The following is a 144,179-nucleotide window of genomic DNA, read 5'->3' as shown; positions in this document are numbered from 1 at the left end:
CAAGTGGGGGATGCCCAGGAGGGGATTACCCTCTCAGAGGCAAGAGAGAGGAAAGGGACAAGAACCTGGGAGGGGAGTCCAGGGGGCAGCATTTGATGTAAACAAATGATTAATTTTAAAATCAGTTTTTAAAATCAAAATGCTCTCAAAACACAAATATCTCTAGTTAATATTCAAAATCTATCTCCACCTCTTTTGCCTCTATCTCTCCTATCTCTCAAGGTTAAAATCACTCAACTGTAATTGTACAGGGTTGGGCTCCTATAAAATCAAAAACAAAATTAAGTAATCAACTTCAAGAAGAAGAACAACAATAGCCACAATCTGAACAAAGCAAAACCAAACTCCAAAGTGTAAATAACTCCAATATCAATGTCTTGGACTCAATTCACCATTCACTTTATCCTCCAATGGCCTTAGGTCACTTCTCCAGCTTGCCCTCTGCAGCATACAATAGCTTGTCTTCCTGACTTAGGCCAGTTCTACTCCACTGCCTGATGATCTTGGCCATCCCACAGTACTAGCATCTCAAAGAAACTGGAGTCCCTTGGTTGCAACTGGCCTGCACTCCCACCACTACTCTCCTACTAAACTCGTCATGGTACCAAGACTCAACACCTCTGCATGAACCTGGGCCATTGACTGCTACTGAGTCTCCACCATCAACAATGGCCTCTCATAGTGCCAAATCGCCATGACCCTTCATGCCTTCAAAAACCAGGCACCATCTGGGCACCCCTTGGCCATCTCTGGAACATGTATGTGTTAATACTGTGAAACAGTCTCAGAAGACTTTGTCTCGATGATATAAACGTAGCTGGTTCTTCAGCCCCAGCTAACCAGACATCACAGATTCTTCAAAAATGTCCCAGTGGGAGTTTTTAGTTTTTAGTTCCCCAAACTGTCACAAAGCCAGTCCTCCGTCGTCCCACCTGCTGTCAATATTCTTATCTCCAACTCCTACAGAAGCAACACAATCACGTCAGAACACTCAGACTTTTCTATTGAAAGTTCTAAAGTTCTTCCACAATCCTCCCAAAAGCATGATTTTGACTGTCCAAATACCACACAATTCTGATACCAACCTTCTATCTAGTTGGGGATTCTGTTGCATTACAAAATGAAATAGCATGAATAAAAGGAAGTTAGAGAGGAAAAGATGGTTTGGGCTTATACCTTCATATCATAATCCATCGCTAAAGGGAATCCTAAGAGACACTCAAAGCAAAGGCTGGAGCAAGAGCTGATGTAAGGCCATGGAAGGATGCATTATTGTCTTGTTCTTCATGGGTTGCTCAGCTGTTTCCTTCACAGAACCTACGACAAGCCCAGCAATGACAGTACCCACAGTGGACTGGAATCTCTCCCATCAATCATTAATTTTAAAAACGCCCTATAGACTTCTCTATAGCCCTTTTATTTTTCTTTTTTTCTTTATTAACTTGAGTATTTCCTATTTACATTTCGATTGTTATTTCCTTTTTCAGTTTCAGGCCAACCCCCTAACCCCTCCCCCTCCCCTCTATATGGGGGTGGGCCTCCCACATCCTCCCCCCGTCATCGCCCTCCCCCAACAATCATTTCACTGGGGTTCCAGTCTTCAGGACCCAGGGTTTCCCCTCCACTGGAAAGCTCTTACAGATATTCATTGCCTATGAGGTTGGTTTGCCCAGGGTCAGTCCATGTATAGGTCTTTGGGTAGTATATATAGCCCATTTTTTAAGAATTATTTTATGTCTATGAGAGTACATCTGTTACTGTCTTCCTCAGGCACACCAGAAAAGTATCAGATCCCATTCCTAGATGGTTGTGAAGTCACCATGTGGTTTACACTGAGAATTAGACTCAGGACCTTTCAGGACCTCTGAAGAGTAATCAGTGCTCTAGATGCGAGCCATCTCTCCAGCCCCCCTATAGCCCAATTTTATGGAAAGCATTTTTAAAATTGAGTTTCCCTCATCTCATATGACTTTAGCTTTTCAAGTTGACATAAAAACAAAGGCAGGACAGAAATCTAAAATGCATCCTTCATTGATGACATGATTATTTAGTTGTCAAAACTCAAACAAGAAACTACTTGAGTTATGAGCAATGAGCTAAAAATTCATATTAGGCCAGTAACTATCTATTGTATTTACATACACAAGTAAAATAGAAAATAAAATAAAGTAATAATTTCTCTTACAATTATCAGAAATAGAAAATCTTTTAAAGTATGCACAATATTGCAAAAACATAGCAATGAGAACTTTAAGATACTGCAAGGAAATAGGAAAGGCATAGTATATACCTGGTAGGTATACTTTCTGGACCTAGGAGAGCAATTTTAATATGCAAAATGAGGGCAGAGACAACAGAAATGAGGGACAGCGGATGTCGGAGTCCTTACACACATGAATGTTCCAGTTGGAGAAATAGCATAGGATCTGGTGTTGTCAGAGTCTAAGTAAGAAAGAAACAAAATGGTGGCAAAGAAGTCAGACCTAGTAATTCTAGTTCCATAAGATTGAAATTTTTACTGAAAAGCAGGATGTCGAAAATTTAAAGAGATCAGGGGTTTGTTTGTTTGCTCAGTAGCTTGCTCTGTTGTAAACATCTATCATTATGTGACCCTTGGATGGCCTTGAACTCACAGAACTCTGCCTGCCTCTGACTCCTGGGGGCTGGATCAAGGCATGTGCCACCACAAGCAGCCCCATTATAGGGCTTTAAAAGGATTCCTCTCCTGCTTGGGGGTAAATAGAGCTTAGGGGTGGTAGGAGGTAGAAAAGGAGGAAGCCAGGAGCTTGTGACAGGGAAGGAGGCATTGGATCTGAGGAAGGTATGTTTTGTGCTCTGAAGCACAGAGGAAATGCAGCCCCTAGGGTCATCATAGACTCACCAGCTTCAGAGAAAGCGTCAAGAACGTGGACTAGAAAGACAGAATAAAATATTGTTTTGTGAGATGGGGCATTAGAAGTGAGCAGCAGTGACGTGATTGTTGGGGAGGCAACACCAATAAAGGAGTGAACTAGACTGTCGGGGAGGGTTGGGGATATTGGCCCGGAAAACTGGAAGAATAACAGTGAACGGATCAAATATAGAAAGGAGGAGGGGGTTAATGTTGGTCTGGAACCGAAAGGAATAACAATCTCAAGTTAATAAAGATTAAAAAAAATTTTTTTAAAAATGTGGGCTTAGGTTTATGCGTCTTTAGATCCCAGTAGAGATTCACAGTGGTCAGAAGATGGTGGTTTCAGAGAGCCTGTGAACCAGGTGATCATGTCATTTAGTGTTCAAACTTGGGCTTTATCTGAGACCAAAAGGCATCATTAATTATGGTGAACCATGGCCCAAAACCATAACTGTCCTAGGCAAACGAAGTATTGCATGGAAGTAGGGCATGGAAGTATTTTCATGTAAGAGCTCATTCAATCAAGAAAGAGTTAGTGGCTATGTTCCCCATATTTTATGGGTGACAATACCCAGCTAAAGAAAGGAAAGTGACTTACCAAGACCCCATGGCTAGTCAGTGGTGCAGCTGGAGTTGAAAGCCAAGGAGGTGGACTCAGTCTTGTATTCTCGGTGCTTCTGAGACAGAATGAGATTCTCCATAGTTGACTCCACAGACACCCCTAACCTTAACCTAATCCTCATTACTCAAAATAGTATCTTGCGTTTTCTTGCAACACTTGCATCCTAATACCTTTCCTTTCACTATCATAAAACACTGACCAAAAGCAATTTAGGAAAGGGTTTATTTTGCTAAGTTGGGGCAAGACACTGAAGGCAGGAACTGAAGAAAAAGCCATAGAAGAACAAGACTTACTGGCCTGCTTTCTTGTACAACCAGACTCATAGGTGCCATTGCTCACAGTGGGTTGGGCCACTGTGAATCAATAATCAAGAAAATTCTCCCACAGACTTCTCTACAGGCCAATGCAATGGAAAAACTGAGGTATTTTCTCAGTTGAGGTCCCCCTTGCCAAGTTATTCTAGTTTGGGTCAAGTTAACAAACACTAACCAGCATAACTTGGTTTCCAAATTGACCAGACTAGAAAACATGAGATAAGCACTCAGTACTTGCTCCCATGGTAGGTGGACAAAGCCACACCATGAGGTCAGGCCTGCATCTTCTACATTGAAGTTCTCACATTGTAGATCCTGCTTACCCTGAGTAGCGTAGAATTCTCTCTGAAAACACACTGTAGGACAACAGTTCTCAACTTGTGGGTTGTGACCCCTTTGGGGGCCCCAAATCAAATATTTGGAGGTCCTGCATATCAGATATTTACATTATGATTCACGACAATAGCAAATTTGCAATTATGAAGCAGCAACAAAATAATTTTATAGTTGGGGTCATCATGACGTGAGGAACTGTATTAAAGGGTGGCAGCCTTCAACAGAGGAATGGATACAGAAAATGTGGTACATCTACACAATGGAATATTACTCAGCTATCAAAAACAACGAGTTTATGAAATTTGTAGGCAAATGGTTGGAACTGGAAAATATCATCCTGAGTGAGCTAACCCAATCACAGAAAGACATACATGGTATGCACTCATTGATAAGTGGCTATTAGCCCAAATGCCTGAATTACCCTAGATGCCTAGAACAAAATGAAACTCAAGATGGATGATCAAAATGTGAATGCTTCACTCTTCTTTAAAAGGGGAATAAGAATACCCTCCTTGGCAGGGAAGAGAGAGGCAAAGATTAAACAGAGACTGAAGGACACCCATTCAGAGCCTGCCCCACATGTGGCCCATATATATACAGCCACCCAATTAGACAAGATGGATGAAGCAAAGAAGTGCAGAAGTGTAGATCGCTCCTGAGAGACACAGCCAGAATACAGCAAATACAGAGGCGAATGTCAGCAGCAAAACCACTGAACTGAGAATAGGACCCCGTTGAAGGAATCAGAGAAAGAACTGGAAGAGCTTGAAGGGGCTCGACCCCATATGTACAACAATGCCAAGCAACCAGAGCTTCCAGGGACTAAGCCACCTACCTAAAGACTATACATGGACTGACCCTGGACTCTGACCTCATAGGTAGCAATGAATATCCTAGTAAGAGCACCAGTGGAAGGAGAAGCCCTGGGTCCTGCTAAAACTGAACCCCCAGTGAACTAGACTGTTGGGGGAAGGGCGGCAATGGGGGGAGGGTGGGGAGGGGAACACCCATAAGGAAGGGGAGGGGGGAGGGGGACGTTTGCCAAATGTACATAAGAAATACTCAAGTTAATAAAAAAAATCAAAAAAAAAAAAGAAATATTCAAGTTAATATAAAAAAAAAGAGATTTATGTATGGGAGTTAAAGCAGATGAATATGATATTGTGGGGGGAGAGATAAAAGGTTTATGCAAGTCATAATGAAGTTTGAAATAATGGGCTGTTTCCAGATGAAAAGGCAAGTGAAAGGTTTTTGCAAGTCATGAAGGTCTGAGGACATGATTTAAGTCCATGAAAAAATGAGACTTAAAGATGAGGCCAGGGGCGGTGGCATTCACCTTAGCCTCAGCACTCAGGGGCAGAGGCAGGTGGATCTCTGTGAGTTCAAGGCCAGCCTGGTCTATAGGAGTTCCAGGACAGGCAGAGGGAGAAGGGAGGGAGAGAAAGAGGGGAGGGAAAGGAAGATGATAATTTGGCATTAAAGTTTCAACATTCAAAATTTTAAAAAAAAAAAAAAAGGGTGGCAGCATTAGGAAGGGTGAGAACCACTGCTTTGAATGCTGCCTACACACAGAGAAGCTTCTGAGGGCAAGCTGCACCTAGAAAAGAGCAATTACAAGGTCTCCGTGGGTTTGTTTCAAGCTTTCAAAAGAACATCCTCATATAGGTCTCTTCTTTCCAGTAGATTAGAAGGTAATTTATCATCCTTAATGATTTCCTAATTTTCCTTTATAGTAGGATCCATAAATTAGACAATATGTTAATAAGGACCATTAAGGGAGTTTCTTCAGGTTTTCATTAAGCAGAAATTAGAATTGGCAGGCCAAAGCCTGTGGCATTTTATTTTCGGGTCAGAATTCCCACAAACAGCTTTCACTGATTTATTAACAAAGAAGTTCCCTCAAGACCTTACTAATAACAGTATTTCCCTTCAACCCAATCTGTTTGCCTGGTAAACTAGGATTCCTCACTTTTCAATTAGTAAATTTCTTAATTAATGAATTAATCTCTTATATCTCTTCCTGTGCTTATAGCCACATTGGGTTTCTCTTGCTTTCTTTCTAAAAATTAACTGTTCGATTTGTCCAACAGTCTGTGTAGGATTGGTTTTCTCTCTTTCTAAAATGATTTATTGTTTTCATTTGATGTGTGTGACTGTTTTGTCTGCATATGTGTATGTGCAGGCAATATCCACTGAGGCCAGAAGATGTAAAATTCTCCAGAACTGGGGTTACAGATAGTGATGAGACACCACGCCTATGCTGGGAATTGAACCTGCATCCTCTGCAAGAGCAGCAAGTGCTCTTTATCATTGATGCATCTTCCAGGTTCTCTCCCCTCCTCTCTCTCTCTCTCTCTCTCTCTCTCTCTCTCTCTCTCTCCTTGTGTCTTACAAAGGCCTAATGTATTCTGGCATCTTAATTCTGTCACAAATGTTACAAAGATCATTCCAAGTTCGTCACCTGGCTTCAAATTTTAATAGTATCTTTATAAAACAGAGGGTTTATTAAATAAAATTTTCATATCAGTAATCTATAGAGGGTTTCTTGCAATTGGATATTATTAAGTCAGACCTGTGTACTCCTACATAACCTGTGTGCAATGCAGCCTTCCTCCATGAGCACTGAGCTAAACTCTGAGGACAATCAGACATTGACTAGATGTCTTCCACGACCCTGTACCTTCAATAGCTATACTTTTCCCCTTCTCAGCCTCTTCCATTTGGCCCAAAAGCTCTCACTGAGCCATGATCGAAGCCACTTGCACAGTAACTCCCTTCCTAAAGCCTCTGCCTTTGAAAGGTAATCTATATCCAGATGCGTCCACAGGCTTAGTTTTAGCACTGAGATTTGGCCCTCCGCCATCTTCCATTTGTTTGAATAAACCTTATGGCCGCCAAGCACCTGGAATAGGTTGGGCCTCTGTTCAATGGCAAAAACCATTGACCTGTCTCCCTGGTTGATGGCAGGGTTTCTCTGTACTACTCTAAAAAGGCAAAAATGACAGAAAGGCAGAAGTAGTCAGGACAGCAAGGGGAAAGCCCAGAACAGGGCACTGCCAGCTCAAGGTCTTGTCCTAGCCTTATCATGACTTTAGCAAATGGAGGTTGTCATCTGTGAGTAGGCCCAGCCCTCTAAAGACCAAGCCCAATGACTGCCAAACCTCAACGGCCTCCAAGTGCACCGTGGCCAGAGCCCACTCGAAGAGATGACTTCACCAGCAGCGGGTAGAGCCAAGAACCAAAATACTTTGTCTTCTGCTGTTTATTTTTAAATCATGATTATGTGTTCCCTCTTTTTTTCAGGGACATCAAACATGTAGTAACATTGTGCAGAGATTTCTGGGGGCCTGGCTATTGGCTCAAGCACAGAAGAGATGTCAGGCAGGTGCTGGGAACAGCATATCCATGGCAAATGTTCAAAGGGCTGACCACACTTGGCGAGACTTGCTATCCAAGAAGTGTGTCTAGTCCCGGGGCCATGATCATCTGGGAACAGTCACAGAGAACATGGTTCCCTAGGCCTGAGAACAGTGCTCCACCTGCTGCCTTCTGAACACAAAGCTGAGAACAGAAAATGTTATTGGCATCATCCTTGGCCTTGTCTCCTTTTCAGATCCATTTTTTTTTACCTCATTTGTATTCATCCTGGCTCTTTGAGACACATACCTTCAAGAAATACTACCCATTTTTCACTCCCATTCACTATTACACCTACCAACCTTCTGGATATTCTTCTCATTCCTCAAAGATTTCAACAACTGTCTAGCAATGATCTCTACCAATCTGAGTTGTTGGGAGACTTCAGTGTCTCCAAGTGCAACCTAGCCAGATCTACTTCCTTGACCAAGTTTGATAACGATCCTCACCTCCTCTCCACTCTATTGAATTTCTATATCGGTCTTAGTGTTATATGTTGCTGCGATAAAATACTCTGACAGAAGAAGATTAGGGGAGAAAAATATTTACTCTGCCTTACAGTTCAGCATGGCAAAAAACCAAGATAGCAAGAGCTTGAAGCAGCTGATCATACCATACCATATTCACAAGCAGAAAGTGAGTTTTCCTGCCTTGCGAAGGTCCCAGACCAACCTAGAGAATAGTTCTACCCACAGTGGGCATATCTTTCCCCCTCAATTAACTTGATTAAGATAATCCCACAAGGTAATCCCAAAGCCAACTAGACCTATGTGATCCCTCATTGCTGTTCCCAGAGAATTGTCTCCTAAGTAATTCCTGACCCTGTCATGTTGGTAATTGGTATTAATCATCATAACACTCCAGGGTTTGTCTTTAATCTTTTACTAAAGACCACAATTTTCTTAACAGGTTTTTAATAGGGCCCAGCACAAACTGATTCTTGTCATTTTTCTTTACCAACAACTCATTCCAAGCCAAGTAGAGTAATGCTGATCACTTGTGTGGTGGCATTATTTTCTCCATGAAGTCTTCCAGAAGCCCCTGAGTGTAGCAGAGAAGAGAAAGTAAACAAGAAGGACAAGGAGAAGAAGGAAGACAAGGAGGAGGTGGTACAAGAAGCAGAGAAACCACTAGTCCACACAAACATCATTGTAACAAACTAAGAGTCCTAGGCCTGTATTCAGGCAAAGCCTGGATTAAAACACTCAAATGTTGTTGTCAGAACTATATTCCCACTGAACCTTGGTTCTATTAGATTCTGTGCTGCCCCCACTCTCAAGCACTGTTTGAACCAGCAATGTAGTTACCAGTGGCTCTTAGTTATCAGCCTACCAGCCTACCACCCTGATATTTCCAGTAGAAATCTCAAGATTGCTCTGATTCCCTCACTTGACCCATTCATCCATCTTGAACCAACCCCAGGGGCCAGCAAAACTGAGTAAGCAAGCCAAGCCTTCCTTCACCACATGTTCACTCTGGGAGCCTAAAGGTTGTTGGTCTGAAAGTCAGCTACCAGCTCCAGCTGAAGCACAGAACTAAATTCATGGAACTAAGGCTGGGGAAGGAGGAATCCCCCAGATGAAGGCTGAACTGTGAGATGAATGGTAGGGATGGAACAATAGCAGTCCAGTATACTCCTGTGTGATAACCAGGTTGCTTCGGCAGGGAGGGTAGACCCTCAGCTTCCACAAAAGATGCATTTTTAAGTGTTTTATGAACCTGACAAAGTCAAAGTTATGCTCATTTGTAACTGGAGGCTGGCTTTCTTGTAACCATTGGGTTTATTTCTATCTTCCTATTAGCTCTCTTCCACTGAGCCCTTTTGAACCAGTTAGAGAAGTTATGGAAATCGTCCTAGGAAATGCCTCATCTTGTCTCCACACAGACCGCAGGATGAGTGCATTTATACTCTTCACACAGCTTCTGCTGACTTAAACATCCCATCTCAGGAGTTGGCCAAAATCTCTGCGAATACTCATTTTCTTAACCCACTTGAGTTTCCCTACGTGTCTATCACTGGCAATGGCTTTGGCATTCTTTGGCGGTCATTATTTTTCATATATGAGCCAGGTTTTAATCACTTCATCACAGTTACAGTGTCCATAATGATGGCTAGCAAACACAAGGACAGTCCTGAGTTGCAGACACTGGACTGGATACCAAAGGTCAGCAGTGGAGACACCGGTGACTCCTGCCACCTGGCATTGACTGAGCCTTCTGATATTGGGTCCTCCCCTATCTTTCTTTGATCCCGAGTGCTGGTGGGGCTTCACTCCGTACTGACAACTGGAGCCTATAATTTGAGTCTAAACCAATTACATCATCATAGTCTTGGTCTCCTGACTGTGATGAAAACTATCATTTGGAGACAGAGATGAGACCGAGTCCAAGTCAATGATGCAGTAAGACATGGACTAAGGTATCTAGGAAAGAGACTGCTGCTACATCCTGCCAGACTCAAATCTGAGTGAATGTTAGCCCTTTAGATCCCTAGTAGAGGCTCCCACCTAAGATAGGTTTGGGGGATTTAAAGCTGTGTATGTTTCTAGTTCTTGCATTTGAAGACGTGCATCTGCAGCATGCTACTCCGGCTGTGATGCTCCATACCATAGTGGACTCTCTATCCGTAAGCCAAAATAAACCTCTCTTCTTCGAGTTGCCCTCGGTCATAGTGTTTTATCACACCAACAGCAGAGTAACTAGTACAGAGACAAGGAGACGCTGGGTCTCTGTAATAGTGACTAAGCAGAGTCCTCTGCAAAGCCAAGCCTGCAACTGTCTCAATCTCTGCCCTCTCAGGGAAGAAACATGATCAGTTCCCTCTCTGCTTAAGCTAAATTGGTCTGAGATCCTGCCATTGGGGAACGAAGTGTTCAGAGTGAATACAACTCTAGCTTAGCTCAGTGCCCCCTCTGGCCTCACCTGGCAAGGTCAGAGATCCGATCACATTGACCAAGGACTCACAGGACTTTAGCATCCCTCAAAGTTTCTCCCGATCATTTCTTAGAATTCCCTTACACCACTGGAGAGAGCCTTGGCTGCTGTTCTAGTTTCCTTTCTGTTGCTAGTGGTAAAATGCTGTGACCAAAAGCAACTTAGGGAGGAAAAGGTGTATTTGGCTTGCACTTCTAGGTCACAGTCCAGGGCCTAGAAGACAGGGCAAGAACTCATGGCAGGAACCCAAAGCCAGGATTGAGTCCATGCAGCATTACCTCTGGGTAGGGAACTCAGGAACAAGGAAATGCAGCAGGAACAATGGAGGATCACTTGTGGATGCTTTGCTCACTAGCTCACTCTCTGGTTCATACATAGCTAGCTTTGACAATCTCCTCCAGGACCACTAGATTTACACAGAGAAGCCATGTCCTTAAAATGTACAGCTCAGGAAAACAGGGGAAGGCAGACTGGAGAGACAAACCGGAGGATCTTGACCTAGGTGTGCAAGTAGGGTGAGGGATGCTATTGTTACCAACTAACAGGGAAGATGCACCCTGGGGAGGGAAAGAAATTCTTTAGTGATCAATGGAAAAGAACTTGCAGGGTTCGAACTCAAACCCAGGAGTCTACAATGCTGCCCCTGTTTGTCCACTTCCTTTGTTAGTGAACTGGGTACAATGTAGAAAAGGTCAAGCATGTTTGTACTTTCATGATGCTATCCCTTCACTGTCAAGTTTGACTGTACTCCCAGATAATTAGCCAAAGGCAAGATCTGTGTGCTATCAATCATGGCCCCACATATGCACCAGATTCCAAGAGTCACAGTGATGTGAGCTGGCATAGAACAGGGCCCTTACACCACTGCAGCCGTCCTCCCCAGTGAAGAAAATCAACATGCTAGGTGGTTAAAATGTGGTTTTGATCCTCCAGGTTTGAATCCTATGCTTTCAGACTCATACATACTCCAACCTCTAGAACCAAAATTCTACAGTTTTTTCATGTTTTAGTATGTCTATTCCTCTCACAGTGCATTGTACTTTCATCAATTAATAATTAAGATTACGGGTGTATGGCACATGCCTTTAATATCAGCACAAAGAGGGAGAGGCAGGAGGATCTCTGTGAGTTCAAGACCAGCCTGGACATACTGAGTTCCAGGATAGCTGGGGCCAAATTTAGAGACCTGATCTAAAAACAAACAAGCAAGCATAAAAGGCCTATTTGTCTTACTTTCATCATCGCAGAAATCTCTTGCTTGATTCTATAGTCTGGTTTTCCTCTTATTCCTTAGGATTGATGCTTTTTGAACTAAACTTGACCCAACACTGGATCACATTTCAGACTGTTCAATAAAAGGAATCCCAGGTTGGAAGTAGATGGCTCTGGCTCAGAATCCTATGCTGATGGGCTGAGCTGGTGGGCAGCTGGTAGGCAGCTGGTGGGCAGCTAGTGGGCTGAGATGGTGGGCTGAGCTGGTAGGCAGCTGTTGGGCAGCTGGTAGGCAGCTGTTGGGCAGCTGGTAGGCAGCTGCTGGGTAGCTGGTAGGCAGCTGCTGGGTAGCTGGTAGGCAGCTGCTGGGTAAATGGTAGGCAGCTGGTGGGCAGCTGGTAGGTAGGCAAAAGCTGAGTTTGTCTTCCTGCTTCTCTGAGCTTCGGGAACTCTTTCCAAGGCCCACATCATCAGAGCCACTGCAAGCATAAAATGCCCTCCTGGGGGCTAGAAAGATATCTCAGTGATTAACAATACTTGCTACCAAGCCTGAATCCCCAAGTTCGATCCCCAGAACCCACAGAGCAGAAGAAAAGAACCAGCTCCTATAAGTTGTGCCCTGGCTTCCCCACACACCATGACATACCCACACCCACACATGTATGTTTAAAAAAGGTAAAATGTTTAAAACACAATCCTTTTTTCCCTGACCTGTGGCCCAATCCTCATGAGACTAACTCTTTCAGCTCTCACTCCAGGGATAACTCCACTTCCAGGTAATGGAAAGAGATGTTCTTGCGCTGGGAGTCGGGAAACCACAGTTGAAATTGAACTGTCTGCCTTCCTCAGATGTGAGAAATGAAGAACAAGGAGAAAAGAGAAGTCAGAGATGCTTCGGGACGATTGCCAACAGTGTTTCCCACCCTGCAATTGCTTAAAGTGGGAGCATCTCAGGGTGGGGAGGGGGCTGGCCACATGGTCTTGATTTACTAAACATTCATCAAACTGGTGCCCTTTTAGACATATTGAATAGCCAATGGGTGAGGGCCTTTCCCTTCAATTCTGGGCTGGCTAGAAGCCAGGAGAGACATCCTGGAACAGCATCATATGCACCACCCCCTCCACAGAGCGCTTTGTGCTTGGTTCTATCTCCCACAGAGGATCGCACATGATGGATGTGGTGACATGTAACATTTTCAGTCAAAATCCAAATGGAATCCTCACACTCAGCTCAGGAGTGATGGACACACGTGTGTGACCAAAGGTACAGATGACAATGTAGACAGCCTGTTTATGTGTGTCACTTATACACACACACTTTCTCTTAGGATTTATCATCATAAAAAAAGCATTTATGCGAAGAATTAATGTCTTTTCTATTCCCTCGTATGGATACAGAGAGAGAACAATGGTGCATGCTCACCGTGGCCCATCTGTATGCAGAGGACAGTCTGAGCTCACAGACACCCTGCACTGTGAAAGAGTTTGAAGCTGACACGTATGCACCTGTGTGTGTGTGTGTGTGTGTGAGAGAGAGAGAGAGAGAGAGAGAGAGAGAGAGAGACAGACAGACAGACAGACAGACAGAGACAGAGACAGACAGAGACAGAGACAGAGAGATCAGACATGTGCCATGAAGTCAAAGCCTTTGGACACACAGAGATGGTGCAAAGCCCTTTGAAGGCCCCAGAAATTTCCACCTGTGAGTAACTTTTATATGATTAACTCTGTGAAACAAAAGTAGGGTCAGGGCCAAATGATTGACAGTCTCCTTCCTAATAGGAATTCTTCAGACACTCTTAGAAAGTCAGCAAAGACAGAAACCAGCAGAGCCTAGCACCAAGACACATTTTCCAACCAAAGTATCCTCAGAATAATGTCTTTTTTCTGTCAATTCATCAGATCCCATTATCTACCTTTTGAATAGAGCAATGAGTCTTCTGTTCTGGCTAGGAACACTCACCACAGATGACCAGCCTAGCACACTCCCAGTCAACTCAGTGACTATCTTGGGGATGTAATGTGGATGATGCAAGGGATACTCCAGGGCTCTCGAGAATTTTGTCTGTGCCCCACACAGTAAACCCAGAAGACCCAATATGAACACTAAAGGGTTCGACATCCCTGAAAGAAACCTCTCTTAGGGAGGGGGCATCATGTCAACATGGAAGATGGGTGCATTTTCTAATTGGAAAACATGCCAATAATTAAAGCACACAAAGCCACCCCCAGTCACTGTTCCCCAACACACAAACCAGTGAATTCTAGAGTATGTCACTGTCCAGAAAAGGGGGAGGAGGGCTTGCTGCTTCCCTGATCACCATCACCCAGCTATAGTCACTTGAAGGAGCATCCTGGGGGTGGCGGGTAAACTGAAAAAAAAAATGCTCTAGGAGGCGTGGAATCCAATACCTCATTTTTCAAGTGGGAAATGAAGGTCCAGAGAAAAGAAGACCTCTCCAATTCATGCTCGGCAGTCCAGCAACAAAGAATATACCTCAGGCAACTAGCAGCCTTCACTCTAGCCCAAAGTCCACTGCACTAAAAATCTTGAAAGACTAGGACTAGAAATCTTACTGGTAAAATAAAAATTCTGTGGTGAAATGAGAATCAAATGAGACACTACATAAAAGAATCCACCATGAATGGGAGCTTATTCCGCCTTTACTCCTACCTTCTTCTTCCTCGGTGCACAGACTTGGCTGCTTCTAGACCCATTGCCTTGCTGCTTCATTGGAATTCTGGCCTCGATTGAATGGTCATTCCAGAGGCTGGCCATGTCTTGCTGAGTGCTGTGGTTCCTGTGGTACCCAACATTCCAGGGATTACACAGAGACTCCTAATTGCCAGAAATCCAAACCTACTTGACCTTCCCTGTCCCTGTCAAGACAACAACATCAATGGGAGACTCCTCTTTATTTACTATCCATGGTGGGCCTCCCTGAGAAGGGGTCAAGAGTATCTGTTTCACAGCATCGTGCACACCAGGTATGGCTAAGGGTGCGGCGACTAGGAAGGATCTCTGCTGTTTGTAGGTCCTTTTTTTTTTTTTTTAAGTTAAAAATTCCTTAATTTTTTATTCCTGGTACCACTACCACAATTTACAGGGCAATATACATGATGTAATGAAAAGAAAAAGAAAAAGGCAAAGCTACAACAGATAAAAGACCTCAGGATGTACATCTACTTGACACTACTTGCATTAGTCAATGGCTGCACTTTTTGCAAACTGTGGCTGTGACAACCTTGAACAAGAAGGGCTTCCTGTTTAAGCTGCAGTGACTTTTCCGACTGTGGATCACCATTCCTTCTGTGGCAGATTTTTACAGTTCCTCTAATGCCTTTAGGATGATTGTCTCAAAGTAACCTGCAGCTTTCCTGACAACTCCTCGCTCTCTCTACTGCTAAGAACTGTAGCTGTTTGTTTCTGTTTTATTTTAAAACCTTCTGTTACCATATCCACCACTTCTACCTCCAGATCCATAGCCACCACCATAGGGACTGCCTGAGCCTCTTCCTCCGAAACTGCCCCCTTCATGGGTCCATAATTAGATTGCTGCTGTCCACTATAATTTCCAAAGTCATTATAGTTCCTACCACCACCATAGTTACCTCCACCAAAATTTTCTCCTTCATTTGTAACCATCATGTCTTCCTCCACCACCACCAGATCCACCACCTTGGTTTCCATATCTTGGTCCACCACCTCCATAACCTCCTCTACTACTGTAACCCCGACTACCACCATAGCTGCCAGCATCACCTCCAAATCCATTATATCTACCATCGCCCCCTCCATAACTGCCTCTGCTGCCACCACCTCCACTACCATAGCCTCCTCCTCCACCAAAGTTTCCTCCACGTCCCTTAAAGTGCCAGATCCACCTCCACGACCTCTCTGTGACCCAGCAGACGGCATCTCTTGTTTAGAATGTTACTCTTTCACTTCACAATTATGCCCATTAACAGTGTGGTATTTCTGAACAACAGTTTCATCAACTGTGTCATGATCATCAAAAGTTACAAAAGCAAAGCCTCTCTTTTTCCCACTTTGCCTGTCTTCCATAACTTCTATGGTTTCAATCTTGCCATACTTTTCAAAGTAGTCTCTCAGATTGTATTCTTCTGTATCTTCTTTAATGCCACCAACAAAAATTTTCTCCACCGTTAAATGGGCACCAGGCATTATAGAATCCTCTCTAGAAACAGCTCTCTTTGGTTCCACCACACGTCCAACAACCTTGTGTGGTCCGAGCAACATTGCAGCACCCACCTCCTCGACACAAGAGTAGGTCACAAAACCAAAGCCTCTGGAACGTTCTGTTTGAGGATCTCTCATTACCACACAGTCTGTAAGTGTACCCCATTTCTCAAAATGTTCTCTTAAGCTACCATCTGTGGTTTCAAAGCTCAGACCACCAATAAACAGCTTCCTCAGCTGCTCTGGTTCCTTTGGATCGTGGCCCTCCATTTTGAGACTGGACTCGCCTCTTCCAACTCAAGTTCAATATGGGCTGTTGGTAGGTCTTGAAGTAGTCCCCTGGGCAGTGGGGACTTGGGACTGTACAAGCTCTCAGAGGGTCTTAGGGGTAACATAATACCGAACGTACACCACATTTCAAGTTATAAGATGTTTCTGAGCTTGGAGCTAGCTAGTTCAAAGGGTTATGACTCCAAGTCAGACGCTAACAATGGATGGATTTCTAACAGAGATCAGACTAGCAATGCCTCTGGTGGAGAGGGATGAAAGGGACTGATTTCAAAGTCCTTCCAAGACCCAAGTGTTTGCAAGTCCACGAGAGTACCTACCGAGGGTGAAAGATGTTAAGCAGACTCACACCCTCCGCATCACACACTAAGTGTCTTGGTGTTTTTATGGCGTCCTTTCTATAGACCAAGTGTGACTTTCATCCATTCCCCATCCAAAAAAAAAAAAACCTTAGCTGCAACTCTCCATCCAGGATAAGTCAAGCTAAAAATACCTGGTCTCCCTCCCCAACCCAGAAATGGAAACTCACTCTCACTGTGAACCCCACAAGGCAAGCTCCACAGCACTGACCCACTGAGGAAACTAGGCTACCCGCAGGGGGCCACCTGAAATTGGTGCCTGCAAGTGAAGCATTCCAGGCTGGGCCTCCCAGGATGCACACATCTCTGTCCAATCGGTCTCCACACCATTAACAGCGGAGATTTCCCCAGACTGATCCCCCCGCAAGCCCCCCCAACCAACACCGCAGGCTCACTGGGAAGGAGGAAGGTAACTTTCCTGAAACAAAGAAAGTTGTTTTGCCCTCGGAAACCATCAGAACAAAAGTGGGGCGCCTTTCCTCTCGATGGTCTGAGACCCCTGTGCCAGGGTTGGAGAGGGGTATGTGATAAGGTTAAAGAATGAAGTGGGCACAGAAGGACATTCTAGTGTCATCAGTCCTTGGGTAGCAGAAACCAGGGGCGCCAAGCCAATGTTGTCACTAAGCAGGATTTGTAAATTGCTACCATTCGGCAATGGTCTTCCATTGTATAGGCATCTGCTTTCCTGTTTTCCCCCCACTAACCCTTCAATTATCTCTACAAATGCCTATTAATCAGTTTCTATGAACCAACTGGACAATGGTCACTGTTTGATAAGCCTAGAATTTGAAGATAACTACCATGCCTTGCTGTATACCTCATGCCGGTATCTTCTTCTTGGGCATCGTCCATCTCTCATTAGCCATTCCTGGATGGAAGCTTAAGATCTCTGCAAAGAGGTGGAAGGCCTTGCTAATTCACCGTCAATGTGGTTTTGTCATGAGGTCATTGAGAACCAAGACCCTTCTAGTTCCCATGGTTACCTCTGGTGAGTGGAAAGGTGACCCAAAGAAGGTGTGCCCTGTGAAGGCCTGAATAAACTGCATGGCTATCGGGTGCCAGGGAACATAAGAAGCCAAGTACTAGTCAACAAACAGTGCTTTGAATTGCACAGGAGAAAGAAGCTATTCCATGAAGATGCTACCCATCCCGCTGCCTTCCTTCTTACGTCATATGGGCAAACATTCTGTCATCTTCTTGGTTTTATGCTGGGTTTTTTGAGATCTGGACAGGATCATCAAAATCCCAACAATGGTCATTTTCTTAGAGGTAAGCTTCCTTGGTGCTTCTTCAGACTATGCTTGATGCAGACAACAGAGCCCTTTAAGAAGTACTGGGCAGAGTGGACTGTGGAGTCAAGTAGGCAACGCATTAGCAATGTTCTCCCTGACACACCTGTGATGGTTAGGTACTTTATATTTTCAATTTCACACACTGTGGAGAGAGTCTCAATGAGAAATTGTCTAGATCAGGGTGGCCTCTATGTTTGTCACGGAATGGGAAGTACCTTGATGAGGTTAATTGATGTTGGACAATCCAACCACTGTAGGCGGCACCATTCCCTACTAAAATATCCTAGACTATATATGGAACTGAGAAACCAGGCTGAGCATTAGTAAGAATGCATGCATTGATTCTCTGCCCTCTGCATGTGACTGTGGCTACGGTATGTAGCTACCTCAAGTTCTTGCCATTTTCTTTCCCACAGTGATAGACCTTGAATCATGAACCAAACAAACCCGCTCTCCTTCAAGGTGCTTTTGTCAAGGTATTTTATGACAGGAACAGGAAATGAAACTAAGGTCCCATCCTCTCCAACTCCGATATGATGGTTTCCGTTCTATCTTGTTATATTTTATTTTGTCATGTTTGGTTGTCATTTCTTAGAAACTTGTTCTCTTCTAACGAGAGACAGAAAGAAGGTGGCTCGAGAAGGGATGGGTAGTAGGGAAAAACTGGGAGAAATAAGGAGAGGAAACTAAAATCAGTATATATTGTATGAGAAGAGAGTTTATTTTCAATATATTAAATAAGTAATCAATAATCAATAATAATAGGAAAATAAAATAAAAGGGAAAACTTTAAGAGTAGTTTTAAATTTATCTATTTGTAGATAGATTCAGGGTTATGTGAGAAGTAAGATCACTCTCATTTGCAAAGATAAAAACCAAGTGCTAAGGAGATTTGGGGACTGAGGGAAGGAACTCAGCAGGGACCCTGGGATGGGTTGACAGCTGACCTCTAACTGCATGACCGGAGCTCTTTCTGCCAATTTATTCAACCTTCAAGAACACAGGAAGAAAAAACACTGCTCGGGAAGACTGAGAGTGAAAGATAAGGAGTAGGGCCAAAATATAGGACTCTGAACCTATGAAATGCAGTGACATGGGATTCTTCCATGGGTGAAACCACGTTCAGTCCTGACTTGCCCATGGTGAGAGCTGAGACCTGGCCAGGTGGCACCGATGCTAGATTGCTCCGAGGAAGGATCGATCCAAGCAAGCTAGGCAGTGTCCCACTTTCAGAGCCAGTCATGGAAGTGAGCACAGAGGTAGGTCATGCTTGGGACAGTTGCTGGCTCAGGTGTGGAATCCTTCAGAGGCTCCAGGCAAAGCCCCAGGTGGGGTGAGTCACTACCAGGAGACGTGGTGTCAGCGTCTAGCTAGCGCGCAAATAGGTGGTGAATAATTTGTTGGAAGCGGCTGAGGGCTGTACATATTCTGCAGCTATCAAATGTGGACTGTACATTGTTTTTAAACTCACTTCGTTTTCTCTTTTGCCAGAAAAAAAGAAGAAAGACCCACAAATTTTGGACCATGAGAACAATCCTGATCCCTTTGCTCTGCAGCCTTACTTCCCAAGCCCAGGTTTTTGTTGGTGTTTTGTCTGCAATGGGCTTTGGCCATATAAATATGGACAAGATGAGGTAACTCACAGATTCGCTGGCTGCTCTGAGGCTAATGGGTGGTGACTGCTTGTCAGCAAAGAGACAAGCAGGCAAGCACTCCAAGCAAGTACTCCACAATCCCAGAGGCTTGAGGGCAGAGGGCAGGGCTTCAGAAACTGGGGAAAGCAGGACACTATCTCCCCTTGCTATAGGAGGGAGGAGCTTGTAAGTGACAGTGGCTTTATCTGAATCGACCACATGATCTAGACAAGGAGAAATGGAATACGGTGAAGATCCCCTGATTTTTCTCTAGTTCTTTCCTGGCCATCTCTACAGAAGAGAGAGACAACACAGTAGAATTAGAGAGGGCAGAGTGAGGGAACACTCTGGATGCCTAAGGACTGAGGTAGATTCACAACAAAGCGGCGTGCACCAAAACCACACTAATCACACTTACTTTGACCTTTACCAGCGATCATTGTACACCGTCACTGACTAAGCTCCGCCCTTGTCTGTACCAACCTATGGCTGCACTCCACTCCAGCAGATCCACAACCCACCCTGGGAAGGTCTGGTTCATTGGCTCTAGGCAAGTACAGGAGATTAAGAAGAGCCTGCCCTGTCTGGAGGTCCATTTGGGACCTGGCTAAGGCTCTCTGCCTTCAGCGGCTCGTCAGGAAACCCTCCAATACTCAGAAGTCAGAACTACACAACTCTCCCTAGCTGAGAGCATGTGAGCCCCATCTCCTCTCCGCGTATTTGCCTTTGAATAGCTGGGGTCCACACGGTACACGCTCCATGCTCACCAATGTCTGCTGCTTCTCTTCTTCCAGGGGATAGGAGATCCGACTGAGACCCTTCTAGTTAAATGGGTCCATAGAACCAGTCCCAACTGTAGGCGACTAGTAGAAGTGACGTGTGTCATTTGCAACGAAGAGCATTAAAGGGCACTTGGAGTTCTTCCTTCGTTCTCTTCTCTTACTGTAGCACCAAAACAGTGTGGTTGGGACACCATGCTCTGAGATCACAGAGCCTCCATCACTGAGAACCCTGTGTGACCTGACAGAGAAGAACACTTGCTCTTTCTTCCCCTATCCCTTGGATGGAGAGGAGATGTGAGCAAGGAAATAAATGTTTTATCAAACTGCTGGAATTTCTGTGCTGCCTGTGAGCTGACTGAGCCTGTTCTGACCACTCTAATGATCAACACCGAGTGAAGAGCCTGTATGGAGGAAGAGAGAAACAGAAAGCAGGTCCTGGGGCTGTCTGGTGAAGTTTTGCCCGGATCTGGATGCTAAAGCAGTCTTGCCGCCTCTCAGCCAGCAGCTACTTTGCCATCATGAGATTCACCCTGCTGGCCCCTCCTCACCTGTCCTCACTCAGACCAGCTATAAAACTGCAGGGACCCCATGACATGTGAAAAGTGTGCATCTTCCATTTTCAAAGCTCACTGAGAATGCCAAGGTAGTATTGACACGGTTCAAAAGGGCACAGTCAGCAAACCGACAGCACAGGAGGGGCCAGCACACCGCAAGGGTTCTCCAGCTCACTCCGTTACCTTAGTGATCCAGGGAAACAGGTTCCTAGGACCTTTCTCAAGGTGGTACAGCTAGTAAGTAACACGGGCTTCTCCCGAACCAGGTGCCTCATGCCATGCTGTGGGACACTAGACTTTCTGACACCGTAAGTTCAGCCCTCTGGTTGCACAGGAAGTCCAGACGTGAGTCTCAGACCCAGCATCCCACTTACAACAGCTACTGCCATCAGTAAAATGTGTGAGAAAATGGGCTATCCCTACATACTGTTGTTTGCCTGAATCCGCCAACATTTGTCCCCACTTTGTCAGGGTTGAGAAGTGTGATCTTCATGGTTAATTCAGGAGAGCAGAGAGCACTCGTGGATTGATTAGCGGTACAGTCTCAGGAAAGGGTTTGTAATCTCTAGGTTGGATTTCAATGAAAGGAAGGTTTGGGTTCTCTCTCTCTCTCTCTCTCTCTCACACACACACACACACACACACACACACACACACACACACACACACGAGGTCTGCTACCATGTAATGATTCAGGAAAATGGCCATCCCAAACATGGCTCTTGATCCTGAACCTCCAGTCTCCAGAGCAGAAGCTAATGAATCCCTGTTGTTCATTACCCAGTCTGTAGCGTTCTGCTGTAGCAGGCAAGAATATGCACCACACTGAGGAAAGAGGCCATGAGTGCTGAGAGCAATGCCAGCCACCACAGAGGAAGTACCAGGGCATCATTAATACCAGGGTGGGTCAGTGCTATAAAGGAGGCTGCAGGTAATTCATACACTGTGGAGATTGCTAATGGCCCTGATACAGTGTGTGTGTCCCTGTAGCCACACAGATGATTCTCCAACACCAATTCTCAATTCTCACTCATCCTGGCCTTGGAGAAACAGCAACTGGCAGTAAGGAAAAGGGTATAGTCTCATCCCCAGCTCTGACCAACTACGAGACCCTCAGAGGCAATGCTGTCTCAGAGGCTTGTTCTTCCCTCATAAAGTCCAAAGCAGGCCCCAAAATCATGACCTTGCTTCAAAGACAGGGCATGTTAGCCTCGGCGTACTGAATTCTAAGTGCCCATGGGAACACAGGGAGACAGGATACTAGAATTTCCTTTCTTCGTAAGGCTTCTGGAGCAGAGTTCCCTGTGGTGTCTGGGGGCTCCCTGCCCAGGCCCCAGGTCACAGCGAGCACCCCCCACTGCTGGGTGTAATATCACAAAGTCTGGATTGCTCCAGACCAGATTCTGGCCTTGGGAGCAGCTAGCAGCCTGCTGTCCAGCTGGCAATAGGTGGGGTCTTGAACAAAAGCTATGTGTAAACTGTCAATAAAAATCACTCTCTTGCATTCTCCACCCAGCTCTAATGAACCCCACCAAACCATTTATAAAGCCCAAGTGGGGAAAATCTCATCCATCCCCCCCTGAGCCTTCTACTGCCTCCAGCCTGGCTAAGTCCTTCAAACGCCAGCCCAGACAGATGGGTTCTCTTCTGCAAAGCCTGGGTTCAAACCTCAGGTGAAGGGCTTAGGTAAAGACCCAGGACCTCCAATACCATGTGCCTTCAGTCACCCTCCCCAGCAGGGAAAACGTCTGAATGTTAACAGCCTTTCATAAATTCTTTTCTCAATTAGTGTGTGTGTGTGTGTGTCTGTGTGTCTGTGTGTGTCTGTGTGTGTGTCTGTGTGTGTGTGTGTGTGTGTTTGGTGTGTGTGTGTGTTTGTGTGTTTGTGTGTGTGTGTGTGTGTGTGCGTGTTGACATGCAGTTGTGTGCATCTGTGTGGAGACTAGGTGTCAACTTCTGATATTATTCTTCAGATAGCACCTACCTTGTTTTCTGAGACAGAGTCCCTTGTTTTTTGAGGCAGGGTCTAGGACCTGGTGCTTGCTAATTAGACTAAGCCAGTGAGCCCCAGGCATCCACCTGGAATTACAAACACATACTGCCGCCTTGCCCAGCTTTTTTTTTTTTAATCTGTTTGTTTGTTTGTTTGTTTGTTTGTTGACTATGGGTTCTGACGCTCCAACTCAAGTCCTCAGGCATAAATACTTCACCTACTGAGCTGTCACTCCAAGCTCTTATAACCCAGGTGATGGCTATGTAGAGTTTAAGATGTCAAACAGCACAGGGAGCCACACAATGATAAGAAAATGGCTGCTGGGAAGACGTTCCAAGAGGGGATTCTAATCACTGTGTTTCAGACAAGACAAGAAAGCTGCAGGAAGAGAGGTCAGGTGCTGGTCCAAGGCCACTCAACTAATCTGTACTCTGTGTCCTAGCAATGAAAGGGACACAGTGTCCCTGCTCAGGTCCCAAGTCCTACACAAATCCTGACGCCACGCTCACCTCAAAGCAAGGTAAAGACAGAGATAGGTCCAGCTCTCCCCATTCCCCAGAGTCCAGCATCCAATGTTATGTCTACCAATAGACTCAAAGCCCCAGCTCTACATGATGAGAATAACCTCCCCAGGTGTCAGTTTTCCTGAACTCCTCAGTAAGGCAGACTAGGAACTGTGCCATTCATCCCAGAGACTCCTAACCACAGAGGCCAGGCAAGGGCATCCTGACCAAGGTGAAGGTGAGTTTGCAGGTGACCTTCAAATGCCCTCCCTGTAACAGTGTGAGCAGGGCTAGAAGGATAGGATTGGACACCAAACATGAATCCTGACCCCTGGGAAGTGATAAGGATCCTGTGCTTACACCGGCATAAGACAAGGACAGAGCAGATTGTGAAATGGTCACCTGAGTCTGGAGGAAAAAGTAATAAGGGGTGTCTTATGTGTGGACAAGGTTAAATCAGGACACTGTGGGTCCCTGGGGGAAGCAACCAGTAGACTGAGAAGGGGTGCCTGGAGATCATGGGGTGGGGACCCTCCAGGCTGAAGGTGCAGGAGCTGTCCCATCTCAATATGGTGACAGTGTACTAGCGACTCACATTCTGAATGAGAAATGGTCTCTCTCCTTGTCCTCACTGAGAGATATGTGATTCAAGCCCAGGTATATTCCAACACCAGGAACACCAGATTATAGGTCACTGAATTATTTTAAATGCCTTAACATACTCTCTCTCTCTCTCTCTCTCTCTCTCTCTCTCTCTCTCTCTCTCTCTCTCTCTCTGTGTGTGTGTGTGTGTGTGTGTGTGTGTGTGTGTGTTCTCAAGGGTACCACAGCACCAGCAGAGGTCATAAGACAACTTTATAGGTAGGTTCTTTCCATACATCACGTGGGTTCCAGGTCATCAGACTTGGCAGCAAACACCTTGACCCACTGACCTATCCTGCTGGCCTGAAGCACTGAATTCTAAGAGAGCTCAGTCCAGAACATTTTATGATCTTAAACAGAATTACACAGAGAAGAGAAAAAAATGGGTGTGATGCTAAAACTCTTTGTATCCCGAGGCAGGAAGTGGCTCGATGGTCTCATCCCCAGGATGCTACCCTCCCTTGTCTCCAACAATCCCTCCCTGCCACTCACTTCCCTAACAGCAGTGCATTCTACAGCTGAAATTTTTATTTCTTTAAAAAGTTGTTTTTGCTGTTGTTTCTCTCCCCCCTCCACCCTTGGTTACTCTTGCTACATAACCCTAATGTCTTAAAATCCCTCTGTTGTTGATTGTGTTTGTGTTTTTTGAGACTTGGCTGCATGATGCAAAGCTGGCTAGCCTATAACTTGCTACATAGACCAGACCAGCCTTGAACTCACAGAGAGCCGCCTGCCTCTGTCTCCCAAGTGCTGTTATTACAGGACAGCACCACTAGGACCCACTTCAAGAAGGTTTTTACAACATCTTTTCTCCTGTAATATGTAACTGATGGCCTCCACTTGCACCCCCATAAGCATTCATTCATTAATTCACTCGACAAATTTAATTAAGCATCCTGTACATACCAGGTGCTGGGATAGAACATGAAACAAAGACATTCCTGCCTCATGAACCCTGCGTTGGTTATTGTTTGTAATAATAACATTATAAAATAAGTCGCAAAATTAAAAGTAAACAAAGCAGGGAAGAGACCGGGGAGCCCATGGGATACCTGATTCGAGTGTCGAAGGGATGTCATCGAATAAAGACCTAGGAGCAGAAACTAGGAAGAGCAAGGGGAAAGAGCAAGGGAAGCAGAAGCAGCAGGAAGCATCGAGTCCTTGGAGGAGCAAGGGCAGAACACTAATGGAACAGGACGCGAATGGAACAGGACGCGAATGGAACAGGACGCGAATGGAACAGGACGCGAATGGAACAGGACGCGAATGGAACAGGACGCGAATGGAACAGGCTTCGAGTCAGACACCAGTCCGTGGAGTCCAACTGCATCCACAGCTGTCCATTCACAGCGACCCAGAGAGGAAGAGAGAAGGGACTGAACTCTCTCTGAGGTTCCTACTACGTTATTGCTCTCAACACTGACAACATACTTCCCAGGGAAGACAGCTCTGTCATCCTCCTAGAGACAAATGCAGCCGTCCCCAGATCGTGGACGCATTCACACCCCTCCCTGCCCTTCTTGTCCTTCTCTGACTCCCCTTCGGATTGTCTACATCGATCAGTCTCCATTCCCCACTAAATCATGATGTGCAGCTCCCAACACAAAGGAGGGAGAGAAGGCGTACCTCACGTCCGTTCACACACAACTCGAGTTGCCTTCACCCAGACACATGACCTCCATGTTGGGCAGTCAGTGTACGGAGCCGCCCTCCCCTTCCCTTTGTAATTCACGTCACCTCCAATACTAGAAATGTGCTTCACACAAATTGTTCCCCTTTTTCAAGATGTTCGGAGAAAAATCTGTATTTAATTTATGGGCAATTTATAATGGAAATAGACCATATAAAATGTATACAAATGTGTAGGGCTGTATATAGGGCTTGGAACGAGACGGTTTAACTTAGGAATAATTAACATGAAGGGGTTCGTCCGTGCTGCCAGGTAGACAGCTAGATTGCCTAGACTTTAACTAAACTTAAACCAGAAAGGGATCAGGGCCCAAGGTCCAAGCGTTTTTCAGTTCTACAGAGGGACATCAGGACACGTAGCTGACGACAATCCATTTCACCAAGATTGCCAAAGCCTTAAGTTTAGAAGACGCCTGTATTGGGTTACTTAGACAGATGATACCGGTCTGTGCACCACAATCAACTTTTCAAAGAAATGAAACCGTTCCCAGTGCCCCAAACCCACGCTAGGCCACAGGGTTCTCAAAGCTGTCATGGACGCGTGGGACACCTATATGTCCCCACCCATGGCTCCTGGGACCTCCCAAGCCAGTTCGCTTATGATCCAGGGACAGGACTGCCCTGCTTGAGCAGAGTAAGAGTTACAGAGAACCTCAGAGCTGCCAGAAGCTATTTTCAGGGGACTTTGATCAGCCAATGCTGTAATCTCTGAAGGGAAGCATACTTCACTTAGAAAATATTCTCTGGTGTCATTCCCAAGGAGAAGGCACACTTGTTTTTTGGAACAACAAAGTTTGCTCGTTCTCTTACCCCCCCTCTGTCTCTCTCTGTCTCTCTGTGTGTGTGTCTCTGTCTCTCTGTTTCTGTCTCTCTGTTTCTGTCTCTCTCTGTCTCTCTCTGTCTCTCTCTCTGTCTCTCTCTCTCTCTCTCTCTCTCTCTCTCTCTCTTTCTCTCTCTCACTAGCTTACTCACCCTTGCTTCTTCTTTCCCAGCCACAAGCACTGTGGACTGAAATGTCCAACAAACGACCTTGCTGGAGAGTAAGAAATCATAGAGCATATTGCTGGCCAGAAGATCTTGCTTTCAACAGTGCCCAATTAGGAGCCAAACCCTGCATGGCGGCAGTACCCTAGCCTAAGGACCAAATCCCAGGCTCCAGTCTCCACCCTGCCACCCCCAGCAGCCCACAATCCCAGGCTCCATGTGAGACCCCACCGCAGGAGAGATGGGCCACCCTAAACACACATGGGCCCCCCGGATGCCCTGAATGCATGGCGAGGGTGGTATATTAAATAAGTTTTTCCTGGCATATTCCAACATGGTTTAGATCAATTACCTCATTTTTCAACAATGAAAAGATTAAACAGTTGTTAAGGATTATAAAATGATTTAATATGCTATTAAGCAGAGATATAAACTATCAAAGTTTAAATTTCCAGGGAGAGATTTAAATATCAATTATGTTTGAATCTAATTTATATGCAGTTCCTCCTAGACCCCGGCCCAGAAGCCCACGCTGTAGGCAGTTCCCTCGTGGCATGGGGATACCCGGCTTTTCTTAAAGCAGCTTGAAAATCTACCTTAATGCATCTGTTTCCTGAGAAATCACCCTGGTCAAGGAAACCAGGACCAGAGTGTTCACAATCCCACCCCCCCCTGAAATGGAGAAAAAATCAAATTTAGGAGAAATGTTGAGGATGTGTGTTCCTGCTGAATGATGGGAAAGGATCATTAAGAACCTTTTCTGAAACCAGAAGAGGGCTCTAACTTCTGAACTCTCTCTTCTCCCCACTCGTTCACTGCTGGCAACATTTCACAGGGTGGGTCTTTTTTTTTTTTTTTTCAAATTACCTTTTAAGAAAAAATAAGGGGAAAAAATCTTCCCTTTGTCTGTCTCCTCTCTTCATATTAACCTTTTAAAAATCGGCTCTTCAAGCTCACCACTACCCCTTCCTTGCTGCAGTTTGGTACTCAGAGCCCTGGCTTAACACAATCACACCAAGGGAAGTGAGTATCCGGACTCAGTTCACCTGTGGCCCCTGGACAGGTTCCAGTGACTCAAATCTACCTGATCAGTTTCCACCGCAAACGGTCCAGGTAGAGCCCGCTGCGTGGGACAGTCAGGGTCAGCCTTCATAAGACAGATGTGCCCCAACATCCTGCTCAAGCGCCTCTCTCCCTCTCTCCCTCTCCTCCTCCCTCCCTCCCTCCCCCTCCCTCTCTCCCTCTCACCCTCTCTCCCTCTCTCCCTCTCTCCCTCTCTCCCTCTCTCTCTCTCCCTGTTCTCCCTGTGCTAACAGGAGTGAGGCCCATGAGAACAGTGCCAGGAAAGCAGAAGCATCACCATGGGCTCACCTCAGACTCCATGTCCACACCTGGGTAGCATGCCATCTTTAGCCTTTGGACCCTAAAACGTGCTCCAGATGTTGCAATGGGAAAAGGGATGCAGGTTTGAGACCTGCGTGGGGAGCAGAGTGAGTTCAAGGCTAGCCTGGGCAAATTAGTGAGACTGTATCACAACAAGGAGAATAAAGAGGATTGTGGGTACAGCTTAGTGTGCTCTACCACTTGCCTAGCACCTGGAAGACCCTTGTTCAGCCCCCATGAGCAATGAGTAGTGAGGAACCTGACGTAGAAGCACGTGTTTGCAATTTCAGCCTTCAGGCGACTGAGACAGGGGAATCCTCATGAGTTCGAAGACATCCTGAGCTACATAGTGAGTTCAAGGCAAGCTTGGTCTATATAACCAGACCTTGTTTTAAAAGAAACCAAGGCCAGTGAGATGCCTCTGAGGTTACATAAAGGTAACAAAGCCATGAGAGAGTGAGCTTGAGTCCTGGAAACACATGAAGGTGGGGAGAAGGAACCGACCCCACTAAGGAGTCCTCTGGCCTCCATACACATACCCTGGCATGTGTGTCTGTGCACATGCATATGTGCACACATGCATATGTGCACACAAACAACATTAATAATAGTAAGTGCATTTTTAAAGTTAACACCACATACCGAAAAGGTGAATGAGGTTTTGGAGACTCCACTGTACAGTTTAGCGCAACAGTCTGCCAGGGTGGGGAGGACTGGCTTTGAGAACATTTGGGGAAATGTTTGAAGACTATTTATCACCTAACACCAACTATTTCCCAATGCCCAGGGGTCCAGAAATCCCATATCATGGCAAGATATGAGTTCACTGGGGAAATATGTGTATTCCATGATTCTCCAGAAAAAAAGCAAGAGTCCCCCAAATCAACAGTGGATCCAAGGAGCCCAGCATAGACTGATCTCTCCAGAAAGAACCACGAACATTCCCTATGGCTTCATCATCTGCCTGCTGTGAGAGAGGCGGGCTCCAGGGTTCAGTGGCACATGGCAAAGCTGCTGTTACGACGTAACCGCGAGTTTCAAAGCATCGCTCACAGTGGCCCACAGACAACAGAAGCGAGCTCAGCTGTGAGTATGGTCCATTTTCCATTTCTCCATCTCTGAGGCAGCTCAGAGCGGCTCCTGTGCCCAGGACGGAGCGTCAGCACACTTGCTGTGCAAACAGGGTTTGTCATCATGGCCCACTCGTCACCTCTCATGACTTCTTTCTGTTCCTCTGTCTCAAGCCCGTGAGTCTGGAGAAGAATCTTCTTAACACGTGGTTGACAGAGAAGACTCTCAGAGAGAATCACTGGTTTTCTTTCTGTATCATTCTCATCTGCTAAGCTTGTAACTCCAAAGATGGGCATCTAGGGCATGGGGAAAGCTTCTAGAACGAGCTGTGATGTACCACCCAAGCCCACCCACAACGCCCTCCAAGGAGTCACCATACAGGCTCTTGCCACAATGAGGTCTCTCTCCAGTGTCTGCAAAGGCAAGCTCACTTGATGTAGCTTCCACATCTTCTGGACACAGGACTCCGTCCTCCCAAGGTGGTTCCCTGCAGCCTCTCACGTGGGCAAATCATCCCTACGGACGGCAGCCTCCAGGTTCTGCTAAGTGCGAGCAGGCCATCACATGATCTGTAGGTTGCCCTTGACCATTTCCAAATGTAACTCCTCTCTGAGAAGTCCCCTCAAGGTTTAAGAGCAGATCCTAGTGTGAACAGGAGTAATAAGGGCCCAGTATCTGGGAGAGGTGAGCTCCATCCCCAGGGAGACCTGCTCAACCTCATTCCCTAGCAAAGCATGCTGGAACCACGCCCAGGTCTGGGCCCACCCCCACCCCCACCCCAGGCCAGAAGAGCCTGATGGGGCATTTCAGATAAATTGCTTTTTCTCCTCCTTGCAGAGTACATCCAGCGAAGCTGCATACACTATTAAAGGAAACAAGGGGAGGTTTACTATTAATGTTGGAGCATCACATCAAGAGATGGGATCAAACTCCTGTTCTCTCATAAACAGGATTGTAAAAGCCCTGTAGGAGTTATTCTCCAACATCTCTGGCCAGGAGCGGGTACCTTCCCACCCAGCTGCCAGGCACACAAGCAGTGTCTCCACAACCTAGAAGAAGGAAAAGGGAAAGAGGGCCACCAGGACCTGGGTGACCACAGAACCCACACACCATTTGAAACAAGTTCAACATCTAGCCCACCTGAAGTCCCAGAATGCCCTAGGGTTGGGTTTTCTTTACTCTACAAAGACCAGGAAGTGCCCAAGTGACCTTTGTTGAGGGCTTAGTATACTCTCGTCACAGATGAGGAGTCTATGGCAGGAATTTTCACGGAGTGGAAGAGGCAGAGAGAAGTTGAGCCCATTTCTTCTTCCACCTCTGAAGGTTTTACCTCTCACTGACCACAAAGATCACATACACACACACATGCACTTACATCTCTGCAGACACATGTACACATGTACAGAGAGAGACAGAGAGAGAGAGACAGAGACAGAGAGAGAGACAGAGACAGAGAGAGACAGAGAGAGAGACAGAGAGACAGAGAGAGAGAGAGAGAGACAGAGAGAGAGAGAGAGACAGAGAGAGAGACAGAGAGAGAGAGAGAGAGAGAGAGACAGAGAGAGAGAGAGAGAGAGAGAGACAGAGAGGGTCTGCCTGCATGGCAACCCCTTGCGTACCCTGGCAGCTGGTTGCCCACAGTCCCAGCTTCCAGAAGAAACATTACCCCCTGTGTTTTTCCAGAAGGGAGCATAAGGGCATGGCTTGCAATATAAACAATAGAGGGGATGGATCCCACACTCAGATCTTCCTGTTTCGATGTAACCACAGTGCTGTGACCCTTCATTACTCTCAAACCCACTCTTGTCATATAATATATGAACTATGCATAAACAGCTCTGGGTTATGATGTGTTTCTAAAACTAAGAGGACTTCAGCCATAACACTGACATTTTGTTTCTGGAAATGAATGCCTGGGGACAGCGAAAACAGCGTCCGTCAATTTATGAATCGTATTTCCGTGCATACTTCAATTCCCAGCGCTTGTGGTGAAACAGGATGAGGATTTGTTTCTCGTGGTGCTGTTGTCCCTGAACCGGCGGGCCTGACCGCTTCAACCGAAGCTTCCTAGCAGGAAGCCAGGCTCTCCAAATAAGGCCCTTAAGAACAGCCTGAGTAGCTATTGCCTCAAGGAGCAACAGGCGTGAGAGAGCCACACTGCAAGACAGATGTACTGATTACTCTTGGGAAATAGGCATCCTGTCCCTGCCCAGTTCCTGGCAAGAAGGTCACCTTGGAGACCCTGAGCCAAGGACACTCAGGCTTCTCGAGTGGCTAGCATAGACCTCATTCTGAACCTTGCCTGTCCCAGACTCCTTGCTGACTGAGGTATGATTCCCCAGCAAGCTGGAGGCTCAGCCAGTCTGTTGATAGGTGAGGAGAGGAGTTTTAGGGTTGGTACTTTAAGAGACGTGGAAGGAAACTCTGCATTTCAAAGGGCAGGTAGAGAGAGCACCCTGAGGTGATGGTGGAATTTCAGATACCTGGGCCAGCACTGGCAGGAATAGCAGGTGTGGAGACCTCCCACCAGCCATGAACAAAGCCAAGAGAAGTCTTGGAGCTTTCGAAGTGAGAAGTCTCATCGCTCCAATGAAGAGAGAAAGGCTGGTAGTGGTATATCCCACTGCTGTTAGAGCAGCTTTCCTCTACCTGGAGCTGCTCCAGGATACCCCATCCAGCCTGCTCAAACTTCACGTCCTCTAGGAAGCAGCACCGCAGACTTCTTCCTCCACTATCCACTGCGCAGTCTCTGCTGCTCCTACCTGGCCAGGTTGGCCGGGGGCCACTTGGACAGAGGCACAGGCTCATGATTCAGTCGAGTGTCAGAGGGACACTGGAAGCAGAGCCAGGCATTCCTCTGTGAGTTTCACCCAGGCTCAGGCATTTCAGGACCTGCAGAGAGACCTCCTGGACCTCATGGGGACAGGCTATGGAGAGGGACAGCCCCTCCAGTCTACCCCATGCCCCATCCACCCTTCACCCGTTTCACAGCCAAACAGGCCTCCGTACAGGATTGGTGTGGGAGCTCCAGATGCCAGCCCTGGATAAAGTCCAGGCATCTTGTTTAGATGACGACCCTGCCTTCTGCATCCTCTCCCAAGTCCCTCTGGAGCCCCCTTAGCAGCCCTCCACAACTTGAGGTCACAGGTCATGGCTCATTAGAACCAGACGTGAGCCCTGCCCTGGGCCAACTCTTTCTGGGCACCGTCACTTCCAGCCAGCACTGCTCCCAGGAGGCCAACTGGGCCGTGCAGCCAGCACCATCCATCCCTGGGGGCAACCTGTCTGGTCAGAGAGGCTGAAAGGAAGCCAATCGGAGCCAGCAGTCACCCTTTTACAAGGCCAGTGTGGAGCCATGCGGAGCCAGGGAACTGGCCAGGGCTCCCTGAGAGGAACAGTAGGAGCCTAGACTCCGCTGGTTTGGAGGCAGGGTAGGCCTTACAGAGGGCCCTCACCTAGAAAGAAGGCTGACCTAGTCTGTCTCTCGTCCAGTCCAGACACAGGACTCCAGGGCCCTAGCCCTCGTTTGGAGAATCAGTTGAAATGCCTAACAGATTACTTAGGAGATAAACATTCACACTACAAAACTCTTCCTCCTTCAACAAAAGGTTGGCAAGAATAAACTCCTTTGGAACAGGTACGTGCCCTGTGGGAGAGTCACAGGGGATCTTCCCTACGGTCATGCCTCCTGGGGATTAGTTGCTCACCCTTCGTTGTAAAACGGTTTAATCGGTTTAATCGGCTTGACTGCCGGCTGGTAGAATTCAGATTTCTGAAAGAGTGGATTCTGTTTGAATCGGATGCAGGGTAGGGCAGAGAGTATAGTACGAGGCTCAGAAGAAGGGGAAATAAAGAGGAATTGTTCAGCCAAAGGGCCAAATAAGGAGACCAAGAAGAACTGGCTGATCACATCTGAGGTCTAGGAGGGAGGGAGGACCTCAGAACTGGGCACTGGCCTTGCTCGCCAGACTGACACATAGAGAGCCATTAGCCAAGTGCACTAGACAGCACAGACTGCAGTCTCAGCCTGGGACCTAGAAGGCTACCTTCGAGGTGTCTCCAGATGCTTCCCTCTGACCCAGCCTCTCTGGCTGCTGGTGGCCCAGAGCCCTCTCTGGGATCACCTATCAGGCTTAGTCTTCACTAAGCATCCCCTGGGATTAAGCTGTCTGTAAATGTCCCATGGTATAGGGACACCTGCCATTAGGTCAGGGGCCTGCACTGAGCAATATGATTTCCTCTTCCCTTTATCTGAAATGATTTTTGTTTCTAAATAAGATCTCATTTGGGGGACGGGGTCAGAACTCAATACATATGAACCTAGAAGGAGGTGGTTGTGCCTTCTGCGAAGGGTGCTACGCCGGATGAACTGAGCACAACAGATCTCAGCCCCGACCAGATGAGCCGCTTTTAAAATAGCAGTCTCGGAGGTAGTTTTCTTCAGGAAAGAGCACACCAAACGGCCGTCCACTGCCAAACGGTCAGCCCTGAAAGCAGCCATACAAGTAGTGGTATATGGACCAAGCAGATTGTATTTAGTAATATATATTTATAAGCATATATGTTAAACATACATTGTTTATGTTACAAGGTATATGTTACTACATTGAGGGGAAAGGCCATGAATTTGAATGAAGAGAGTTAGGGGCAGAGGAGATACGTCAGGGCTTGGAGGGAAGAAAGGGGAAAGAGAAATGTTGTGATTATATTATAATTTCAAAAACAAAATAAATATATCACTCCCATATCTACCGGTGGATGGTTGGAATGGGGGTGTAGCGGGTAAGGGCTCTTTTGTACTTGCCTCCCTATGCACTGGCAGATCTAGAGGCCAGACCCATATAGGGGTCAGGCAGCTCATTTTTCCAAAGGTGTCGGACATATCAAGATCTCAGAGTCTCAGAGATTTACATAACGAGTAAGATCATGGTTATTGGCCCTCTGGTTCCTAGGGGTGCTGAGCCTGGGCATTTCGGGACACAAAAAAGTGGTAAGCCTTGAGGATGTCCATGGAAAAATATACTATTGAAAGTTCAAGTTATAAGCATCAGCAGCACAGTAACCCATTAAGGCAGACGCACTGCCTTCAGAGCACAGCCTGGGTTACAGAACACACACCTGTCCCAGGCCCTGCCTATGTGTCTCTTAGACGGGACTAAGAGGCCCACCCATGGTGTGATGATGACACCTAGTGGTCAAATGGCAAATGGCATGCCTAAAGCAACAGGCAAGTCTACGAAACAGCAGCCTTCTTCAGTCATGTGTCCACAGCTATGCTAGATGCTAAGTACCACATCCTGTGCTCTCTCCAGACCCTAGGAAGACAGCAAGGTCTCCTCCCTTTAGAGATCTCCAGTCACATGCACAGCTATTTCAAGAGCACATCTTGCAGGGCTGGAGAGATGACCCAGCAAAGGACCCAGACTCAATACCCAGCACCCACATGGTGACTCACAGCGGTCTGAAACTCCTGTTCTGAAGGAATCTGATCCCCTCTTCTGGTCTTTGTGGACACTGCTAGGGTTTAGTGCCAAAACATACAGGAAAGCAAATCACCTATACACAGAAGTCATTTTTAAAACCTACACACACTGCTTGTGTGAGAGAGTGCACCTGGCTAATCCTGCAACAGGCTTTCTTCCTCTTGGACTCACATACTTCATGCCTCCAGGCCCCTCCAGGAGGGAAGGAACAAGAACTTGGTGCCCAGCAGAGCCTTAGCCTAGGGCTTGAACTCAGAACCCTAAAACAAACATTACCCTAGCCTGGATTCATGCTCCCCAGCCCTGAATTACAGGAGGGAAAAAAATGGTGTTGTCTTTCCCAGGGAGACATAACACGAGTCTATTAAGGGTAACAAAATCAGTCAAAGAAATAATTCCACCCAATATTGACTTGGTGACTCAGTGAGTTTATTAGGGAATGGGCGGGGGTTACATCCAAGTGCATGGTGACTCACAGACCGCGGTATCACCAAAAGGTCCACCTGACTATGAGTGACAGACCCAGAAGAGCAGCATTTCTGGAACCTCCTGCCCAACTTGAAGGCAGTTCCACCGAAGAGAGTCTCCTCTGCCAGCAACTGTTAGGGCTTATGGGATGGGTAGGAATTGGAGCAGGCGTGCTTGTGCATTTTGTAACTTTCCGAATTATTGAGTCTGGTCGGTTTCCTTGGCTTCCTGGGCTGCTCCTAGAAGCTCCTGTCCACTGTACCCTTCTTCCCATACAGCTACCTAGAAAACACGGGAACCACCCAGAGAAGATAGGGAGGCTCACATCTGCTCTCTCCTCCCTGCGTCTGAAACTCAGGTACAGGGAACTGGGAGCTATGCAGGCCAGGAGTACTCAGCCGGAGGGAGAGTTTCCAGGAAGTGCAAAGATATGTTTGTTAGGGAGAGTCATCCACAATGGGTAGGTGTCAGGCGAGTGCTAATCCTGGGGCCTGGGAAACCTCTTACAGGTCCTTCCTGGGTGATGCCTCCTGTCTGGCACGGGGGCTCTGACCCTTCCAAGGCCAGCCTCACTGCTGGCTGGAAACCTTCTTCAGCCATCAGCATTTTGATGAGCCCGGAGGGGTTTTGCACGCAGTAACTGCAGATAAGATGAAATTGAAGCCTAGAGAGTTTGGGGGAAAACTGCCCAAACCACAGATCTTAAAAGCGACGGGAGCCAGTGACATTAAGTTTAATATGATTTTATTTGATCCGATGTATCCAAAATATTATCATTTCAACACATAATCAATATAAAAATGTTAGCAATGGTTAGCATTCTTCTTTTTGAACAGAACCTTCACAATCTGGTATTTATTTAACACTTGCAGTGTGTCGCCATTTGAACATGACGCTTTCATCAGAGATATTTGATTGAGATCGCACAACCCCTGCAGCTGCCAATGCACAAACTTTAAATTTGAGTCTGTTGTTCCCAACACACTTCAGCGATTTCTAGTCACCGAATCACAAGTGTGCGTGTGGCCCCTACCTGCATGCACGTCCACGTACACAGGATGTGTGCACGGAGAGGCACGTTTTGTATGTGTGTATGCAAGCACACGCCAGTCCTCCATTACACTGCACCTTGTCTTTTAATACACTCACCCACTGATCCTGGAACTCACCCATACAGAGGCGCTGGTTGGTCGGGGAGCTTGGGAGACCTGCCTGGCTCTCCACCAGTGAGGTAGGTTCTAATATGCCCCCAAGAAACAGGCTTCCAAAGCCCATGCAATGGCCAAGGCAATGCAAAATCCCAGGGGCAGGGCGGAGGGCAAAAGAAAAAGGAAACAGAGCCATCTTCAGAACTGAGAACTTTTGGAAGCCAGCACTTTCGTCTTTGACTTGTGTTGCTTCCGCTTGACACAGCCGATCCACACAGCAGCAGAGACCTCTGTTCCGCCATCTTTGCCTCCCAGGGTTGACTCTCAAGCCTTAACAGATGGACACAGAGCAGCAGGCTGCATCGCACTTACGCAGGGGGCGGGCGGGCGTACAAGCAGAATCAGAGTCGCTGGCTTTTCTTCCCTGAGCGCCTTGGCTAGATAACAGAAGCATCTAGGAGCACAGCGAGGGAGCCTACAAGCTCCTTTAGTCGCCAAGAGGCTTAGGGAGCCACGGTATTAAGGTTGATGTCTGAGCAGTGGCACGGCAGCGGCAGGGGGAGGGAGTACAGGTACTGAGGGGCGGAGGAGAACTAAGGTAGAAAGACAAGACTGGGTGTTGCCAGGGAGTCAGTGCTGCAGCAGCAGGAGCCATGCTGGAGAGCAGGGCTGAGGCAGAAAGACAGGAGGTCTGAGAACATAAGGAACTCCTGGGGGCTATTGGACCCAACCCAGGTGAGATGACATGTGAGCTGCATGGCTTCGAATCCCACTGCTCTACTCCACTCTGCTCCTGTCCCTGCCTCCTGACAGCAAAGTCCCAACAAGCCAGGACTTCTGTCAAACCCTGTTCTTTGGCTCGAGCTACCCTACCTGTCTACTAGGATGCCAAACTGCTTTCCCTCGGTGTCTGGGTTCACGGGTCCTGGAGAAGAATCTCTACTGCTGGACTGTGCTCGGTCCCCACCTCGTTGGCACTCAAGGGTGAATTCCTCAAAGAGTGCTCCATGAGAATGAACGCCATCCTGGATAGAGCATACGTAACCACAGCCAGGATGCTGGGTCTCCGGGACAGAAATTCTTGCATATGTTCTCTAAAGATTGGCCAGATATGATGTTTACACAGAGAACGTCCATCCATGCTTATTATCCACGAACCAGGCCTTCCTAGAAGCAAGGTTTGACTAGAATGGCCCAGGGAGGTAAGGAAGATATTTAAGGTGACATACCTCACAGCCACTCTCTGCCAGGTCATTCACTCCTGTTTCCTTGGGCCCTGAAACTCATAGTGTCAAAGCCAGTGACCAGCCTGTCTCAGGGGAATCTAAGTCCCAATACCAAGGCACAGTTTCTGCCCCAGCTGTTGTAAGCAGCCTGGTACGGACTCTGATGGACTTGGTCTTAAGTCCCCTGCTGTGAAGGTGACCTGAAGCAGGGGCTAAAATGCCCCCTCTAAGCCTGTGGGGTAAATGAGGGGGGAAAGGACAAAGACACACACACGTGCGCGCGCGCGCGCGCGCACACACACACACACACACACACACACACACACACACACACCTGTAGTAATTATTCATACGTGTTAACAAGTATTCATGCACGAAGCCTGTCATGATTCCTGAAGGCTGCAAGCCTGAGCCATGAAGGCGGAACACTCCTTGGCTACCTGTGGTTCAGCTGTCCTGGAACGGGCTCCTGAGGGTCAGAATGGTGGCTAAACATCCTTGAAAGTACAATATATCAGCAAGGCACCACGGCATTCTCTTACACATTAACACTAAGGACGGGTTTGCATCCTCGGAAGACCCAACACCATTATAGTAATTGGGGTCTCGATACTTTTCCCCTTAGGCAGGAAATCATGGAAAGAAATAACCTTAAAGGGAGATCAAATCCATCGAAATTTGGGACAGAAAGGAGGGGGGCCTTACCCCTTAAATATCCCACCTACCTCCAGTATTGATAAGAACTCTCTACAACCATAGCCCAGTAGGCTATGGCTGGCCTTGGGGAAGCCCACTCAGTCTCTCTTTGGAATGTTTGTTTGCGTAAATTAACTCCTGTTCAAACTGTAGGTCTCCTTCCTTTGAGAAAACAAGAGTTAAGAGGTGTCCCCTCCCCCACCTGGCAACACTAAAAGCAACCCTGAGTGCTGACCAGATGACACCCTGTCCTTCCTGCCAAGAGCCTTCGGCAGCTCTCTGGGGATCAGCTGTGTCTCGCCTGGCCCAGTCTGTTCTCTCACTCGAGACCTAGCACGCAGAGCTGGGTGAGCTCTGAAGCCTCTTTGGCCAAAAATGCCTGGCTTTTACCCATTGAACGTGTCTAGTGTCTGGCTATGCTAATATCCAGGCGTTTTATGAACATTTAACATGTCTGATTAGCCTTCTAGAAGTCCTGGAAGAACTTCTGGATTTGTTCAGATGCCCTTAGTCTCCTCATCTCTATGATGCCTCTGCCCTGGGCTCACCTTGAACTCAAGCCAGGGAGATGTTTTTCTAAATCTTCCAGCCTGGGTTCCAAGGGCAATGGGGGTTATGTGCTCACAAACCCTAAGTCCAGGTCCTTAATAGGAGCTCTGGAGCAAGCCTGTTGCTGGAGCTCCCCACTACCTGGAAACTCATTTTCCTCCCTGGACAAAAATACCAGAAGATCCTAACTGTAGTCTCAGCTAGCCATCTCCCTGATCACAATGGTAGCCTTTATGAGATCCATCCATGATGAAGTTCTTATAAGCCATCCCATGAAGATACAAAAGCTCCCACATGTAATAAACACATCTAGTCAAGCACACAACCGCCCACATTTTCTTATCAGCAGAGTTCTGCTTCACAGCCCTGGGCCTTCCCCAGTTTGGAAAACTCTATCCAGCACCACACAGGTCCTTGAGCTTTACTGCCACAGAATTGGTTTAGTGAAATGAAGTGATTGACTCAGGGACACTGTGTAACTATTTAAGGTCCTAACTGACCTACTAGCAAGAAAGAAACATTGGCCACACTGTAATTCCATCTGGAGTCATTAAGTAGAGAAGACAGCCTGGAGGCCCCATCCCCAGAGGATAGACTCAAGCCTAATGGAATTTTCTCAGGCCTTGGGGTATCAACAGGACCTGAGGGGACCAGTCCTACTCTGAGAGGACCATAACAACCCTAAAGGGAATCATCAGAGCCCTGAAAAGAGGAGCTCACACCACAGAGAATCTTTTATAATCGAAGAAGAATGAGCACATCCCTGAGAGCCTCAGCCCAGCCTCAGAAGAGATCAGAAGAGTCCAGAGCAAAACAGAGCAGCCCTAAGGGTGCCAGTCCAGTCCTGTGGGCTGTGAGGGAACTCTGCTCTCTGTGCGCTCTTAGCCTCATTCCGTAGTTTGATTCTCTCGGGCCTGCCAACCTTCTTGGGAACACAGTTCTGCCCTGCTTCATATTGCTTGTAAAGCTTCCCCGTGACTGTTTTCCAGGGACATCCATCTTAACTCCCGGGGTCAGTGTTTATCTCAACTCTGCAAGCCCATAGAACACCATATGACTTAGGAGAGCTAATAGCTTAAATGTAGCCTCTCGTTTGGAGCCCTTGTTGGCCAAGTCTTGAAGCAAGCCTTGAAGGAGGTTGTAAGAATGTTCCCCTGGAGCCCAGTTACCAAGCTGGCCTCCGTTCCTGATCATGCTGTAATGGACGGAGCCCTCAGTTCAGCCCACACTCTTTTCCTGGCCCATGCAATGTCTCAGAAGAGCCATGTTTCTCCCTGTAAAAACGGGTGGTCCATCTCGTTAACCCAGCTGAACATCAGGTATTGGCTAGCTGTAAGGGAGTGGGGGGCCTACTTGCTTTGGGAGTGAAGAACCCTGGCTGCCTAGATCTCTACTGAGCCCTAAAAGCTTCAAGATGCTGGATTCTCCCTTGTTGAGGACCCAGCTCAGTATCTGGTTTTGGGGGGAAAATTATAAGATCGTCAAGCAGGATGCTGAACCATTGACATGCAAAGAGGTGGTTCAGTAAGAGGTCTGATGAGACAAGGTTTGCATGCCATTTGTCTGAAAGTTGTACAGAGCCTTTAGCTAGTAGCTCTTACTCTCTCTGTGGAAATAATGGGAGAAGGGTATCCTCACAGTTCAGCCCTTCCACTCTCCCCTTGTGCTCCTGGAGGCTTCCTGCTTCCTCACTGCACCTCTTAACCTGGGTGGTGGTACCATCTCACCAACTTCACACTGTGGTCATGCCTGCATCGCCCCATCTCTCCCCCACCCCTCTCCCGGAGCTCTGAAGCTCTGTTTTGGAACAAGCAGCCCCATCTCTCTAAGATTCACTCTCCTATCCAGTCCTTCTTCCCGAGAAGCCAAGCGTCCTCTCTAGATCTGCCTGTCACCGTGCTTCAAAAGCCCTCAGAACCCCAGCACTGCTGTGCCTAGCAGAATGCACGGACGGACACCCCTGTTCTCTAAGCCTGTGACCTAAGCCTGCCCGTGTTCAGTTCATTTCCCTGTAATGCACCTTCCTTTTGCCTTGAGTTAATTCTGAGTTTTTGAACCTGACCTCTAAATTTATCCCAAGGCAGAAGTAGCAAGAGTTGGCTCCGCCCATGGCTGACTTGCTTAGCTTCCTGTTTTCTTCCCTCTTGAAGGTGTGAAATGAAGTAGAGCAAAGCGGGCATGTGCTCCTGTCGGTGACCAGTACTCCACAGTAAAATTGAATGTGACAGCAGCTGGCCATGGCCCAGCCAGCCCCAGGGCCCCTCCACTGCCAGGCTGCAGAGGCGGCAGTCTACCCAGGTGCCAGCTGCCCATCAGAGACTCAGCCTGGGCCCATGAAGCCAATGTGGCTCCTGGCAGGAACTCTTGTCGCCTGTGTGGCCAAAGGAGAAGAGTAAGACTGGCTCTGGAATGAAAAGGTGATGGGCCAACCACAACAAGCTGGCCGGCCACCTTTGAAGGAATTACAGCGGGAGGGAGAAGGGGAGGAGGAAAGAATCGAAGGAAGGAAGGAAGGAGGGAGGGAGGGAAGGAGGGAGGGAGGGAGGGAGGGGGGGAGGGAGGGAACCTGACTGTCTCCTAACGTTAACTACAACCTAAGCAAACTGATCGAATGTCTTCCCAAAATGGAAACAGCATTGGCCTCGTAAGGCTGTTACACAGCATCAATGAGAACACAGAAAGTTCTGGGCATCTTCTTACTGGATGGTTCTCTAGTCTCCACTCTTGCTCCCCACCCCTACTCCTCATTTCAGGTTTTATACCAAATTACCATACTTATAAATCAGATCGTAAAAGGCTTTTTAGTACGGGGAAATACAGTCTACATGCCTCACCTCCCAACGTTCTTTATGCCAGCATCCCTCCCTGTAGCCTTCAGCTTGGAACATGGACCCCACAACTCAGCGCTGCCCTAAGGGCCCTGTGCCTGCCTTCTTGATTTCAGTACCTGTGGTTCCTCCCCCCCCCGCCCCCGAGTTAGATTCTGAAATGTCCCCACGTGTTTGGTCCTCAGCTAGGGAGCTCTATCTTAGGAGGTTCTAGGGACCTTGGGTGGTGTGTCCTAGCTCAAGGAAGTGAGTCGCTAGGGATGGGTCCTTGAGTACCTCATCCTTGGCACTCCCTTTCCAGCTCTGCTTCCTGTCTCCCTGTGACGTGAACATCTGTCCCCTCCATGCACTCCTGCTACCAAGAAATTCAGCCCAGGCATGTGGAGCCAACCAAGGACGGACTGAACCCCCTGAACTGTAAGCCAAGAGAAACCTTCACTCCCTTTAGTTGTCTGTGTTGAATAATTTGGTCGAAGTAATGGGGGGAAAAAATGCCAGCATATCTGCCATGAGCCCTTTCCCTGGAGAACGGACCCGAGAGAAGAACTGGATCACAGGCTGGACTAAGGTTTGGTGTCAAGATTCATGGGACTGGTGTAAACAGAGAAGCTTCACTAAATGGAAGCCATTATTGCTAAAGGGTCCAGTCCATTCCTCAGTCTACTGTTAACCAACTGCATAACCTTTAACCGGGAACTTCCTCCGTGATCTGTCTACCTGCACAATAAAGAAGCCTGATTCCTTCAGCTGCTTCCAGCTCCAGCGGCCTGAGACTCCGGATGAAAACTGTGCACCCATTAAGCAATTCAAAAGGAATGAGGTCTGGCGATCAGAAAGCCAGCAGACAGCCGGGGAAGGACGAACTCCTGGGCAGGGACAGGCTGCTCCCCAGCCCGAGACTGCTGTGCCGAGGAATTGAGGCTGATGGAACACAGCGATTTATGAGAGCTCATGGGTAGGAAGCCGAGGAGGCTATACATTAGTCATGTCTGAGATTCCTTCTCAGTGATAATGTGGGCCCAGGCCAGCATGGCCACTGCCCAGATGAAAGACCTATTGATCCAGAAAAAGCAAGTGAGCCAGCCTTGCTTTGGTTTAAGAGCAAAATAAAAATGTGGCCTTTTTTTCCAGGGAGGAAACCCACCAAAAGAAAAAAAAGTAAAAAAAAAAAAAAAAAAAAAAACTATAGAGACAGAGTTCTGGATCAAGTCAGGCTGGTGGGACAAGATAACAAAATTACATGGTACGGATGACTTGGGACTTAAGAGTGGGCGCACACCACCCCGCAAGACTCAACCTAAGACCCAGGGGAAAGAGTCCTCTTCCGGCTCCCTTCCCCTCCTCCCCAGCGCCCACGTGCTTGTTCAGAATCGCGGAGGGGATAAGAAGCTCACCCGTGATCCTAGGACATCTATCCCAGGTGCTTAGAAGAGAGTCAGCACCCAGCCACAACCAACTGTTCTCCGGACCTCCTCTCGGCCCCATCTTGTGGGAGAGAGAAATACCCTACAGCAGAATGAAAAGGCATAATCAGATGGTAATTAGACGCTAATTGATTTCATGGTTCTCACACTTGAGCACAGATGAATTTCCTTGGAGCTTGTTTTCCTCGATGGACCTCACATGCAAGGAAATCACATTCGGCTTCTTTGAGGCGGGGTCTAGATCTTCATCGCTCCAAAGGTCCAGGATGCTGTTGGGACTGCTGGTCTGGACCCCAGGCACCAAGCAGCAGGGCTGCAGTGCAGAGCTCCTAGCCTTTTGTCACCTATCAGAACAGCCTGCTGGATCAAGTATATCCAATGCAAATTATAGTAACCTGCAACCTGTTGAGACTCTGCATTCCCTGCGCTTTCCTCCTTGCTGCCTTCGACCCTCCCTACCCTTCCTCCCTTCATCCTCAACATCTTCAGGGGCCCACACATGCTAAACACAGACTCTACCACTATGCTCCCCCTCCAGCTCCAAGAATCTGCTTTTCTATTTACTTGTTTATTTATTTATTTACATCCCAAACATTGACCCTCCCTCTCTCCCAGTTCCCCCTCACAGAGTCTCCCCCATACTCCTCCCCTTCCCATCTGAGAGGATGGGGACCCACCCTGGGTATCCCCCGCACCTTGGGTATCCCCCTCCCCTGGCGCTTCAAGACTCTGCAGGATTATGCATATCCCCTCTCACATTTCTAGCAAGGCCCAGGTGATGGCCAGGCCACTCTGGATGGACACAGTCAGTAGCTGAAGAACTCTAGTTAGACCATTAGTGCCCTGGGAACTGAAAAAATGAAGAGGGAGCTGATAGGAAAAGGCTTAATGATAGTGGCTGGGCTGATTCTTGAAGGATAAGCAAGATTTAAGTAAAAGAGAAAGAGGGTATTCTTTGGAGAGAACATTGAAAAAAAAAAAAAAAAACAGGAAGTGGGGTTGAGAAGACCAAGAGCAGAGAAGTGGCCACTGGTAACTGACACACGCTGGAGAGACAGACCGAAGTTGGGGCACCACACGCAGGCACCCCTCACTTCAAGAGGCTGGTCCAGTTCCAAGGAGTCTACTGGCAGCCGGTTTTTGTGATGGAAATAATTGTTATTCTGTGAGCCCCAGACTGACAGCTCCCAATCCTGCCTGTCAGCCAACTTGGATATTTTTTCACCTGGCTTGCTAGTAATGGTTTGTTTCTGGCAGTCTGAAGTGACTCCCGCTTTTCCAATGTCAAGTCAAGGGGCCCTCAGCGCTCCAAGAGTGGAGTGTCTCAAAACCACACAAGGTGGTTATGAGTTTCCCAGCGAGCAGCCAGAGAAAACTAGCATGTTTTGTTCAATGCTTAGTCATACATTCCTCAGTCAAGGTCACGATCAAAGAAAGAGACAAGGCCTCTTTCTCTCCTCCCCTATCTTGGAAGTATTTTGTTTATAAGATCGCTCCAACAAAAGGCACACCTTTTCTTCAACAGAGCTATCTCTGTGGGTACAAGAACACAAAAGCACACTTGTGCCCAATCCTTGTCCCTTGAAAACTGGACTCATACTTAGATGCAGTCATATTTCCCCGACATTTGCGGTAACAAAGTACCACTACCTTGTATACTCTGAAAACTTGGAGATTAGAAATACAAAGCCCAAGAGTAGGCTGGGCTCTGATTCTTCCAAAGCCTCCGGGAAAGGAACCTCCTTGCCTCTTTCAGTTTCTGTCAGACCCCGACATCCCGTAGTTTGTAGAACATAACGCACCGAAGTCTCACAGGTGTTCTTTCTTGTGTCTTTGTCCAAATGCCTTTCTTATTCTAAAGATACCGGTCATAATGGGTGATTTACATCAGCCATTGGCTAAAGGACTCATTTTCTCCATCTATATTGTCTAACTAATCAGATGTGTGCTGTCTGCATTTGCAAATACAGCCACATACAAGGAATCTGTGGATTAGATTCCATCCTATCTTTCACAAGAATACGACTCAACCCATCACAGACACATGTTGTAAAGTTGTACTCTGCTGAAAATAACTGTCGCCGAGGGCTTTCTTTTTCTAAATTAAACACAAGAGTCAGTTGCTTGAAGTAAAATGAAAACTTCACTATAGATTAGGCCCAACACCCAAGGTCACTGACAAGGAGCTAAGCACTGCTCCCCTCCCCCATCCCTAGTAGCCAGTGATGAATCTATAAATCTAAACAGCGGGTGCAGATTATGAAAACTGGCTTTTTAATCCACTCCACACAGTTGAGACCCACGGCAGTTCTCGGTGCTACGGATGTAGCCATTAAAAAAGGCACAGGTCACAGCCCACATAATTCACCTGCCAGTGAGGCAAGGCTCGGCAGCACAGGCTTCTGTGAGATCTGCTTCTTGTCCAGTGGTGAAACCATCACACATGGAGGGCCCCGCTCTGCAGCTGTGTGGCCACAACTTTGGGTGAGGACAAAGCAGGCCACTTGTACCGTGCAGGCAGGGGATGAATTTTGGCACGCAGGGGTAGCAGCTGAAATGAATACTGCTGAGACGTGGGTTTATGAAGGTTAGCAGGGTGGAAGTCAGGTCTGAAAACCCACAGCAGGATTCCATCAGCCATGGAGCAGGACTCAGGCCCCAGTTTGGGCCAACGGAAGAGTGTGCCTTGTCAACACTGTAATCCTCCAAAGAGCTTTTCCACCAAGTGGAGATGTACCGAGGAGAATCTGTACAGAAACTCCCAGTGCACACCAGCCAAAATTGCCTAGAAAGAATAGCCACTGAGATGCTGCCAGAACCAAAGGCTACTCTTGTTTTTGAGAGAAGGTCTTGTGTAGTCCAGGCTAGCCTTGAACTCACTATGTACCCAAGGATGACCTTAAACTCCCAGTCCATCTCCTCAATGCTGGGGTCACAGACGTGCCTCAGCCTACTAGAACTAAAGACATTTGCAGAAGAGGCATCCAGCAGGAATGCAGGTTCTTTGAAGCCTTGGTTTCTAGTTGTACTGATTAGAAGTCGTTGCCTCAAGAAGGGCCTGTGTGACATCTTAGTTTTCATATACAACTCCTGCAGGGTCCGATTATTATTATCCTCACTGACTTCCTAACAAAATAGTGGCAATCATCTTAAGGTGGTTTGTAGTCATCAATGACAGAGTTCTCAACCTTCCTAACGCTGTGACCCTTTAATACACTTCCTCAGGTTGTGGTGACCCCCAACCGTAAAATCATTTTTGTTGCTACTTCCTAACTGAAGTTTTGCTAGTTACGAATTGTAATGTAAATATCTGATCTGCAATGACCCTGCACATTGGAGCCCCAAGGGGTCACAGCCTGAAAACTTAGAGGTTTCTCTACGTAAACATGACCGTGATACTAAAATAATTCAAGCTGTCGAGTGATGTGTGTGATATAATTCTTCGATTGCAGATGTGTGAGAGAGACCATGTATCTGTTCAAAGGAAATGATCCCGAAAGACAGGAACTGAACGGTAGCTACTATAGGAAAGGGAGAATGGGAGCCGTGGGGGAGCCTTTGTATTTTGCAGACATTCCCCTGCAGTTGAGGTAACTTTTCTAGGTGTCTTAGGTGAAGGGCTTCCCAGTGCACTGCTTCAGCCAGGGCAAGCAAACGTCTGCACACGTGACAACAGGAAAGGAGACACTTCGGGTCCCTCTTCCCCTTGTCCCTGCTAGAAATTACAGGAGTGCATCATGAGAAGTTCTAGCTAGGATGTTAACTTTTTAATAGCACTGTCAAACATTAGAAATCTTAGTCACAGTTAATATGACTCCTATACTTTTTTTTTTTTTTATTAACTTGAGTATTTCTTATATACATTTCGAGTGTTATTCCCTTTCCCGGTTTCCGGGCAAACATCCCCCTCCCCTCCCCTTCCTTATGGGTGTTCCCCCTCCCAACCCCTCCCCCATTGCCGCCCTCCCCAACAGTCTAGTTCACTGGGGTTCAGTCTTAGCAGGACCCAGGGCTTCCCCTTCCACTGGTGCTCTTACTAGGATATTCATTGCCTACCTATGAGGTCAGAGTCCAGGGTCAGTCCATGTATAGTCTTTAGGTAGTGGCTTAGTCCCTGGAAGCTCTGGTTGCTTGGCATTGTTGTACATATGGGGTCTCGAGCCCCTTCAAGCTCTTTCCAGTTCTTTCTCTGATTCCTTCAATGGGGGTCCTATTCTCAAATCAGTGGTTTGCTGCTGGCATTCGCCTGTGTTTGCTGTATTCTGGCTGTGTCTCTCGGGAGAGATCTACATCCGGCTCCTATCGGCCTGCACTTCTTTGCTTCATCCATCTTGTCTAATTGGATGGCTGTATATGCATGACTCCTATACTTCTAAGTGAAATCCTGACATCTAGGAAAGAACCCTGAGGTGCTGAGAGGAGGGGCAGAACAGAGGGTTTGCAGGCAATGCAGGGAGAATTCAGGGAAAGAACTCACATTGCCCACATGAAAAACTGGTTGGTGCTCCGGTGGGCAATAAAACCAGAACTTTTGGGGTTATCTTGCCTACCAGACGATTCATTTGCATGTCCTCTGGACAAAACCAGACAAGTTCATGTAACCTTAGCCTGCATCTCAAGCAACAGAATGCAACAGTCCTTGGGTGGGTCTCTTAGACTGGGCCGCCTATGATGCTGAAATGGCACACACTCGTCTGCTTCACTCTTTCTAAGTGTTGGATGCCTTTTCTTAGCATAAGACACAAATTTACATATTGGCAGCTGTGGCTTTCAAGTTTCCAAGTGGAGTTTGCTCTTAATATTAATCTGCTTTTCACCATCTCCTGTGTCTGTTTTCAATCAGGGGTAAAAATGTCCCACAAGCAAGTCTAACATTGCAATAATGCTCTGTTATAAAAAGAAAAACTTCATGTTTTGTGGACACTCACCTTGATAGGCACTAAACATTTACAAGCAATTTTTTTTTAATTGAGACCAAAAAAATTTACATATCTACTTTGAGTTGATGCCAGTTCAGGAACAAAAACTGATTGATACTGAGCTTACAGATGGACTTGAGACATCTCTGGCTGTCTTGGCCTAGGCTTTCTTCTCCGTGAAAACAAGATGGTCTTAGCCCCTTGGCTGTATGTGAACGCACACATCACTGACACAGGCTACACCACACGACTGTTCTCTCTCGTTCTCCCAGGCCCTGTCCTGTGGTCCTTCACTTATAAGTCTCCATCATTCGCCTTTGCCCTTCATTCTGTGTTTTTAACTCTCCTGTCAGTTTCAAAAGCGTGAGCTGTTTTTCAATCTTACTAAGGAGAATCTTACATAGAAAAAATAAATAAACAACTGTATTTATCATCTTCCTTTCCTCTTCACATTGGGAAGAGTCTTTTGAGGTCCCCTAACCCGGGCTGGGAAATGTGGCAAACCTCTCTCCTCTCTCTGCTCTGCTATTTCAAACTGGAATGCCATTCCCCTGATTAATTGGACACATTGGCACATTTTTTAAGGAATATAGAAAACACTAAAATCTAAACTTATATAGATGTTAAGATTATCCAAGGTCCACACATTAGCAGTTCAAAGTGCTACTCCCTGGGTTCTCCTATCACACACCTCAATGATTTGACTTTATTATTTTATGCGTGTAGGTGTCTTGCCTGTGTGTACGTCTGGGCTCTACATGCATGAAGTGTCAGAAGAGGCTAGAAGATGGCATTGGATCCCCTAGAACTGAAGTTATAGATGATTATGAGCCACCATGTGGATGCTAGGTATTAAAGCAGGGTCCTCTGGAAAAGCAGCCAGTGCTCACGATGTCTAAGATATCTCTCCAACACCAACAATTAATCTTTCAAAACAATCATCTGTTAGCTCAAACTTCCCAAGTGTATCTAATATTATTGTTCCAGGCAAATATAAGCCATTTCCTTGAGACAAGTTTCTAGCCAGAGACTGTTATAAAGACTTGAACCATGTGGTGCCTTTAGAGAGAGATCAAGGAGAGGCAGCACCTTTGATCTGTCTTATGTACGTGCTATTTTTGAAGCACACACATGACCATGAAGCACACCTCTCCCTGCCCCAAAGCCTGAAAATAGCTTTTTAAAAAATAGTGCAGAAACTCTGAATATAATCAAAACCACCTAATTATACACTTCAAATGAACTGGCTGAGTATATAAATTACATGTCAATAAAGCTGTTTCATAATGCTTCAGGAAAAAAGGGTAAACATTGATTCTAGAAGTTTATATGCAAACTGATTGTTTACATTATTATAAACACTTGTTTCCACTGATTTATTTTTCTATTTGTGAAAGTGAGTGAACGGGATGTATTCAGAGTTCTGCAGAGTGAGTTCCGGGACGGCCACAGTTAGAAAGGAAGGAAGGAAGGAGGGAAGGAGGGAGGGAGGGAGGGAGGGAGGGAGGGAAGAAAAGAAAGAAAGAAAGAAAGAAAGAAAGAAAGAAAGAAAGAAAGAAAGAAAGAAAGAAAGGTGTAGAGGTGTAGAAACTCTAGGACAAATTAAAAGTAACAGAAACTTTTTTTTCCTTGTTAACAGTTTTCATTTAGAAGTATTTTGGTTGACAAACTAAAGTCCTTAAGTAAAAGAAAGATTTGACTATGTGAAACTTCAAGTTTACGTCTTAAGGAGGCTTTGAGTCTTAGAGCAGTACTGACTCTAAATAGTGAGCGGGTCTCCTCCCCCATCAATGGCAGGGATGAAATATATCATGCCCACTGAGAGTTACAACCTCCAAAAACGGTATGCCGCTCACCAGGGTAGGGTAAGGGACGCCAGCAAATTCAGAGAACCCAGAAAAAGAACAATCGGATCGTGCCTGGGAGTTGACGGGAAATCTAACTTGCTCGGTCACTGTGGTCTGCTGCTGTCAAGTCAGTCTGTGGACTTCATTCAGTTCCAGACTCGGAAGAGAAAAAGAGCTCCATGTTACTCAAGCAGTGTGAAGAATAATCTTCCAAACTCGAAAGTAATCTAAATCCACTTATTCCACTTCACAATCCTTTGTGAAACAATTTGTGTAATAAACTGCACGTCCTCTCTGCTTTGTTTTTGCAGAGGGGGTGCTGGATAACAGAATTCGGGCACTTCGCTAGTGTCGTCTACATGTGGGGAATGGGAATAACCGTATGCAGATAAACAGCATTTAAATACCCAAGGTATCACTCGGCCAATGAGAAATGGGCCGCGATGTGCAAAGTGTAGGTTGGGAGAAGATAAAATTTGGTGCTATTTAGCTATAACCAGTAAAAGACAGAGGCGACTGTAAGTGGAGGCGGGGTTGAACTTAAGCATCGGAGATTTTGTTTTTCTGAGAAATTAAGGAACTTTTGAGTAATAAAATCTAGCAAAGCAAATGAAAACTTTTTAACAAGTTTTCTTTTTCATACTACATCTGATTCCAGTCTGAGTAAAACAGAGAGACCATGAGCCAAGAGAAAATAAAATTGTTTAAGTATTACTTGATTCTCTGGGTGGAATGGTGTTTAGCTCTCCCAAGGTCAAGACAGCTTGCTTTCTTTTTACAAAAGGCTGTATAAAAAGGGTCCTTTCTGTTTTCATGCAACATTATAAATTCTTTTAACGCTCTTCCCAGCAGAGATAAATCAAATTGGAAAATGTGAGTGATTATGAAAATAGAGCGACTTTTCATTTCTGGCACCAAACGAAATTTCCTATCCACTCACCTGCAGCACGAATTCTCCACGAATTTTGCCAGGTATTTACAAACTACAAACAGGGTAATTACTTTCTCTGCTTCATGAGATCACTTTAAAAAACCAAAACAAAAAAGACAGGCAGACAGGCAGACAGATAGACAGACAGAAAAGAAAGAAAGAAATTAGTTAAGGGTGGTGACGGTGACGCATTGGAAGCCACTGAAGCCACAGAGTTCTGTTGTCTTTGGATACCAGGCAAACGCGCTGTGTATGCAAACGCGCTGTGTCTCTCTCCAGTGGGGGCGATTTCTACCCAGAACAGTGTTCCCATGGCAGCAATAAACCAGTTTGGGAGACCTAAAGATGAGGGGTCTGTATCTTAGAATGCCAAACCACGACAATAAAAACTTAAAACTGTAGATGGGACGCGCTGGCTTTGACTTGCTTCCCCGGAGTTCTTCCCAGCTCGTGAGAGCCCTGTTGTTCGCTGGCAGAACTCAAAACAGACTTGTTAAGCTTTCCATTAACACGCTTTTGTCGGTGCGTCTACACTGCATCAATTCATAACAACTGAGAGCAGCGTTCGGCTTACACTAAGTATCTGGGAAATACTGATGGTGTCGATCATTAGAGTGGCCATCCAGAGACAGAAATTATATTCAATACTTAAAGCTCAGCCCTTTAATGATTTTTAGAAAAAAAAATCAAATGTAGGATGAATTCTTTCCAACTGCTCTCCCATAGGATGGGCGCTTATGTTTAAGCCCAAGGGTCTGGTCTCTCAGCCCATTACCGTATGTAAAGTAAGCGAGTTCTCTGCGTGCAGTGCAGAGAGAATGAGCAGGAGATGACCCCAGAGGGAAAGAATACTGAGACATGAGAACGTGATGCAATTATCCGAAGTCACAGGGGAAACGTGAACGTGGACTGGATATGGAGCATGTTACGGTGTTATTTTTATTAGGTGTCACAGCAGCGAGTGGTGGTGGACGAGAGCGTCTTTAGGAAGCCGCAGGCGGAACTGTTTGGGGAGTCAAGCATGACGTCAGTATCTCATCTTCAAGTTGGTCAACAACAACAAAAAAAACTTCGTCTGGCTTTTGTTTTCTTTTGTTGGGCTTTGTTTGAGGGTCTCTATAGCCTAGGCTTGGAGCAATCACAGCGATCCTCCTGCCTCAGACTTTAGAGTAGAAAGTTTCGGTTTTAAGTATAAAGATGCAGCAAATGTGGTCATTTAAGTAGGTGAAGGGTTTATGGCTTGACTGTATTTACCAGCTTTTCTACGGGTGGGGAAAAAAACACAAAGTTGGGAATAGAAATATATAGGGTAAAAATAAAACCTTTACTGAAAATAGTCCATATTGATTTAAATACTTTGCTATATAGTATACATTTATACATCGGTATTATTTATTTACTCTATCAAACACAATCTTCCCTGAAATTAATAAGCACATCATTTTACTTTCACTTCTAAAATTCAGTCTCTTACATATAATTAAAACAGTCCCATGCCTATCTCAGAGCCATTCAAATGCAGGCTTAAGGATCTCGAGTTAAAAATCTCAATAAGCTGTAAAGGTTTCAGTAACTTTTCTCCGCATTTCGTCTTTGCTTTTCTTCTTTGTCTAAAATGGTCTGTTTTAAGCTCAAAACAGCATCTTGAAATCCAGGATTTAGGTCTAATGCCTTCTTGAAATCTTCCACTGCTTCATCAAAATACCCTGTAGCAGAGAATCCCAGAGAGAGAGAGAGAAAGGAAAAGGAAAAGTTGAGGGTTTCTGTAAGTGCACAGTGGGGTCTGAATACACGGCTTCATCTATGAGCTCTCCAAAGGAAGCTGCCTCTCTCAGGGACCTAAGATGGCCTATCGAGTAACGTGTGCCCTTACGGAGTAAGTGGATCTGAATCAGTGACGGAGAACAGTGGTGCTCGGCTGCATTAGCTCTCATCCAACATGCATGAGGCCCTGTGTTCAATCTCTGACAATACAAAAACTAAAACAAATGAAATTAGTGATTTTTTTTATCAGATTTTCAGGTGGGCAGTATATAAATCATCACCAAAGTTCAACAAAATTATATCATTTCTTTTACATAGCTGCAGTAAAACTGAGAAAGGGGCTTTTATTTTTATTTTAAATGAGAAACAGTATCCACAGTCTCTTTAATCCAAGCGTCTAAAAATGTCACTTCCGGCTATCTCCTGCCTTTCAACCAGAAAGTGTCACTGGTGCCCATCAGCATTCCCTCATTTATGAGGCTGGGACTGCGCAGGTGCAGGGTCACCCTTGACCCTGCGTCCAGGTCCCATTCCCACTGCAGTGCTTGCTGTGGTCTGAAAGGCCTAGCAAATGCCTGAAAACACTCAGGAACGCTCCCTTGTTCCTCAGCTCTAAACCTAAATTTCACTTAATTGTCAAACTTGATTCCCTCACAGCAGCTGATCACTCTGAAGCAACGGAATCCAGTCCACGAGAAAAGCAAAACAAAAAACAGAAAAGTGAAAAAAAAACCAAACCACCTTACCCAGCCTGTAGCGTATCAAGCCTCTGTTATAATAGGGGACTTCAAAGTTGGGCAGGATTTCTATGGCAGATGTGTAGTCGTCCATGGCTTCATAAAAATCAACGCTGAAGTACTTGGTTTGCCCCCTGTTGTTATATGCGGTGGCCAAATCCTCCGGGCTACATTTGCTTTAAACAAAAAGTTCACATTAAAAGCACATTGTTAAACCCCCCTCACTTCCACTTCCATGCTCTTTGGGGCACCATCAAACTCCGTAGCCACAGCACGCTGTGTGGAAGCTGAAACGCCAAGCTGAAGAAACGGTGTGTGTGGAAACAGAAATCAAGTTCTGTGAACGCCAACCGGCGACTTTCATGGCGCTACACCACAGCGCGGGTTTTAAGGTACATGGAATGTTATTAGCGTCCTCAAAGCCTTGCTCGTTGCCAACCTGTTTTGCTGAATACTAAAATGATTGTTGACTGCTTTCAGAGCCGACTCTGAGGGGAAGAAATGCATGCGGAGCAAGGAAAGCCCGCCCAGGTCCCAGTGTGCTACCCAAGTGTCACAGACGATAATTTACTCTGAAATGTAGGTGGTCTTCAAACAATAAGGTCTGAAGTCATTTCCCGCTAGTAAAGAAACACTGGTTAAGCAGTGGTTAACCGTAGGTGTAATATTCCACGGTTCTGCCCTTCCTGGGAGAGTCTGACACCCAGCAGCCGGGAGCCACCATCAGGTCAAAGCCTCCCCCTCCCTGCCTATGACAAATTATCTTCACTGCTCCGAGCCAGGGGTATTACCATCTTCCTTCTTCTTTCCCCTTTTTCCCCAAAGTCAAACAGAGTAACTACATACTCAGCCTCTCTTTTGCTATGCCCCACAGTACAAAGAAAATATTGGTAATGGCGGTAATTTATTTTTTAAAAGAACTGTATTATTGTATGTATGTGTGAGCACAGATGCCACGCGGGTGGATGGAGGTCAGTTAAACTCTGAGTCAGTTCTGTCTTCACTGCTACATGGGCTCCAGGAATCGAACCCACTCGCCAGGCTGGCGCAGCAAGTGCCTGCAACTGCTAAGCCATGTCCCTGGCCCATCCGCTGTTTTTCTTGACATATTAATCCTTGAGAACTCAGGCAAGGACCATGACCACTGTAGCACACGGAGGCCCCTGCACTTTATTTGGGGGGAGGGGCATTTATTTGATTGTTCCGGTTTTTGGGGCAGGGTTTCACTATGTAACGTTGGCTGGCCTAGAACTCACGGTGGCAGGCAGGAGGGCCTCTGCCTCCCGAGTGCTGGGATCAAAGCGTGTACCAACACACCCACATGGTCCTGCAGTCTAGACTTCACAGTGGTAGGGAGGAACTGTTGTAACTTAGAAATGTTGTTTTGTCAGCTCTGAGAAAGCTGGACAAAGGACACTTCTGACAGCCACCAACACCACTGTTAAAGGCTTATGACCAGAAGGCTTTAACGGGCTGTAACCAAGTGAATGCTACCCTAGACTGAAGAAAACACCACCTCGGGACTCCACAAAACTTTCATTATTCATTTGAGGTTTCAAAGCTTTGTTATAAATTCTTATCCTCGGATAATCTAGAAATTTAGATTTCATTAAGACAAATTCTAAAATAATACTTTCCATAAAGGCAGACATTTTGTTTGCAATCTTAAAGACACCAGCAAGAGCTAGAGAGATGGCTCAACAGTTAAGCACACTTGTTGCTCTTCCAGAGGGCCCAGGTGCGATTCCTAGCATCCACACTGAGGTTCACAAACATCTGTAACTCCAGTTTCAGGGAGTTTAAGGCCCTCTCCTGGCCTCTATGGGCATGGCATGCATCTGGTCCACAGATAAACGTGTGTGTAAACACCCATATATATTTAGAGTAAATCTTTTTTAAAAAAGAGAGGCTCATACTTACCATTGACTTTCATTGTTAAAGTACTACTATTTTAAACATAATATTTCTTCTTTGAATTTTTATTAATTGTGTGTGTGTGAGGTGCTCCCACGTGCATGTAGAGGGCAGAGAATAGCACTACAGAATGGTTTTCTCCTTCAGCTTTAAATGCATCCCAGAGATTGAGCTGAGGTCCTCGGGTTTGTCTGGCAAACATCTTTACCCATTGGGCCCCTTGAAAGCAGTCAGTGCTATTCAGAATTATTAAAGGACCCAATATGTAAAACAAAAAAATTAAACTTCCAAAGATACGTATAAGGAGAAAGTGGAACTGGTAGATTTCATGTTTTGAATGCTGTGGAAACTGAAAACCCATTTTACAGATGAGAAACTGGCCAGAGAAAGGTGCGAGGGATACAGTGATGCTGAGACTAGAACGTGAACGTGCCGAGCTTTCAGCGGAGGAGGCAAGCCTTCCAGCCATAAAGAGGAGAGACTGCCTTGCTGTGGTGGACACGGTTCTTGGGCTGATGCGTGCAAATGAGCAAGAATAAGAAGCTCAGGTAGCAGCCGCATACCCCTTGCTGCTGACTGTTTCCGGAACTTCCCAAAGAAGCCTTAACTGAGAATAGAAATGAAATCTCCTGTGTTTGCGAGCCTTTTTATCAGGAGTGATGGGGGATACGAGAAAGAGAGAGAGAGAGAGAGAGAGAGAGAGAGAGAGAGAGAGAGAGAGAGAGAGAGGTGCTAACTTCATTCTACCATCTGTGCAGAATTTTCTATTAGCAAATGTCAGCGGAGTGCTCAGCCACAAATAGGACGCCTACATCATGACCCTCAAGGCTCAGAAAATGGGAAGAACCTGGGGTTGGCACAGAAACGAGAGACAGTGCCTTCTAGGCATTTCAGGGGCACTGCACTCATAAAGTCACGGCTATGGTTGGCTGCACAAGACCCTCACAAGATCAAGTCAGTCCACACTCGAGCATGGGGTGTGGCTCTTACCCCAGAGGAGCTACGAACAGTTAAGGGCATCTGAGGAAGGGAGGGAGGGTTAGCTTTCTTAAGGGTATGGCCCCTGGCTGGTCAACCAATCTCCTGGATGGCCACACATCTGTGAATAAATGGGGCAGCACAAAATGGGACTTGGTAACTTTTAAAAAAGAGGGGGAAGGGAAGGGGCATAGAGCTGAGAGGAATTAAGGTGATTAGTGAGGATGAGGATTATCAAAGTGCACTGTATGAAATTTTCTAAGAATTAATAAAAACGCTATATTAGTAAAGAGAAATTTCTGCTGTCACAATAACATAGTACAAAAGTGAGAAAGCAATTCTGCCTTTCTGGCTTAATTCTATTTAAGTCTTGCAAACAAATAAGAATGCAGTCTTCAGTAGTAGATCTCATGCAAAGACAAGTTTGCATTCTAGTATAAAGATCTTCCAGGACCAGTACTACCTGCCTGTAATCTCGGCATGTGGGAGCAGAGGCAGGTGGCTCTCTCAATTCAAGGCCAGCCCAGTGTGTAGAGGGAGTTTCAGGACAGCTGGGGCTACACACACACACACACACACACACACACACACACACACACACACACACGCACACACACACACACACACACACTAAAAAAAAGAATTGTCCAAACAGTTTCTCTGTGTTCACTCCACACATCCCATAAATGCAACCATGGCAAAGCTTGCAGTAACTAATGCTACACATCCAGGCATCAGCACAGAAGATGAGGCTGCGAACATCACGAAGAGTAAAAGAAGACTTCAATCGATTACAGCAGAAATGTGAACCTGCAGACAGAAAAGTTCTCACATTTGAGTTGGATCGAGTCCCCAGGTTTAACGACCAATTCACAACTAATACAGAAACACTGGGACAAACAATACAGAGGGATTGGGAGTTAGGCTCCCTGATAAGTAGATGGGACAGGAGAGGAGCCCGGACCAGAAAATAAAGATAGTGAATCTGGTCTGCTTCTTCCTTACCCGGCTGACCTGAAACAAAAATCTGGCAGCCTACAAAGGCTTTTCTACTTTTCTTCCACCAATATCCCCCACCCCCAACCCCGGCTGATGGATCTGCTGTGCTACTACACAAGTTCAAAGCTGGATCAGGATTAGGCACCTTGTGTTCAAACTGACCCTCAGTCCCTTAAACCTCAGGGGAATGGATTTGAGGGTTCCTGAAATCCTCCTTCGCTTTGCAGAGGATTTTTTTTCTGTGTGCCCTCTCTTTTTCTCATCCCTTGTAAACCTTTCCTCATTAGCTGATTCTGTCTGTCGTTAGGTTAGCTGTCTTTTCACTCATTAGAGGTACTTAGTTGTCGCACCCCCTCCCTTCCCCACCCCGCTGCCTACCTAGCTTGAGATTACTGCCTTTTAATTCCTTAACTGTCAGAAAACAACCCAATCAAGGCTCCTAGATGTCCAAATTTTAGTAGACTAAGTATCGGACATTTGGTTCGACAAACAACCCCGTTTTCTCAAGACTTAAAGCGGAGTGGGAATAAAGAGGGGTCAGATGTGCAAATAGTGATAAACAGCTCGAACCCAAACATCCAAATAACAAAGAGCTTTATTGGGCAGTAAAAGTTTCATCGCTGGCTGCACACTCTACAGAAAGGAATCTTGTGGTGTTATAGCGATGTCATAGAAACAATCCTTAGCTTCGGGGAGTGTGCTGTGACATATTTGTGAACACTAACGGGGCGGCTGGGTGCAGTGACCGTGCTTTAAAGAGGGTGCTGAACCGGAACCTTCGCGTCCCGTACGCAAAGGTGTCGCTGTGGTCCCGAGGACGGCGGCGCAGCCCCGCCACCTTCCCAGCCCAGGGAAGCGACTTCCAGCCGCCTGGGCCTTTGGGGAGACCAAGGTGTCCCCCTCCCCGAGGGAGCTGGTGCAGTCAGCAGCGCCGCCCCAGGACTCCGCAGTCCGCGCGTCCGCTCGGGGACCACCCACGCGCCTGGGGCCACCCCGCTCTCGCGATAGTTACCTCCTGTGACTCGCGCACTGGCCAATGAATGCGGAGTACAGCTCCCGGGCCTCGGTAAAATCGCCCCTGGCGAAGCGAGCCTGCGCCATCGCCAGGGCGGCTGGGCTCTCTCCCCCCTCTCGGCCCGGCGGCACAGCCATGACCGCCTCACCCGGGTGGAAGCGGAAACCACAGCTACCGCTCACGGGACTTCATTGGCTAAAGGAAGCGTGCCACCACAGAATGAGGACGTTTGTCCTGTTTGAGGACCCGTAATATCGCGAGATAACTGGTAGCGCCTGGCGAAGTTCGCGGGAAATTAAGAGAATTTAAATCTTTGTGATATGTATATACATATATAAATTAGATTAGATAGGTGTCAGTTTCTTTTGTTTTAGAAAGGGTCGTTTGTCTTTAAGAAAGCACGTAAGATACAGTGCACATATACTGATTCTGGTTGAAAAAGCCAGGTTTCAAAAATAAAGAGCAGAACGTAATTATCTAAGTAGAGCACTTTTACAATGCATTAAAAATGAGTGCTATGGTTTGAATGTCGTAGCCTCCGCCTCAAGCTCATGAGTGGGAATCTTAATGCAGCAGTGTGCTGATGTGGAGCCCTATATATGTGGGCTCCACTCTCAAGAACGGACTAGTGCCAGGCATTTCAAAGGCAAAGAGACTACCCTGTCTTTGTATGCCTTTTGCCATGCTATAGTGAGGGAAGACAGCCCAGCCCCCAAAACTGAACCGAATCAATTTATTTAGAAGTGACACAGACTAGTGTTAGTGCCGTGACACACAATAAATGTTATACGGCATTTGGTAGAACTGACTTATAGAAATAAAGGTCAGAGAAGAAAAGTACTTGGAAAGTGATTGTCATCTTTAACATAGAATTTCCTCCTGAAAGAATATTAAGCCTATGGTGTGAGGAACACAGTTTTCAAAACTGGGATTAATATAGTGAGCAAAGCTCAGCACCTTGCAGCCTAGCAAGAAGACAAAGTCTTTTTTTAAGTCAGGTAATGGTTAGTATGGAGGAGAACATGTTATTCTGTAAAGGATGGGTGGGGAAGTAAATAGAAACAGAACCTACTAATGCTGCACTGTGAGGAAATAGAAAACCCTAAAAAATTTCTAAGATACTATTAGTAAAGACACTGTTTTTGTATATGAGTGCTTTATCTGTATGCACACATGCATGACAGAAGAGGGCATCAATTGTCATTATAGAGGGTTGTGAGCCACCATGTTGTAGATGGGAATTGAACTCAGGACCTCTGGAAGATCAGCCAGTGTTCTCAACTGCAGAGTCGTCTCTCTAGCCCTAACACTGACAAAGAAAAGCCCTAGATCTAATGGCTACATCAATGACTACAAACATTTAAGGGAAAATCAACACCAGTCCTTAAACTCTTTCTAAAACTTAACCAGCAAAGAACACTTTAACATTCTTTTGTAAAGCCAATCCTGCTGATACACCAATGTTTGACAGTATCCATTATGACTGACATCAATGCAAAACTTGACATTTTGGTTGTGAGCCTAGCCTTTAAAATGGCTGCACCACCTTGATCAGCCTGCACTAACAGAAAATGTAACAAGAGACCACCATATCAATACCAGCATATTAAAAGAATTATGCACTGTAACTAAATGAGAATTACTCCTGAAATGCAAGGACAACTCAATTCTTGAAAATTAATCAGTGTAACATACCACATTAGTGAAATTAGAAGGGGGAAAGGAAACTGGGATAAACGTCTTTTTTTTCCTTCAGAATTTAATCGTTTTCATGTTTATTTAAAATACTATCTAAGAAAAGCCTATGATCTGAGCTCTGGGAATCTTAAAATACAGTTAGCGAACTAGAATGAGCTGTCTGTGGTGGATGAGAGAGGTCGGCAGGGCTTGGGCAGGTGCACTGCTTACCAGCGCGCTGTGCCTGCTGAAGCCACATTTAGGCCACCAGCGAACTCTGAGCTATGGCATAGCTGGGGATAAGTCTGATGATAAGTAACAACAGCATTACTCAAAATCAGTTCATTCATGTTTATTATAAGCAAAGGGGGCCAAGTGCTTCCTCTTGAGTGAGGATATTCTTTAAAACTTCAAATAATAAAAAGTCTTTAAATACCATTTCCTCAATTATGAAAATGAAATATAAAATTTAATCCTTAAGTAGAAATAGAGCTCATCTCATGCACTAGTTGCTTCACCTCCCTGAAATACAAGCTATATGAACTCTCTGCTTCAAGTCTGCCCCCACCCCGACCCTCCTCCACTCCCGTCTACCTCCCCAGGGTTCTCTAAGTAGTACTCTAAGAACTAAGTGAGTTCTCTAACCTAACAAGAGAGAACTATTTCTGGTTGAGAGTATTTCTGTGGTAACTTACACAAACTATAATTTATATAAATAGTAAATGGACAGACAGGAACTACAAAAAATATAAGTTCACATCTGTAAGACTTATGTGAAAATAATCAAGTTATTTCATAGTTGCACCGTGATGTATGAACTATCTTTTTCCGATACTGACAGTGGACCCAGGACCTTGTGCATGCTTGGAAAGCACTCCACCACTGAGCACAATCCAGCCCCCTTTTTATTTTTATTCCTTCGTGATATATATTTTATACAAAAATACAACTAGCAGATGATGAGGCTGATTTTCATAGGAAACCTAAGGAAATTAAGCACTATGGCATACTCAGGTGCAGAAAGGATAGATGCTCTGTGTACTTTACAGTTGACATCCTTCTTTCCTTTATTCTACCGAACTGTGACACAGAGGGCAGAAGTTATAGTTACTGATTTCCTGAGCCAGAACATAGTGCTTGCAGACTTTGCACACCCAGAACTGGTACTCAATGATCGGGCTTCCAGTGGCAATACATGTTGGCAGTTTGCCTTCCCCACTGTAAAAATAAGAGAGAAAACAATTAGACATTAAAATATGTGATTAGTCTAACTGTCTACTATACTTTAAATACCGAAGAATGAAAATTTCCAAGACAAATCTCAAAAAAAAATACTTTCATCTCGAAATTTTAATAAAAACTTTTCTTTGAATGAAAATATAGCTTTACTACACCCTTGTAGGATAATAAATTCAGTTTTAATATTAACATAAACTCCTCAAAAATTTAGTGCTTCATTCTATCAAAGCTTCTAAATGGCATCTAGTTACGATGCACCTACCCTTCAAGAAGGCTGTTCAACTCAGACTTCCTGTTGTCTTTTGGCGTGTGTTTGGTGAAAATCTCCAGAGCCAGGTCTTCATATTGCTGCTTCTGCTCAGCACTGAGCGTCTCTAAGGACTCCAGTTTGATAAAAGCTTTTGAACAGGTCCCGAAAGCTCTGCTTGCACAAGCACAGAGAGCTAACAGCGAGTAGATCTCGACTGAGGGGATGATGTCTTCATAGTCTCTCAGGTGAAGAGCTAGAAAAGATGGGGCACTTATGCAGCGTGAGGTTCTCTGTGCTCTGTGTCCACTGAGGGACAGGACAAGTGAGTACAAATGAGCTTCCCACTCCAGCCCAGATCATTAATTTTGACAGCTGCCACATCCTGTCTGTAATCCTTCTGCACCAGAGATAGCATCTTTTCCTTAATGAACTGCAGAACTAGCATCAGATTTGTCAGTAATTTGCTTTTCCTCTCTAGACTCTGAATTTTTTTCTTTTAAAAATCCATCTGATAGTATAATTTAACAAAACAAGTGGAACAACACATCTGTTGCATCTTCTCGGTAGAGTTCCACCAGTTAGTTCTGAGGTCAGTGTTGACAAGAAGTTGAATGGAATAATTTTATTTTAAAATTAAAAGACGTTCGGTTATAATAAACAAGACTCTCTAGTTGTACCTTTGGAGCATAGCAGTTTCACAGGCAATAGGTACTATTTCTTATTTTATACTAAGACACTGAAAGAGTAAATATATGGACCTCTTCACCCAATGGGGAGAATCTCAGAAGTGTGTTTTCTTTTAACCTAAGTCTAGAAGTGGCACGTGACTGTGTGAAATATTTAAGCTCCAATATGCCACATTAAATTAAATAATTCATTATAAAATAAGAAATCAAAATTATTTTCTTTATAAAACTGATAGCTATTGGAAAACCTTTTTACAGTCCTATTACCAAGTACAATAAAAATAAGAATAAGCTCCAAAAGAAACAGTCGGGACAGACCGGAAGTGAACTAAAGCTCTTTGTGGAAAACACACACACACACACACACACACACACACCAAAAAAAACCCCAACAGATACAGCAATTTTAAAAAGTTGATATTTCTAGATGGGAAAATTCATTATTGACATATTAGTGATCCCATCTTGGTAAATTAATGTAGTTCTAATCAAAAGTCCAATGAGACCTCATTGAAATTCCCTCATCCTCAAAAAGATTATGAGCTCATCTGGATGGACAAATACAAAAGGATAGGATACCTAAAAGTCATATTAGAAAGAGGACAGTGGAAAACTTAACTATGAAATAAAACGTGCGTGGGGACTGGAGACGGAACTCAGAGGTTTAGAACACTTGAAGCCTGTGCCAAAGACCCTGCGCTTGGTTCCGAGCACCCATTGTAAATGTTCATAACCACCTGTACCTGTGGCTCCGGGGCATCTGACACACTCTTCTGGGGTCTGTTGACACTCACACTCAAGTGCCATACACTCACACAGACACATTAGTAATAAAAACAGACTATAGGTAAGAAAAGGACAGTACTGGTACAGAAATTCAGGAACGGAAGATAATAGCCTAGGAGGAATTAATACATCTGCCTGAAGCATGGTAGTCATCAGGCCTCTAATTTACAGCATTTGGCAGTCAGACAGAAGGCTGCAACTTGGAGGCCAGCCTAGGATACATAATGAAACACTGTCTCCCCTCCCCTCCTCTCCCCTCCCCTCCTATCCTCCTCCCCTCCTCCTCTCCTTTCCTCTCCTCTCCTCTCCTCTCCTCTCCTCTTCTTCCCTTCCTTCCCTTCCCTTTCCTCTCCTCACACCTGTCTTACCTTTGAGTGCTTGGCTTTGACTAGGAAGCATATGAATACAAATAACAAATATAAGCTGTTTATTATCCACAGTATCTGGCATTCCGTCAACTACCATGTATTATGTTTTTTAAAAAGTGGGGGAAAACTTCAAAATAAACTATATTCCTAATCGTGACACACGTAGGTAAAAGCATAGGGAGACATTAAGATTAGTACAGAGACAAATGAAGAGGCTAGCTCTCCCTAGTCCCTGGGCCATCGTTAGATGCCCTGCAAACATTCCATGACATGCCTACCTGTCTTCAGCGCGGTGTCGACGTATCCCTCGTAGAGCTGCCGCTGAGCGAGTATAAAGAAATGGTAGGCCTCCGCGCCTCTCCAAGCATTATCAGTGAACCGACTGGTTGTAGAGAGAACCTCCTCTTCTAGCAAGCCAGCCAAAGCAGAAGTGGCCTGGGAGAAAAGCCAGTGCACTCCGTCAGCCCACACACACACACACACAGCCTCACCGCACGAAGCCTAACAGTGCTAACACTAGGAAGGTTAGGTCTGACTGAGACAGCCACACAGCTGCACAGTTTACCATCGCTCCTGTCCACGCAGAGTTAAGTTTTCCATGATAGCTCAGTTTTCTAAATTGGTAAGATCAAAGTTTAAAATAGAACTGATTAAACTTTAAGTCAATGTGAAATTTACAGTAAAACAGATATATATTCTAAGAAAGTTTTTTAAATTCTCTGATTAAGAATGGAGAACTTACTAGGCAAATAAACACTTTAATAAAAAAAATAAAGCATCCAAGAAACTGGTCTTAAAGAAAAACAGTTCTCCATATTTCTAAACAAACTTCTTAACTCTGCATACTCATCTGAATGAGGCACTACTATGTGTTAAGCTCTCTAAAAGAAATAAATGCAGGCCTACAAATGAGAGAGCTTCTCCAGGAAGACAGTTATGATGGCCTGGCCTTGTCTGTGTGTGAGTCCTAGTCACCTCTGAGTTCTTGCCTTTAACTTTCCCGCGCTGGGCGTTCTTCATCTGCTCATGGTACTGCTCAATGAGCAGGGCTGACAGCACGTACAGCTTCTTCACACGCAAAGGCTTCGTCCTCTTCTTCGCCTCTTCATCTGCAATCTTTAAACATTTCAAACAGTTGGCAAGATACTTCTTGATGTATATTTGTACAAATAAAATCATTTCCAAAATTAACTGAAATTTGATTCTTTAAAGGAGGAGGGAGAGGGATAGAATGTAATATAAATGTAATTATGTTTCAGATTTTAAAAGCCATGGATGGTCTTTTCCTCAGAATTTAGTCACTTGAACAGAAACTAGCAGTCTTAAAAGTAACATCTATTGAAAAAAATAACTAAATCATACTGGAGAAAGTAGTCTGTCCTTTAGAAGTTGGAATTTAAGTGATTTTGAGGAAATTTATTTTACTAAGTCAAACAAGAAAAGAGAACAGAGTATAAAAATTATGTGTATTAATACTGTATTATGGACATTAAAGGAGTATATTGTTTTAAAATTTGTGCATTTTACAAGGATTTAATTCCAGTTAAAAGCATTTGTTCTTCACAGCCCCGGGAAATGGTGAAACTCTTGGTTAGCCTCTAAACCAAACTCAAAATTGTTTAGGAAGTAGCAAGCTTCTGGCATCCATAACCCCCTTGTTCACAGACAGCAGCAATGCACAAAGCTGCAGTAAGAAGGGCTTTGCTGTGACAGACACTGGTTTACCAAAAACCAGAATGCTTTTTAAAGCTGTAGAAGAAGACAGAAAACTAATGTTGTAGTTCTAATTCCGTCATGGATCTCTCTGGTTTGGTAGTGATTACGTGCATAAAAATATACCCAAATGGTTCTTCTCCCTGGATAGAAGTTCACGGAGATGCATAGACTTCGGGTCTACTGAATTTTGGCTTGTGATGTTTATTTTATTTGCAAGTTTTTTAACAATAAGGCTGTAAGTTAAAAAGGTGATAACTAGAGCAAGGCCCACCTTCAGCAGACCCTGCATTACCTTATACATCAGTTTAGCGGCATCGAAAAAGTAGCTGGCTTTCCTATAGAGTTCAATGGCATCGAGCGTCTTGTTCTTCTCCAGCAGATGTGACGCGTACCGAGCTAACAGAGACCCGATTTCCTTCATGCTGTGACTTTTAGCCAGTTCGACAGCCTTGTTCCACTAGGGGACAATATACCGTTCAGCCACTGAGTATTTAGAAGACTTACATTCTAAGATCCCCACAATGCAGCCTGAGTGTGATAAGTGATGACGCTGCTTCAGATACAGCAAAGCCATCGCTGTTCCAAACGTCTGTGAGATCAGAGCAGTCAACCAATTCACAAGCAAGCATTTCAAAATGACTGGATCATCTAATAGGCATTTCTTGGATAAGTACATTTAAAAATGAAAGTCTCAAGATTTATAATCACATTAATCTTACAGTTCTCTTGCTGCATATATTGTAAGCTAGAAAAAGAATCCGTGTTTTTTAGTTTTTATCATAAAACAAAACAACTCCCTTTAAGAAAATATCCATCAGATGTAACATTATAAATTATCTTTATAAGATCTCTTAAAACACTTCAAAGAAAATGTGTACAAGAATATACTGATACCAACAGTTTCTGTAATAATCCTGCACTTTGATTTTACTTAAATTTCAGGGTTTTTTTAAATATTAAATACATGTTTTCTATAAAAGAGAAAGGATATAGATTTGTCAAAGTAAATATTGATCAAGTAACTTAATTCTTTCCTCAGGCAATGAATGACCATTAACCTGGTCCTTTCTGAGAAACAAAACCTAACCCTAATAAAATGCAGAAAATTATGAAATTACTTCCAGATAAAAACTTGAACACCCAGGTCTGTTCCGTGTTCCCTGTTGGCTAAGCTGTGAGAGCAGCCACTGCTTGTGGTAGCACAAGAGGTTAAGTGCCAAGGCCAGCCTTTCGGTCCTCCACTTACAATAGCCTTGAGTGGTTCCTTCCCCTCCCAGCCCCACACTGGAGAGCACTCCTAAGAATCCCTACGAGGGCATGGTGCGGCCAGCAGCCGTCCGCTCCTCACCTGATTCAGGTGTACGCAGGTGTCCACCGCTGCCTTTGGCTGGTTACACTTCAAGAACGCGCTCACTGCTTGCTCACACATTCCAACTCTCACAAACATCTGGGCTATTTCCTGTAAGCACCAAACACTGTCAGCAGATTTCACAGACCCAGGACATCACTTAGATTTTAACTTACTAAAACTCCACAGGGACACCTGATGACTACATCGGTAGTTAGAGTGATTTTTCTTTCCTCCAGGAGGCTACAGGTCAGGATGGGCATCACAGTGTCCACAGTGGCTCAGGCTCTGAAAACACTGCCCTGCCTTCTTTCTTCAGATTAGCAGCCTGAGGCGAGGAGCTTTGCTGTAATTTCAAAACCTGCCTGTGCTACACAGTGAGACTGTCTTAGAAAAGAAAAAACAGGGAAAAAAGAAACCATGAATTCTGATGGATAGTATTAAAGATAGTGATGGTGATGAGGACGATGATGATGTGTACCAAAGAGTTGTTGTTATATTCACGCTCCCAATCTTATCAAGAAATACTCCAGGACTTGGATGAGTGAGGCTCAATTGGTAGGCTGTTTCCTGGCAAGCACAGAGCCCTGAGTTTGGTTCCCAGCTCTGTGTAAACTAGCAATATGGTACATTCCCAGCACCCGAGACAGAAGCACTAAAAGTTCAAGGTCACCCAGGTCGAATAGTGAGTTCAAGGCAGCCTGGGATACAAAACAAATCTAGGAAATGCCTCATGGTCCATGTCTCTAACCACAAACAACAAACAGATAGAAGGATGGATGGATGGATGGATGGATGGATGGATGGATGGATGGATGGATGGATGGATGGGCGGACAGGCGGGCGGGCAGACAGACAGTCAGACAGAGAGATGAATGCTGGGGTGGGGGACAGTTTAATGGTCAAGTAGCAGGTTTGAATCCTAGCAAGGCAAAAGTCAAGAAGGAAACCAGAAACACTGCCTTCATCAGTTTCAGAAGCTAAACCCAAAACAGCTTCCTCAGAGGTAGCTGAGGCCGAGGCACCCCCCCCACCCCAACCACTGCCATCTTTTTGTCTCTTGAAACGTTACTAATTGGAGTTTTCTCTCCCTCAAAAATACTGGGAGTGGGTGTGCTAGTGAAATGGCTCAGTGGTTAGATTCTCAGTGGTTAAGTGGCTGCTCTGATTCCCAACATCCTCAGAGGCTCACAACCACCTTTACCTCCGGCCTCAGGGCATCCACCCTCTTCTGGCCTCTGAGAACACTGCATGCATGTGGGACACAGACATCACATGCAGGCAAAACACCCACACACGTAACAAATAAATAAATAATAAATAATAAATAAATAAATTTGGGTATATAAATACATATTTTGTGCCCAACAACATTTTTAAAAGTAATGCCTATACTTTTCTTATAAAGTAATATGTTCTAATTAAAAAATAAAATTTATGAAGCACAAAAAATAGAATTCTTCAAAATTTGTGACCTATAAAAATCCCCTCTCAATACTCTGGCACTGTTCTGTAGCCTCTGTGTCTGTCCCTGAAACTTTAATAACTGAAGGCCTACACAAGGACATGCTCTGGCGAGGCACTGAGCACCCCAGTGACTTCTCCCTGCAGCTCAGGCGTCCTCTAACACTGGCAGACTGATTTCAAAAGACAAGCATCACCTCATGTCTAAGAAATGATGAGATTAGAGATTAACGTCCAGTTTTTGTTGCTGCAAAGGATATTTCCTGACTAAAAATAATATTTTATAAATAACCCAACACCAAAAACTAAAATTTGGAATACTTACTGGAAGTAACTTGTGGTTTTCTGGAAGTGAATTGGCAAGATTCTCTAAGCCCTCGTAATCTTCTAGCATATAATAGCATTCAGCTAGGCGCTCCTGGTTCCTGCCTTTCACATAATATTGTACAGCATTCATCCTGTGGGTGAAAATAAACCCTCACAATCAGTATGTGAGACTCCAGATAAACAAGAACTTCCATAAAAATATCCTTTCATAAGGGTGTATTTGTGTTCCTTTATCATGTTGAGTTATACAATACCTTTAACACATACAATGTTTTAAGATCTGAGGAAAATGGGGTATATTCTGCCTGTAATATTCTTTGAATGCTCTCACATAAACAATAGCATAGAAGTACTTGTATTGCTGACATAAATAAGCATATTGATCCCAGTGAGAACTTAACAATAAAACAATGCTTTCTGAAAACAATCTATAACAAGACAATATAAAATAATTTACTATGGTCAGAGCTTAATCATAGATAACAGTACAGAGAATCTCTTGTGTACTGTGTGGAAGCATCCCCTCTCAATAAAACACTGATGGCCTGTTAGCAAAAGGCAGGAAATAGAAGGTGGGAGTTCTGGCAGAGAGAGAGGAACTCTGGGAAATGGTGTGAGAACATTCACACCAGAATCCAAGTAGACAGATTATGAAACTGAAGAAAGGTAACCAGCTGTGTGGCAGACACAGAGTAGAATAAACAGGCTATGTAAGTTATAAGCAGACGAAAACAAGCCCTCATTTAAGGCCATAAGCATTATTAATAAGCAATAAGCTTCCGAGTCATTGTTCGGGAACTGGGGCACAGGTGGAATAGCTCATGGCTACATATCACATCCTAGGTGTGATCTCAAAAGCAGTGGAACGCTTTCTCAAGCTAAGTACACGTGTGCAGATGGCAGACTTATAGTGTGCTCATCCCTCAGGTCAAGGATGTCCTCCATCCAGAGAGCAAGTGCATTACAGAAACATTTGAATTTTAGGATATAGAAGGGCCTTCGCTCTGACAGCACTATTTCCTGGAGAAGCACTCTGGGTAACAATAACTCTAAGCATGCAATAATGCATCAGGCATCCAGGTAGCTCACACACCACTTCTGTCGATCAGCAAAGTAGTCTCCAATGGCATTGTGGGCTTGTTCCAGGAGACTGTCGTCTGCGTCACCAGATCCAGTTTTCAGGAGTTGCAGTACTCTGAACCAGTCCCCCAATTTCAGCCTCAGACCAATAGCAAGGTCTCTACCAAAAGAAAAAAAAGTATTCGTTCATCATTGATCCACTCTATAAAACTGTCAGTTGCCTGCTCTGTGCTAGACACAGTTCTGGGTGCTTCGAGTATGTCTAAGCACTCTGCAAACAGCCTGCCCAATAAGAGGAAGCTGGGGCAGGGCAGACGGTACAGGCTGAAGGTGTGTCCTCTCAGAATCCCTATTGTGGTAGCATCAAGACGTGGTGCACTTGGGCAAGTGATTAGGTCCCAATTGTGAGATGATTAACAGCTTAATGAGAAGGGCGCCAGAGAAAACTGCGTCCTTTTGCCCTTCTGCCCGTGAAAATTCAAGGCACCATCCTGGAAGCACAGATGGGCTCCTACTGGACATCAAACCTGCTAGACCCTCAGCCTTGGACTTCCTAGTCTCCAGAACTGTGAGAAACCACCTCTGTCCTTTATAAATTACCCAGGCTGAGGCACTTTTGTCACAGCAATAAAACAAAACAAAACAACAACAAACAAATAAGAAACACCAGAGTAAAAAGCTGTTTCTGAGCTGGTAGGCAGTGGAGCATGCCTTTAATACCAGCACTCGGGAGACAGAGGCAGGCAAATGTGAGTTTGAGGCTAGCCTGGTCTATAGAGCATGTTCCAGGACAAGCAGGGCATCACAGAGAAACTTTGTCTCAAGAAACGAACAACAAAAAAAGCTGATTCAAGTCTTCTTTTCCTAGATTTCCTACTTGTTAAAGAAACTAATTATCTGCTGAATAATTAATTCTCTTTTGATTTTATCTCTCTTGATTTTTATTTTATGATTCCTGAGAGACAAAAATTAAATAATGGTCTTACTAACTAAAATCCAAATTATGGCTATACAATAACTAATAAAAGCCTCCAGTCTCCACAGACCTAGCAACCTTTCTCTTTACCAAATGAACAAAATCTCAGTCGCCATGTATGGATTAACACATAAAGAAGAACAGTGGGCCGTGCTCAGCACCAGCCTGAAAACCTGGCATGGCTGCTGCGTCTGTGACCCGGCACTGGACAGCCAGCCAGCCCTGGGCACGCGCTGGCCAGCAAGTCCAGCCAAAACTCCAAACTCCAGTGCAGTGAGAGACCATGTCTCACGAAGGTGGAGACACCCACCACTGACCTCTGACCTCCACAATCATGCACATGTGCAAACACACACACACACACACACACACACACACACACACTTTAAAATAATAAATAAAATAAAAGCAGAGAAGAAAACTGCACCCAATTTATAAAATATAAATTAATGAGGCATGGGAAATTCCCAGGTTGTAATCCAAAATGAAAATTACTTTCTAAAAGAAATTAGTCTACTTAGAGTCTCCCTGGTGAACACATGAACTGAAAATGCTCAGGGGTGGCTGCCGTTATCAGTTACCTTCTGTCCATGTCTAGATACATTCTTTCGGCCTCTTCGAACCTGCCAAAGTAGGCAATAACTTCAGCCTGCTTCATGGACTCACTCTGCAGGTTGCCCAGGCGCTTCACAAACTTGATGCCTTGGTAATCCTTGCAGCGTACAAATGCTTGCTGCGCGGTGTACAAGTCCAGCTTCTGCAGGGCAGCTTCAGCCAACAGGCGCCTTCGTTGTATAAAGAACACAGAGAACCCATTACATATGACTAATAACAAGTCTTGTACAGGATTCAATCAACACAGCATGGTAAAACATATTCTGGTGGATTCCGGTGAAAATGACTGTTTTAGCACATGCAATGCTTTTTCATGTAACATGCTTACACTGAGCATGACATATGAAAAGCAGGTTTCTGTAGTTTAAGAAGAAAAGCAAAAGGAGACACCAGTTGCAATTAGGATGCTAATGTGTGACAAGAGTGACAGAGTTGGGACTTTAAAAGCATACACCTGACCTGGGGGATGATGGGGTTCTTTAAAATACCAAAGTCGAGGATGTGGGTTGTCCTCTATGAATTGAGACGCATCTTCAATTCCAACTTTCTCGATCAATGCTCGGCTATCTCGCAGGGACCGGATCTCAAAATTCATTATGTAATCCTTGCTAGGGTGCTCTGGGTTCTGAAAGTGAAGGTGAGACAGGGAATTCAGAAGGATGTCTTCACTGTCTACACAGATAAAATAAAATAAAACAAACTACTCTATCACGCTGTGATTAGAGTGAAGAAAAAGAAATTCCCACATTTGGGTCTGAAGAGTTATTTGGAAAACACAGAAATGGAGTCTCCCATGGGCAATCAGGCTTCCTACACAGAGGTGCTGACAACAGCAGAAAGGGTCCCTCGGGTTTCTCTCAACTCCACTTCCCCCAGGTGTAATTCTTTTCTTCACACTCCTACCCTGCCTTCACTAGAGCACAAAACCCACATTCAGCCACTTCTCCTCCCTCGTCCTTCCATCCACTCTACCCACAGGAGATGGTGCTGTGGCTTCAGGGCTACGGAGCAAGGGAGATGAGAGAAAGGAGGGTGTCATCACCTCCTACCCTAACTCAGCATGCTCACCAAAACAACAAAACTCAAGGTCCGTCTCCAGGGAGAGCCACAGGGCCAAAGAAAAGAAACAAGTAGGCACAGTAATTCACCAGTGTCCACACAGCCATGCAATGAAGGAAAGAGCACTCATGACAATTAGATCCCCTGTGAAGAGCAGTAACAGGTGAGTCCTAAAGTGCAAACAGAGCGAACCACCTCCTCCTTACACCTAACTAAGCACTGTGACAACGTCTGAAACCCTTAGGAGACTCTGGAGGACCAAGCAGGACCACTGTAACGTTATTGCTCCCCATGTGACAGAGCCTCCTCATCTACAGAGGACGTGTGCACAAGGCCACAGGCCAACCCAACACCTCAGACAAAGGTGAATGCTAATTTCAGTTCGACTTGTGTTTCTTCTTTAGTCACCAACTTCTCATGGTCTTCTTTGAACATAAATGCTTAAAGGAACCCACATTGCAGCTAAATACTTCCTGGGCCCATGATGCCCCAAAGAGAAGTGGAACCTCCATCTTTTTTCATTTAGTAAGTTCTGCGTGTAGTCAGCCAAGTAGGTAACACAGAGTTCAACTCTCCACCTCAAGGTTAACCCTTCTCTGCCCAAGGCACCGATCGATACCAGGTACTCCTTTCTCTAATACTTGATCCATATAAAACTGCCCAGTGTGTGACGATCTCAGAGCACATCTAACCAAGGTAAATTATAGTTTTTAAAATACATCATCCAAGTCAATATGATAATCAGCTACAAAACCAATGGCACGACGTTCTGGAACTTAATGCAATAAACAACCAACAATGACCTTTGAAAAGTGTTCAGCCTTTTACACTTTCATACATAAGTACTATTGCAAGTAAAAGAGAGCCAGGTCTCTCAGTGCTGCAGCCCTGCTACCTCCGCTGCCCTCCTATGAGTGGCAAAGCCCAGCCGACTGAAAGATTCTTATGAACTGCTCAGAAAAAATAGAGCAAAGTTATCAATAATTTTGTAATTATTTATGCATAACATTAAACAGCTTAAAATTAGAGTAAGAAAACAAAATAACATGTTCTAAATCGACATTAAATGAATTAGATAGAGCTACCAAAAAAGGGAAGAAAGGTGAAGAAAAGCTAGGGATGTCATGTCTAGACTGGAAAGCCTATTAACCGTTAAATGCAGTTTAGCACGGTGATGCCTGGGCCAGGAAGATGGCTCAGGGGATGAAGGTGCTGCTGACCATCCCTGAAGCGTGGGTAGTTAAAGGAGAGAACTGACTCCCGAAAGTTGTCCTTGGATCTTCACGTGTGCACTGCAACACACGCCAACTGCACACATGCACATACACATGAATATGTGTAATTAAAAAATTATTAGTGAAAATGGAGGATAAAAATGCTAACAATTCTTCCTAACCCTGGAAATGTTACTGTTTGTCCTTTTTTTTTTTTTTTTAAGATTACCTAAGAGTCTAGAATTCCTTGTTTTCAGAATCTTTTCTTTTCAGATTGTTGATTAAAATTAAAGTTAGGATGGAAAAACATTTTGTACAATGGCGCTGATCTGAATACGTGATTTCTGCTCACTCATCCCACCCGAGCCTGTCTTCACACTTCTCAGTGACAGCTTGGAGGACAGATTCTACGATGTTCAGGCAATATTGATTGAAATTGCTGGCTGGTAGAATTTCTACTAGTTTTTGAAACTTTGTTTTCAATTTTTTTCTATATTGATTTAATTCTATATAGCAACCACACTTTTTTTCAATTAGACATAAATACACTGGCTGAAAGTCACTGATACAGCACACCCGTGCTAGATGATGAGGACTCCAGAAGCTGACTCTGTCAAAGCATGACATCAGCCACTTTAATGGAGTCTACCCACCTCTGACTCTGTTTATAAAAGGGCATTGGAAAAACACACCTTCTAAAGAGCTCCCAACACCTAAGACTTGAACCGAGCAAACACCACACTTAAAAAGATGCTCTTCTTGCATATGCAAGGATAAAAGGGAAGGGCTACTCTCTGATGTTCCTGTATGTGAGTGAAAGACAAGAAACAGGCTCACTGTTTCACAGACCATGTACCTAAACACAGGAATGATCTCTCTCTTTACCTTGCAGAACTATGGATACCTTGCTATCCATACAGAAAGCCCACCAGTCAAATGTGGCAATCCCCAGGTGCAATACCCTAAAACTCCATTCTAGTATTTGCTGTCAGCTTTTAAGCTCCACCCTTATCCCTGCATCCGCCCCACATGCAGCAGACCAATTAGAAAGCCCAGGTGCTCCTCCCTTATGGGAACCCAGACTTTCAAAGACCATCAGCTACGACCCCGGAAGCCACGCACAGTAAGCAATGAGTAAGGCTGGACCTGAGGCCCAGCCGACTCGTGGGTCTACTCCCAGCTGGGCCACTGTGCTGCCTGTCACACAGGCGGCTCAGTCAAGGGCTGCAGCAGAAATGGAGGGTGTGGTTGTTAGTTACCTTAAGTATCTCATCCAAGAGCACAGATTTAATTTCCAAATCCTCAAAGTTGCAAATATAGCCAGAGGTCTGAATGGGTTCCTTTAAAGACAAAAAAAAAAATGAGTGTTATGACTCATCATACAAAACATGCCCCCTCAAGGAGTCCTCATTTTAAACAACATGGTCAAAACTTGCAATCAGACAAAAGACCCAGAATGTCACTAATGCCATATGCCCATCACCTAAATAATTACCACACTGCCACACATGCTCACCTCTGCTGGAGTCATATTTCAACTCTACACTTTCATACAGCTCTTGCCTGACCACATTATGATATGCATTGTATTTGGATCCAATTAGGACATCTACCACACAAATCCCACAGCTAACTGAAGTCTGCCCCCTATGTACCTGACATACTGCCTACATAAGACTTTACTTGCTAACGTGTAAATACATGTATGTTACACGTATGTCTCTTATTCTACAGATGGTTGCAAAAAAAACCATGTAGGATCTGCATATTATAAGGTAAAGTAGCTGCCTTACATCCTTAGCAAAAAAAAGAAAGAAAGAAAGAAAGAAAGAAAAAGATGTTCTATAAGCCAAAATAAGTACTCTGCCAATTACTTCGTACCTCCAAGAATGGTACAGAAGAAAAAGGGATAATAGTGTCTAAAAATGGAAATCATCACATTTTCATTATTTATAAGTAAGCATAATTATACTATGCTATTATATAATTGTGATAAAAGAAAGACACCAAAATGGTGAAAATAAAAAGTAAAAATTCAATATGCCTAAGATTGAGGCTCATATGACACACAGTAGACATGTCTAATGGGATTTCAAATATTTTTTTCTTTGAAAAATCACAAGTTGTCAGTTAAAAATCAAATTATATGAGAAAAGTTTATATAAGATCTTTTAATTATCTTTAAAAATGTGATTGTATTACATAAGGCAGATAATACATTTTTACGGGTAACAAACACACATAAACAGCCAGGCCTGGCAGTTCACCCTGTAATCCCAGCACACGGCAGATGGAAGCAGGAAATTACAAATTAAGAGTCGAGCCTTTGTTATATAGCATGGCCCTGTCTTGGAAAAACAATGCCACATAGATGCATACACAGAATCACAACAAAATTTAATGAAAAGAATATGTATTGAGATGTTTCTCATAGAGTCTTTTGTGTGTTTTAATTAATTTGAAACTATCGAATAAACCAAATAAATTTGTATAAACATGTTTATCATAAAAAATCATTTTAATTAAATACTATAACAAAGAAAAATGGTTAAAAGATGAAGTCACAAAAGATAATCTGTGGATTAAAAAATATACCACCATCCTGAAAAAAAAAAGTTCAAAAATGTGACTCGTTCCTTTAATTTTGTAATTCTTCGCTGCGGGATACTTTAGGGTTTCTGTTCTATGTAACAGAACTGATAATTATGCAAAAAGCATATAATTTGGATTATAAGATTACTGCTTTAATAAAAGAGTCTTTAAATGATGGGGAAACAGAGAAGGGAGAGTGGGAAAGGAGAAGGAAGAGCAGAGCGAAGAATTTCAAAGTGGTTTACAAACGCTGGTCTACAAGTGATGTGCAAATGGTGTTGGGTCATTCCTCCTCCTGGAAACTCTGCTTCTGCTTGAATTACAATGGTCTCTTTTCTGTGGCTGTAATAATCATTGTGAGCAAAGCGACCGAGGGAAGGAAGCTTGCACCTCTGACTCACAGTCCACCACTGAGGGAGGTCAGAGCAGGAACTCAACAGCAGCTTAAAGCAGAAGTGGAGTAACGCTGCTCACTGGCTCACTCAGCCGGAGCTCTTTAAAGTGAATGTTTCTGTATACGCGTGTTCTAGCTTCATGTACACCTGCGCTTGAGAAGAGGGCACCAGATCCATCCCACTACAGATGGTCGTGAGCCACATGTGGTTGCTGGAATTGAACCCAAGACCTCTGGAAGAGCAGTCAGTGCTCTTAACCACTGAGCCATCTCTCCAGCCCTCAGCCAGCATTCTTAATAGAGCCCTGAATCAACTCCCCAGGGAACTGTGCCAGTCAGAGTGGGCTGGCCCGCCTATATGGATTAACAATTAACATGATACCCCACAGATATGGTCACAGGGCAATCTGATCTGGACAATCCTTCCAATGAGATTCTCATCATGGATAATGCTAGGCTGTGTCAAGTTGACAAAGCTAACTAGGCCAATTTATATCAACTAACACTCTTTTCCAAAATACAGCAGTAATTCATCCATACCTCAACTGAACACAGTGTGTCATATTAATTAGCTACAAAGCAGGGTACACGCAATAAGCAGTATGCAAGGTCTATATTTTTATCAAAACAGGCATCCAAGCCTTGGTACACTATGCTGTATCAAGACGCACTGGGGTCTCTCTCACTCAGCACAGTCAGCGGCCTCACAGCATGTGTAACACCGCAGGCTTCCTGGTGTACTGACTTAGCTCATCAGTCAGCACACAGTAAGACTCACTGAGGCTTGAACATGCCTAATTAATTAGATTGAGAGATTATATTATCAAATTTTACCCTCACTTCATAAATTAGACAAGAGGCTTAAGAGGTTTTGAAAACGGGGTTGGGGATTTAGCTCAGTGGTAGAGCGCTTGCCTAGCAAGCACAAGGCCCTTGGTTCGGTCCCCAGCTCCGAAAAAAAGAAAAAGAAAAAAAAAGAGGTTTTGAAAACGAATCTGCCAGCTCCAGGGATCACTGATAACACAAGCAACTGTGGAATGGTAAAGCTAGCCCCTCCCTCTCTCACAACAGGGAAACAGAGATCGTTTATCTATCCTCTCACGAAAAAAACCTATCCAGCTCCCAACTGTCAGACCACAACTCATCTCCCGAGTGCTAATGTGGAGGAAGAGGGTACTGTGTAGCTGTGTCCAGGCATCCTCACAGCCTCTGAGCAGCTGGAGGAAGGACCAGCAGAGCAGCTGAGCTAGCATGGAGCACAGAGGCCTGCAGCCTCGGGAAAACAGAGAACAGAGCAGCACGGTATATAGATTCCTCACCATGCTCAAGTCATTTTCAAAACTGATCTAGCTCTAAATGTAACAGAAATTGAGTTATTCACCAAGCTAGAAAACAAACTCAAGTAAAGAAAATAATGATTTTTTTAAATAAAGGCTAGTCTGTTAGAACTACTTAATAGTCTCCTCCAGACAAAGGTTTAAAGGTTTGACTTGGTGCTAAATTGACACTGCACACCCTGCACAAGCATAGTAAGAGCCCACTCGCTGGGCATCCGACAACTGGCTAACAAGGAGGAGGGCGAAGAACAGAAGGAGGACTCTAGCATTTGGAAACCATTCTTCCATTTCAAGGTTACCCTGTGGACACCTGTCAAATATCCACACTTGTTTTGTGGCAAGGGACAAAATGCCCTTAGGTCCTTGCAAGAAGCCAGGCAAAGGTAGTAGTCCAGGATGTCTTGTCTTTGAACCACTTCTCGGGGTCTAAGAATGACAAAGACATGAGGCTCCTCACTGCCTTAACAGAGCCTCTAAGAGTAACTGACGATGATGTCATTACCAAAGAGCACCAATGGAGCTCCAAAGAGAAAGACAGAAACGCTCAGTCTTTTAGAGGAGCAACAGCTCAACACTAAACCAATGGCTGCAGAAAACCTCTGACGGCTCGAAGCCCTGAGTGTGCAATTTCTTCCCAAGAACCAACAAATCAATATGGATAAGTGAGACATTAGCTCATCTCCTGTGATTTACACTAGTGAGGGAAACAGAATATTCTACATTGAAAATCATCAGTGATCAAAAATTGTTTCTAAAAATTATCTTTTTGATTGAGTTACATATTAATTTATTTTATACTGCCTAAGCACATGGATAATAAGCATTGGTTCAGAGAGGACTGAGGGACAGAAGAATCCAAAACAGAAAAGCTAACGGGTGCAGTTCCCTCTAGAGAAGCCTGTGCCGTGCTCCTTGGGATGTCTTTCTTTCTCGGTACATCTCTTGCTCTCTTAACTCTCATACTTAAGCTCTTTATTAAAAATGTGCTATTAAAATGTTTTAATAAAAACAACCAACTCTTTCAAAAACATCAGCTGATGCAGCTATAAATAGAAAAGACCTGAAAATTAATGAGAAAATATAATGGACAGAAGGTAAGGCAGTCACAATGTGTGTGAGGGGACCTGGGAACAGAAAGGTGCAGACTGGTGAGTGGGCTGGAGAGTAACAAAGGTGAGGTAAGCGTCTCTAGACACATAAGCATGGAGAATGAAGAGACACGGCCATTTCAAAACCACAGCAAATAAACCTGGTGACTTTCTTGACTTTTCCTTGAATTTTGATAAGAGAAAAAGAAACCAGGACTATTGAATGATTGTCACAGTTCCGTGTTGGTGGCCTCAGTTTCGGTTTCAGTTAAGGTCTGAACTGTGGTCCTTGATAGCCCAGGCTGGCCTCAAAGAGCATGGTTCTCCTCTTCAGCCTCTCCTATACTGGGATTACAAGCGTATGTCTCCCTGCCCAGCTGAGTCCATCTTTTAACAGACTAAGTAAATGCCTAGGAAGTGCTTTTTAGAGAAAGCAAAGATATTTTAGAAGGATTATTCCCACTTTGAACAAAATATTTTTAAACCCTACAGCAATTTTTAAACGTATTTTCACAGATGTATGCCACAATGCCGATACATTTCTCAAAGGAAAAGGGAGGAATATCCGGGTTTTGAGTTTGGTTCATTATTTATACTGTCAACACGTATTCCTTGGCCGTACCTCAGGATCCAAGTTTCTGAAGACATACATTCTTGTCTTCTCCATCATTGCAAACAAATCGGGATTGTCCTTGGCCCATTTCATATCCCAGACATCTTTGCGCTCCAGTTTTAGCAACTCGCCGACGACTTGCTGCCCTGTACTGTCTGTCACCCGAGTGTCCAAGTCAAAGAATGTCAGGACTCCCGCGATGTCAATGATGGCTAGGCGACTAGAAGTCATGGGAGGGAGGGGAGGTTGTAAGATACATTCAGTGATCATGAAGTCAAACTGCCTACAGCCCTTCTTCAGGACCCTTTATCAAAAACCTGGAATATGGTGGAAATCACTTTAAAACTCTTTAAAGGAATTTAACAGAAGACAGAAACTATTCTTCATTTTGCTACTTTATAAGAAAAATGTATCCAAAACCAGACAGTATCAAAATATAAAATAGTTAATGTTAAGTTTCAAGAATAAAAATTTTAAAAAGGGCTGGAGAGATGGCTCAGCGGTTAGAGCACTGACTGCTCTTCCAGAGGTCCTGAGTTCAATTCCCAGCAACCACATGGTGGCTCACAACCATCTGTAATGGGATCCGATGCCTTCTTCTGGTGTGTCTGAAGACAGCAACAGTGTACTCATATATATAATAAATAAATAAATCTTTAAAAAAAATTTTTTAAATTTTAAAAAGTGCCAGGATTTCCATTTAAACAAAAACTTTTAACTGTACTCAACAAGTTCACTCGTCAGCACACTACCACACAAATCTAGCCATCCCAACGTAAAGTCTAACGCCCAGGAGAAGTCTCTGGTACCTGGAGTTGCAGTTCAGAGATAACTGGCAGGCTCGGCAATCCAGAGAATACTTTTGAATCAAAGCAACATTGGGAAAGCTGTACCTCTGGATGACGCCAGATTCACGGCCCTATGGAAATGACCTTTGGTTACTATAGCATATTGACCATGAGCATCAAGCTCTCAATGCAGGCCTCTCTATGCCCATGTTTTTAAAACCAGAGTGACAGTAACCTAGCAAGTGCTGTTTGACTCCTAACTTGAGTCTTTTAACAACAGCTGTAGGCAGTCTAATTTTTCCTCATAGAATATTCAAGAAGGAAGTCAGGACAAAGACTTTGTAATACACTGACTCTTACTGTCAAAAAAGAAACATCTAAGGCTGCTTATCATTTAGGTTAATATTCAGGGTAGACTAAAGGCTACAAAGTAGCTGCTCATTTATATCCCACAGATATGAAATGGAAGGTCACCGTATGGAACAGCTGATCCTGGAGTCTAGCCCTCCTCCTACAGCTTTGACCTAGAGCATCAGCCTCTGGCAAGAAGAAAGGTCACCTAGAAGCAGCAACACTTGAGTGTTATTTAAAACTTGTCACAGGATATATATCCATTTCCTGGGCAGGCCTGACTGCACGGATCACAGCAAATGCAGCAGTGGAGTGGGGCCATGACTAGCTTTCAACTCTCCTGCCTTGAGCCATGGGCAGCACTGGGTAAGAGAGGAAGGCCTACATAGCTCATCTTTACCTCCCCTCTTTAGCCAGAGAGCAAGGATTCCTCGGTATGATGCTCAAGCAGGACCTATCAGAAAAGTGGGGAAGCCATAGGATACAAAGTCCTTAAAGAGTGGTTCCCCCACCAAGTGAGCTGACGGCTAGAGAACTCAGCGGGGACAGGGAAGCCTCGGCTGGAGCAACTCGAACTCACTGCTGACTCAGTTACTTTGGAAGTTCGTGTTTTCAAATGTCAGCGCTCAAGAAAGAACAGTATACCATTGCTTCTGTTTTTAGATTTTAGCAAATTACTGCCATAGATTCCTCAACTCTACTAGCTGGAGAATACATCACTTCATCCTAAGGTTTATGAATGTAGTTCAGCCGAGCCAGTATAGGTTCCTGGGCTACATACAGGAGAAAAAATCCTCTAAGGTCAATGCTTCCCATACAGCCTCTGCATCGACCGACTACGTAGGGCTTTCCACCCAGGGTCAACTCCACATGCGTCCCTTCTCGGCTGACCACCGCCCTGCTGATTTTATAAGTAGTTAACATTTTGCAAATGACTAATAAGATGTCACGAACCTCAGAACTTCCTCATTTCTTCTATCAGATTTAGAGAAACACAGGACACCCACAAGATGGCAGCCTACATCAAAAATGCTTGCTTACCCTTGCTCTGTAACCCAAACAATAACAATTCATAAAATGAGTTTATTTCAACTTACCACAATCAATGTCTTATCAGATGCAGTTATGGCACAAATTGGATCCCTCGTACCCTAAAATTAATCAATCATTTTATGTAATATTTATTGAAAAACAAAGGAGGTCCAAAACCCACATGCAATTTATTAAAATCTAATAATAATACATTTGTCAATGTAACAATTTTATTTACTGAGTACCTACTATGTGTCAGTCACTGAAGTAAGTACTATGCTACTTCAATGAAATCTTGATCCCTAGGGGACTACTTAAAAATCAACTTGCAAAGACTATGGAGCAAACACCTAATTGTAGATAGTCTTTTAAAAGAGATACAAGTGGGTTAAACAAGCACATAGGCAGAAGTAGATGGGAAAACGCCTAAGCTTAGCTCTTACAGCTGGGATCAGGGAGGTAAGCATAGGCCACCAGAAGGGTAAAATGGGAGAGCCCTGCAACCACCTGGGTCTAAGTAAAGGGCATTGTGTTTAGCGAGAAGAGCCAGTCACCATAGCTAGTGTGTATGTGTATGTATATACACTGTCTGACAAACCAATCAGCCAGAAGTCAGACTGCTCTCTCTGGAGAACTGCCAGGACTGACTGCTCTCTCAGCTGGGGAACATGAGAAAAGGAAAGAGCATGGAGAAAGGTCCTATAAGTGATAAAACTGTCAACAGTTCAGTCAACACAGCTCACAGGTAAGTGTGGCCCACGATAGCTCAAACACGGCCCAAAAGTCACAAAGTCATAAACTCAGTTAAAGCGTTCTTAATCAGGGCTGCAAAGACGGCTGAGTGGGTAAAGTGCTTGCTGCACAAGCCACAGGACCTGAGTTTGGGTCCCTAGCCACCATAGAAAAAGCAGATGTGACAGTATTTAAGGAACTGTTAAAATGATGCCCTATTTACTAGAACCAAATTCTTGTTCAAGTCTGTAATAAAATTACAATGTTTCCTTATCTGCAGACACTAACACTGACGGAAATCAAACCACCTACTTGAATGGCTTTACTATAATCAAACACCCCATCCACAGATCCAGAAGGAACATCGTCAACATGATAAATTCTGTTAATAAAAGAAAAAACAGAAGCTTGAAGAAAGCGGGGATTATATTACTTCATAATCTCTACAGCTATGGATTGAATGACTACAGTGAGCATTCTTTTCTACCAGGAAAACCCTGATTTTTTTTAAAAGAGTTCTTGATACAGCTGAATCTCATAAAAGCAGAAATTATCCACCAAATATTTAAAGTTATAAAAGTCATCTGTTCACCAAAATCATGCCCCATTATGACCAACCAAGTTACATATTCCCAATAAAGTCCATTAAGCTGTCGGATTTTTGCCTGACTGTTGGTCAAAAGTAACTGTTTGCCTATTAGTTTGCTTGCTTGCTTGCGTGCTTGCAAGAAGTCTCTATGTAGCCTGGGTATATCACGAACTCAGAATCCTCCTGCCTCATCCTCCTGTCCGCTGCACTTCAGGCTTGTGAAGTCATAACTTTATACAGAACTTCCTGTTGTCCACTTAACACAGTTACATATCTACATGTCGAAGCTTCCTTCAGGAGTCCCTCTGTCCTGTCTGAGTGGCAGAGCCCTCTTTATCCCCACTTAGCAGAAACTACTCCAACTCACACTTCCAGAAGCCAGGGCCTTGGAAAGAAGCCACGTGACCAGTTTACCCGGACCTAAAGCCCTCCTCCATACCCGTGTGTAAGGACCTGCATCTCCCCTGGTAACTGATGCTAGGATCACCCCCTGGAAAGAGTCCTGTACCACTAGCCTATGGGAGTGAGGCTTCAGTTAGATGCTCGCTTCTTAAGTGAACGACGGCAATATCAGTGTACCCCTAGTATGGGGAGTGGGCCACACATCAGTGTACCGCTAATATGGGGAGTGGGCCATACATCAGTGTACCGCTAATATGGGGAGTGGGCCATACATCAGTGTACCGCTAATATGGGGAGTGGGTCACACATCAGTGTACCGCTAATATGGGGAGTGGGTCACACAGTCATTTCCTAACCAAATCCCCGCAGACGTCCAGCCTTCATCAATATGGAGGTTTTGTTTTGTCTTGTTCTGTTTTGTTTATATCATGCCAACTTTCTTTTATTTTGGTAAATTTAAATAGATCCAATTAAAGATATTCAAGTTAAATAAAAGTATTTCTGTCAATCAAGGCAATGTATATTTCTCAAGAATGCTGATAGATAATTAACTACATCTGAATTCAATGTGGTATGGTTGTGTTATTAAAAAGGTGTATCAAAAAACATACCTTTCTCTTCCTTCTTTTCGAGACCGTGTGATCTGATTAATCTCCAACGCTGTGAGCTTCTTTGCCACACGATATTGCCAGGTATAAAGCGCTTCCTTTGAAGCTGCTATCACGTGGGTCTTGGTCATCGCAACGAACAGTGGCACTGTTGGAAAGAGCAGGAAGGCAGTGAGCTGGCGCTCACGGAAAGAGCTTCACAGAACTTCAGCACCACTGAGCCCAGCTCCTCCTCACCTTAGAAATAATAAAGCCATCTTGAAATACGCACGCTCGCTCAATCAGACAAGAATCCAAAGTCATTATGATCATACAAAGGATATTAAGTAAATGGACCTGCAATGTCAATGGATCTGCGCTAAAACCTCAGGACTTGTTACAGAGTACTTTGGAGTACGGGGTCAGTGGAAGAGCATTGGCTCAGCAGGTGAGAAGCCACGGACTCAGCACCACAGACAGGAGGAGGAGCAACCTTGTCAATAATTTATTATTTTATGTGCACTGACTTTTTTCCTGTGTGTATGTCTGTGTGAGGAATGTCAGATCCTCTGGAGTTACAACTACATAATTGCTGGGAATTGAACCCAAGTCCTCTGAAAGAGCAGCCAGTGCACTTAACCATCAAGCCATCTCTCCAGCCCCAGAAATAAATCTTTGTGAGCCAGGGTTAGGCAACAGTTAGTGCCTTAGGCATGACACCAAAAATAATGTAACAAAAATAAAACAATTAGTCTGGAACAAAGTCAAACACATTTGTGTTTCATGTGATAGCAAGAAAATTAAATGAGAGAAAATATTCATAAATCATAAAGGAGTTAGTGGTTATAAACATACATATGAGAATGTCCAAAAATAATTAACAAAAAAACTTTTAAAAAGGCAAAGAATCTAAGTAAATGTTTCTCCAATAAGATACACAAATAACCATGAAAAGATAACCAACATCATTAACCACCAAAAGTTGAAAATCTAAACTACAACTGGCGTATCACATGACCCTCACTAGGACAGCTAGAATTTTAGAAAGTATAAGACAAGAATTGGTAAAGGTATAGCGAAAAACTGAAAATGTAAAATACTCTGAAAAAAAAAAAACATTCCAAAGTTTCCCAAAATGTTGACTGTAGATTACACATTCCCTAGCAACTATGCTCCTAGGTATACGTCTAAGAGAAGCAAACACGCACACAAATTTACACTCGGGTACAAAACAGTGTTCCACATCATGGCCAACACAGAAACAACTCAGATGGCCACCGGCTGATGAAGCCGATCTCTTTCTCCCCTCCCCAGTACCAATTACATCTCAGTCTAAACTTTTATCCTTTTTTCTTGATCTCATTTGTCTTGTATTTCTACTTCACTTAGTTAAAAAGAAAAAAATTCTGCTGGGTTTCATGCTTCTAGGCAGACATTTAACTGACTGCCTATCGTGCATGCTTTTGTGAAGTAGAGAGTTTCATCAACTCCAACTGTGGATTACAATTGGGAGACTAAGCAGTGAAACAATCACGTAAGATCATGGAATACTGCCAAGCAACCAGAGCTTCCAGGGACTAAGCCACTACCTAAAGACTATACATGGACTGACCCTGGACTTTGACCTCATAGGTAGCAATGAATATCCTAGTAAGAGCACCAGTGGAAGGGGAAGCCCAGGGTCCTGCTAAGACTGAACCCCCAGTGAACTAGATGGTTGGGGGGAGGGTGGTAATGGGGGGTGGATGGGGAGGGGAACACACATAAGGAAGGGGAGGGGGAGGGGGATGTTTGCCTGGAAACCGGGAAAGGGAATAACACTCAAAATGTATATAAGAAATACTCAAGTTAATAAAAAAAAAAAAAAGATCATGGAATACTAAGCAAGATAAAATTAATTATGCACTTTCAAACAAACTATATAAAAGGCAAGCAGTCCTCCGTAAGGGCACCGCTCCATTTTCTGAGCTCATGAATAGTTGAACACTGTGAACTGTTTCTGTTTATACACAAAGCCATGAGGCCAGGGTCAGTCAGCGCAGTGGCTTATGGAGCTCTTGTCACTGTCCTAGCCAGGGGCAAATTGTGGCAGCAGGACGCTTAGAAACTGAAGAGTAGAAACTGCCTCTGGCAGCGTGGTGTTAACTGAGCAGACTGACAGCTCAGGAACTCAAATTCGAGGATTTTTATATACTAAATATTTCAATAGAGTTGAGTCGGATTTTTTTCAATTCAGATTTTCAAGGTTTTTCTATTCAAAACAAATCATATACTATTAATGACCTCTAGAGGGCGTACAAATTCCTCATTGCCTTGCACAAAATCAAAGCCTAGCGAACAGCAGCCAAACCTCCAGTGGGCGCTAAAACCAGCCAGGCTGTCTTCTCGCTGACTTTTTACTAAATCTAATAAATATTCAGTAAATTCACCATGAATATTTCAATGCTGGTAATTATGTTCTTATTGATTTGACTTCACAAACCTTTACTGCTTCCTGGTAAAATATAAAATTTCCAAAGCATATAAAAGCATTTTCCCAACCAGTGTTTAATTACAATTATGAGTTACAGTCATGTTCTTTTATTCTTTTTTTCCACACAATTTATTCTGATCACACTTTCCACTCCCCTATGATCTTTACTCTTAATACTTTATGAATACAAGAATTGATTACTATCCTGATTAATTCAAAATTAAAATGTTACTGGTTCAAAAGTCAAGTCAGGCTTCTGCATTCCAATTGCAAACACTTCCTAATTATGATGTTAACAACTGTGTTTCTCTCTCTGAACCTCAGTTTACCTGCCGATTGAAAACAACAATATCAGCCCTCTAGCGCTGTTGTAAAGATTAAACGAGAAAATAAAGGATAGCACAGTACCTAGAACAGAGTAAATGGTTAATAATTTTAAATGCATGCAAGCACTCTTCTAAACACATTATGTGTATTAACTTGCAACCACTGTATAAGGCCGACAGTGCTATCGTTAGTTAGCAGATTAAAAAAAGGCACCCGGGTATGGAGCAGGTATAATTTGTTATACAGCTAGACAGTGGGCAAGTGGGACTTAAACTCAGGTACTCTACCACTCTGGAATCTGTGCCCTGAGTCACTGAAGCAGAATGCTCCTCAATAAACATTAGGATCCATTAGGCATGGTAGTCATTGTTTTTATTTTCGTTTTCTACATGAATTATTATAATGTAACTAAGCACTCCAGCCATTAATCAGAATAAATGTAAAAATATCAGAAAATATTTTCAATTAATATAGTAGCACTCTCAATAAATTCACAAGGGAACATAATGCGATCTGTAAAACTTCTGACGGAATTTTATTAAAAGATTGAAGTCCAAATAAATTTACAAGAAAAAAAAGGTGAGGTTTCCTGCCACAGTTTGATAGGAGTACACTATTAGCAAAGGCAACACACGGTTTGACCACAGGACATGGAAGAAACCCACTGGTGATGACCAGGAAGCCTTGCTCCTGCAAGCTTTCATAGGACTAGAAGGTGCTGTACACTGTCTAGTTGCTGCTGAGGGAAAGTCATCATCCGCCTCACCCAGCTGTGAACCCTGTGAGCTACGCTAATGACTGGCACGGCGACATATACCCATGATGCAATAGTGACACAAATGTTAGGAGGCCAACAAACTGCTGTCTGATTCGACCGCATGCCTGATCCACAGCGGAAGCACATGCCTGGCACTGAAGATCTGGTTAGGAAGTGTGCAAGCCTAGGGACAGGCCTAATGCTATTAACCTGCTAAATGGACATAATAACAAATGGCCCTCTAAATCCATAGCCATAGAGCACTTATCTTCATACGCATAACAGTTCTCCATCATCAGTTTCTCTGTGCAGTGAACAGAAACTCACAACGAATCAAAATACAAAGAATAAGTGTCCACAAAGGGGCACCATTACCATCCCCAACCCCAGCCATAAATGCAACATCAATATAACCTCAGCCCCAAACTCAGGGACCATCAGAGAAGGAGGCAGAAAGATGTTAAGAGCAAGAGGTCAGAAAAGGACCAAAGTACAACAGTGTCTTCAGGCCCACTGCACGCATGACCTTACAAGCAGCTGTGCTTACCTGCATAAGACCTACTCAAGGCCAAGCCGATCAATACTCTAGTGTGGACGGGGAGGGGCTCAGGACCCTGCATTCCTAAGTAAGGAACTACTGATGGTTGATGGCTTCTGTAGGAAGGAGAGTCAGGTGTCTTCATACGGTAGGTCAACTACTCTAAAGTGGACACCTTCACACCCATGGGTATACAGACAGCACAAGTGGGACTTCATGAGTTATTAAAACAAAGCAAAACAGAAGGATAAAGTTAGGAGGAAGTGAGAACTAGAAGTCATTAGGGCAAGATGGGAAACTAAACATGATCAAAATATTAAATTCTCAGTTAATTAAAATATATTGAAAGTGAAAATCAACTTTGTTAAAGATTTACTTCTTTTTATGTGTATGGGTGTTTTGCCTGCGTGTATGTCTGTCACCATTTACAAGATTGGTGCCCCTGGAGACCAAAAGGGGGCACCAGATCCCCTGGAACTGGAATTACAGATGGTCATGAACTGTCGTGTAGGCGATGGAATTAAACCCAAGTTCCCTAGAAGAGCATCCTGGGTTCTTAACTGCTGAGCCATCTCTCCAGCCCCAAAGATCAAGTTTTAGGAGACAGAACTCCAAGTTTAGCAGAAGCTCAGCCTCCATAAATTAAAGCAGAGCAACACCAAGGAAGACCTCCAACTTCAACTGCAGACTTCAACGTGCATAAAACATGTGTGTGCCAACACACGTGAACATGCATATACACAGGCACACACATCTATATCCACATGCAATGAATTTCAAACTATGCAGAAAGATTACCGGGGAGAAAATGTAAGAAACTATGCTTCCCTCAAATGAGCCTTAACACTAATAGGCAGTCATTAATAGCCAAGTCAGGATGTAAAATAATTTAAAACAATTTAGGAATTCACGTTTAGGAAAAACCTGCTTGTAATATTTTAATGCTGAGGGCTGGATAAATTCCTGCATCCATAATGGTTCCCCACTTTGCCACTTATTCACTTCTTAGCCCTTTAAAGAGCTGTAAATTGGCATGTTGTCATCAGATCAGCCTTCTCTGGAACACGTGGAACCCATCATTAGAAACCAAAATGACCACGGCACAGGCAGGCTGGTCTTCGGGTCGCTCTGTGCCTTGGTCCCTCTCTCAATGCAATCCTCTCCTTAAATGCCACCAGAGGAAATCTGTGCAGGGACTTCCTTTGTTCTCATTTTTTGAAACAGGGTTTCTCTGTGTAGTCCTGGCTGTCCTGTAACTCAACTGTAGACCAGGCTGGTCTTGAACTCAGAGAGTTCTACCTGCCTCCGCCTCCCAAGTGCTGGGATTAAAGGTGTGCTCCACCACTGCCTGGCACATTCACATTTCTTATAAGACATCCTTACACACCCACATCCATTTATCCTAGTCACCAGCACAATACCTGCGGCACATGGCACCCAGCTCAGAAGCAGTTAAGTGCTGCTCAACTGATTGACCAAATCTTATTTATTTATACATCCCATGAGGAAAATCGTGATCTCTTTATCTCCCCTAGGGACTGTTATAGTGTCTGAAATAGTATATTTTTGGTTTGCGAAAGAATCACTTTCAATTTAGATGACATAAACACTGTCCATGCACTCAAGAAATATTTGTCAGACCCAAGCACACTGTTAGGGATTGGGGGTATGAAAGTTAGACAGACAGATCTTTAAGAAGTCAGACAATCCCAGTCAGGAAAGTAGCAGTCAGAAGGCAGGGTGAGAAGCACTTGGGAAGAAGTATACTAAAGTGATTAGGGGGCTGGTGAGGCTGCTCAGTGGTTAAGCACATGGGTTGCGCTTCCTTAGTTCAGTTCCCAGCCAACCACATGGTGGCTCACAACCGATAAAGGGCTGTGATGTCCTGGCTCCACGGAAGAGCACCTAAAGAGAGCACGGCGTGCTCCCGCCAACCATGCTCTGTGTAAGTTTCTGTGGGGTTTTACAGAAACTGTCGAGAAGAAAGATGAAGAGCAAAACCAAAATCGGACAATCTACACATTGCTACTGTTTCAGTTTTCCAACTTGGTGGGGGTTTGAAAGGGAAATTATCTGGGATATATATATATAAAACACAATGTTGAGTCTGCATCTGTCTGCTGTGGGCCAATGGATGAATTGTTGGTTAAAATTTCATCCAGTGAAACTGTAAGTCAGACAGTTTTAAGACTCAAAAATACAAAGAGATTATTTTCTCAGGTCCTTACCATTTTATAAAGAAGAAGGATTTACATTTAATTTTATTTTTAAAACAGTCTACCTGGCATGAAAATTACTTTGAGTTTAATCACATGCTATAACCAATGATCCTACATTAAAACTTTGGATATTGAGAGAAAAAAATGTAACAATCTAAAGATTGGCACACCTTAAAGACATAATACTTTGGTTCAGGGAAATGGCTCAGTAGGTAAGGACTCTTGCTATCAAACTTAAAAAACTGAGTTCAAGGAGGGCGGGGCTGAGTTGGATCCCATATAGTAGTTGGAAAAAAATGACTCCTGAAAGTTGTCCTCTGACCTCTACATGTACGCACACACACATGGGTACACACACACACACACAATAATGTAATACTTCTAATAATAACAAATATATTCACATGACATCTATAATAATTATAAGCTATGTATTTTATTGACATGGAACTTAACATATATATGCATATTGTGTAGCTATACATCTAAATATGCACACATGTATATAGACATACGTATGCAACAATGCATATAGAAAAGAGGTTAATATTTCATTCTATCCCAGTGAGTTACTTAAACCTAAACACAAAGCCAATACATCTTTCACATTCACTTGTTTTAACCAAAGACCTCAGCAAAATGCATTTAAGAGGCATACCATTTTGTTTTTAGAATTATCTTATGTGTATAAATGTTTTGCCTGAATGTATATATGTATGCCACATGCATGCCTGGTATCCAGGAAAGTCAGAAGAAGTTGCTGAGTTCCCTATAACTGGAGTTACAAACCATTGTGAGCAACCAGGTAAGTACTGGGAATCGAACCAGGGTCCCCTCCAAGAGCAACAAATGCTCTTAGCCATTTAGCTATCTCTCCATTCCCACTAGCATAATTTTAAGATCAATATCTAATCTAAAAATAAAGACGCAGTTTATTAGAGTCAAAAAATACAATGGATTTTCAATTGTTTTGGATTGAATTATTTTGTCACCATTTCTAATATATGCCAGTACATTCTATAAGAGAAACATTAATTCTGGAAGCTGCAATGGCAGAAAATACTTTAATGGTCTTAACCAAGTCTCTTAGAGTAAGACTTAAACTACCCAGAGAATTACCTTCATCTCTATTAGGTAGAGGGAAGGGAGCAACCAGATAACAAATGTCCTCGGAAAACACAAGTGGGGAATTTTTTTTTAACACTTTCCCTATTAATAGATTGGTTTCATTAGCTCTAGGAAAAGCACGCCTGCTTTATAAGCAGCTGAAGTGTTTTCATGGGGGAGAAGTATTTACAAGCAGTTTATTAATAATAAAAGTGGTTTAAGAGCAAAATTCTTCCTACACCCTGTTTATTGCATACTAATCCTGCAGTACATGCCAATTTCTATACAGTTCAGGAGACAAGTGGTAGCAATGTGGCAATTATGGAATTGCTGTGGATTTTAGACACACAGCCTCCCTTACAGGTTATTGTTTTAACCAGGATGCTTTCAGAGTGAAAGAGAGCATTGAGAAGTCTTTCATAAAAACAGGTTATCAAAAAAACAAAAAACAAAAAAAAAAACAAAAAAACAAAAACAGGTATCAACCAGTACTACTCGAGACAACCAGAAGATATTTAGAAAATATCATTCTAATGAATACCACTAGTAGAGGTGGGAAAATATGTGATCCAGGCACATATCTGTGTGTGGGTGTGCACACTCATGCGCGCTCACACAGAGGTGGGTATCTCCTATCATTACCCGCTTTACTGAGCCAGGCCTTTCACTGAGCCTTAAGCTCAGCTAGGCGGTCTGACCAGAGATTTCCTGGACCCATACATCTCGAACCCACAATGTTGGGGTTACAGGCATGCGTGGTCATGCCCAGATTTTGTGTGGGCGGTCAGGAACTTGAACTCAGGCCTTCTTGATTTAACAGCAAACATTCCAACCCAATGGGTCATATCTCCAGCCCTTTGGGATTTTTTCTTAGTTAGTGTTACAAACAAAACCCCATGAGAAAGGAAATAAATAACATTTTCTTACCAAGATCAATGTATTTAGGGTCCAAGGGTGTGCCAATAGAATTGCAAAGAACAAGCACAAACTGTAACCAGATAAAAGAAAAAAAGCATATCAGGATTCTTGTAAGAATATCAGAGCTCTTGCTTGTGAACAATACAGGACGTGTGCGTCACATATCATGCTTATCTTTCCCAAGCATCAGTAACCTGCAAATAACTGATAAAACTTCAGTACAAAGAAAAGCAGGCCAAAGGAAAGATCACCTACAGCACTGACATCACAAGCCATGAGTTACAATGGAGGCCGATTTCTCACATAGCAAACAAGGCGGTTTTAGGACAGCACAAGGTGAGTGGTCCAGCTGCTTCTCCCATCATTTACCCTTCTAAAGGCCCAATGCTCTAGCACCGCCACACACCCTCACTTCCCCATCTATCCAGCCACGCAGAAGCAAGCCAAAGTAATCGGTTACCGTTGCACCAAACGTCTCCATCTCATTCTCCTCCTTTGAAGCAGTATATGGACAGTATGAGAAATTCAGAAAGGCGCAATTAATTCAAGAACAGTGGCTTATATCCAAACAATCACGAGTGATATTAGGAAAAACACAATGTACACTTTATGTTATGCTGTTCTAAGTTGGAAATTTCACCTTAACTATTAGTTGTTGAATCATGTACTAACGATACTGTTTTACTTAAATGTTTTCCTAACAAGCTCAATAATTTCATATTAATTGTGTGTGTTGTTTACATATTTTCCTAACAATTCTCAAACACTGTTTAACTTTATAAAAGTAATCGTAGCGATAACAGACTAAATTCTTTCCATCTACTACTTAAAATAGGTTTGTCTGTTGCCTTAGCATAACACAAAAATGTGCTTTAACATTCCTGCTTAACAATCATGTCAGTTTATAAGTTTCCAGAATCAAATACTGCACAGGATTTCTTAGGAAAACAGGCACTCTCCCCACTTCCTACTCGGCAATGCAGTGATTCTCAAGGCGTCTAAGGCTTTGACCCTTTAACACAGTTCCTCATGCTGTAGTGAGGTGGTTGTGGTGACCCTCAATCAAACAACTATTTTCAGTGCTACTTCAGAACTGAAATGTTGCTACCATTATGAATTGTAATTTAAGTATCTGATATGCAGGATATCTGACATTCAACCCCTGTGAAAGGGTTGTGCTACCCCCAAGGGGTAGGACCCACAGGTTGAGAGCCGCCGCTCTAATGCTTGTTACTTATGTCCCAACTCTAAGCAGCATGCTTTTTGTTTATTGAATGATGGTTGGGTCTTCCTTTTGGTGTTTTTTGAGACAAGATTTTATTTTGTAACTCACGCTGGCCTTGAACCCTGGCAATCTTCTGCTGCAGCTGCCACAGCCTCCTAAAGTAGAATTACAGGCAGGAGCCATAGTACACAGCTTCTAGGTAGCATGTTCCCAGTGCTTCCTCTTGCTTTGTTCAGTCTACTATGGTACTCATTGCTTTCCCACTGTGAATCAAAAGTGCTTGGCTCTCTCCATCCACTTTCCCAGTGCCCTGTCCCACACTTCAGTGACCACTTCTTTCTGCTTTGAACATAACTTTGGTAGGAGCTTCTGAAGTGTGATGCCTCGGTGATTACATCACTTTGAAGACACAAAAGACTCTCAATGATCCCTCCACCACATCATGACTTCTGTTTTAGGCAGACTGTACTGTCCTTGTTAACATAAGCAGGTTTTAGGGTTATGGTTCGGGATTTTTCCCTGTGCTTCTCATCCTATGTCTTTATTACTAACGTGAATCTCCAACTATGCCCAGTTAAGCATATCTTCCTCAGGGGGTCCAGCATGAGGCAATGGGCTGACTAGATGCACCTGCTTTCTCCTGGAGCCTGTCCTCTCACTGGAGTCGCGGATACGCCTCTAAGTGGGCAGCTGATACTCTTTACCATGGGACTGGGGCTTCTGGGCTCTCTCCTCTCTCTTAGTTTATTCCTATTTGCTGGCTTTTACGCTGAAATAACTCCTTAAAATAGGTACGTTTGGAAGGAAAAATATTGTTGACCTTGCACATATAAAAAAGGTCAGAATTCCACTCTCACATTAGTAGTTTGCTTACAATGAGAAATCCTAGACAGGAAGTATCTTCCCTCAGAATTTTGAGGGCAATTCTCCAAGCATTTGCTGATGACTAGTTGAATGCCACCCTAAGGTCTCATCTTGTGAAATCTGCTTTCTCTTGAAAAGTGGGGCTGGGGTGGGCGGCACTGTGGGTTTGTGGGTTTGTTTTGTTGAATTGTATCAGTCTGACCCCCAGTGTTCTGAAAATGTACAATGACATTCCTTGATGTGGAAATGGTTTTAGTCACTGAGCGAGGTTTCTTCTCATGGAAAACCTCAAGGGAATTTTGTTTTCTTTTTGTTCTCCCTCCCTCTCCTCCATCTGGAGTGTGTATATGTATGTGTGCTCACACATGGGGTGCATATTTGTGCACATGCATGAGGAGGACAGAGGTTGACCTCCTCGTCATGGCACACTTTATCTACCAAAGCACGATCTCTTGCTGAGCCCAAGACTGGCTGATTTGGCTGCTCTGGCCGGCCAATTTGCCCCAGGGACTTCCTCTCTGAGCTCCCCAATGTGGGGAGTACAGGTGTGATGTATCATGAGAGCACACATTCACTTTAAATAAATAAATGTAAAAGGATTTTTCTATAATTCTAGTTTTGGTTCTTAGGTTTAATGTTATTATTCATTTTTGAGATGATTATAATGACATCATTTCTCCCTCCCCTCCAAACCGTCCCATATACCCCTCCTTGCTTGCTTTCGAATTTCTAGCCTCTATTTTCCTCAGTCCTTATGTTACATACATTTGAGGGGTCACATACACAAAGATATGTGTATATACATATATTTATTTTACATGTATGGATGTTTTGTCTACATGTATATCTGAGCTTCACATACGTGCAGTGCCCATAGAACCCACAGGAGGGTACTAGATCCCCTAAAAATGCAGTTATAGGCTGTCGTTAGACACCATGTAGGTGTTGAGAGTCAATGCAGGTCCCCTGGAACAGCAGCCAGTGCTCTGAACCTCTGAGCCTTTTCTCCAGCCCTTATTTTTTAGTCTTACTTGGTGACCAAACTTCGATCTTGGCAGATGGCAACAAGACTGGGTCTCTGTCTAGAGGGACACCTGGGTACTTGCTTGTTCCTATGTCTCTTCTGTGGTTTCTGTATGTTTTCTTGCCTGCATCACATCTGGTACTCCCAAACTGTCTTTCCTCGACCAAGCATGCCACCCTGTGCTGCTCCAGCATTCTGTAACAGTTGCCTCTAGCCACAGTCCATGAACGTCCTTCTTAGGCCTGCTGATGTGATCCCCCTGGCTCACTTGCTCTCCAAGCTCCACATGCTGTTGTCCTTACCTCTTTCCCCTATGGGCCTGTGACTGAAAATACTTGTACTGCTACTTTAGTTTGTTCCAGGAAAACAAAGCCAAGTGCGGCTGTTCAAACAACCACCTTTAACAAAATCTCTGTTCAAAACCCAGCTCATCTTCTTTTCAAATACATACTTTTGCAATTTCTCAAATTGTTAGCATGCTTTTTTAAAAAAATTATTTGGGTAATATTTTTTATTTTGTGCTATGAGATTAATTTTTAAGGCACTATATCTCAAAATGAAAATAAATTTATCCAAGTCGAAAGCTACCAAAACTCATGTAACTCCATCAGTATTTCTGCTAGACATCAGATAACCATTTTTCCACCCATGACATATTTCAGAGGCAAAAAGTTTCGGTATGGAAGCAGTTAGCATGAATTGCCAATGTCTGGCTGGTAGGAAAAGAGAATCGGAGATACAGAAAGAGGTTCTGACAGATGTCCAGGAGAGCCAGTGTTCTACCCTCTGCAGTGCCCATGCTTGAGAAGGCTGGTAACTAGAGCCCCAGCTCTGCCCACTGCTAACAACACATCAGTAACTTAAGATACCAAAGGGTCCTTACCTGAGGGTGATTTTCATCAGCTTTTGTAGCCAAAATGCAGAAATCGCCACACGTGGTGATAGAAATGAGACTCTTTACATATTTAACATATTTCTCATTGTTTTTTGTGTCCCAGAAAACAACACAGTACTCTGGACGATCGGGTCTGGTGTACGCATAAACCACAGTGTTGGAACAATAGCCCCACTAGGGATGAAGAAAGGGGAGGAACAGAAGTGGGGAGGAAAGAAGAAGGAAGATAGACTATTTAGCTTGGGAAAGAAAAATCACATTTTTATTTTTGAAATAGTCTAACAGTTGCTGTTATCAAGGCTAAAAAAAAAAAGATCCTACTGAGAAAATTCTAAAAGTCACAATAAAACACATTTTTAAAAGCATGTTCTACAAAAATAAACTTAGCTTGTCTAACTTTCGTTATTTGTAAAGGTTAAGTTTCAGGGGTAAAATTTTCAATAGTTAATCCCTGCTTTGGGGATGGTCCAGAAAGTGATCAACTTCTATTAAGGGCAAATTCTGGATCTCCAAGACAAAATTCAAAATAGATACTTTGTCTTTTTCCTGTTCATGTTTTTTTTTCCAGAATATTTTTATCTTTCTACATTTCATCCAAAACAAAATACAGATGTCTCTCCCTCTCTCTCTCTCTCTCTCTCTCTCTCTCTCTCTCTCTCACTCTCACACACACACACACACACACACACACACACACACACTTGCTGAGGAATAATCATGTTCAGGTCTTTTGGCTACAACTGCTCACTGAACGTCTACATCACAGAGCCCATTGGGAACAGAGCATGTACACTCTCAGCCTCCCTCTGTCTAGTGTGCCAGGACACTCATGGAGTCTTAATCATCTGTACTCACGGCCAGCACTATGCTTATGCTATCACTAAAAGGTCAGTCGTGCTCATGTCCGGCTCTCATACCACTTACTAACATCAACTTTGGCTTTCAAAGACTTCAGTTTACAAAAACAACATTATAAAGATACAATTTTCCCAAACATCCTTCCTCCGTTTCCGTGTCATAGGCATCATACATGACTAGGACACATTTGTCACAACTAAGAACTAGACTGCACACTCGTCACTAGCTTTGCCCTAACGTCCTCTGAGATCCTAGAATCTCCTGGTGGCCATGTAATCTTCTGCTGTCATATCTCCCTGGGCTCCTTTGGGTTCTCACGGTTTCTCAGTCTCATGGTTTCTCAGCAGAGGACAGAATTTTAAGTCAGGGTCCTTCAGTTTGGATCTGTGTGATCTTTTTCCCGTGGTTACATAATTACTGGTGTGTAGAGAGACCACCACTGAACTGTCATGACATGTCCCCTCATGTCATATGAAGATCTATGACCTCCACATGACATCATGGAGCCGGTTAACCCTCCTTCGCTTGGCCAGAGTGCAGTTTGCTAGCTTTGCCACTAAAAAGCCCCCTTCTTTTTCTCTTTCCAAGCTAGAAGGTTGGGAGACTGCTCCTTCTAGAGAGGCAGTATGTAATTTAGAATACCTCTGTAAGAAAAATCTGCTTCTTCCCTTCCATTTATTTTTTATTCAAATAACTATACACATCCGTATCAACTCAGAAGCTCTCCTTTCATAACAAGCTATAAATGAAAGCTACATTGTTCCTTTTTATTTATCACACACACTGATCACAGCCCAATTCTGGCTACTGTAAGCTATAGTGGGCTGTCTACCATGTCATCCTTTCACATCAGAACACTTCCTGGTTGCCCAGCACTATAAGATGCTCCATGCGTATCTTACATTTCCTCTACCCTAGTTCTAGAACCAGTCATTCCTCCAAGGCGTTTTGACCTTTAAACATTAAATACATAAGAGCAGGCCCTCTTCCCCCTCTGCTCTCCTGCTGTGCTAGCTGAGCTGTGTCTGTTGTGTGTGCTGTGTGTGCCGTGTGTGCTGTTGTGCTGCGTGTGCCGTGTGTGCCGTGTGTGCCGTGTGTGCTGTGTGTACCGTGTGCCTTATGCATATGCTCTACCTCTCAGCCACAGTCTAACCACCTCTGACCCTCTGAGGTTCTCCACAGCCTCTCACTACATATTGCAGGTCGCCCTCAAACTCACAACCCCTTTGCCTTCATCTCCCAGCAGACGGTAATATGAGCATGAGTTACTACGCCTAAATTGCATAGTAATTTTCATAAAAATTACTCCAAGCTTGTTTTAGATCATGTATTGTTTATCTCATTTTCCTCTTCTGAGCCACTCTGCCCTTCTCCACCCTTCCCCATGCCTTGGGAGGAAGGGGTGATTTCTATGAGCTCTGTCCTGTGGACTGCTCTGCTATGTGGTTCTGTTGAGGTTTGTCCATGAGAAGATACAAGGAAGAGGAAGAAAAAGGATGTTTATTCCCTAATCCCCCTGCCTGGCAGCCATGGCCTGTGCCCATGGGTTCCAGGAACACTGTTCCCCTGCCTTGCTCTGTGAGCCCAGGGCTTTTGATAGCATTTGGGATATGCTAACCCTGCCCTGTTCTGTGAGCCCAGGGCTGCTGATGGCATCTGGGATCTGCTAAGCCCTGGTGCCTGCTTTATCTCCTTTGCTCTTCCTTTCATCTCAGCCACACCCTGGAATGAGGCCTCTGTTACTCCTGTGAGTGTGTCATCTGTTTCCAGAGAGGTCTGGACTCTTAACGCCATTTTAACCGATTCAAGTAAAAGCTGCTACTTTTAAGAGCTTCATACACATCTACTAGTTTCTTGCTTAAAAAGCTACAACAGGTTTAGTTTAAAAGAACAAACAAAAAACCACACTGTTTTATAACTGCTCTTAATACCTTATAATCAGGTCGGATATTTGCAAAATATATAAAGGAGTCAACAGCTAGAGCAATCTTCAGTCCGCCCCCTTCCCAGGACAGAGAGCACATCTGCTTTCCTGGAACTTTCAGGGTGCCTAGATGCTGTGGGGAAATGTAAATTACTATAATGAACATATAAGGTTTGAATGTGCCAATACTACTCCAGAAAATTCTAAAAATTAAATTTATTAATAATACCACTGAGAAGGACAATGTATATTTATGAGAACAATGCTTATATACTAGTATCTACCATTTGTGACTCATTGAAATAGGTTTTCTACAAATAAATAATCATGCCAAATATGGCAGTGAACACCCTTCAGAGTCAGGTGGATTTCTGTGTGAGACCAACCTGGTCTACACCCGAGTTCCAGGACAGCTAGGGCTACATAGTAAGACTCTGTCTCATAGGGAAAACAAATAGATCACTTCACAATAAATTATAACTGAGAAATTTAGGACAGGCAGATATCTGTTTAATATCCAAAGACATTTAAAGAATCATATTAGAGCCCAGAAATATGAACATAAAGTAAACACATTATATAAAGTACTAATCAAGTTAGTGATTTAAAGGAAACTTTATTTGGGTCATAGAGAAAATATCCTAAGTAGCTATTTCCCGGCAGTTTCCTATGTCAAATGTTTAGATTTCTAAACTCAGATTATAAAGTGGTGACTATAATAGAAACTTTAAAAACACTCTTAGACACATGCTTAACATCTGAGCCTGCTGCACAAATGTCCCTCAGAGCAAGTGTGGCGAGCCGACTTCCTGCCCACTTCCCTGCTCACAGCCTAGCCTGCTCTCAGTGGGGAGACACTCCTGAGTGTGTTTACCTCGCCAAACGGTGTGTAAAACTGCACGATGTTGACGTCCTTGTCCTGGGTGACTACTTTCTGGGAGCCTGCCACAGCTAACACACTGCCAATGTGGTTCCACTGGATGCCGACCACATACATGCCCGTGTCGATCAGCACTGGGTCTGGTCGAGAGGGAGAGAACCACAACTTAACCTAGAGAATTTGACAGTCTGAAAAATGATTTTTAAAATAGTTGTACATTTCTCCAACTTAAGAAACAAAAGATTCCTTACTTTGGTCATTCTCGTGCCTCATTATTTGGCATCTCCCGTTGTCAAAACAAATTGCCAGGCATGGGCAATCGGGCTCCACGTAGCCTTCGGTGCCATGGTACCAATGGATCCCAGCAATACTGATCGCTCCGGTGACGTTCACCAAGCAGTTCAGTTTCATTTTCATCTAGGTACAAGTGGTTAGCTGAGGTTTAATAAGTGCATTCTAAAATGGTCAATTTAATCTGCACAGGTATTAAAGGAAGATGAATGCGAACAGACTTGAAATCTTCCCAGGGACGAAAGCTTCAGGGCTTACTGGTTACAGAACCCAGGTAAATTACTTCTCTGACCTTCGTCTTTCTCCGAGGATAAAATAAGGACAAAATCACAGAGAGATAAGTCAGGTGAGGTAAGCTTGTTATCCCAGCACTCCAGACATTGAGGCAGGAAGATCTCAAGTTTGAGGTAAGCTTGAGCTACATAGCACGTACAAGGTCAGTCTCAAGAATATAGGAGACCTAATCTCAAAATATAAATTAAAAAAAAAAAAACCTACACTCAACGCTCAGAGTTTTTAATGAGACTCAAATGACAGTAGGAGATCATGCATTCAAGGCCAGCCTTGCTATTCATAGCCTGGGCTATGGAGTGAGATCATGTCTCAAGAAAAAGAAAGAAAGGTAAGACAGGGGTGAGGAGAGGAAAGGGAAGGGAAGGAAGGAAGAAGAGGAGAGGAGAGGAGAGGAGAGAGAGAGGAGAGGAGGAGAGGAGAGGAGAGGGAGGGGAGGGGAAAGGGGAGGGAGGGAAAGAAGGGAGGGGAGGGAAGAGGGGAGGGAAGGTGGGGAGTAGAAAAAGGTGGGGAGAGAAGGGAAGGATGGGGGAAGAGAGGAGGGAGAGGAGAGGAGGGAGAGGGAGGGGAGGGGAGGGAGGGGAGGGAGGGAGGGGAGGGAGGGAGGGAGGGGAGGGAGGGGAGGAGAGGTTTTACTTCCACCAGGAGTAAAATTCTTTCTCACAAACAAGACTGACCTATCAATAGATAAGAAATCTATCATGGCTCCACTTCAAAGCCAGAACTTTCTCCAGATCATTCTGCCCAAACTGACTGCTTCCTTTCCAGTTGTGGTGATAAAATACAAAAGCCATTTGATGGGAAGGGGCACATGTTAGCTCATAGGTCAAGGGTGCTGCAGTCCAGCACAGCAGGAAGGTAAAAGCAACAGGAACTCTAAGCACTTCCAGTCAGGAAGCAGCTGGAGGGGTGTGTGTGTGGTGTGTGTGTGTGTGTGTGTGTGTGTGTGTGTGTGTGTGTGTGTGTGTGTGTATGATGGACACTAGCCCAGGGAACGGTCTTCACTCAATCAATCAGAAACACTCTTGGGGCTAACCTAATCTCTACACTCATCAGGAGTGCCCAGAAGGTTGTCTCCTAGGTGATAGCTGACCAGGTTGACAAGCAACACTAACCATCATACCTGCTCGATTTGACTGAATTTTCTCCCTTATATATTAAATCGGTTTTGATTCTTTTCACAAACAAGCTCCAGTTGCTACAAAAATATCTTGGGTACCCTGCATAAAATCTCTGATCCAGGCACCTGTAGACTTAAAAAGAAACATACACAGCCTATGACCCTTCTCATTACCCTTCAGCTTCAATGCTCTGTCCTCCTGTCTCCAGCAACGGGAAATCAGGACTAAAGCTGCACTCTGCTACATTAATTCGCCCTAAAGGAACTAAACCTGGGCTAGTAGAAACGCTTGCCTGGCAGTCAAGGAGCTTTGCATTAGACCCAGTGCCTGCAAGACTGAGAATGGTGCAGGTGCTCCTTCATCCCTAGAACTCTGGGGGTGGAGACAAGAGAAGCCAAAATCCAGATGTGCAGCAACTTCCAGCCTGGTCTACATAAGACCCTGTCTCAAAACAACAACTAGCCCCCACCCCTGCTTTGGTTTATTGCTGTAAAGAGACACCATGACCAAAGCAATTGTTTTTCTTTTGGTTTTTCAAGTCAGGGTTTCTCTATGTAGCCATGGCTGTCCTGGAACTAGCTCTATAGACCAGGCTGGCCTCAAATTCAGATATCTGCCTGCCTGTGCCTTGTGTGTGCCTGTGCCTATGCCTGTGCGCCTCTCTGTGCCTGCCTGCCTCTCTCTCTCTCTCTCTCTCTCTCTCTCTCTCTCTCTCTCTCTCTCCTCTCTCTCTCTCTCTCCTGCCTCTCTACCTCTCCCCCTCTCTGCCTCTCTGCCTCTCTGCCTCTACCTCCTGAGTGCTGGGATTAAAGGTATGCACTGCCAATGCCCAACTCCAAGGCAACTCTTATTAAAAAAAAAAAAAAAAAAGATTTGATTGGAAGCTTTTTATAGTTTTAAAGGGTTAGTCAATGATCGATCATCATGGCAGGAAGCAAACAGGCATGGCACTGGAGCAGTAGCTGAGAGCTTTAAATCCTGATCCCCAGGCATCAGAGAAAGAGAGAAGAGAGACTGAGACAGAGACAGAGACAGAGACAGAAACTAGGCCTCATATGGGTTTTTGAAATCTCGAAGCCCACCCCCAGTAACATACCTCCTCCAACAAGGCCACACCTCCTAATCCTTCCCAAACAGTACCACCAATGAGAGACCAAGCATTCAAATAGATAAGTCATGGGAGCCATTCCCACTCAAAGCATCACACCACCCCACCCCCAAAAACTAAGATCTGTCTTTTAACTTTTAAAACTGTTTAGATGATTAGAAAATTAAAACTGAATTGAAGACCAATTCTATAAATTATTGTCACTATCATAATAAAGGCAAACATATATAAATGACATCTAAAATAATCATAGAAAATTATGCATACAATATACAAACACAGAAAGTTCTAATACAATAATGAATATATACACTTACTATAAAATTTCCTTGATTATCATAAATGTGTATTTCTCCATTTGCCATTCCAAAAAGTAGGATCTTACTATCTGCAGACCAGGTCACATGGCACAGCTGAATTCCCTTCAGGTCTTTACCCCAAATCCGATTCCCTGAAACAAAGCCGAGCCACTTATTACCAGCTCAGAGCCGTGGTCCTCCAACAACTGCTTTCGAACACCAATTCCCTAATGCGCTCTCATCCTTCTCACAGTATGCATGCAGTCCCTCCACTAACTTGGTCAATATTTGTTAGCATTCATGTAAGCTCTATCACACTGAGACCTTCCAGCAGCGGCTGTTTCACACTGCCTCCTGTCCCTTCCACACTCAAGGCAGGGAGGGCCTCACTCCCAGTCAGGTGAGTCATCTACTCTAGAGAAAACACAGCTCTCTCAAAAGCAGCTCTTCGTCCGCTCGCACCCTCCAATATCCAGAGCATAAGGAACCCAGGCTGGGCCCTCTGCTGCACCAGCGCAGTGGGAAAGGCAGCCCTTGGATGAGCTCCTGTACGAGCCGGCCTCCATCCAGGCCTGTGATCAGCCCCTTCCACAAAGCTTGCCCTCGAGATTATCCCCATTTCTCTTCTTAAACTCTTCTCTCCAAGCCTGGCTCATGCATGTTTAAATAGACATCAGACCCCTAAGCACCTTGAATACAAACAAACAAAACAAACCCCTCCCTCCCTGCGGCTGGCACTGCCCTATTTCTACAGTCCCTCCCAGCCACATTTTTGACTTAATTACAGGTGTAGCAGGTCTCCCTTCCTTAAAGTCCCCTCAGTCCTCCAGTCTGCCTGCTGCCACACAGCTCCCCTAAAACGTCCTGTGTGAGGCTGGGACAGCCTGATGCTGAGGCCAACTGACAACGGGCCTCCTCCTACTCTTTTCCTGTCTTTTTGGGCCACGCTCTCCTTCTTGATACTCTTTTCTTCCACCAGGTTTAGGGTTTTGTCTCCAAGACTTTTACTTTCAGTGTCTTTTCTGAAATGCTTTTTTCTCCTCCAAAGCTACTCCTTAGCCCTGAGACACTCTTGTGTCAACCCACCCACCTGTGGCTAATGCCTCAGCACATGCATCTCCTCCTCCAGGAAGTCCTCCCTGATCTCTCCCCATCTGCCTTCCACTGTTTCTACAGGTTCCTGTACGTTCCCTGTTATAGCGCTCATGTCATTACCACTGGCTGCTGACCAGTGACGGCCTATGACCCAGGGTCACTTCTGACACAGGTCAGGAAGGTTCCCACTGTTGAGCCATGAGCGCCTAAGCTACAGTTGCTGCTTTCGAGGCTCTCTGCTATATCAGGTAACACAATGAACACAACACTGAATCTATGACAGGGACTTCAAACCGTTTCTGTCAGGCTGAGATGCAGACTCACAGCAGGCGCAGCCTCACTGGGGACTATAATTTGAAAGAAGGGGTATTTTTGGCTATAAAATATGACGATATGTTCTGCTCAACTTGAAATACAGATTTTTCTAATTTTATACTTTTGAAACTAAAATCTATATTTCTATACAATACAATGCAATACAACATGAAATTGTATATTTCTATACAAATAATCAATATGAAGATCAATTATACAAAAGCCATATTTAAAATGATGCTGAGAAATTAATTCAGCTGTTTTCAGTACCACTGTAGGGAAGTGAAACAGTAGATTTGTCTTGAAAATACTTCCAGGTCGGAGGTAAAACACCAAATCATATGGTAGTCACATAACAGATGTTTTTTCCTTAGCATCAATTTTTCAATCAGAATGATAATTAACTTAAATCTTGAAAGGAACTGAGCAAATCCCTGTCTCTGGCCAATGTCCAGTGAATGCATTACCGTCTACCGAGCCGACAATCACAGCTCCATCTTCATACACAATGCAGATCTTCTGTCCATCAGCGTTCCAGCTCATGCTGCGAACCACCGACTTATTGCGATTGTTGATCATCTCCTCGTACCAAGAACCTGTGTTCACAAGTTAAAAACCAGTCAAAACCTTCACCTTCATCAGGTCAGTAGTCGGTGACCCACACCTTTAATCCCTGCACTCAGGAGGCAGAGGCAGGCAGTTCTCTGAGTTCAAGGCCAGCCTGGGCTACAGAGTAAGTTCCAGGACAGGCTATACAGAGAAACCCTGTCTTGAAAAAAGAAAAAAAGGAAAAAACAAACCTTTCACATTTATCAGCTGGTGCTTAAGGATTGATAATATTTTCTGGGCACTGTCATGCATAGCACCAATCCTAGCACTTGGAAGACTGAGGCAGGGGGATCATAAGTTTGTGGCCAGGCCGGGCTACATATAGCAAGACCCTGTGAAGGAAGGAAGGAAGGAAGGAAGGAAGGAAGGAAGGAAGGAAGGAAGGAAGGAAGGAAGGAAGGAGAGACAGACAGACAGACAGACAGACAGGGGTATGGGGGAAGGTAGGGAAATGTTGCTAACTTCTAAAAACACACATTATTGTAAAGTGTTCTATAACCTAAAACATTTAACTTCAAAGCCTTCAAATCACCACAAACAGGCTTGACACCGTATTATCTGTAATTGCTTCAAGATTATCTTAGAACATATGACAATATCCCTCTCTTATTTTATATTTCTCTCTTCTTGTCAATTAAGGAAATGAAATTGTGTTTGCTTTTTCAGGGCGGAAACAGATGATTCTTCTAAAAGTTCAACTTTTCCTACTGGGTGATTTATTCAGACAGTGAGGAAAAACAACAATAACAGCTTTACATATGTGCATGAGCTCCTGTGATGACTAACTATTACATTAATTATGATTAGAAATACAAGCATATTATTAGATAAAACAACCTGATTTTGTAATTTTTTAAAGATGGCTTCAGAGTGATAACTCAGCAGGGAAGGGTGCTTGCCCCCAAGGCTGAGGACCAGTGCTCCATCCCTGGAACTCACATGACAGGAGAGAAATGACTTTTAAACATTGTCCTTGATCTCTGCACATGCATTGTGACGTGTTAGGCACACACGATACACATGCAGAGGCACACAAACACCTCTGGCTTCACAGTCCTCTGTACTCACCCGCACATGCTCCCACCAGATGGCACACATGTACACATAATTAAAAGTAAATCTTTAAAAAACAATTTGTAACTAGGGTGTCCAGAATCTCTTTACAAGTGTACATATTTAACTAAGCCTTTCCAAACCTTAAGAAAATAGGTGCTCTGAGTTGTTTTACCAATAAAAGAGATGCATCTCAGATGATCTTTCTCTTCCTCTCCCCTCCCCAACCCTCCCCTTCTCCAACTCTCAGAGACAAGAGGCTGTGAGTCATTCAGCAGACATGAGATAAATTGAATCCACAACAGCAAAGGAAGCTAAGTGGTCCAATACAGGAAATACTATAAAGGATGTCTTGCCTTTGATTTCTTCATAAATATTTTTATCTAATATTAACTCCAGCTGACCACTCAGGAATTGTTTCTTATTGGAGATCGGGGGAGGGGGGTATTTTATATGGAAACTATTCTAAGTGTCTCAGTTCATTGTAGCAATGTCTACACAGTCACCTAACTCACTTTCCTAACGTGGGGTAACAGATCAAAGAGCAGGATGGAGCCCTCTTGCTGGCCACAGGTCTTTCGCAGAGATGCTATTTCCCCATCCAAATACTGTGCTCAGACTCTGGACTGTGCAAGATCAAAGCAGCTCTCCTCAGCCAGAGAGATGGCTCAGTGGTCAAAGGTGCTTGCTGTCAAGCCTGACAACCTTAGTCTAAGCCTAGGGTCTCCCATGATGAAGAGAATCAAGTCCCGCAAATCGGCCTCTGGCCCCCACATGTGTGGCAAATACATATATACACAAACGATAAATGTTTTAAAGTTTTAGCATGGCTCTCACAGGCTAGAGAGATGATTCAGTAGATAAAAGGACTTGTCTGCCCTTGCAATGGACCAGAGTTCAGGTCTCAGCACCCCCACAAGGCCATTCACAGTTATACAGCTTCAGTGGATATAACACCCTATTGTGACCTCCAAGGCTACCTACACACAAAGAACACACACAGAGAGAGAGACAGAGACAGAGAGAGAGAGAGAGAGAGACAGAGACAGAGACAGAGACAGAGACGTTTTAAGCAGCTGTCCTAATATACCTTTATACAGCATCCAGACAATAATAAGCCCATTTTGATCACTGGTAGTCAACTTCTGATACTGTTCATTCCATGTTACAACTTGAACAGCACCTAGAACATTAAAAAAAAATCAGAAACTCTAAGCTGACTATAATTTGTCTCAGAGTTGTATCTTTGTGTGAATGAATACAGGATGTCAAAATCAATATAGTTTATACAGTCAGTCTCAAATGTTAAAACTTAAACATGAATATTAAAACTTCATGGGATGATATTACTAATGTTACTAATTGTCTGCAACAATGCAAAATACTCTGTCATATGTACCTCTGTCTCCCACCTTCAAAGCCCCTCTCACAAGCAGCCAACAACAGTGTCATGGAGCTGATGTGGAGCAGATCAAAGGAGGACTCCACACATCCTTGGGGTATTCCATTTGCTCTCCATCGGTATGTCCCATAATTTACTTTCTTTTTCCCTTCCATGCCAGTTTCCCACTCTGATCACACTCTTGAGTACATCTTAAGCCTCTAGGTTCTAAGAATGACTAATTTCATTTTCTTCTCCCTAAATACTTTAGTGTGTATTCCCTAATGATAGTCTCTTTATAATCCATACTCCAAATCAGAAATTAACACTGAAGAAATATCATCTAATACAGTCCATTCAAATATCATCAACTGTCAAGAAGTGTCCTAAACAGACCCTTGTTTTTCTCACTCTAGGACCCCATCTAAGCTCCTTCAGTTCTGTCCTTTTAGTATCCTTTAACTTAGACTCACAGACCAGATCCTTTAAGAGGGTAATATATTTATTTAAAATTCCACAGACAGATAACAAAATTTTATAATGTACAAATTAATAGCCAGGATTTTTTCAGATTTATCAGAGATGATATTTAATTTCTGCAAAAGTGTTGGATAATATCCCCACTGTCATATTGGGCATCCAAATTATAGCTCAATAAAAATGATTACATTCAATGCTATTGTTATTTAAATAACAGTATTTAACATATTTGTTTGATATTTCTACACTAAGTAGATGATGACCTAAACGTCTAAATGGAATTAAAAAGCTATATGAAGCCGAGTGGTGGTGGTAGCATATGCCTTTAAATTCAGCACTTGGGAGGTGGAGGCATGGGATGTCTCTGAGCTTGAGACCAGCCTGATCTACAAAGCAAATTCCAAGACAGTCAGGGAAACCCTGTCTGGGAAAACAACAAACAAACAAACAAACAAAATGTTAAATGACTCACCACTATGGCCTTCAAGATTCTGGTTCATGGAAAGGTTACTAGGGGCGGCTAGACCCCTCAGTTTTGAGTCATCTAAAACAATCAAAAAGAAGCCTGTGATTAAATATATAAAGGTAAAAGATTACAAGATTCTGACATATTCATGAGAAGGGTGTGTCTGTGAGATGCTATAAGACTTTTTAAGCTCTTTCTCCTGCCCTGACTTCCTCCTGGTGCAATTATGAGCAATGGTACAAAGCTATCTTGCAAGACATTGTTCTATCAAAATGAAGCAAAGAGCACCATTAGCTCAATGTATTAAATATTCAACCACCATTATGTAATATTCTCCCAAAAGATCGTAAGTGGAAATGTATAGGACATAAATTAAGATCTATAAAACTTATAAGGGATTAAATAGTGGAGATTTTAGAATCTAGTTTTTACTGTTTCCCAGAATGTCATGGTCATCCATGCATTCATTCATCCTTTCATCCGTCCATCCATCCATTCAAAAACCGGTGATATGTACACTGTGTCTAGGCACTATGGGAGATTCTGGCTATAAAATAAGCAAAGCAGTCCTTTCCCCTTTCAGAAAGCTTGCATTCCATGGGAGGTAGAGGGTCAGACATTACATACATACAAATCCCTTTTAAAACATTAAAACTTTGTAATGACAAATACCATAAGCAGGTATTATAATTTGGGAAAGTGGAGGCAAAGTCAGAAACAGTAAGAAAACTGGACGCTTTCTAAAGAAATAATAGCTGAGACACAACATGTATGGCAAAGAGATGCTGGGAGTGGGCGGTCTCCCAGGAGAGCAAACAGCAACTGAAAAGGCTCTGCACCTTTCAGGAACCAAGAGAGGGCCTTGCAGGCAACAGAGGGAAGTGACCACACATGGAGCTGCAGTGACAGCCACAAGGAAAGTCAAGACACCTTTGAAGGAAATTACTAGAATTTTACAGTTTATAATCACTTAGAAAATGTGTTAGACATAAAACAGAGCACTTAAAAACATTTATTTTAAATATACAAATGTTATGATAATCTTGGGGATTTGTGAAGATGAGGACTATAAAACTCAATCCTTAAGAAATCTACCCTCTCAGATACTATGAGTGGGCGAAAAGATGGCTCTGTAGTTAAGAACATTGGCTGTTCTTCCAGAGACCCAGGCTCAATTCCCAGCACCAACATGGCAGCTCAGAACTGTCTGTAGCTCCACTTCCAGGAACTCTGAAACCTTCACACAGACATATATGCAGGCAAAACACCAATGCTCATAAAACAGAAAGAAAGCATTTTTTAAAAGACATTGTAAGGGGTTGGGGATTTAGCTCAGTGGTAGAGCGCTTGCCTAGCAAGCGCAAGGCCCTGGGTTCGGTCCTCAGCTCCGAAAAAAAGAGAAGAAAAGAAAAAAGAAAAAAAAAGACTTTGTAAAAAGAATATTCTTTATTCTCAAAGCAGAGAAAAATTCAAGTGTTCTCTAAACACTATTTATAGACAATATAAATACACAGTCTAACACTGCACTGATTAAGAAAGAATAAATGTTAACCTTGGTACGGTGGAACATACCTTTAATGCCAGCACTCAGGAAGCAGAGGCAGACAGATCTCTGAGTTCTAGGCCAGCCTGAGTGAGTTCCAGAACAGTCAGGGCTACACAGAGAAACCTTATCTTGAAAATCGCCCCTACACACAGTTCTTAAGTGTGTGTGTGTGTGTGTGTGTGTGTGTGTGTGTGTGTGTGTGTGTGTAAGACGAGAGAGAGAGAGAGAGAGAGAGAGAGAGAGAGAGACTTTTTAAAAGATCAAGTGGAAATAAAATCTAGCTGGCGTGAGAACAAAATTCTGACAAAACTGATCTTACAAAAAAACACTTTACCAGTAACCACTGGATCTAACAGGCTTGATAAAAGAATGTACCATTAAATAAAGCCTCTCCTATAGAGAGGGCCCAGTCAGCGAAGTACTTGCTGTACAAGTGTGAAGACCTGACCTCAGATCCCCAGAACTCACACATAGCACAGGTTTTGGAGCATGCGCCTGTAATCTCAGAGACAAGACAGGAGGCAGAGACAAGATAGGTCCCTGGAAGTTTCTAGGCCAATGAACTGGCCTACATGGCAACTTCTCAGGCTAATGGGAGGGAGACTCTTGTCTCAGAAACAGTGGCAGTAGGGGCTTGAGAGATGGGTCTGGTTAAGAACACATGCTGTTCTTTAAGAGAACTAGTGGTCAGCTCTCAGCACCTACAAACTATCTCTAACTAGTTGCAAAGGGAAGCATCCAACACCCTCTTCAGGCTTCCACAGGCTCTACATGCATGTGATACAAAAATACATTCAGGCAAAACACACATACACATACAAACAAATCCCTTTTAAAACATTAAAACTTTGTAATGACAAATACCATAAGCAGGTCTCACTGTACCCCAGACACTTTTTCCTACCAATTTTCTACATCCTCACTGGTGATGATCACTTACCTGTCTGTGTCTCTAATCTCAAAACTTTCAGTAATCCGTCCTCACCGCCACATGCTATGAACCCTTGGTCCTTGTTCCAGGATATACATTTCAGCTTCACATTATTGGGAACAGCGATCTGTAACAGGAATCACAGTGATGCTAGCTTTTCACAAAGGAGTTGAAAGATCACCACAGAAAAATGAGCTATTATGAAAACAGCTGTGGTCCCCTTAAATGTTCCAAGCTCTAGCATTCTATAAAGAAGTGCACATAAAGGAAGGTGATTGCCAAGGAAGCCATGGGGGGAAAATCACCTCATGAATTCTTTAAAGGCGGGAACTAAGACATAAATGCGTATCGCTGCTCTCACTTCCTTTCCCACACCACACTTATTTTTTCCTCTCTTAGGGCAGCCTGTGATAATCTATCATCTGGATCAACAAGTGGCAGAGGAAAAGACCCAGCAGCGTTTAGTGATCACTGTTTATCACTAAAAAGAAACTTGGCGTGACTGGAATGTGGAAGAATCCTGAGAAAAAACTGCTGCCTCGGCCAAGAACTACCAGGCCTCAGAGACCCGCTAGAGGGGGTAGGTGACGGGAAGATGGAGAAGCTGCTGGGACAGCCGCCCCGCAGTCCTGGGAGAATGCAGGTACAGGCAGGATACAGGAATGGAGGCGGGCGCGATGGCGGTCCCCAGGAGAAACTCACTTTCTTGCTCAAGTAGAAGAACATCGTGGGAACTCGGAGAAGATGACCCGCAGCGGCCAAGGCCCGCTATACATAACGCGTTCTACACCTCCATTTGCGAGCACCGGTGTCTCGGAGAAGCTCCCGTCGCCTGGCAACCACCGCCGCCCAGTCGCATCCGGGGCGCTTAGAGGACTTCCGGTGTGGCCTCCGGCCTGGTGCTGGTTGTCGTGCGCCTGCGCGGGCGATGGGGTTGCTGTGTAGTTGATGTTAAGTTGAGGTCGACCGGCTCTTCACTGCCACTGGGCCTGTATCTCGGCTTCGAGCCTTTCTGCTTTCAGGTTAGCGACCTGCCATCCTTGTCACCCCCAGCGCTCTCCTTTCATCCCCGCCTCTGTGCTACACTACCACGCTACCAGCATGCATCAGGTGTCAGTATGAGCTAAAGTATGAAGCCCCTTCCAAAAAAAAAAAAAAAAACGGTCTCAAGAATTCTGTGTTTTCCCTCTAATCGCTCCACCCGACCCAGGCTCGAAAGGAAAAGTCGCTTGTTGCATTTGGTAGGCTGGCACCATCGGACAAATAAAAACGCAGTGCAGATGTGCCTTTTGAGGACTGCATTCTTTAAAGGAACTACAGAACTCTATGAAGCACTTTAGGAGTCGGCACGATCATTTTGCGTTTGAATGTCTTCTTAGGGTTCCTATGGCTGTGACAAAACACTAGGACCTAAAAGCAAGTTGAGAAGGAAAGGGTTTATTTGGCTTACACCTCCATATTGGTGTTTATTATCTAAGAAAGTCAGGACAGGAACTCAAACAGGGCAATAACCCAGAGGCCGGAGCTGATGCAGAGGCCATAGAGGAGAGCTGCTTACTGGCTTGCTCTCCATAGCTTGCTCAGCCTGACTTCTTATAGGACCCAGGACCACCAGCCTAGGGATGGCACCACCCACAGTGGGCTGAGCCCTCCTCCACAATAATTAGTTTTTTAAATGTCTTACAGCATTTTTCTCAAGGATCCCTCTAGTTTGCGTATCAAGTTGACATAGGACTAGCCAGCCCAGAATCCTTAAAACACCTTAAGAATTATGTCAAGAGTCCTTATAAAAGGAGTATGTGTGACCTTTGGGTCATGAAAGCTACAACTGCCTTGTGGCATACCCTCCCATTTAATATTATTTGAGGTGTTAGGCCATTTCTGTCCTGAGAGCAATTTTTCCATATATCTCTTAATTTTTATACATCTTCCATCATCACGTGTGCACATACATGGAAGCACATGTGCAGACCAGAGCTCCACATCATGTACCATCTTCTCGAACTCGGCCAGCTCATTTTCTGAGGCAGGATCTCTCAGTAACATTGGAACTTACAGTGTGGGCAAGACTGCCCAGCCAGTGAACTCCAGCATCACTTGATCCCACCCTCAACCCTGGGGTTATGGGAGCAGCACAGCTAACCAGGCTTCTAGGGGTCCTGGGAGTCCAAACACTGTCCCTCATGTTTACAGCAAGCACTTCACCCACTGAGCCATTTCCCCAGCCCCCATTGTCCTTTTTGGGGTATCCTAATGTTAACAGAGTTCCCACATCTAGAAGTTCAGGTAGAGCCACTCCTGTGGGGTCATTTGGTCTCACCCTTGTTTATTATTCATGGTTTTCCTTTTTAACATAATCTGCAGCCATCAATATTGGCTTGTATATTCTAGCACGTGCTTCAGACAAAAGTGTTCATTTCCCCACTGCAGTCTCTCCCTACTGCAAGCATACAACCTTTGAATCCTTTGACTTCAAGCTATTTTCTCACCACATCTAGAAGTTAATAGTCCAGGGTGTTTTTTATTTCAGTATGGAGGTTTCCCAAAAAAACGAACAACAACTAAAACCTAAAGGCAGTTCTACCATATTATCCAACCATGTCACTGTCCGTACATACCCAAAGAATCCGAAGAACATACAATAGAGATGTGTGTAACACAGCACCATTTACAATAGCCAAGTGGCACAGTCCAGTCCATAAATGAATAAAAAAGCAGCATGTGGGACTGGAGAGATGGCTCAGTGGTTAAGAGCGCTGACTGCTCTTCCAGAAGTCCTGAGTTCAATTCCCAGCAACCACATGGAGGCTCACAATGGTCTGCAACTACAATTCCAGAGGATCTGACACCCTCACACAGACATACATGCAGGCAAAACACCAATGCACATGAAATACAAATAAATAATTTTTAGAAGGTGGCATGTATACAACTGGATTATTATTCAGCCGTCAAGAAGAAACAGAAGATAATATCCAGATGGAGCTGGAATTCATGTTAAGTGAAATAAATCAGACAAGTTGCATGTTTTCTCTCATTTGCAGAACTGAGGAGCACAAAGGTAGGTGAGGTTTAGAGGAGAGGAAGAGAAGGGCAGAAGGCAAACCCAGGAGTTGAAACAGGAAGTAGAGGTAGATATGATCAAAGTTATATGATCATTATACATATCTCTCCAAATGTCGCAGCGAGGGACTGGCAAGTCGGCTCAGCAGGCAAAGGCATCTGCCTCCAAGCCCGATGACCAAGCTGGATCACTGGAGCACAGACGGTAGAAGGAAAGAACCACTTCCAACAAACCGTCCTCACACATCCACGTGTGCTGTAGCACATGTGCACCCATACAGCCCTAAACACACACGTGCACAAACCTCATGCTCAGGCACACACGCACATCTGTAATTATGTTTTACCCCCCACTGTTTTATTTAGGAACTTCCTTTCCATTTACCTGGAACTGACTAAGATTTTAAGCCTCAACAGGGTGAGATTAAATTACTGAAAGAGTATCACCATTTAGTTCATTCAGTTTTCCAACTGTTACATATCCAAAAATTATTAATTCCGTTCAGCATAATATGCTTAATAGAAAAAAATAACAAGACTCATCAAGACATTAGCCATGGCATTAATGTAGAAAGATAGGAACTTTTATTATGTTAAAAACAATACAAACATACACAGATCAAGTAGCACAAAATTTAAAGAATTGTTCCATTCCAAAAGTTCTCAGCTGCACTTAAAAAATACATGTATTCAGTATATTTTGAGTGAAAAAAATTATTATTACAGACATTCTTTAAAAGATAATATTATACCTTGTTGCTTATTATACTAATTTTATAATTATGTAATTTCACCAATTACATTACATGCTAAAACAAAATGATAGAATTCAAAATTTTTTTCCATTGGCAAAAATCTTAGCACCATAAATTCATAGCCAGTACTCTTTAGTTGTTTGTTTCTATGTCGTTAATGAATTAAAAGTATCATGTAACATCCACTTAGTCTGTGTAAATTATTTTTAGGTACATGTGTTATAATTCCTTGATTGTAGCTTTAATAATATTCCAGCAAAAGAATTTAAACAACTTTAAATTCTCTGTTTAATTATTTTATCTTCGTATGTGTGAATTTTTCATAAAATTTGCACTCTTGATAATAAGGCTGGTTCATATTATAAAAGAGAAAATAGACCTAAAGTTTTATGAACAAGATTATCTCACTAATATAAACAATTAAAACTTAGATGGCTCAATGAGTAGATAAGAAAACATTAAACTTCACTTTTCATCTTATTAATGATTTCACAGTCATAGCTATGAGACATTAAAGCTTGCTTTTCAGTAAGGGTCTACACATTTATCTCCTTGGGAAATGATACTAGTTCTCCAGAAAACCCTTATATTGACCAAATAATGTCAAGCATTTATAATGGCAAACTATTAGCAGGAGCATCAGATAATGTGTACAAGAGAATGAGAATCGTGCGTGTCAAGCACTCCACCTTCCAGGCGAGAATTTTGCACAGTTTAACGATGTAGTTGTCCATATTCGGTTACTTGCAACTTCTTCAAAATGTTGTCAAGTGGCTAGATGTTAAGGCCAAAGTGATTCCGTCTCACACATTGAAAAACAAAAGCGTGCCCTCAAAAGCTTCAACACAAAAGAAAACTGTATCCCACTATAAGTGAACAAAACTATTTTCTCATCCAAAGCCTACTCAAAATTCAAAAATTAATCATGAAATTACACTCCTGCAGACCTGCAGAGGTCTTTCCTTTTTCTTTTTTTTTTCTTCTTTTTCTCTCATCAAAAATTTAATTGGAACAACATCTCTCCATAGGGAGCAATGCTTATGAAGTCTTGATTAAAGGAATTATAGAACTCTCCCTTGGTTTGACCTCTCTGGAGATTTTAGTTTTGGAGGAAATAGACTTCAGTAGGTGAAGGAAGAAAGTATTTCTTCCTCGTGTGGTGAGAAGGGCTGTACTACACAGGAAAAACGAATGCCAGCTAACCCCATCCTGGAAGCAGATTCCTTCAGGCTGCCTGCACCCGCCTTCAAAATCTGAACACTCCTAGGTCACTCTGGCCCCAGCCTGAATTCCATTCCTCTGAGGTATATATGAACAGAGTTGTTAACCTGAGCTATGCTGAGGCAAAGCCTTTTTCCACAGCTAGTTCTCCGAGTGCTGACTTTGAAACTATCTGAGAGTGTCATGTTCCATTTTGAAGCCCTTTCTTGATATCTTGGCTTGATAAATTGTATAACCATGTGTCGCCTGAGGTACAACATCCCATAGACCTGCTGATTTTTTTTTTTAATTCTGGACATAGGAAGATTTTTAGCTGAGAGTTACTTTTAAATGGGTTGGAAAAATGGCTCAGCAGTTAAGAGTACCGGCTGCTCTTCCAGAAGATTCTGGTTCAATGCCCAGCACTCATATGGTGGCTCACAACTTACTTTAACTCGAGTTCCAGGAGATCTGGTACCCTCATGCAGATGTACACGCAGGCAAAACACCAATGCACATGAAATAAAATTCAAATTAAAAAAGAAAGAAAAAATGCTCTAAGGAATGATAGCTTAATTGCTCTGTTATGCAAGAGCTCGGTTGGGCACATAAATTGACACTAAAAAGCACTAGGGAAAGAAATATATAGTTTTTACATTTAAACGTTGTGTGAGTAAAAATGGTCTATCATGCCATTGAGAAAGAACTCTGAATTCTTTTCAAATGCATCGCCTTGCTGAACGTCCAGCAAGGAATGAGATCCTTGCTAGTAGAATATCCTGAAACGTTTGCCCCAGTTGTAGTATCTAGGTTGACTTCTAGAAGCCACGGCCATGGCATTTTGTTTATTGCTGTTCAATTAGTATATCAATCAGAAATTGAAACTTACAAATAAATTTTTAAGAGACGACAGGGTGTGGGTTGTAGCATAGTTGGTGCAGTGCCTGCTTAGTCAGCATGAAGCCCTCGGTTTCATCCCCAGGACCTCATAAAACCCAGCATGGGTCCACACACCCATAATCCCAGCAATAGACAGAGGGAGATAGGTGGACCAGAAGTTCCAGGTCATTCTCATCTGCTTAGCAAGTTTGAGGCTAGCCTTGACTACATGAGACCCTAATCTCAAAAAAACAAAAGAGGAGGAGGAAGGGAAGGGGGAGGCAAAGGAGAAAGGGGAAGGGAGGGGGAAGGGAAGAGGGAGTGAAGGAGAAAGGGGAGGAGGAAGAAAGGAGGAGGTGAGCTGAGGAATGAAAGGAGGAAGAAAACCCTCTGGAAAGGATATGTTTAGTGTTCAGCTTCTGGAGATGGGAGCTGACATTCTCCTGGAATGCCAGGGTGGCCCCACAGCTGCAGGCATCTTCTATGGAAATGAGGCTTCGGACTTCTTCAATGTCTGAAGACAATGACAATACACAAGATGTCACAGCTACAAGGGATTACAGCAAAGTTGGGGGCTGGGGTGTAAAACTCCGGCCCAGCATAAGAGGCAAAAACAAAGGAATGGCAGCAAACCATGAAATCTACAATTCACTTCAACATTGCCACTTATGAAAATACATTCTTTTCAGGAGGTAAAAAACACATAAAGCAAATAGGAAATAATGCTAATTAATGTTAATTTTCCAGAAAACTTTATTAGGAAACACTGGGGAAATGTTTTTGTCAAAACTGGGTGGCGGTTATTTGAGGAGCCCATTGTCTTTCTCTGTGCTTTTGTCATTGACAGAAACCAGCTACTACATAAAACTTTTAAAGGTGGCCTCTATAGGGCAGGGGTTCTCAAACTGTGGGTTCTGACCCCTTGGGGATCAGAAAATTATATCACAATTCATAACAGTAACAAAGTTACAGTCATGACATAGCGATGAAATAATTTTACAGTTGGGGGGTCACCACAACATAAGGAACTATATTAAAGGGTCTCAGCATTAGGAAAGTTGGAAGCCACTGGTATAGGGACAAGTCACAGAGAGAAAACAGTGACAGTTCTTCCTATGCTCCTGGTGATTTCCTACAAATGATTGTTATTCTATTGAATGATTTGAATCAAGAAGTATAACTTTTACCCTTACATACTTTGAAGCTAAAAATTCAGAGCTATATTGACAGCCAATCTAGATAACCCACTATGTGTATATATGTATGTGCATGTGTGTGTATGTGTCTGTGTGTCTGTGTGTATGTGTGTACATGTATGTGCATGTGTGTATGTGTCTGTGTATGTATTTGTGTACGTATGTGTATGTATGTGTGTATATGTATTTGTTTGTGTATGTATGTCTGTGTGTGTGTGTGTGTGTATACCCATGCATACACAGTCATCGGTTGTCTTCTTATGTTGCTGTCACTTTATATTTTTGAGAGAGATGCTCTGACTAAACCTGGAGCTCACTGATTAGCCATCAAGCTCACAGAAATTTATCTCAGTCTCCCAGCCCAGGGATTGCAGACATGCTCCTCCACACTCCTGACTCTTTAGTGGGTGCTGGGGATCTGAATCCTCCTCACTTTACCTACAGCCATCCTCCCAGGCCCTGTTTAGTTTTTGAGCAGAGTGACCAAGCTAGCCTTTAACTACTGATCCTGGCTAGACATTGGTGACCAAACATTAGCCACTTGCCGACCATCTCTGTACAGAGTGTAAAACAGGTAACTAGTCCTGTGCTCTTGCTTAATAAACACTAAGCCATGTGCTCAATCGGATATTCTTATTAAAACACCCCTTAGGAAATTATAGAGCAGGGGTATAACAAAAAAGAATGTTGAGAGAGAGAAAGGGAGAGAGAGCCATTCACAATAATATTAATAAAAGAATAAAACACTTAGGAATATTTTAAGTATATAACTTGTACACTGAAAATTATAAAACATCTTTGAAGAAAATTAAAGAAGACTTAAACAAATGGGAAAGCACCCACCCAATAGTATTGGGTACACTGAAGACTGTTAAAGTGGCAGTACTCCCTAAATTGATCTAAGGATCCCTGTCAAGTCCCAATAGCCATTTTGTGGGAAACTGACATGTCCCAGGGGGGAGTGGAAAACATCAGTCACTGTCCCATGAGTTCAGAACTTTAGATAGGAAGGGTGAAAATATCCCAGAGAGGACAGTGGTAACTGTTGCAAAATAGATTGAATGCTATGCATATCTTATCATAATAGCAAAAATAAACCAGACTTAGAGACATTAATTAGAAATAAAAAATGAGAGAAGAGAATCAGATCAAATTACAGAAAGCAGACCATGTAGCAGAGCAAGACAATAACTCAATATAAATTAAAAAAAAAAAAGCAGCTTCCTCCTAGACTTTCCCATTGGAAAAAAAATCTACTTAAAGGGTCAGTTGTCACCTGAACATGTCTTCTTGTCATCATTCAAGGTATAGCCAGGGAAACAGTCACAGTGGTAGGACACTGCTCCATCGCTCACACAGATGTGCTGGCAGTCATGAGTCCCCAGAGCACACTTGTCTCGGACTGACCCAAACCATGCAGGAAAGAAAATATTTACCCATTAGTTCAATAGAACACTAAACACACATGTCTGGAATACCAAGCTTTGTTGGACCCAGCCAGCCCTGAGAACGAAGCCTTCAGTAGTCACCCAGAGCCCTGGGTTCCAGGGCAAAGTTTGGCTTCCTTCCCAGGTCTGTTGCCTGACTGGTTCTTCCCCCTTGGTGTTCCTACAGCTGCCTGAGGGAACTTCTCTCCTGCCCATGGTACCGAGGCTTGGCAGTACAGAGCTTACCACAGGCACTTCTGAAAGTGCCTATCACCATGAATAATCGATTAGGAAGTCTGTGATGGTTAACCTTGATAGCCATTTGACAGAATCTAGACAATCACCTGGGTCACTATATTGTTGATGACACCATTCCAGGCACTGGGCTTCAGAACTGAATTGAAAAGGATGCTCACTGAGCACCAGTACTTGTCTCTGCTTCCTGGCTATGCATCCAGTGAGACCACTGCCTCAAGCTCCCACTGCTCTGACTCCCTTGTTATTATGGACTATAACCCTCCAACTGTGAACAGAATAAAGCCTTCCTTCCTTCCTTCCTTCCTTCCTTCCGTCTGTCTTTAAGTTGTTTTGGTGAGGCATTTTGTCACAGAGTAACATCACTGTGTGTGAAACTAAGTTCGGTGTGGCGACACACACACACACACACACACACACACACACACACACACACACACACGGACTATATTGCTCAAAAGCAAATCTGATAATTATAATGGGGGACAGAAAGCACTGATGACACTCATGCTCTCTCTCTCTCTCTTTCTCTCTCTCTCTCTCTCTCAGAAAGAAAAATAATAGTAAGATTAATGACGATATATTTGATTAAATAGTAGAGAACTTTTATCCCATAAATAGCATTCAGAGATGTAGACAGTCTGCCCAAACTTAAACAAACAGAGGAGAGCACCCCACCAGTCCTATGTCCGAATGGCCTAGGACAAGTGAAAAAAACCTTAGTGAATTCAGAAAGGCTCTTGGGAGACCTAAACTGTTGTTAGAAGAGGGGAAGTGCTGAACACGTTCAAGGTCTTTCAGTGATCACCGGCCTGCTGCCTCAGTCTCTGGACTGGCTGGGGTTAGAAGCATGATCTCACTCCTTAACGAGGGAGAAAGCCAGGCTTGGTGGTACATGCCTGCAACCCCGGCACTGCGGTTACTGCATGCTGAGGCTAACTGAAACACAGTGAGTTCCTGGCCAGCCTAGGCTGTAGGAGACTCTGTCTCCAAAAAAAAAAGGATCCAATAATGTGCCATTTCCCCCCATTTATCTTGACACGATCCCACCATGTCTAGCTCCCCAAGGAAGAAGAGAGGATGGAGAGAACCCGAAGAGTGCTGACATGCCAAACTAAGCAGCACCCGAGAGCAAGGAACGCCTGTCCAAAGGGAAAGCGTCCATGTGTATAAATGCCGCCCTGTTCTGCCATGAGCTTAAATCAAATTAATGAGGATTAATGGTCCTGGCAGGGGCTCATTAACCAAGTCACAAGGCTCTGAGTCACTGAAGACTGATCAGCTAGGAACGGTCAAGAATGTGCCGCTTCCAACACCCTGGAAGGTCTGTGTGGGTCTAAGTGAAGCCTTCACAAAGTCTCCTTTGCTGAGGAGCCCAGCTTGAAGATCAACACTACAGAAAGGCCCCAGGCCAAGTTTTAACTGGAGACAGATCAGTTCAACCTATCACACCAAACGGTTACTACACAGCTGACTTCCTCTATGTGACTATAAAGTCCCCAGTATTCACAGCTATAAAAATTTTCCTGGATAGGGACCTCCACAGATAGTCAGCTCTTCTCGTAGTCCCCATTCCTTACCTATTTCCCAGTAATTTTCTGAAGTGATCTATGTATGTAAAAGCCAGTGGGCTCACCAAGCAGGGAGTGCCTTCAACGAGTAAGCTGGACCAATGTCTGAGCCTGAATCTTTAAGTCCCCCCATCCCACCCCCACACCAAATCAGCAGGTTGATTTCACCACCGTGGAAAAAGTCAGGTAGGAGAGGATTTGTTGAATGGACTTTACCTGAACATGTCTTCTTATCTGCATTCAGAGTGTAGCCTTCAAAGCATTCACAGTGATGGGACCCGGCTCCGTCATTCACACAGATGTGCTGGCAACCGTGTGTACCCAAGGAGCATTTGTCCTGAGCTGACAGACGAAGGTCCGAGAGTGAAAATTTAAAATTAGAAGTCAAAGAGTCTTTTATTACCCGTAGATAGAAACACGCTCAGGAGCAGAAATAGATGAGGGGAAACTGGCTGGAGGCTAGACAGAGCTGTCAGCATTATTTGCTCTAACTAGAAGTTAGCAGACTTAATAAAATCCTTCACACATGGTAATTATTTGTGGCCGTTATACTTGGTTCTTCTTTCCAAATCATCACTGTTGAGTTTTTTATAACCTAAGCATCTCATAAATACTTAATGCATTCCTCTTAGGTTTACGGCACTTATTCCAACCCAGAAATAAACCAGCTAATTATGCAGCTAACTACACTAGATCCAGGGAAACAGGGGAATTAGATCTCGGAGAATTTCTATTTTAACACTCTTTCATTTCATAAATGAGGTACAAGAGCCCCAAGGAGACCAACTAATTTAGGGAGCACCTGAGACCCAACTCTTTCTTCAATGCACTTCCCTGTGAGAGACAGAAGAGTAGGGGAGAGCTAGGTAGGCAGATGAGTAGATCTATATACATACATACATATGTATGTACATGCATACATACATGCATGCATACATATGTACATTCATACATACATATGTACATCCATACATACAGATATTCAGTAGAGGTGTATTTTGGGGGTGGTTTTGAGACAAGGTCTTAATGTGGCCAAGACTGGCATGAAGTCCTCCTCAGCCGTGAATGCTGGGATTACAGGCATGTATCACCACACCCAGAAAGAAGGGGAAAGATTTGAACTGACATATTTTAAACTATTTGGATGAGGGAAGATTGAGATTGAGTCTCATCTATAGCCCAGGACAACCTAGAATTTATAGTGACCCTCCTGCCTCTGCTTCCCAAGTGCCAGAAGTAGCCACTCTACCCAGCTTTAATCTAGTTTTTGTATTTTAAAATTTCAATTCTGCATGCTGAAAGGGACCGGATATAGATCTCTCCTGAGAGACCCATCCAGAGCATGTCCAATACAGAGGTCAATGCTAGCAGCAAACCACCGAACTAAGAACAGGACCCCCTTTGGGGGATTTAGAGTATGGAAAGAGTTGAAGGAGCTGGCAACCCCATATAAACAACAATGCCAACCAACCAGAGCTCCCAGGGACTAAACCACTACCGAAAGACTATACATGGACTGACCCAGGGCTCCAACTGCATATGTAGCAGAGAATAGCCTTGTTGGGGCACCAGGGGAGGGGGAAGCCCTTGGTCCTGCCAAGGTTGGACCCCCAGTGCAGGGGAATATATGGGGGCAATAAGGGAGACATATGGGGGAATACCCGTATGGGGGAGGGGGAGAGGGAGGGGATGGGGGCTTATGGACAGGAAACCGGGAAGGGGAATAACATTTCAAATGTAAATAAAGAAATATATCTAATAAAAAATTTCAATTTTAAAGTAAGTTCAAACTTCTGAAAAACTTTTCATCTAATTTCAATGCTAACAGTTTAGATGTCTAATATAAACAAAAGCATCGATTCAGCATGATTTCTTAATCTACACTCAACATTCAGCTGTTTCCGGTTATTCTAATGTCCATTTTCTGGTCCAGGATTCAACCCGAGAACCCACAAATCATGAAGTTATAATGTTCTGAGACATTTCAATAGTCTACCTTTACACATTTGAGAAGTATTTGGGAAATATTGTGAACTAAGACTCTCTCTTCCTCTGTCTGTTTGATGTTTCCTCATGGTTCTAAACCTAAGACAGATTTTAAACTATTTGGGTGAGGGAAGATTGAGATTGAGTCTCATCTATAGCCCAGGACGACCTAGAATTTATAGTGACCCTCCTGCCTCTGCCTCCCAAGTGCCTAAGAATAGACCAGGCGTGCTGCCACTTCATGTGATACTGTTAGTGAGTTCGTCTCTAGTGATGGTATCACTGATCTCTTGTTACATGGCTAAGGTGTCCACCAGGTTCCCCACTACAAAGTTGTTACTGTTTTGTATTCTCTCTCTCTCTCTCTCTCTCTCTCTCTCTCTCTCTCTCTCTCCCCCCTCCCCCCTCCCCTGTGTGTGTGTGTGTGTGTGTGTGTGTGTGTGTGTGTGTGTGTGTCTGTGTCTGTGTCTGTGTCTGTGTTGTCTTAGGTTTCTGAGTCCAAGTTTCCTATTGCCCAGGCTGGCCTTGAGCTCCTGATTTAGCTGGGATAACTTTGAGTTTATGATCTGCCTCCCTCCACGCGCCATCACTGCTTGCCTTTGTGAGCAATAAGTATTTTGTAGGGTGTTATTTGATGCTAACTTACTACCCTGTCTGGTATTTAGAATGTAGGAAATAGAAACGAGCCACACCTTTACACACACAGTAGGTGCACATCCCCGTTTCTGATTTTCAAACAGAACTTAGATGCAGGAAATCCAGCTGGGCAGAGGTGGTACATGCCTTGAATTCCAGCACTTGGGTGGCAGAGGCAGGCAGATCTCTGAGTTCGTGGCTACCCTGGTCTACAGAGAGAGTTCCAGGACAACCAGGGCTACACACGAAACAAATAAAAACAAGAAAAAAAGCAAACAAAAACAAAAAAAAAAGAAAGAAACAGAAAATCCTAGGGTGGCAAAAGTGGAAAATGGACCCCAAACTCCCAGGTGTAGGCTTCTCTTCAACCGGGGGTAGGTTGGCAGTTGAACGAGTACACAGCCTGCTCACCTGCACATGTTTTCCTGTCTGCATTCAATGTGTAACCTTCATAGCACTCACAGTGGTAAGAACCATTTCTGTCGTTGACACAGATCTGTTCACATCCATGAGTGTTGAGAGCACACTTATCAATGGCTGTCAAAAGACGAGCATAGCACATGAGATGAGCACAAGGAGGTAAACAAATTCACACCAGTCACATCCTCCCCCCCTCTCTCCCTCCCTCCTCCCACCCTCTCTCTCTCTCACACACACACACACTCAGACAGACAGACAGACAGACAGACAGGAAAGGGCACTGATGGAATTTAGATCCTACTTTCTGGTCTTATTCTTTCACCAACAGACCCACTGATGTAAAAAGGAACCAAACTGAAGCCATTTTGAAAGAACTTCCATCTTGAATAGGGGTCAATAAAGCAAGACTTCCGTAGGTAACTGACTTCCTGCTAGGCAAGTTGCCCCACCACAGTTGAATAACCCAACCAATGGGAACAGAATAAGAGTACCATAAAGACACATTCCTAAGGAAGTCCCCTACCCCCAAATCCTGATTGGTGGGATAACTTGGCATAGACGTTTGTAGACTTTAGGCTTAAAAAGTCTGTAACATTCTGACTCCAGGTGGCAGTTCAGCTCCTGAACCTGTGCTGCAGCCCCAATCGATCATTAGCAGCTAGAGTACAATAACTTTTGTCATCTGGTTAAACACTTACTAAGACGACCATTTGAGGATGCAGTCAACCCCCGAGTCTGTGCTGCTGTCACTGACAGTCAGTTTTTTCTGATCATTGCAAATAAAGATCTTGCTTTGCTGGACTCTGGCGACTGCTTGGGTGGTTTTGGATTTTTGGATCCTAACATTGATATATATATATATGTCTCTTCCCTTCTTGACATCTCAGCCTCCTTATCTTAAAATTAGCAGTTTGACCTAAATGACCCGATTTCTCCCTCGCAAAAACTCTCCTAGGATTAAAGAGAAAAAAAATCTAAAAAGAAAAAAGATCTAATCTCTACTCTTCATTGACTCTGTGTGGTGTTTAAATACCAGTGAGCAGAGTATTTCCCTCCGTATGTCTATGAGTGTGTATGGACATAAAAATAAACTGGAATGCTCGTATCTAATGAAATAAAGCCCAGGAAAATATCAAATATTCAAAAAGGATGGAGAGTTCGGGATCCTGGAGCTGGAGGGTTTGCTCACTGGTTAAGAACACTGGCTGTGCTTCCGAAGGACCCAAGTTGATTCCCAGTATCCACATGGCAGCTCACACTGTCTGTAACTCCAGTACCAGTGGATCCAGGCCCTCCTCTGGCTCCTGCAGACACTGCAGGAACATGATGTGTGTGCATATGTGTGGGTTGGGTACCACTTATATAAACTTATGAACAAACATATATTTTAAAAATAAAGAGCTTTGTAGCCCTTCCTTCTTACCTCCCCTTTTATTAATGTTTTCCTTTAAGAACAATAACAAAGGTGTCTGGAGAGATGACCCGGTGGTTAAGAGCACTGACTGCTCTTCCAGAGGTCCTGAGTTCAATTCCCAGCAACCACATGGAGGCTCGCCACCATCTGTAATGTGATCTGGGGCCCTCTTCTAGCGTGTCTGAAGACAGCTACAGTGTATTCATACACATAAAATAAATAAATAACCTTTTTAAAATAATTTAAAAAAAACAGTAACAAAGAAAGCACACTAGTAAGGCCCTTAAGTCAACATAGCACAGAGGTCCTTGCACATCTGTGTTTGCAGCTACACTACTCACAGAAGACAGGAAATGGAACCAGCCTCAGTGTCCACCAGCAAATGAATGAATAAGGAAATGAATGAATAAAGAAAATGGATACAGACACACAACAGCATCTTATGGAGACATAAAGAAAACTGGAACCGTGATTTTTTTTTTCAGGAAAATGGATGCAACTGGAAATCACTATTTGAATCAAGAGAGAAAAAACTCATAAAGATGCTGCATGTTTTGTCTCATATGAGAACATAGATTTAAAAGTGGATATGTGTGTGTTGCTTGTATATGTGTGTTCGTACATCACAGAACCAGAAAGGAGTTCCTAAAAGAAAAGGAAAAGACCGTAAGGGGGTGAGAAATAGAGGATAATTAATACAAGTCACGGGAAGCAGACGGGTGTCAAAGGGGAGAAGGGGGTGTGGGCCAACTAAGGCAGAAGAGGACCCAGAGGAAGGCAGCAGGGAGAGAAAGTGAGAACAAAGACAATGACACGTGCATATGAAGAACCTATTTATATACTAACCTAAAATGATGATTTTAAGAAGAGGCCGAAGAGACAGCTCAGTGTTTATGGGGACACACCACCTTTGCAGGGCATCTGATTTCTGTTCCTAGCACATGCAGTGACTTAGCACATGTAACTCCACCTGAAGGGCAATCTCTGACACTCTAGGCTCCTCAGACACCTGCACTCGTGTGCACAGTCCCACACACAGACGTGTGCATGTAATTTAAATTTATTTTTATTTTATTTTATTGGTTTTTCAAGACAGGGTCTCTCTGTAGCCTGGCTGCCCCAGAACTCCCTCTATTGACCAGACTAGCCTCAAACTCACAGATATCTACCTGCCTCTGCCCCTGCCTCCTGCCTCCTGCTTCCTGCCCCCTTCCTCCTGCTTCCTGCCCCCTGATCCCTGCACCCTGCCCCTGCGTGCTAGAGTCAAAGATGTGCTCCAACGCTACTCGGCTCTAATTTTTTTTCTTTTTTAGGAATAGTATCAAGGTCTATGCTAAGCTACCCTGCGTGGGTTCTCACTTTCTTCTCATGGTCTCTATCAAGGCTGCTAAACTGGGGCAAACCAGCTAGAAGGCGCTCAGGGAAATGAGGTCAGAGCCTAAGAGAAAACTCACCCCTGGAGAAGCCTAAGGGAAACCCTACTCCTGGAGAAGAGGCATCAAATAACTCCCACTCAACCACGGTCCCCTGAGGAAGCCTCACCTGAACACGTTTTCCCATCAGCGTTCAAGGTATACCCTTGGCTGCATTCGCAGTGATGCCTGCCATCACCGTCGCTGACGCACACGTGCTGACACTGGTGTGTGCCAAGCATGCACTGGTCCAGAGCTGGGCAAAGAAAAGCACAGTAGTGACATCGATGCCCAAGAGCCATTTTAGACATTTCCTCTAGTTCCAAAACACGGCCCTCCAGATTTCTATCTGACGCCATCTTGACTTCACTATTTTTTTTTAAAAAAAACTGGTTTATTAGATATTTGACTTGAGATGCTGCAAATTTAGAACTGTAGATCTTGCTGTACCATCTCTCAAAGGGTAATTATGAGTTTGGAGCTGCTAGAATCAAACATTTCCATGGGTCAGGCAGCATGATGTTTTATTTGGTTGAATTGTGTATCCAGAAAAACCATATTCTTGCCTCTCGACCCTAGGAGTCAAGGAGAATAATACTGTACTGTCGAGAGTTCTGTGAGCTAGTGGGCCCGCTGTAACTGAACCTGGTGGCAACGGGTCCACATTCTGTGCCTAAACTGGAAGACAAGCATGCCTAGCTGCTGTGAGACCTGACTCACACTTGGACGAGTGAGCCATGCTTGGGCGTGCAAATTGTGTGAGGCCATCCGCTAACATCCTCCTCGTGCATTGCCCAGCATGAGTCTAAAGCCCAGTTATCTACTTGGGTTCCCAGTAGCATCAGAGAGGATGGATCGGAACCGCAAATACAAAGAGCTAAAAAGAAAAGCGTGAGATGATGTCAGCCAGATCACGTCTCCATCCTTTTGCTCCAGGACGCATTTATATTCCATTGGAATGCCCCCCTCCCACACCCAGCGGCATGTTTTAAAAGACGAATCAATGAATTTAGTCATTTCGACAAAACTGAGGCCTGTTAGAGGAGGCTAGCGCTCCTGCGGCAGGTAACCCAGCCTCCAGTGCCTTTGGCAATAGGACAAGGCTAATATTTTCCCAAGGAGTGCCTTTTTGTGGAGTGATCTTTCCAGCCGTTGACTACAACAAGCTGCCCCTCAGTCGTTTCTTTTTCCAGAGAAGACATTCCTCCCCGCCCCCAGAACAAGTAGGTCTTTTGTAAGAGGGGGAAAAGATCGCCACTCACCACTATTTCTTTACGGCTTCTGAGCCCACCCCCAGCTGCTAACTTTAAGACCTAACTTAGCCACAGACCAGAGTCCTGTCGGAACAGCTCTGAGGGGATTTTCTGGGAAAAAGAAAGAAAGCCACTTTCTTTCCAGAACCTAATGAATGCCAAGTAGATGCCATCATAGCCAATGGTGTTTGTGAGGGCCTAGTGTCCCGGGACACGGAAGACAGGGGGATCCTGGCCAGGTCAGGCAGAGATGAGGCCAAGGCTTCATCTCCCATTTCCTAACCAATCGATGATTCTGGGCTCCACATTAGTTTAGATAGAAAGTCTCATTGATATTCACAACTGCAGTTCCTGGCTCACTGGCTTGCCTCTCCACCAACTCCATAGGTACCAGAGGCTGGGAGGAGCTACCCTTACTTTGTATGTGGTGGTCAATATGAATAGACACAGAATGCGTGTGGCAGGAACCATCTAGGCTTTTAAGGATTCAACAATTCTACAGAGGCTTTCAAATGATCATCACATTTAAAAAAAAAAAAAGTGACTTCCACAAACCATAATTCTATTTTTTTTTAAGTTTTTATAGCTTTCTTTTTGCTTTTTCTTTTTTATGGCAAGGTCTCATGTAGCCAAGGCTGGCCTTGAATTCAGGATGTAGCTGGGGCCGGCCTTGAACTTCTCTCAAGTATTACTACCACACCCAGATCACATCCTGATTGGGGGGGGGGGGCGGTGTTCCAACACTGAATAGATCCATATTGTTGCATCTGATTAATTCATGGGAAAAAAAAAACTCTAATAAAATTAGCATGTTCCTATTCAAACGCCGTCCGAAAGAAAAGATTAGAAGATTAACAGGATGATTTGTTTTTAATTTGTTTCTTGTGTCTCTTAAGTGAATCAGAAACCCCAACTCTTCTGGTCTCTGATCCAATTATTCCACAGAAGAATAATCAGGGAAGGAGTCGAATCTGAAAAGGGGTGTTATTAATTAAATGCACATGGCCAGAGGCATTGGGACAGAGCCCCGTGATCCTCACAGGGCAGATGCCGCTCCAGCTTCCGCAGGGGAACAGTGAGGTGCTGTTCAGTCTGAAGATGTAAAGTAAAGCTAAAGGAAACATTTGGAGGAGAGGGGAGGACTGTTAATGGTGGAGAAGGGGGCGGGACAGGGGACATGTTTTGGGTTTAGGTGTTTGGGGTTTGGGTTTTATTTCTGACCCCATCGGGGAGCGACAGGATTGTTGATTCTGGTTATTTCCAGAACTTACTATGTCTAACGCAAACATGAAGGTTTTATGAGCAAACCAAGTTACATATAGTACAGCCTTGTACTTCTAAACCAACACTATGTGTTTAGCTTGCTGGTTTTGAAAAAAGTACTAGAAAAGCATTGCATGTGTATCATTCTTCCAGAAAATTTCTACCCTCACCCCCCAAAAATGAATAAACTTCTTCTTTCAGGGGGCTGGAACATTGGCTCGTGAGCACATACTTCTCTTGCAGAAGGCCCAACTTTGGTTCCCAGTGCCCATCTGGGGTGGCTCACGACTGGATACAACTCCAGCTGCATTGAGGATTTAAGGTCACTGACCTCATCCAGTACCCACACTCATGTGCACATATACACATAATCAAAGATAAATCTTTAAAAAAACAGTTTCCGGTCACACAAAATAGGAACTATAACTTCCTTGCTAGTTGGAAGCTAAGATTTGCCAGCTTACCACAAAAGGTTTCCTGGAATCTAGCTGAGAGCTTCTCAATGACCCCATAGGTCTCCACATAGAAGACGTGATCTTCCAGGGGCTTGCTAGCCATCATCTTGAGGGACTCCATATCTGCCCGGTCCACACCCACAGCATACAGCTCAATGCCAGATGCCCGGGCTCGGGCAGCCACCTCATTCACCTGGTCCTGGGGCCTCCCATCTGTCACGATAATAGCTACCTTTGGGATGTTAGCTGTGGGCCCCCGAGCTCCAGCCTCCACGGCGAAGGCTTCTTCCATTGCTGTCTGGATAGCTAGCCCTGACATGGTACCGGTTGACAAGGGTGTGATCCGTGCCACAGCCTGTTTCAGGGCCTGCTTATTTGAATAGGTGTTGAGCTGGAACTCTATCTTCACGGTGCTGGCATAGTTCACCACAGCCACTCTCGTGTCTGTGGCCCCGATGTCCAGAGTGTCAATGATGCGGGAGACAAAGGTCTTCACCTTGGTGAATTCCAGAGGCCGGACGCTACGAGAACTGTCGATGATAAACACCAAGTCCAAAGGCCTGCTCTTGCAAACACCTGCAAAGAAGGGTAGAGAGAACACAAGAGGCTAATCATGATCAGAAATGTGGCAGTACTCACTCCCAAAGGATTCTTGGATTCTGGGAAGCCAGACCCAGGAGCATCCCCTGATCCCAGAGGTAACATTGCCTGCTTCCTTCCTGGAGGCCATCCTACTTCTGCTGTTAAACACACCCAGGCTTTAAGCCTTCCCAACATTTTGCTTGAAGACTTATCCCACCATTTAAAGATCTGTTCCCAAGAGTCTTTGCAAGTTCTGGTACTGAAGGGACCCCAGGCCTACTTTGGCTGAGATAATGAGGCCACCTAACACACTTCATCTAACACACATGTACTACATGTCAGTCTTTGGGAGCATATCTTGTTTTAAGGAGCAGAGTCCATGACCTGGTACTTCTCCTACTTCCCCCTGACCTCTCCCGGCCACTTCTCTTTGCATTTTTTCCCTTGTCACTTGTCTACATCTCTGTCACAATAGCAGAAAAGAGGAATCATCAGCTTCAAAGCTCTCTTCTTTCTACATAAAGGCATCTTGCGTCTCCACATGCTCATAGCCATTTACACTCACTCTCTCTCTCTCTCTCTCTCTCTCTCTCTCTCTCTCTCTCTCTCTCTCTCTCTCTCCCTCTCTTTTGCTCTTGCTCTCTCTCTCTCTCTCCTCTTGCTCTCTCTCTCTCTCTCTCTCTCTCTCTCTCTCTCTCTCTCTCTCTCTCTTTTTTCTCTTGCTCTCACTCTCGCTCTCGCTCTCTCTGTCTTTACTGCCTCCTCCCACCTGATTTGCACAGCCCTCTCTCAACAAACCCGACTGTGTCCACTGTCAACACTATATACCAGTGACCACATCTCTTTTTTTCAAGCCATTCTCTGCTTTTACACAGGAATGTAAGTACACACACACACACACACACACACACACACACACACACACACACACACACACCCCACAGCCCTAGGTAAAAGTGGGATCCTTGGGAGGTGTCTGTCAGGACTCCTTCTTTCCTAGTAAACTGACAGATTGATGCTATTGGCCCGGTCGGTAGGTAAATCCAAAACAAATTCTTAGCCGAGAACGGTTGCACTAGCTGTACTCGGAGTACTTAGGAGAGGCTACGGAGGAGGGAAACAAGTTTAGGATATAGAGTGAAGTACTCTCAGAAAAACAAGTGAACGCATTTCTGAGAGGAAAGGCTTTGTCAGGCACAGGGATTATTTCCCTCCGTCATTGCTCGGTGTTATTTGCTGTTGATGTTTCATTCTGAGGGCTGGAATCGAGCCCAGAACCTTGTGTCCCCTAGGCAAGTATTCTACCACAGAGGTACATCCCAGCCCTTCAGTTATTTATCCATACATAGGTCTATCTATGAGCTTGATTTTTATTTCTTCTGAGACAGGAGCTCCTGTAGCCCAGGTTAGCCTCTAAGTCGCATATGTAGCCAAGGATGTCCTTGAGCTCACTGTCCTCCTACCTCCACTTCCCAAGGTTAAAGGCATGTGCCGCCACACACAGCCTTCAAATTTTGTTTTCAAAAAGCAGAGATTTAACCTCTTTGGTTTTACCTTGTCAGCTGGATGGACTGCATTAATACAGTACCTCTGTACAGTTCCTCTGAAAGGCACTGTAGGGATCCCAGCATGCTGACACAGGATCCTATAACTAGGCAATTATTTGCACTTAGTAGAGGTTTGGGAGGAGCAAACCCTGAAAAGCAGTAGTGTAAGCCTGGCCTCCATGACTCCTGTCTCCAAACCCCAAGGCCTTTCCAGTACCCAGCAGCGGCTCCCACTGAGGCAAAGTTTTCCACCACACACACACACACACAAAAAAAAAAATCAACATTATTTCATGCGCCCAGCCAACGTTCGCGTGTTGATTTTGAGCCACCACCCAAAAGATGCCGTATATGTCATGTATTTGGTTAAGTCAAGAGGAATTACAAATCACTTTTGAAAACGACTCCACAATTTCCTTCAAGATTTCCAGGGATCAAGAGCGAGGAAAAGGACTGGTGTAGAAAAGCTTTCCTGGACATAGGTCTGTGCATTTTAGCATGGTTGGAGTGGAAAGTAAAAGCATCATGGTGGGCTGGGGATTTAGCTCAGTGGTAGAGCACTTACCTAGGAAGCGCAAGGCCCTGGGTTCGGTCCCCAGCTCCGAAAAAAAGAACCAAAAAAAAAAAAAAAACAAACAAACAAACAAAAACAAAAGCATCATGGTGTAAGCGCTTACGCTAACCCCCAAGTGAGGTCCCTACCCACCCCACATGCCTGATTTTATCCTTCTCTGTTTGGTTTTCCCAATACATCCTCCATTTGGGGGAGGAAGCTCTGAGATGAGATAGGCAGAATAACTCCTGCCCTCGCCTTGCACCAATGCTGCTGAACTAGCGAAAGACTGCAGCTGTGAACGGAGGGCTTTTGATGGGGAAGTTGGCCTAGATTTTTTTCCAGATGGATTCAAGAGAATGACCAAGGCCCCTAAAAGTGGAAGAGGTTAGCAGAAGAAGGGTCCGGGTGAACAAGATGTGAGATGGGCTCAAACTGGTGTTGCTCCTTCTGAAGAGAGAAGACAAGGTGGAGTCAAGGACCACAGTAGCACCTAAGAAACCTAAAAGGCTGGCAGTACTTCTCCCTGGTGCCTCCCTCCCAAAAGGGCAGCGATGAAGCCCTGCCAACACCTTGATAGCGGCCCAGCAAGAGTAGCATCAGCCTCCAATCGACAGAGCCGTAAGATAATACTCTACATAGATTTAAGCCACCAAATTCTGTCATTTGTTTTACAAGCAATAGAAAAGCAATACGGGAATCTCGGGGTGGCACAATCCATCCCGTGACCATGCAAGTTCTTCCCTCATCCCTACTCCCTCTGCAAAGGTGCACACTCTTCTCTAATCTCAGTCCCAAGATCAGCAGTTTGCTTCTCAGGAGAAAGTGGGCTTGTGGGCCTAACGCCAGCGTTTAACTTAACCTTCATGGGTCCCGCTTGCTCCCATCTAGGTGCCAATGCTCTTGTCATTTTAAATCTTGGGTTTCAATCAAATCAGGTATGATGGAGAGTTTCCTGAGCTGATTCTCGACGTGGCCTGCAGATCCCAGGAGGAGAGAGACCATGCAAATCAGCCAGACAGCATCGCTGGCCAGATGAGCCTGGTCACCTCAAATATGATTTGCTATAGCCGCTCTCAAACCAAGACCAGACAGACTGGAGCGGGATCTAAGGGTAAGGAAGAGACAACCTCCTGTAAGTAGTACAGAAAGTTTGGCGAGCTGTACAGTGGCTGGAGCCCTTGCTTGACTCTGGGGGTTCTGAGTTTCACTCAGGGGATCTGATGCTGACTTTCTGGGTTCTTTCACTATGTTAAGCCTTGGCGGGGGGGGGGGGGATCCCTGTATGTCTCATGAGGGGTCATGACAGGGGCTTATCAGCTTCTCTAGGCTCTGTAGATTTGTTCTGCTCAAGCGGCCAGGGGGGAGTTGTTCATCAAAGATCAGACCTGCCTGATTCTTTGGGTATCGACAGAGTATAGTTTGGAGTGTAGGGGCCCCGTCCGCATAAGCAGGGTATCAGGTCTGGGGCAGAACAGAGTAAAGCATGATATAGGTATAGAACAGGACCCTCCCTGGGAACCTAAATGACATCTTGGTTTGCCTTCCTAGTCTCTCTTCCAGATCGTGGATCTCCTCTAGACCCTTTCTTCTTAGGAGAAAAAGGCACACATGGTAAATGCGAAATAGACGGGAGATTTCTGTAACCTCAGTGCCAGGAAAAGTTTGCTCTCCTTAACCAAAAGATCAAGGTAAGATAAAGCTGGGAGTCCCCATTCCCTGGCTGGCACTCCTATAAGTGTGTGACGCCCCCTCCCCAAATTACAAGTTCCGGATACCAGATGCTGTCATCGTCATGCTCATGACCTTACACCCTGGCCCTACTCCCTTCTCTGCGCTGTGCTGTCCCCCCTCAGTTTCTGAGCAGGACTGCAGGGAAAAGGATGCTTCTCCAGCACCCTGCCTGCCTGAGACTGGGATAAAGCCACGCTGCGTTCCTGGGCCCCCGGCCCCTCTTCCCTCCTCCAGCCAGGGCTGAGGCACATTCTCTGGCGGAGAGGTCCCCCACCCGCCCCACTGTACCTGAGCCACGGACCCCGGAATACGGCGCGCGGGTGGGAGTAGCCCGAGCAGAGAAATGCCCAGGGCTGCCCCCGGGGACTCTTGTCCCCAGTCGGCGGACACTCGCGCGGGTCAAACGTCCAGGAGCAGCCGGGGGCGGCAGGAGTAACAGCGGCCAGAGCAGCAGCAGAAGTCCCGGGAGGTTGCGAAAGGGGGCTGAGAACAACATGATGGGCTTGACGACCTGCCGGGGTCTGTGAGCCACGAGGTGACCGGGGTACTCAGGGTCGGTCGCGGGCGTGGGATCGCACGTCCGCGACCAATTTAAAGGTCCCGCTTCTGAGGCTCCGCCCCGCCCCGCCCACTGGAAGGCCATGCCACCAGAGACCAGGAGCCGCCAAAGGCCAACAAGAAGCCCTGTCTGTGCATTCCAGTGGCAGGAGCGGAATGTCTGGGACTAGGCGGCCAGCGGCACGGTGGTCACTGCCCGCCTAGTCCGGTGGGCTCGGCTGGGTGCCTCCTGGACGATTGCCTTCTTGTAAAACCAGGCTGGGGTAGGGGGACTCCTGCTCTACCTTCTCATGCGGCCCAGATCTGTGCCAACCCCACCCCCACCCCACCACCGGGTTCTATTTGACAAACCTGGAGTTCCACACCTTTCATCGACCAAGAAAACTTGCTGTTAGTTTTTTTTTTAAGGATAGGCCTCACAGATTCTAGCATCATGAATAGGATGCTTTCAGCCCAGTTTTAAATATTCATAAACATTTAAACTTATAGTACCAGGAATAGTAAATCAAACATACGCTTCCCCCAGAGAGCCTCCGGTTTGCTGGAAGAACATCCACTTCCTCTCTGGAAGAATGACCAACGGGCAGCACAAGGCTGGAAACTGCCCAGGGGTCCTGTGAGAAGATGCTCGGATAGTGTACCGTTAAGGGGAAGTGATGGGTTAGAAAGGTGGCCTGAGTGGGTAGGAAGACTTCTGACAGCGGGGAGGAGAGCTGAGCTGGATTTTCAACCACAGAAATGAGCATCAATGAGTCTCAAGAGACTGGTCTCTCTGCCCTGACTGTTGCCTTTCTACCATCCACCCACGTGGTCGTCCTACAATCATGTCTCCTACAGATTATAGCACAGTTAAGAGGTAGAAGTAACCTGGCGCCTCTTTGTGTGAGTGGATACACAGAAGATGGTATCCGCATGTCTTAGTTAGGGTTACCATGACTGCGATGAAACACCATGACCAAAGTAGTGTTGGGGAGAAAGGTTTGGGTTTTTTGTTTGTTTGTTTTTGTTTTTTTGTTTGTTTGTTTTTTTGTTTGTTTTTTTGTTTGTTTGTTTGTTTCCACGTGGAAAGGTTTAATGAGAGAAGAAGAGTAGAAGAGGAGAGGAGTAGAGGCCGGCCATGAGCGCGTGGAGGGAAGAGGGGAGGGGACTGGGGAGAGAAGGGACAAGGGACAGAGGGGAAGAGGGCAAGAGCAAGAGGCAAGAGTGAAACGGGTTTATTTGGCTTGCGTTTCCACATTGCTGTTCATCACTAAAGGAAGTCAGGACAGAAATCAAATAAGGCAGGAACCTGAAGACATGAGCTGATGCAGAAGCCAAGGAGGAGTGCTGCTCGTTGGCTTGCTTAGGTTGCTTTTTTATAGAACCGGGACCAGCAGCCCAGGAGTGGCTCCACTCACAATGGGTTGGGCTCTCTCACATCAATCACTAGTTAAGAAAATGTCCTGTGTGCTTGCCTACAGCCCGATCTTATAGAGGCATTTTCTCAATCAACATTCTCTCCTCTGATGACTCCAGCTTATGTCAGGTTGACAAAATCAGCCAGCACACTGCATAAATGAATGCTAGTAAGCCTTCAAAACAAAATGCTAATACAGGTTGCAACGTGGATGAACCTCAAGGACACGTTGCAAGGTGAAATACGCCATTCACAAGGAGACATGTTTGGAATGATACCGTTTGTAAAGAGTATCTAAAGTAGTCGAAACCCGTTTGAACGGAAACAGTAGAGGGGTGGCTCCTGGGAAACAGGGAAGGTAGGCAGTTGGAGTTGCTTAGTGGGTATAAGCTTTCAATTCTGCAAAATGAGAAGTTGTGAAATCTGATCCCACAGTAACATGAGCTCACTGCTGTAGTTAGAATGTCCACCCTTCAAGTTCAAGAGTTGTGAACTTAGTCCTCAAGGTCCTGTATTGATAGTATTTAAGGGTAGAGTATTTGGGGAATAATTATGCCTAAAAGAAGTCCGGGGGGGGTGGGAAGAGGGCTCTGGAGAGATGGCTCAGCAGTTAAGAGCACTGACTGCTCTTTCAGAGGTTCTGAGTTCAATTCCCAGCAACTACATGGTGGCTCACAACCATCTGTAGTGGAATCCGATGCCCTCTTATGTGTCTGAAGACAGCAACAGTGTACTCACATACATAAAGCAAATAAATAAATCTTTTAAAAATCATTTTTAAAAAAAGAAGTCATGAGGGAATATTGCCACGATGGCATCAGTGGCTTTTTAAGAAGTGTTGTTCTGGAGAGATGGCTCTGGTGGGTGAAGTTCTTCCCACACAAGTATGAGCACCTGAGTTCTGAACCCAGAATTCACGTAGAGCTGGGCGTAATTGTACACATCTGTAATCTCAGCACTTCTACGGTGGGGCACATCCACAGACAACGAAGAGAGCCTCTCTCAAACAAGGCTAATGGTCAACTACACTAGAAGTTGTCCTTTGACCTCTATACACATGATGTAACAAACCCATGCCTTAGTTACATACATGAACACACACACACACAGACACACACACACACACACACACACACACACACACACACACACACACGGAGAAAGAGAAAGTGTCTGGGGATGTAGCTCAGTAAAGTGTTTGTTTAGTATGCATGAAGCCCTGGGATTGATCTCCAGCACTATATAAACCATGCAGACCTGATGAATCCAGGCATACATAGAGGTAGGAAAATCCGAAGTTTAACTATCATCCTCTACTACATATCAAGTTCAAATCCAGCGGGATGTCTCAAAGGGGGATAGGGAACAGCAGATGAAGAGATGAGACGGCTTGCTGCCCCTCGACATTGACGAGTTCTTGAGCACCAGGAACACAAGGACAAAGTTTGAACTGTTCTCTGCCCAACTCCCAGAAAGTGAGCCTTGGCACATGAAGGCTCTTGGTCAAAGATAAGACTAGATGCCAGAAGACGGCAGCTCCTGGAACAGGGCTGTTTGGCCTTACTGTGGCAGGGTGGTCAGCAGGCGTGATGGAGTGTTTGTAGAAGAAACAGCCAGGCTCTGCTTTTTTTTCAGAGGAAAGGCTTTGCTCTGTTCCGTCTCACGGACTGACAACAGGCCGCTCTGTGTTGGACATCAGTGCCACACAGTAGCCTTCCTTGACCTTCTTCAGCAAGGTGTTAGTTCCTCAGCCACCACCAGGCTCCCACAGGGGTAAAGCAACACCAAGACAAGGATCTGATTTATAGTTGCCTGTGAGCAACTGTAAAGGAAAAGAATTACAACTGTAAAGGATAAATTATGGGTAGTTTTTTTTAAAAGGTATTTCATTTTTAATGTGCCTGTATTGACTTTTTTTTGTTGTTATTTTTGCTTCTTTTAGAAGTTTTTTGGGTGACAGGGCCTATGTGGCTCTACCTAGCCCAGAACTAGCTATGTAGATCAGACTGGTTTTGAACTCACAGAAATGGACCTGGCTTTGCCTCCCAAGTGCTGAGACAAAAGGCACGTGCCACCATGCCTGGATAAGATTTGTTTGTTTTTATTTTATTGTATATGAGTGCTGTGTATCTATGTGGGGGGGTGCGGGTGTGCACACATGCTCACGCACATGCACACCACATGAGTGTCTGGTAAGAGAGTACAGATTCGTCTAAACTGAAGTTACAGATGGTTGTGAGCCTCCACCTAGATGCTGAGAGCTGAACTCTAGTCCTCTGCAAGAGAAGTGTGCACTCGGAATCATCTCTCCAGCCCACTCCATACTTCCCTGATTTATACTGTATCAAGTATATTAGATCATATCTACAGGTAGACTTCATCTACTACTCCTCTAAGACTAATTCTTAAATCTGTAAATTACACTTGGAACTCTCCTTTGAAACTCTCTTCTTCTTCTTCGTTTTTAAAGTATTTAAAATTATAAAAATTTTATTTTTACTGAAAATATTCTACTAATTCTCAAAATATAACCACAGTTATGTACCCACCCTTTTATTTAAAATTTTTACCTCAGAGTTGAAATGGGTGAAATGAAACAACAGTAAACAACAGAATGACTTTCTTTTGAACAGCACCGGAAAAACTACACCACATTAGCAAAGGCATTACAGGAGAGAAGCCTTTAGACCCAACGGTTGTAGGGTCCCACGACATGAGTGAGAGCATAAGGGGACACGGTAACAACGTTGTCACTGGTTAAAGTTGATGCAACTGGAGAAGGAATTTGGTATGATAAATTGGCTTTGGGAGATAAGTCAGGACCCTCCCTGTCTGCGGACTTTTTTTGTTGTTGTTGTTACTTTTTTACATTTACACTTAATTCTGTTGATATCAAAACCATGATTAGGCTTATTTAGGTTTTTGTGCTGGTAGAGTACAAGGGACACACGAAAAGGGACCTCTCGTTTGGAACTCTCTTCTTAAAGAACACAAAAGGGCTGTCCCATCCAAGAGTGAGCTTCACATCCTCCTCCCTCCTTTCATTCCACTATCCCTGTGGCCACACAGACATGACCCAACCTTGACATCTCTGCCCCCTCTGGTATTAAATAAATCAAAAAAATCTTCTAGTCACATCTCCTGCATAGTCCAACTCTCAAGAATGATCTCCAATCACCCCATGGCAAGCATATCTTTATTTTTCCAGCCAGACAGGATGCCTGAAGGAGGGATCAGGGAGAACAGAAAACACACTGAAAGAAATAATAGCTAAAGAATTTCCATACATGATGAAACCCCACAGATCTGAAGCCCTCAATGAACTCTACGCACAGCAAAAATTAAAACCACAAAGCCAACCTTAAGGAACATCATAGACAAATTGATCAAAATCAGTGCTACAAAATATTTGAATTCCTCAGCGGGGTGGGGGTGGGGGAATGTTCTATATAGAGTAGAACAAAAGTCAGTAAATTTCTCTTTTAGAAACAATGTATGTAGGAAGACAACGAGGTGGCATCTTTTATACCCTGCAAAAATAGCTTTAGAAAGCAAAGGGTAGAATAAAGACACAGCAAGACATATAAAAGCCAAAAAAAAAAAAAAAATCATCATCAGAATCACCTGTAAAAACATGTCAAAAGAAGTTTCTCCAGCAGAGGAAAATACTACCAGATGGGAAAGGAATGCATAGTGCTGCAAAAGTTAAATTAAACGGATACCTACATCTTCATGATTAATCTTCTCTTTAAATGACAACTATTTAACCAAAAATAAGAAGCACATAAGGTCAAAGGAGGGAGGAGTCTGTGATGATACTTTGTAGTCTGAGTTACTCACTAAAGCCATAGGAACCATTGATGACCCAGCCGAGAATATAAACAAGGTGTCTGAGGCTGCCAACACGAACCAAGAGCGAATCAAAACCTCTTTCTAATAGACAAGAAACAAAGTCACTCTTTCTTTGGTTTCCAGGTCAAATACTTTTCTTCTCCCTCTTGGCCATTCCCCAGTTGTGGCTTGCTCTCTCACACACCTCAAAATAATATTTGCAGAGTGACTTGTAAGCAGCAGCCCTCCTGTCTGTCACCTTCATTGATTCTCAGAACAACTAAGAGAAGTCCATAAGTCAGGATTTACGCCTTCCTGGTTTTACAGGGGAACAGAAGTCTGTCATCCTAAACACACTTCACAGGGTCAGACAGGATAACCCAGTGAGGACAGGAACTGATATTAGTCCTCTGACCCCACACCCCGTGCTCCCATACACTCTGCTCCTCCCTCTTCACCCAAGCTGCATCCCTCGTGTGCTTAGAATCCCATGGAATTTGGTGACATTCATCTTGAGTCTAAGTTAATTTCCCAAAGCCTAATTCACAACATTGCTAGAGAACAGACCAACCTCAGGGAACAAAAGAGCAGGTTTGCCTTTAGAGGTCACCTCGGACCATCCTGCCAATCAGATATTTACATTATGGTTCATAACAGTGCAAGAGTATGGCTATAAGGTAGCAATGAAAATAATTTCGTGGCTATAGGTCACTACAGCATGAGGAACTGTGGTAAAGAGTCATGGCATTAGGAAGGATGAGAACCACTGTTTTAAAGCAAAAGGGTGGAAATGGCCTTGCAGGGCACGTTGAAACAATGACTCACGACAAAGTATGTGCTATGATGACTGTGAACATGTGAGTCACAAATGGGGAAACACATGTCTGACTATCAGTGGTTTTATAGTTCAAGAGCATTAAATATCAGTTTAGTTTATGTGCAGGTTCATTTCCAATGTATTCTGAAAATTATCAGCAGAGATAATTGGGTTTATTTTTTTTTAATTTTTTTATGTATATGAGTACACTGTCGCTGTCTTCAGACACACCACAAGAGGGCCCCTGATCTCATTACAGATGGTTGTGAGCCACCAGGTGGTTGCTGGGAATCGAACTCAGGACCTCTGGAAGAGCAGTCAATGCTCTTAACTGCTGAGCCATCTCTCCAGCCCCTGACACAATTGTTTTTATTTAGCAATCATCTACTCCCCCACCCCTCAGCTTTGACTATGGTAAATGTCCTTGCCAGAAACTTAAGACTTCTACATATGCAAATTGTTTGCTACTAGGGACCCAAGGCAAAGAGTTGGGTGTCAGGTGCTAAAAGGGGAGAAACCAGGTGGGTCAATTTAACAAAACACATAACACAGATGGTAACACCCAGTTTACAGTTTACCTAACTCGCTGGAAATGGCTCCGAACACCACCCATTTTACAGAATTTAACTTTACCTGCTAAAATAGCTACTGCGTGATAATTCGTCTAAAAACACCAGTGTGTATGTAACTACCTTGTGTATTCGCCAGATCTGCCTTTGTGCAGAGCACTTTACACCCTGTATTCCTCTTTGGGAGTTGTTGTGTGTAAAGCTCATAGAGGATAAGAAGTCTGCCCAGGCTTAGACAGGAAGTCAGTGGCAGAATGGAGATTTAAAATTATATTAAAATCTGTTCTCTTCACAGCCAAGCTGACAGTAGCTGCTGGTTTCTGGCTATGGACAAGGCACTATACACAAGCTATGTCTTCTCTCCTGCTCTCTCTTGTTGCTGAAATGGGACCTCAAGTAGCCCAAGCTGACTCCTGCTCCCTGTGTGAGGCTGACCTTGAGCTTCTGATCCTCCCGCTTCCACCTCCAAACTGTAGGCTTGTACCACTATTCTGTCTTTACTTGGTGCTGAGGACCAAACCCAGGGCATTGCACATAGTAGGTAAGCACTGCACATAGTAGGTAAGCACTGTACCAAGTAAGCTACATCCCCAGACCTTTTCTTGTTTGTTGCCATTGGTATTTACAACTGAGAGGTTTTTATGACTGTCACTCAAGATGGTGAAACGGATTTTAAGCGACATGGAAAAACCAGTTCATGGCTCTCATCTGTTTAGGATGCCCTAGGAATTTCCTGGTCTACTGAGAGTCATAGTGATAGGTGCAGTCTGCCCAAAACCTCCCTGAGTTTCCCATCCTCCCCTCAGGTTATTTTTCCAAACACCGTAAACATGCTCCCGCAGGCCACCTGTCTGTAATGTGCATCCTCTCACATTTTCAGGTCTTGTACACCATTTTCTAAGTGACACCTTTTTTTTTTTTTTTTTGAAATGGTACCTAGAACTGTATGCCCCATTTCCAGCTTTCTTCCAAAGCTCTATCACTATGTCTCCTCCCACCCCGCCAAGATTTAATTTTTCTTTTCTTCCGCACCTGAGCAGTATTTATGCTCGGATTTAAAATTTTGTACAAGGTTACTCAAGTATGAATTAAGGAGCTCACTAGATAACTCCTAGAGCTACCCATCCATTACTCCAAGGACCCTTAGGTTGTTTGAGGAAGAAGTGTTCCACCCAAAACATGGATGGGCCTTCTGTAGAGCCTAGAGCCACATTTATAGTGGCAAGAGAAAACTGAGGTGAGGCAAGAAGGCAGAGATAACGGTAGAGAGTTCTAGAAGGGACTAAACAGCAGAACAGAGACAAAGCTTAGGCTAAAAAAGCCAAGGTTTGTAGTTTTACTGTAGTTTACAGCTCACTCTGACACCAGCCTTTTTGGGTGCCCATTTAACTCTACACTCCTCACTGCTCGAGCTTAATGTCCATTAGTGACTATGGCCCTCTCCCTACAGCTCTTGAAACCATGAATTCACCCCTGGGTTCTACAGGTCTGCTGATCTTAGGGGTCCCGGTGGGTGGGATTATGCAAATGTCTTCCTGTGACTGGCTTTTCTAGCTGTTGCTAGAACCCTTGTTTAAAAGGTGAATTCTGGTAAAATTCTTTACCATCCATCTGCATTTTTTTTAACCAACACACTGATTTTCTAGGAAGTGTTCTGACCAGGAGGGCTTGCTTCTCTGGGACCCGGTTTTCAATTGCTTTTTTATTAATAGCAGGAAGTATGATTATTGACTATTTCTGATGTTTTGGGGCTCTCATCTTTTTTATAGCAGCTACAGCATGTTAGATGCCACAAATATTCAGTTTGTTCAGACACTTGGTGTAATCTTTGCACTAACACAGGGAAAGAATCCAGCAAGTATTTAAATATTGCCAAGCATGGACTTCAGCATAGAATTAGAAACAGTAACAAGGACTTTGTCACCCGTGTGGGTCCCGTCCCACCCCCTACGTGCACCACTGCCATCCACCATCCATAAGCCAACCTGGCTGGATACTTACATGTACCCCAGGTGATCCTGACCACCCACCCCCAGGCTGGAATTAGAGAAATGAGTCACCATACCCAACTTCACATTTCAAATAATCTTAAATTCAGTCACAGTAACCAGAATAATTAAGACCATTTAAACCAAAAGACACGTAGAGGTCTGAGACTCTGAGGAACCCAGGTGCAGTGATATGTCAGAAATCCCAGTAGTTGGGCAGTTTAGGCCAGTCTGGACAACATAGTGAGACTTAAAAATCACCCTCAAATGAGCTGAGGGGAAAAGTCACTTAAGTGCTGGCCAGTGAGTACCACGTCACAGAGCAACAGATTCTCATAGTTTTGCAGTGTTGCTGGTGTGGAACCCGTCATACAGCAGTTATGCATGGTACAAAACTTAACAACCGCTAGCTCTGTATTTACTGCTCTCATAGTGCACTCCTCATTAGAAAGCTGCACTGGCAGCAGCCACGTCACCCAAATATCAGTGGATAATCCTGGCTGTAGAAGTTGAGCGCAGCCTGGGCTACAAGAGAGGTTGAAATCCCCCAATCAAGGTGCAGTTACATGCAGACTTCGTGTAGCAGCACTGTGGTGCCGCACCCATGCAACCTTGTTGGGTTTTCTATGTTAGGCCCTTTTCTTTATGATCAAAGTCTGGGCACGCTTTGCCCAATACTCAGGCTTGCTCACTTTCACCCAGTCCATGCCCACTGCATGGCTGCTTACAAATACAATGACTTTTTCCTTCTTTCCCATATTCTTCCTCTGGGCAGCTCACGATTTACAGCCTGCCTGTAATATTTTTCTCTCAAACTCTAATAAAATGGCACTATTCCAGGATTCCAAAAACCCCCCTGAAATCATACTACACTTCCAGTGCACCAGCCATCTAAGTGTCTGAAAATGAACCCTCAAATCAATCCTTGGAGGCTAAAGGCAGGACACAACGAAGCAACTAACAAGTCAGCATGTACGAACACCCGAGAGCCTACCGAGGGATCCTAAGGGACTTTACCTGGCATCTTACTGTTGTCCTGGCTTCTCCTTGAAACGCTAGGCTGTACTCCTGCCCTCTTCCTCTGT

General features: G+C 44.3%; 3 protein-coding genes and 1 pseudogene across 4 annotated transcripts; all 4 read right to left on the bottom strand.

The window, feature by feature from the left end:
* Positions 1-15,165: 15,165 nt before the first annotated feature.
* LOC116904874 lies at positions 15,166-16,204 on the bottom strand (annotated as a pseudogene).
* A 35,332-nt stretch (positions 16,205-51,536) lies between these two features.
* On the bottom strand, positions 51,537-58,332 carry Ttc32 (tetratricopeptide repeat domain 32). The gene is made up of 3 exons (XM_032907456.1): positions 58,027-58,332; positions 53,133-53,299; positions 51,537-52,328 (listed from the first exon to the last, which is right to left on the bottom strand). Exons 1-3 carry the CDS (start codon positions 58,164-58,166, stop codon positions 52,189-52,191), a joined length of 447 nt encoding a protein of 148 aa, XP_032763347.1. The 5' UTR covers positions 58,167-58,332; the 3' UTR covers positions 51,537-52,188.
* A 1,438-nt stretch (positions 58,333-59,770) lies between these two features.
* On the bottom strand, positions 59,771-111,195 carry Wdr35 (WD repeat domain 35). Of its 2 annotated transcripts, XM_032907455.1 has the most exons (28): positions 111,037-111,195; positions 110,344-110,461; positions 107,864-107,935; positions 106,621-106,713; positions 104,336-104,464; positions 102,477-102,610; positions 99,600-99,765; positions 99,343-99,488; positions 98,476-98,601; positions 95,675-95,860; positions 92,139-92,171; positions 91,688-91,748; positions 83,364-83,508; positions 82,074-82,143; positions 81,095-81,148; positions 79,668-79,777; positions 78,868-79,078; positions 74,094-74,174; positions 71,050-71,186; positions 70,528-70,731; positions 68,984-69,130; positions 67,889-68,021; positions 66,100-66,210; positions 65,044-65,208; positions 64,011-64,151; positions 63,314-63,470; positions 61,208-61,448; positions 59,771-60,924 (listed from the first exon to the last, which is right to left on the bottom strand). In XM_032907455.1, exons 1-28 carry the CDS (start codon positions 111,058-111,060, stop codon positions 60,774-60,776), a joined length of 3,546 nt encoding a protein of 1,181 aa, XP_032763346.1. In that variant the 5' UTR covers positions 111,061-111,195; the 3' UTR covers positions 59,771-60,773. The 2 variants fall into 2 exon arrangements, with proteins under 2 accessions (XP_032763346.1, XP_032763345.1); XM_032907454.1 differs by lacking the exon at positions 92,139-92,171.
* Positions 111,196-114,866: 3,671 nt separating this feature from the next.
* Matn3 (matrilin 3) lies at positions 114,867-134,431 on the bottom strand. The gene is made up of 8 exons (XM_032908601.1): positions 134,224-134,431; positions 129,529-130,095; positions 126,679-126,804; positions 123,714-123,839; positions 120,897-121,022; positions 118,704-118,829; positions 116,635-116,745; positions 114,867-114,922 (listed from the first exon to the last, which is right to left on the bottom strand). Exons 1-8 carry the CDS (start codon positions 134,429-134,431, stop codon positions 114,867-114,869), a joined length of 1,446 nt encoding a protein of 481 aa, XP_032764492.1.
* Between the last annotated feature and the right edge of the window lie 9,748 nt (positions 134,432-144,179).

The sequence above is a fragment of the Rattus rattus genome, chromosome 7 (genome assembly GCF_011064425.1).
Source record: "Rattus rattus isolate New Zealand chromosome 7, Rrattus_CSIRO_v1, whole genome shotgun sequence".
Classification (NCBI taxonomy): Eukaryota; Metazoa; Chordata; class Mammalia; order Rodentia; family Muridae; genus Rattus; species Rattus rattus.
The sequence above is the reverse complement of the archived record's forward strand: the minus strand, read 5'-3'. Positions and strand labels throughout refer to the sequence as shown.

What these genes read in the sequence shown, in the direction of transcription:
- Wdr35 (XM_032907455.1), bottom strand. Translation starts at nt 111,060, where the DNA reads ATGTTCTTCTACTTGAGCAAGAAA. An exon ending in TGGAGACGTTTGGTGCAACG is followed by an intron (nt 91,749 to 92,138) that starts GTAACCGATTAC and finishes ATCTGGTTACAG; the next exon opens with TTTGTGCTTGTTCTTTGCAA. An exon ending in TTTGCTGATCGACAGAAGTG is followed by an intron (nt 68,022 to 68,983) that starts GTGTGTGAGCTA and finishes TTTCACCCACAG; the next exon opens with GATGAATGCTGTACAATATT.
- Ttc32 (XM_032907456.1), bottom strand. Translation starts at nt 58,166, where the DNA reads ATGGCTGTGCCGCCGGGCCGAGAGGGGGGAGAGAGCCCAGCCGCCCTG. An exon ending in CAGTGCGCGAGTCACAGGAG is followed by an intron (nt 53,300 to 58,026) that starts GTAACTATCGCG and finishes TTTTGTTTAAAG; the next exon opens with CAAATGTAGCCCGGAGGATT. An exon ending in CTTGATACGCTACAGGCTGG is followed by an intron (nt 52,329 to 53,132) that starts GTAAGGTGGTTT and finishes TCTCTGCTACAG; the next exon opens with GGTATTTTGATGAAGCAGTG.
- Matn3 (XM_032908601.1), bottom strand. Translation starts at nt 134,431, where the DNA reads ATGTTGTTCTCAGCCCCCTTTCGCAACCTCCCGGGACTTCTGCTGCTG. An exon ending in AGACAGGAAAACATGTGCAG is followed by an intron (nt 121,023 to 123,713) that starts GTGAGCAGGCTG and finishes TTCGTCTGTCAG; the next exon opens with CTCAGGACAAATGCTCCTTG. An exon ending in AGATAAGAAGACATGTTCAG is followed by an intron (nt 118,830 to 120,896) that starts GTAAAGTCCATT and finishes GGTTTGGGTCAG; the next exon opens with TCCGAGACAAGTGTGCTCTG.